Source organism: Rhincodon typus, chromosome 8 (assembly GCF_021869965.1).
Source record: "Rhincodon typus isolate 14 chromosome 8, sRhiTyp1.1, whole genome shotgun sequence".
Classification (NCBI taxonomy): Eukaryota; Metazoa; Chordata; class Chondrichthyes; order Orectolobiformes; family Rhincodontidae; genus Rhincodon; species Rhincodon typus.
In genome coordinates, this window is record NC_063339.1 from 56,551,826 (window position 1) to 56,681,179 (window position 129,354).

Below are 129,354 nucleotides of genomic sequence, written 5' to 3' on the forward strand. Positions count from 1 at the left end.
TCACAAATTCAATACAATATAGAGTCAGAGTTATACAGCATGGTCCAACTTGTTCATGCCGACGAGATATCCTAAATTAATCTAGTCCCATCTGCCAGCATTTGGCCAATATCCCTCTAAACGCTTCCTATTCATATACCCATTTGGATGTCTTTTAAATATTCTAATTGTGCCAGTCTCCACCATTTCCTCTGGCAGCTCATTCCATACACACGCCACTCTTTGCATGAAAAAGTTGCCCCTCAGGTCTTTTAAATCTTTCCTCTCTTACTGTTTCTCTCAAAACCATTAACAAGTCGTCATTTCTGATTATTCAAAGGACACTTCTCTCTTTGGCACTGGAAGCTTTTTTAAAATTGATCCCCACCACAGCTGACACACAGATGGCAGGAAATGTAAACACATGCATCCTAAGATCGTTGAGCAGCAAAAGGAGCAAACTGGAGTCCAGTGAAACTTTGTTGGTAGACTACCCAAGCTAAGTCCAGGCCAATCATATTGCTCTTTTCAAAGCTTTCTGATCAATCTTCTGACATCAAATCCACACAACTAGTTTGATATTTCATAGAATGGCAACAGAAATCATTTACTAAAAATGTGAAGAATTCAATTTAACAGTACTACATTATTAGCTATCTGAGCAAAACACTAGGAATGTAGTTTTATATGGCAAACAACAGACACAAAAACTGAAAGACCCCAATTAAAGCTTTCAAACCTAATTCTCTGTTCCACTTCTGACCCAAGTAGCAATAAACCCTTGTAGGAACAAATTACTGCAGATGTTGAAATCTGCACTTTTTTGGTGTTAACTATAGCATAAATGCTGCCCCCTCCACACTTCACTTCAGCCCTAGTGAAGAGTCACCTATACACAAAACGTTAGTTTGCTGTCTCTCCGTGGATGCTGTCTGACCCTCTGTGATCGCCAGCATGTTATTTTCAGTAACAATAAACCCTTTATCGATTGCATATTTATTTAGAATGATTCCAACGGGGAAAGGTATTCTCAAAGCAACGCTACCTGCGTGGTTTACTCATTACTCAAGTTTATTTTTAGAAAATCAAACATTGCAAATGTTTCCAGGTTGTGATCCCACAGGAAGGTATCTCAGGTGTCTCAATGTTCTGCCAGAATATTTAAATCCAGAGAGCAGCGGACAGGAGGCATGGACTCATCGCAAGTGGAATTTCTCATAGAGAAACAGAAAATGACCATCTAGGGGATAATTCCAATATTGGATCACTGTCTGTAAGGTACAATTGAGAATATGATGATGTCCCAAACACCACTATCACCCTCAGGCATGTCCAGTTCCAGGGGCAAAACAGATACAGCAGAGGTGGTAGCTGGTATACTGTCACACGGGAGTTGCCCAGGAGTACTTCACATTGACTTCGAACTCCATGAAATTTCATGGCATGAGGTCAAACATGTTGGTGTCACAAGCATTCAGACGTCCCTCCTCTCTCCTCCCAAACCCAGATTGCAAATCTGTAGTTGTCTGCTTTTTGTTTTGTGAAGCTGGACAACCTCACACAAATGGAACTTATCAGTATTGGGAATTTAAGGAATCAGGAGCAAAATTCCAACGTGGAAGAATGGCTCAGGTGCAGGATTATCAAACTGCTTACTTTAACAAGATGATCAAAGTTTGGAAAAAGGGAGTTGCAGAATTAGTAAACAAACACATTTTCCCCCTCAATGGGCCCTTTGGATGCATTCAATGTGCTCTCCAGAATTTTCTGTCAAAGAATTTCACCCCAAATTAGAGGAATCCCCATTCTGCATTATAATTTAAACCTGAATTGACTGTGAGAATTTCTTGGGAAAGCAACAAATCCAAAGACCCACTCCCATAAATCAGAAGACAAGGACTGATCAGTAGAAAGAGCCATTAATCAATGACTGAAGTGCTTTCCTGAGATGAAAGCTAGAAGTAAACAAGTTGGACACAGACACATCTCTGCGGTCCCAGTAGTAAACCTGTGCGGCCAGCCTTTCATTGATCATAATGTGGTCCGTTATATCCTATTTAGACGGGAAATTATTAAAAACAGATCTGCAAAAGGGCAAGATTTCTCCTCCCACTAATTTATTTGATCAATACCCATAATATCATGGACTGAGACTTGTTTGTGGGCAACAGCATAACTAGAGGGCATTAATACAAGATAGTCATCAAAAATGCCATTTAGGTATTTATGAACTTTAGGAACAGAAGTAGGCCATTCCAAAGCATTTAAATGAGCAAGAGATAAGAGGATGCTCAAGTACAGTACACACACAGGCATGAACTGGTTTGGTTGAAAGGCCAATTTTTGTGCTGCATTACCCATGAGTTTACTTTATACCAAATGATACAAGGTAAAAAGGACTTTGATTCTAGCAAGAGTTGAAACAATATTAAAAAAAATCCAAACTTATAATAAAGTGGAGAAAACCCAAAAACACACAAAGGGATGGTTTGTGTGGGGACTGTTCAAAGGGACAGAGGGAGGAGGAGAAATAGGGAGAAATTAAGGATCAATTCCAGAAAGTAAAGTCTAGGCAGCTGAGGCTGCTTGTGCTAATAGTAGGGTGAAAGGCCTGAGGAGTACAGATTTAGAGTTGGGTCAGTAGTCATGAGCAGGTTACGAATCAAAAAGAGTGACAGCAGATTTTGAATTTAAACAAGAGGATACAAATTTTAAAAATTTGAGATGTAGAAGAACCAGGAACCTATGTAAGTGAGCTGGGGCATTGGAGGATCAGTGCAGGGGACTGAATATTAAGCAATGTTTTAGATAAACTGAAATTTACTGAAAACAGAACAAAGGAAGGAAAATTGTAAATAAACTAAAAAAATTTAAGGCCTTGATATCTCAATGCTCACAGAATATTTGACAAGGGTACTCCAGTAGTTCTATTGCCAAGCACAAGAAACACTGAATATAATGTAAACCACAGTTTTGCATACCAGGTGGGTGCCACAGTACCTCAGATATATAATAGCAAAATACTACATTACCTAAAAGTCAGGAAAAAAAACAACAAAGTGCAGGAATCACTCAGGTCAGGCAGCATATGTGGAGACAGAAACAGAGTTAACATTTCTTCGTAAAATTATGTCCTGAAGAGTCATCAATCTGAAATGTTAACTCTATTTCTCTCCACAGTTACTGCCAGACCACCCAAATTTTCAGAATTTCTTGCCAAAAGACCATGAAAATACTACATTTTTCAGTTAACCAGAAGTTAGAGTAAAAACATCCAGCTGCTTTTTCCTCACTGAACCCAAATTGAATTGGCTGCTTCTGTCAGAAAACACACATGTAACTTAAACCAAAAGAATGTTTTACTCAAGATCCACCCCAAATCACTTTCTCTATTGCAATTTGGCATGCTTTGCAATGGTTCAAACAGATATGCAAACAAATTATTTTACTTTCAACACAACTCTTTGATTCTGCAACCCGAGTAATTTGTATTGCTAACGTTATGTGTGATTGCCCTCACTCCATATTTCATTATAATCTTAGGGTTGGATTATTCATCATCCAAGTATTTTCTACATCAGCTCTGATTTACAAGACAAATGTAGGTCACCTTTTAAGTTTTGACTGTAGTGAGGGTAGAAATTGAGATAGTACTGGCCATAACACTTCTGTCTTCCTTGGACTCCAGGGAGGTGCCAAGAAATTGGAGAATGGCCAACATTACCATTTTACTCAAAGGTGACTAATCCCAGCAATTACAACCAGCTAGTTTAACATCCATTGTGGAAAACTTCTGAAACGTGGAAACAATTATTTGGAATAGAATCAGTAGTCACGTAGAAAGAAGTAAGTGTCAGCATGGATTTCTAAAGGCAAAATCATGTTTAATTAAGTTGCTGAATTTTTTTTGGAAAGCTAACACTTGTGGTTTATCTGAATTTCCAGAAAATATTTAATACAATGCCTCACAACAGGCCTGTGAGGAAAATTGCAGGTAATGGCAAAAAAAGGGACATTGGTAACATGAATACAAAATTGGCTCAGTCATAGAAAAAGAGAACAATGATCAATGGATACTTTTCAGGCTGGAGGAAGGTTTGTAGTGGAGTTTCCTCAATGGTCAGTATTGGGACCCTTGCTTTTCCTGATATATATTAGTGATCTGTATCTTGATGTGCAAGGTACAATTTCCAAGTTTGCAGATGACACTAAACCTGGAAGAATTGTAAACTGCGAGAAGGATTGTGCTGAACTTCAAAAGGACACGGATAAGTTAGTGGAGTGAGCGGATAAGTGGCAGTTAAGGTTCAGTTCAAAGAAAAGTGAGGCAATGCACTTTGGTTGGAAGAACACTGAAAGGCAAAGTAAAATAGGAGGTACGATTCTAAAGGGAGTACAGGAGCAGAGGGACCTGGTTGTATATGTGCACAGATAAATCATTGAAGATGATCTATGGAACAAGTGGAGACAGCAGTAAATACAGTTACAATAATACAGTTCTCAGTTTTATTAATAGGAGCATAGAGTACCAGAGCAAGGAGTGGATGTTGAATTTGTACGGGACACTTGTTAAACCTCAGCTGAAGTACTGTGTACAGTTCTGGCCACATTATAGGAAAAATAGAAATGCACTGAAGAGAGCATAGAAGTGATTTACTTCAATGGCTCCAGATCTGAGAAACTTGAGCTATGAGGACATATTGAAGAAGATGGGACTGTTCTCCTTGGAGAGAAGGCTGAGGAGGAGATCCTATCAAAGTCATGAGCAAGCTGGACAGAGTACAGAGGGTGAAGCAGTTAATGCTTGTAAAAGAAACAAGATCAAGAGGGCATAGAATTAAAATGATGTATGAACTAAACAAGGGTGAAGTGAGAAAAAGATTTTCTCAGTGAATTGTTCGGATATGGAATGTACTGCCTGGAAATGTGGTGGAGGCAGTTTCAATTAAGGAATCCAAGAGGTGATTGGATTGTTTTTTGGATGGTAATGGTGTGCAGTTAAAAAGGGAAAAGGCAGATAACTGACACTGGATGTTTAAGCTGGACTGGATAACAGAGCAAGCGCACAAACAATGGGCCAAATGGCCTTCTCTTGCACCATAATAACAAATCCAGGCTTTTTCTGAAGAAGGGTCTAGGCCCGAAACGTCAGCTTTCCTGCTCCTCTGATGCTGCTTGGCCTGTGTTCATCCAGCTCTACACCTTGTTATCTCCAGTTCTCCAACATCTGCAGTTCCTACTATCTCTCTCTTTTTATAATTATATTTTTATTTACATCAACATTGATTTTATCAGTTTCTTAACCAGGTGCTTCTATTTATCTACAGGTAAAACTTTGATTCCTAGAAGTTATATTCTAAGACACAAAGCAGGCATTTGCAACACAATACTTGAAAGGCATAGCTTAAACACATAGGTATGACAGCATCTGTGCAAAGACACGATTTTGTGTGTTAAGTCCAATAGAGATCTTAAATGTCATATCTGAATATTTCTAGCATCTTGCCTGCTATAGTGAAATCAATTTCAGTAGGTATGGAAACTGTGATCCAGCTACCTTGCAATTACTGCACACATGATTGATGATGCCGGAAAAGTTACAGAATTTTTCATTAACAGTAGAACAGAGACAGGCTCTGCTGGTTCAAGGGCTTGGACGTTGGAAGTAGGATAGCCAAAGCAAGAGTAAAAAAAAACTATATCACAAAACAGTCTTCTTCCACAATTATAGCAGCAATTTTTATTTCCCTTTCAAATGCAAGCATTCTATACATACCAATCACACTTAATGATGCTGCCATTGGAAAGTTACAGACAAGGTATCAAAAAGTTGGGTTAATTCAAAAACTGTTCAGCTAACAGTGCAGGAAGCAAACAAGCTGCAAAAGAAGATAAACAAACACCTCTTGCACAATATGCTTGAGTTCCACACTACAGATGGTTTAGCAATAACTCAACTAGATCTGCTATCATGGCCACACTAGCTCTTCACAAGCACAAACTGCTGAATTGGACAACTTCCAAAAGCTGGAAGTCTAGTAGGTATGTAAAAAAGTTTGGAGGGGTGGGGGGTGGAAAAGGTGAATCTGCTCATTTTACTTTCAAACGAAAAAATGACATGATGCAATTCTCATCAGATGATCCAATGTACGTTGTTAGGTTTAAGCATTCCAGACTTTAGTAAATTAAAAAGAAAGCTCCAATTCTACAAGGCTCCAAGTTTTGGGCCCAAGGTTTAAGACTTCGAAGTACCTTCAAAAATCCATATTGTGGAAGTTAGTTCTGACCTGACTGTTGCCAGGTGTTGCACAAAGTCAGCAGCCTAGTGTATAAACTACAGAAACTGGACTCGGGCATTTGCAGTGCAGGCAGTCCACAGGTTCCGTTCACAAGTCAATTTGTATGCAAGTCGGAACACAATGTAGAATAATATAAAACAGCTGTTCATAAGTACAGGTAATTTTGCATGTTGGATATTTAAAATTACACGTCCTATTGCAGTGAGTACAAGCGGTCTCAAGTCAGACACTCAGAAATCGGGGCTGCCTGTATTTGATTGATACAACCGATATGAAGGAAGGAAGTCAACCAACACTTTTTTGGATTGTTAAATGGCACACACAGTTACCAACACAGAAATGTGTCCTCTGGAATGCCAAAGGAAGTTTGGTAAAGCCAGTACATAATTATTCAGCAACACTAGCAAAAAGTGCTAAACTGGTTTCCTCATTTTCAATCAGATTATAAATATACAAGGAGCATTAGCACCTAAAAGGTACTAGAAACTTATGTCTAACCAGCTGGCTAAATTGCAACAGTAAAGACAACTGAGGTTCTTTTCAGACTTGTAGACCGTGATGTACTTGTTTTGTGTGTAGCTATGTAAAGCCAAACAAACAATTTCTCTTGCTAAATTGCACTTTCAGACAGGATGACTGAAGCTTTAATTTTTTATATCACAATGAACAATTCAGTGTGAGTTTTGCTATACAATCCTGCATAAGTAGTTACCTCTTAAAAAGTAATCAACAATGATTGAGACAATAGCTTCTTATCAAAACAACTTGAATTTGATATGGTAATTACATTAAATATACAATTAAAAACAATAGTAACAGATATTTTCAAATAAGAGATTAATCTATTTGCTTTAATTGCATACCAGCTCTAAATTTCTGCCTTGCAGTGAAGCATTGGTACTTGCTGGCAATGTTCTGTTCTCAGTTTTATTCTAACTCTTGTTCTTTTCCCTGATATCATATTTGTTGTTAGCTTTCTAACTGGACCTATAATTATCAGGCAAAGAAAGATAATACTTACAAGTCATTCCAATGGAAAACTAATCTGTCAGGAGGGAAAGATGAAATACAACAGCTGATTTAATGCATCTGCTTTCCAAACGCTACATCTCCTCTATAGTCTGAAATCATTCTCTACATTTACACCATCAGCTAAATGAAAACATACATACTCTGTATTTATAAACAATGCAGGAGGGCTAATTTCAAAACTTGGCTCTTTGAACACTCCAGAATAGATGGAGCGGATAAAGCAAGTACGTTGAAAAGCTTCAATCAAACACTTTTTAAACACACATCCTTAGCCTAGTGTTTTAATTTAAATGATTACGATATGTCATCATAAAAATAGTTAAGTTGCCAAGATAGAGATGCATTAATGCCTCAAAGGTTCCCTGGAAAATTTGCATTCAGGAGCTTTATCAGATCGTAACCTATCCACTGTTTATTTTTCTGGTGGACATATTGGAAATTTTACTTATAAATAAGTTATTGTTGGTATAAAGGGTGAAGTAAAGTACTAGTATGTAACACAGCAAAATACGATCAAAACAAAAGTTTCTAACGTTACTGCCCTTGCAAAAGCAGACAAAAAAGGCAGACACTGCCTTTAGTCAGGGTGCAAACATTTACAAAACTGAAACATAAACGTGCTGCAATTCTGTAGCTCTTCTAATGCTTTTGTTCAATATCGTTATCAACTTATAGAATGAAATGTGACATAATGATTCACTACAACTTTTCTTTTGTTGCCGTTTTCATTACCAGCTTGGGTCATATGCGAGGATGGTTTTGTATGGCCAGTCTTCAAATAAATCAATATAAAGCTTAAAATAAGCATTTAAGTAATGCTTGGTCCAAAGTCTCAATAAGGACCTGATCCATCCATAGAAACTGGAGTGAGAGATTCAGCCCCTCAAGCCTGTTCCATCACTGATTTAGATTATCACGGCCTGTGAGGGTGCCAGCCATCTCAAGCATATCCAATACGCTAACTGGTGGCCAAGCACAAACAGCGAGCATATCACCCACCTTCTTCTTCAACCACCACCTTCCCCGTTTCTAGCAGGATGTGCAAATCCAAAACTGAACTGTTTAGTCACCACAAGACCCAAAACTCCACAGTCGAACAAAGTCATTCTCGGTCTCAATAGACTGATCAAGGAGAAATGGGTTCAAATGGGAGCTCTGTACAGCTGTAATCTAACTTTCACCGTCTTGTGCTCCAGCTCATGAAATCAAAGCCAACGTTCCATTTGCTTTTTTAATTACTTCTTGTAAATTTTGTACAGCTTTTGTAAATTTTAGCATTATGATCCATAAATCTCTCTCCATCTACAGTTCCTAGTTTTTCATCCAATCTGCCTTAAGGTCTTAAGCAAATGGCCTTATTTCCCATATTTAACTCCAACTGTCCCAATGCTGTACACTCACTATATCAAAGCCCTTTTCCAAATTTCTGCTCCCATATGTACTGCTTCCTGCATCACCTAAATTAGAGGCAAAATCAAACATGGATATCTGGCTTTGTATACGTTCATCCAAATCATTTATACATATAGGACAGAGGGAGAAAGGAAAGAACCTACACGCCAGTAAACCCGAATTCAGTTTACAGAAAAATGTAATCTGTGCGCTAAATAGGATAGTTTTAAAAGAAATTAAATAAATCAAAACCAGGCATTGTGAGCTAACATCAGCACCAGAACTGTATTTCACCACATTCTATAACTTTATGTCAAAATACATTCTTGCCTATCAATACTGCACCATAGAACTAAAATAAAATTAGTTTAATTAGTATGCGACAACATGCCAGGAGCAGCTCCAGGTATATTTACACAAATGGATAGAAGCAACACACAACAGACTGAACAAAACAATCCCAAATCGAATAAATCAGCCCTGCTACATCCAAACGTGAATGCTGGTAGAGGATTAAAATTAACAGTGAAAGCAGTTCCACAAATATTCCCATTTGGTACACCAGTGCACAATAGGAAGCTGAAGTGGGTGCAATTTTATTCAGTAATTTGATTTACTTCACATGATACCAAAAAATAGTTGGATACACTGATACAGCGATACAGCAAAGGCCATTGTCCTAACAACATCCCACCTATAGTACTGAAGACTTGTGATCGAGAACCAACCATGCCCCTCGCCAAGTTGTTCCAGTCAAGCTGGTCAGCATTATTTCATCTCCCTTTCCAGCATAAAATGGTGTATATACAGCACATATATGGTGCATTTTTTGTTTATGGCTAAAGTGACCAAACTTGAGGGAAAGTTTCTACCGCATCTGCTGTAATTAGAGTGACTACTAGGTGTTGCTGTTGATTATCATGGTAGCACACACTAACAGTGAATGCCCAGACTTTTCTGCGTCATCAGCTGGTGTCTCCTTAGTGCAAGAATCAAATGTTTAGGGCCCAACATCATATTTGCAAACATACTTGAAGTCGAGCCTTGTGCATCCAACTAGTTATCCGATTCCTGTTACCTTGCCATACATAAAATCCTTAGATATGCAACTGCTCTCCATTTGGTCACTACAACTGAGCCAGCAAAGTCAACACTGGTTAATGAGTGCTGACATACTTGGGAGCTTCACCTTTGAGAGGCTGCATTTGAGATTGTTTCCTTCCATGAGATGTCTAGAACCTTCCAGAAACAATGAAGTTGAAAGCTATTAAGCTTCCTTTCTTGATAGCTATGAGTCATCCATGTTTCATTCAAGGCGCTTAGAACAACACACTTCTCCTAAACCACACTCTGATTCAAACAGCTAGTTTGATTCTGCATGAATCATGAAAATTGCATGAAGCAGTCATAATAGTTGCTTTTCTTTATATATATGTTATGCATCAAGAGATAAATTGTCTATCACCCATGGTCGCAAAAATTTCTTGCCAGCAGGGTATTATTTAATGAAATCAAGGCAGAGACGTGACAGCTGTCCAATGACCACAATTTCTTGACACAGACGGAGGGTATACTTCACAGGCATGGAGAAGACAATCCATAAGTCTGCGTGGATAAGTTCCTCTTTGAGTGGTTAGGATAGTATCATCTATATAGAGGAGTTCTCTGATCCAGTACAGCTACAACACTGGTCTCTGCGCAACAAATAAAGATTACACAGGTGTGTCCAATCTTAAAAAAAAGAGACAGGCCAAATCCAGCAAATAACTGCCCTACTTCTCCAAGTCATCAGTTAAGTGATGAAAAAGCTATCAAAAGCTCCAGCAAAAATAACTTACTTGGCAATAACATGCTTATCAAAGCTTAGTTTGGGTTCCACCAAAACTACTGGACTTATGACCCCATTGTAGCCTTGGCACAAACACAATAAAATCTGAATTCAACAGGTGAGTTTGAATGCCCATGATATCAAGTACAACATCAAAGAACCATTATAAAATGGAATCAACATAAGGGGATTCTCCACAAGGTGAAGTCACAGGTGCTTTAAAAGAAAAATTGAAGTTATGATCTGGAGGAAACCAGGATACAGAGCTGTTCCAGGACACACTTTAAAAGATGCAAACTATAGACAGCAATTAGAATGCATGCAAGCTGATTAGTTCATGGAAAGTTTTCTGGGCATCAAGTTGTTGAGAAGGGCTTGTAACTTTACCAAATGAGACCACAGTTATTCAAGATGCACCCACCTTTTCTAGGACAATAGGAATGGATATTAAATAAACACCCTGTCAGTGATGCCAATATCCAATGATACAAGAAACACAGTGCACTTAGGATATCATAATGTGATTAAGCATCTATTGAAAAACATTTATACAGGTTGGCTAAGGGGGCAAGATCATGGCAGGTGGCATACAATATAGAGGAACAGAAGCTTAGCCACTTGCTAGGGACAAAGTGGATTTGTTTTTAAAAATACGAAGAGACTTTGAAATACTTGTATTCAGAATAATTTTGAGTTCCTTTAGATGAACCACAGAACATTAATATACATGTATCACAAGCAATTAGGCAAACAAATGACATGTTAGCCTTTTATTACAAATGCAGTTGAAGTTGTACTGCCATCGTTTTGGGTCTTGATGAGACCATACTTGGAGTATTAAATTTTGTATCTTTCGATGAATATACTTGCTTTAGTGGGAGGCCATGAAGGTTCACCTGACTGGTTCCTGCTCCAAATGGGATTGACAGGGTAGATACTAGAAGAATGTTTCCCTTGGCTGGCAAAATCTGGAACAAGGAATCCCAGTCTCAGGACATGTAGGTCTGAAGAAATTTCTCTGCATCTCAAAGGCTTGTAAAATTTCTACAAAACAACGTAAATATTTGGAATTCTCCATCCCAGCAAATTGTGGATGCACATTCATATAGAATACTCAAATCATAGATGAAGATTTTTGTTTAAGAGAATCTGGACATGTAGAAAAGCATAGCTTAAGTAGGTGCTCATGAGAAAAGAAAGCAGACCTGAAAGACAAAATGAGTTAACACTGCACATATTGTTAATGTTCTTATAATTGAAAATCCAAGAGCCCAAGACACAGGTTAATCATTGGCAAACACCATTAATCATATACTGTTAATTTGCGTCCATTATTCTTACTTCAAATCTTCTGACTTCCTAAGCAATTCACTACTCTAACAGATAAGTTAATTCCAATTCCATGAACTCTTATTTTTATTATCCTTATGTGCAAGTGTTATGTGGAAGTGTCAAGTGCCTCTAGAAATCCATACAACTAACATCCAGATACTTCCTTATCTACCAAATTAGTCACCTCCTGAAAAAAATTCAACTCACTTTGATGTAGCATACCCTTTACAAATCCATTTCTCCCTGATCAATTCACATTTGTTCAGATGCTCAGTTACTCTATCCCAAATACAGCAAGTACCCAACTTAAAGTCAGTCAAATGTTTGGGGCCTGAATTCTCATTTAGGATTGCGAGTTTCTTTGTAAACGGATTTGACTTAGGGCTGAGAGACACAGTCTGAACGAGTTTGGTGCAGCCTCTGCTGTTCACTAACCCTTTCTTTCACTGATCCTTCCTGTTGCTGAACATCCTGCTAGCTGATTCTTTCATTTGCTGCCTCCCACCCCTGAACCCTCACGGTGAGTGAGGAATAGGAGATCAGCAGTAAGAGTAGAGGGTGTGGTGAGCAGCTAAGTTAAAGAACAGAAATTTGAGAAGTAGGATCAGCAAAAGGGAGGGTGTGGGGGTGGCAAAAGACACAAGGCCAGAGGGTGCTTTTGGGGGCCAAAAGGTTGCAAGCCTGGAAGATCAGCCACCTGAGTGAGGGGTAAGAAGTGGCAGAGACCCCAAGCCCAGGAGGACCAATAATGAGTGTGTAGGGAACAGGAGAAACCAGAGAGGTGGCAGTAAAAGGGCAGGCAGGAAGTGCAGTGTGCGGCAAACAAGGGGTTCATGACACAGAATTGACAGAGAATGGGAGTCGATAGAAAATTACCACCTTTCTTTTATATGTTAAAAATAATTTGAGTTATTTCATCCACCAATACATAAAGTCAAAGTGAAGTATTTCAAATTAAAGGTTATAATGTTTTAAGATTTCATTTCTAAAGAAAAAAAGGTCCAGAGAACCTATCTATAGCTTTTATAATAGTTTTAATAAGAAATTCACTTAGTGTTGTTTCACTTAAAGTTGCACTTTTGTAACATATTCTATGGACTTTACACAACTGCCTTTAGGCTAAGAGGATCATAAATTCCTAGTTTCTCTCTTCAACCTTTCTTAAAACTAGCATCATTGAATGCTTTCCAATTCAAAGGGATAATACTGTTCCTTAAAATTAGTTCATGGGATGAGAGCACCATTGACTAGGCCAGCATTTATTATCCATTTCTAATTGAGAAGGTGGAAGTGGAAGTGAGTTGCCTTCTTAAACTGGTGTGGTCCTTGTGGCATACATGTACCCACAGTTCAGGAATAGAGTTGCAAGATTTTCAGCCGTCAACAATGAAGGAAGCGTGATATAATTCCAAATCAGGATGATGCATGGCATGGAGGGAAACATGCAGGAGATGATGCTCCCAAACATCTGCAGCCCTTATTCTTCCAGCAATAGAAAATCTTGTAAGATCATGACTAACAATTTCTTCAGTTCTTTTAAAATCTTATAGTAGGAAGCATGGTGTCCTGGTGATTTAGGCATCTTTAACTTCGTCAGTTGCTATACCACATATTAACATATTTAAATCCAGTTAGTACCTCCCTCTATTTAGTTTCAGTTTTCATTTATCTCAGATTACATTGAAGAGCGACAAAACAAGTGCAGCGACAAGCGAATATAAGTCTATTCCTTTATTTTCAATTGCAATATCTCACAAATCTGTCATTACAGGTTCTTAGAGCTTTTAAGTCACCCTGTTTCCCTTAATATATTTAAAGTCCTAAAGTGCTGATCTTGATAACCCTCGCAAACTGTTTCTTACATTCCCACTTTGTAGCTATTATTTTTATACCCTTATCTGTTCATCACACTTTCCCCAGTCCATGGGATCTTTATTCTTCTCTGCTTTCCAAAAATGTCTGTTTTAATCTTCTATCATCTCTCACTCCTCTACTTCACCATTTTTGTTTCATTACCCATGTGCAGTTCTTGTTCTTTGGGGATATATGGAAGTCTTGCAATACTAAAATCTCCATTGTTCATCATAAGGTCATCCATTAATAGTACCTTAGTTTATAGTAGTTAATTATTGTCTCACCAATCCCACTGTCCCTGGATTAAGTTTACCTAAATTTAAAATCTTGGATCATGATTACTGTCAGCTATCAACTAATTCAGGCTCCTTAGTCAGTTCTAATGCTAACAAAGCTAGTCTAAACTGGAAGCCTCTTCCCTAGTTAGTTCAAGAATATTTTATTTCCGAAAAAACTGTTCAAAATATAGAAATTCACTTTCTTCACACTATTATTCTGTTCTCCATAGTCCATGCAGAGAGAGTTTCTTCCTTATATAATCATCAACTCTGCTGAATGGTACATAATTGTCTTAAACACAAGTTTTTCTCTTAAATAATTACTTGTAGTACAGGATTTAAACATTGCTAAAGGGAGACAAAGTCGAAGCTTTTCATCTTCCGCGTATCAGGACTAGGAAAGAAGAAACAGACTTGAAAGGACACCAATTTATAAAGCATGCAAAAAGACTGCTGATTGTTTGGGCAATGGAGATGCAACAGGAACAGTTCACTGCCAGCCAGGTAGCCTGATTGGTCAGCATGTTGCCATGGGAATGCAGGGACTGGTAGTCATCATTGCACCTTTTACATTAAAGCAACAGAAAGGCGTCATGTATGAATTTCTCTAGCATACCCAAAACAGAGCACCATGTGTTGGATTAATCTTGAATTGGTTTCCAGTGTAATCCTTAGTACAATCCACATTATTTAATAATGTATGTCCAAAGGCAGAGTTGCATTCATCAGTGGACATAATGTTCTAAGGCTTGTATTCCAGCTTGTGCTTACAATCGGCATGTTGCCTGCTGCAAACGATCAATGTTATTGACAAACGACAGGATTGTTTGATATGATCTGCCGGTCATCACAGGGCACTGAAATTCATATCTGTAAAATGTCTTCATGGCTTGATGGCAGCAATGGCTTGATGGCAGCAACCTGTGCAGCAAACACAAGTGGTTTTCTCCACCGAAAAGTAGCAGACAGCTTCACCTGTTGTTCAAATTTTAGACACCTTCCTAATCTTAGGTAGGCTCAGGGAATAAATCTTTGCCTTTCAGAGTGTTATACGACTTTAAAACATACTGCCTTAGAAGCTAATGGATGTGGAGTTAGATATTTTGAAGGCAGAGGTAGACTGATTTCCTTATCAAGGAAGATTCTAAGGTTAGTAGGAGTAGATGTGAATATGGAACTCAAAATACAAAAAAGATCAACCACAATCTTACTGAATGGCAGAGTAGACTCAAGTCAAATGGTCTACTTCAGTCCCTATTTCATAAGGTTGTAAAATTTTCAAGAGTTTTTTGAAAATGGTTATTAGTCTGAAATTAAGAAATGTTTTAACATCAGGAATACACTGCCTGGAAAGATAATTGAGGCAGAAAAACTCACAACCTTTACAAAAGCACTTGAATAAACACTTGAAATGTCCTAAAATTCTAGGCTATGGGCTAAGTGTTGGTAAGTGGGACTAGTGTAGATTTACAAGTTTTTGTCAGGGCAGAATCAACGCACTGACAACTTATTCAATACTGTATGATTCCTTGATTCTATGCTAATTGTTATAAATATCATCTGATTCACTAATGTCTATCAGGGAAGGAAATTTGCCATCTATAACCAGTCTGGTCAACATTGCCTGACAAGAACAGTACTGCTGATTGCATATTATGAACAAACTTTTTAAATCAAGGCCTGAAGTAATACAGTATCTGCTAAACAATCAGCACCAGTTTACTAAATGCAAAGCCTGGTCAGGCCATGTATTAGAGGATCCAGTGAAGACAGGACATTTTCCATTATCAGTGAATTTTCTTTGTGGGCAATGGCACTTGAAATGCCTCTTTTCTTTCCTGTGCTCTCTTTTTAGTGTTGTGTTAATTTGCTCTATCGTACTGTTATCCCTCTCTGATCTACAAAGGCGACTAGCCGAATTCTTAACTATTGCTGGCCACATTTCCTGCTGTGGACCACTTATACACTCTACAGGTGTTGCATGATCCAAGTTTAGATTTCAACAGAGGAGGAAAAATAGATTGATTAAAGAGCGGAAGATAGAATACGAGGCAAGCATGCAGTGAGCATACAAACTGACTGTAAAAGCTCGTATAGGTACATGAAGAGGAAAGGTTTAGCAAAGACAAATGTAAGTCCACTGCAGTCAGAAAGAGAAAAGTTATAAGGGAGAACAAAGAGACAGTAGACCAATTACATACATTTTTGATTCTATCTTCATAAAGGAGGACATAAATAATATCTCAAAAATGTTGGAAAACATAGGGTGTAGAGACAGGAAGGAACAGAAGAAAATCAGAATATGAATTTTAGTGCCAGTGGGATGCCAGGTATGCAGGCTATACCATCACAAGGACTGGTGATCAGATCAAACTGCATATCCATTTGAATCAGAGATAGTAGGAACTGAAGATGCTGGAGAATCCGAGACAACAAGGTGCAGGGCTGGATGAACACAGCAGGCCTGCTTGTTTCCTCTCCACCTATCCTCTCCTCTATCCCTCTTCTATCCGCCTCCCACTCTCTCCCTATTTATTTCAGAACCCCCTTCCCCTCCCCCTTTTCTGATGAAGGGTCTAGGCCCGAAACGTCAGCCTCTCTGCAATATCCATTTGGCTGTTCACAACAAGCAAGTTACCAACCATATCCAACCAACCTGCACTTGGAAGACTCGTAATAGCGTCAAAAAGCAATGTGATTTCACAATTAAAACAATATTGACTGGATAATCCCAAGTGCACAAAAAGTTATATTAACAGCCAATTTAGGATTGTATCCATCAGGTTTGCAATATGGTGCACTTGCATGCACTGGAAGATACATACATTAATACACAGGGCTCGGTTCTTTGCTGATAAGAACACATCCATTCACTGCACCCATTTCAACTCAGTTTGGCTAGTGTCTGAACTTTGGTCAAACTGTTCCTGAACAGCTTCAACACTGGTATTTACTGGGCAATGAGGCAAATTGCCCAGGCATGCCTTTACACAGAATACAGCCCAGTGAATTATCGCCCTATAAGTCCACTCTCAATTATCAGCAATGCTATCGAGCAGCAATTAGGTCATAAAACCTACTCACTGACTTTCGGTTTGGGTTCCCCCAGGGTCATTTAGCTCATGACCCCCTTATACCTTTAGTTCAAACACAGATAAAGAAGCTGAACTCCAGAAGAGGTGAGACTAACTGTCCCTGACATCAAAGTCAGATTTGATAGAGTATGACATCAAGGAGCCCCAGTAAAACTAGAGTCAAAGGGAATCAACGGAAAAGTCTCTGCTGGCTTGATACATACTTAGCACAGAGAAAAATGCCTGCAGTTTTTGGAGGTCAATCATCTCATTACACAATACTCAGTATCATTCATGGCTCCTCAAATATGGAAACAGTCCATGAGAAATACAGCAGGTCCTGGATAATACTCAGGCTTGGGCTAACAAGCGATATTCATACCATACAAGTATCAAGCAATAATCACCTCCAACAAACGAATCTAACTATCACTAACTAACTAACACCTGAAGGAGGACCGAGGCTCCAAAAGCTTGTGTTTTCAAATAAACCTGTTGGACTATAACCTGGTTTCATGTGATTTCTGACTTTGTCCACTCCAGTCCAACAACAGCACCTCCACATCACCACCCGACATGGACATCACTGTCTCTGAATACCCCACTGTTGACATCCTATGCATTATCACTAACAAGAAACTGAACTGGAATTGCCATACAAATACAGTGGCTAAATGAGGCAATCTTACTGAGATTCTAAAGGGGTTTAATAGGGCAGATGCTTATCAGAAAATCTAAAACATAGCGGTATAATCTCATGATAAATGACTCATCATTTAGGAATGAGATGAGGAAAAAATGAGGAGCTCTCTATCCAAGAGGACTGCAGATGCTGCAAGTTCAATACATTTAAGAGTGATGCAGACAGATTTTCTTGTCTCTAGATGTTAAGGGATATGGGGATCAGAAAAGAAAGTTGAGTTGAAATCCATGAATAACAGTGATCATAATGAATGGCAGGAGGAGGTTCATAGGCTATAGGTTTACCCCTACTCCTTACTTAAGGAGTGACAGTACATCTTCTTAACTGACAAGACTTTAAGGACTGGGAAAGTAACACAGCAAGATCTGAGGAGGGTGGCTTAAAGGAAGTACATTCAATGCCAAATCAGATACAGAAAAAGAAAAAGAAAAAGAAAGAGAGAGATAATAAAGGAAGGCTCAAAGATTAAAAAAAAGGACTGAGAATAATAACGTGAGAAGGAATAAAATGTGTAAATTTCAAGCTTTAAAAATGTAGAATCTCTCCTCAAAATACAAATCCTGACAGAGGTTTTACATTTTTAAGAGTTACTTTCCAGTGCTAGAATTATTCATGAGCAATAATTAATAATTATGTTGTTAGAAGTTACCTTTATAAATTACCAGGCCTAAGTGCTGAAAGTTGACAACATCTACTACACTTGTACAGCAATTTCATGATATTCATGTCAATAATGAGCCAAAAAGTGAATGATGTTTTCATAAGGCTAACAGCAGAACACTGCATCTTACAAAGTTTATGCACATGAGCATTTAACTGAAAATTTGCTTTTGCACCTGCTCCATTTATACATCATTAACAGAAAGCCTCATTGGCTTTGCAATTATTTTGATAGCACATTTTGGTCCATCACAATTAAAATTCTACAATTTTTGGCAAACCTACTGTTAATGACAGAAATTCTCCATTGATAACTTGACTCTTAATCTATGAGGGTCAGTGACTTCTGCAAATGAATAGCATTCTTTTTGTTGAAAAAAATGACATCTTGGAATTAATTACAATAACATAAAAAGTGCACCAATGGTTTACCTGCTAGGAATTACTTTTAAAATCAGTACTTTCACCTTCCAAAAAGGACCAATACTTCACACGCATAAACTGTAAAACTTTTAATCTGTTCCTTCTACCATTGTTTTACAGCCAAATAGCTAACCTAAATTAAAGCCCATAATTCAGTGTAATGAAGCAAAGAATTCAGGAATGATAAAAACTCATATGACGAATGCATATAACTGTCAGCAGCATAATAAGTTTCTATCATGGGCCTTAAAAGGGAGTTAGATAAGCACGTGTACAGAACAAAAATTATTGGGCAACAGGGAACTATTGAATGAATAGGAATAACACAGTTGCTCTTACAGGAAATTGGTATAGACGCAAGCTAAATAGCATTCTTCTGTACTGTAACCTTTCTATGATTCCAAGAATGTTAAAAATGCAGTTGAATGTTAAAAATGCAGTTTAATTGAATTATACGTGCACACAAACAAGTACAATCTAACAGAGCAAGTCCTGCAACGCACCATAAAATGCATATCAAGTATTCCAACACTGCTCAGAAATAGTTTAATCTCTGTACATTTTTCAAGATACATACCAACTTTGCCATAGCAGGTCAGCACACAATAAAACGTGATTTTGGTTACTTAAGCCTAAACATAAGTATAAAATTGATGAATGGCATGAACTAGATATGGTAACATTACTTCTGGTTAGAAATCAAGTCAGCAAGTTAGTCTTAAATTACAAATATTAAATTTTAAATATTTACTCTTGATATAGAAATTTCAACTGCAAATCATCATCAAAACCAATACCTAAAGAATGATCACAGTCTTTAATTATCAAGCTTAAAATATGGCAGAAGATGCTATCGACTCATGACTAATACCTCTCTGCATAACTTAATTCCAATTATTGGATAGAAGCAGACTCAAGGAATGCACAAAACAAAGCAAAATGGGTAGTGAGTGAAAAAACTGATTTGAAGCATTTGAATTACAAGTGAAATGTGTACCAAATGCTCCACAAAACTTCCAAAATTCAAATCTTGAACTGAATAATTTCTCAGATTAAACATCAATTCTATTGTTTAAAAAAACAAATCAGTTATTCAATTCAAGCAGAACAGTTGCCTTCATGCCAGATGGTACTGGATTTGAGTCCCATGGATCTTTGTTACTCAAAAAGTACTAGCCACTACTGGTAGGAAGTTTGTTGATTCTCAACAGTTATATCAGATAGCAATGAGGTTGTCCACTTCAGCTCTAGGTAGAAGAGCTGCCTAACTCAGGTACAAGTACAATGAATGTTTAGATGATGATTCAGGATCAAACATAAATGAAACAAAAACAGAAACTGCTGGACAACCTTAGCAGGGCTGGCAGCATCTATGGAGAGAGGGCAGAGTTAACATTTCAGGTCCAGTGAACCTTCTTCAGAACATGTTTTTGAGGTAGTGAGAATGGAGGCTCTCCAGCAATTTCTGATTCTGTTTTAGATTTCCAGCATCTGCAATTGTTCATAAGTGAAGACAATTATAGCCTCCCAACTTGACATTCTGAGGCACCATGAAATTTCTGGAGAGGATAAAAGGGAAGACAAAAAGAAAAAGAAAAAGAAAATCAAAAGGGGGAGCCGGTGAGAAGGCTTTTAAGAAATCTGAGACAGTTAACTTGCAGCAATTTAAAGAGAATAATACATTGAAATTACACTTGCATTTAATAATTTTAAAACAAACACAAGAAACGCAATCAACACCATAAGACACTCTTTCTTCTTTACTATTTCTAAATTAGAATACTTCAAACAAACACCAGTCATCATTAGCTCACTGTTACTCATCTCTGCCATTAGTCATTTTGAAGGCATTCCCTTTATTTCTGACAGTGCCTTTTTTCATCTGTCACCCTCACCACAAATTTGCACAGCAAACAGATGCACATAAATTTCTTAACACTGAACAAAAACTGAAAATAGCATATGTACGGATGACAGGTATAAGCATGTGGGAGGCTGCAGCTCATCGATCTCCACAACACTTTCTCTTCACCCTACCTTCAAAGGCAAAACAACATTCTCCTGACCATTTATTTTACAACTGGTCAAAAGCTAATTATTCTCCATCTAGCTTCAAGTCATATATATTTCAATAACTGTGCTGTAGAAGTTGCCAAATGTTAATTAATGTGGTGTAATTTTGAAAATAGTTAACATATTTAAGGAATGTGTGTAACAACAGATTTTGAAGCAATCTATTTTGGCTTGGCAATACCTACAAATCATTTTGAAACAAAATTCTTTTTTAAAAAAAAGGAAACAAAGATAAATAATAAATTGAATAACTGAACTAACGACAAACAGCAAAATATCGGTAATGGCCTTTATTTTTCCGTAAATAAAATTCAGATGTAGACAATCCTCAGGCATGTGCATTCCATACTCAAAGGACAGAAAAGATACAACTTTTTTTAAAAATCTGTTTGCTGCCTTCTTTCCAAAATGGACAAAAAGGTTGTATTCCTTAGAACAGAGTAATTATTCTATGCCAAAATGGCCAACAGTGCATGTGCCAATGGCGCTGGTGACATCAGCTCTCCACATCAGGCTTCAGAATTCGTCTGTGCACGTACTGCTGATGTCACCATGGTCCCTGTGCAATGCCGTTAACACTAGAACATGCACAGACTGTCCCACCTTTATTTCCACATTAATTTATGATAGAAGCAATGACCAATCCCTTCTGCTGCCTTGGCTGCTTCTCATGCCAATTTATCCAGGGAGGAGGAGAAAGCCTTGATTAGCCAAAACCCCTTAAAAGCATGTAAATTCAGAAGGAATCTGGACAATCCATCTAATTATGTCACTGGTTACTGCTGTCACCCTGCAACACTGTATTCCTGCGCATGCATGCTCAGTGCTCCACCTGTTGCTGGCGTTCACAATAAAAACAGCTCTGCCAGAAACTCACATGCGAATGATCTCCAGGTTTAAGTCACAATTGATATCAATAATACTGTGGTCTCTCTGAAATAACAATTTTTAAAAATGCCAATATTTCTAAAGTTGCTTAGTATTTTCTATTTTGTAATTTGATACAAAAACAAAACAGGGCATGCATAAGTCATGAATAAATACCCTTTGTACCAATCAAAAACTCCCGTTACCGAAATAAAACATTGAAATAAGAGTACAATAAGATTTCAGAGGTGAAATCTGTACAATCCGTTTATTTCAGTCGCAATGATGCCTAGATAAGGTAATGTTTCAGAGTGGCGCAAATCAGGACTTTTTCAGTTTAATCATGGTCATCTCCACCCAAAGGTTATCTAATATCAGGGGTAGGCTGTTAAGCCTAAAAAAATGTTGACATGTCTCTGACTCCTGATGCAGCAATGCCTGCTAAATGGTGGGTGAAGCCTCCACACACTCAAAAAATTCTTTCAATACAAGGTCCAAGCATATAGTCTGATACAAAGTAATATATACTAGTTCAATTATTAATTTCAAATCTGAAATCAATGGATTTTTGCTGAAGGCTGTAAAAAAGATATGGTACCAAGGTAGGTGGCTAGAGTTAACATCAGCCATGATCTCACTGAATGGCAGATGATGATGGAACAATTAAATGTCTATTGCTGTTCCCACTTGAATAATGGACATTATGTGAACAACCCTCAGCAATAAAATCATATTTCTGAGCAGGCAAAAACATGGCAGATGCAGTACAACATGGCTAATTGTGAAATTATACACTGTGGCGTGAAAAACAGAAAGGAATAATGGTGTTCAAATGGTAATTATATAGTAAACTTTGTTTTAACCAGCACCTTAGCGATTGATACTCTTGATAAACTGGCAAAAATTATATACCTCAAAACCGCAATCTACTGCAATGGCCAAGTACTTATGCTGTAAATGAAGCATAACAGTGATGTGCAATACCTCCCTGTAATACATTAAAATCAATGTCAAAACACAGTAAGCAATCGTATGTAGTGTGCTGATGTTTTTACATAGATATTTTTAGAGACTTTGATGTCTAGAGGCTTGATTCAGTCAAGATTTACTGCGGTAACGTACAGTTGTAGATTGTCTGAAATCTTTGATCTACTGGCACACTCCTGGCCCCGTACATGCTGGATAATAAAAAGTTTGCTGTGTTGGAAAGTGTGGATAAACAAAGGGATCTGGATGTCTTTGTAAGCCAATCAATGAAAGTAGATGGGTGGGTGCACTAGCAATTAGGATGGCAAACTGGGGTTGCGTGAAGATTTATAGCTCAGGTGCTGGTTGTAGATGCTGGTTTGTTCGTTGATTTGATAGCAGATGTTTTGTCCCCTTACTATGTGACATCCTCAGTGCTGTTGAGCCTCCGGTGAAGTGCTGTTGTCTTGTGCCGGTTTGAATTTATATGGTTTGGTTTTTGCTGGTTCCGGTAGGTGCCGGTTCTGGCTGTGCGTTGTAATGGTCAATATATTGAGTCTAATTCAACATATTTGTTGATGGAGTCCTCAGATGAATGTCAAGCCTCCAAGAATTCCCTGGCTGTCCTCTGTTAGATCCGATAGAAGGATGAAAGGGGATCTGACTGAAATGTATAAAATTCTAACACAGCTGGACACACTAGATAGTGGGAAGATGTTTTTCCTAATTGGGAGTCCAGAACCAAGGAACAGCATTAAGATATGGGTTAAACTATTTATCTGCACATCCTCCCAGTGTCTGTGTGGGTTTCTTCCAGGTGCTCTGGTATCCTCCCACAGTCTAAAGATGAGCAGGTTAGGTGGACTGGCCATGCTAAATTGCCCACAGTGTCCAGGGGTGTGAGGCTAGGTGGAAATGCAGGGTTACAGGGAGAGCTATGGGGTAGGTTTGGATGGGATGCCCTTTGGAAAGCCGGTGTCGACTCGATGGGCTGAATGGCCTGCTTCCACACTGTATGGATTCTATGATTCTTCAAAGGGTAGTTAATCTGTGGAATTCTCCACCACTGAAGGCATGTATGCCAAATTACTGAATATATTTAAGAAAGTGATTCCTTTTTAGATTTTGAAAGTATCAATAGGTATGGGAAGAAAGCAGATATATGGTCAGCCATGATCATACTGAAACCTTGAAGGCCCAAATAGCCTGCTCCTAGTTTCTGTGATTCCACGTACAGTATATATTATATGCTTTCAATTGATACAGGATAAATATTTTGTTCCCAAAACTACAAACAAAACATAAACTACATCATAAAACTTAATTCAAGAAAATCTAGCAGTCAATATCACATATTTACTCAAAGGTCTAGCAAAATTAAATTACTGTTTGTGAGATTAGTGATAATATTTAATTAGAAAAACTCACAATATAAAGAATCCAGGTAAACCAATTTTAAACAATAGTGAGAGCGAACTAAGTCACTGCCTTGTATTTTAAAAAAGGCTGCATGTATTCAAAAGTAACAAAAAAATTTACTTATTACAATATTGTCAGGTAGGCAACGACAACAGTTAGAAAGTAACGACAAGTAGCATTTCTTCAAAAAAAATTACATTATCAAGTTATTTCAAAACACTGCAAATTTTGAAGTTTAGATCTGAAGTGTAGTTACTTTAATGCGAACAAACTGCATCCAACTTCTATATAAACTCAAACATGACTAGTTAATCCATTTAGTGCTGTTTGAAGAGTAAATGATTTGAGAACTCCTAAATTGTAAATAGTACCAAAATTATTCTTGAAATCAAAAGACATACATGGCCTGTTTACAATTTCATCCAAGAGATGGAACCTCTAAAAATGCAGCACGTCCTCAACATTACAATGCCTAGACTACCTCGCGTTGCACAACTTATACAAACAGTTGTCTGTCTTAAAGTGATATTTTGAAGCCACATAAAGGGTATTTTAACAAGTCATGCAACATATAACAATGCTGCTGTTAGAATTAACTTCAGAAATGGATATATGGTATAATGACACTACCAAAGTGAACGAAGAATTGAGATCCTGCATTTTGCCTTATGCTTTCCATCGTTACAACGATAAACAGAGTTACCATGATGTGAGAACATGCATTTGTTGAAATGACAGCATCGCAATGAAACTGCAAGTGAATGTACTAAGCTAAGCTGTTATTAAAACGATATCGCGTCAGTCAACTGGATGTCAGTCTATGCCCACCGATGTGGTCAGTGCCAATTTGCCGGATCACAACTGAATCGCTTCAAGACAAACATATTTATCCAGATTGACAGTTTCAGGCAAATTACGGGAACAGTCATCTTCTGCATCAAGGGCTTATGCAATGCTACCCAAGCAACGCTCAAACAATCCATTCTGCAAAACCAGACACCCGGCTCTCAGACTCCCCGTTTGATCAGAGATGCAAGAGGCGCGCACTGTCCGACAACAGCATCAATCGGTAACAAATCGGGAGAAGCAAATTAAGTTGAAAACCGGGACCATCAGACGAACCTAGGGTCCATGAGCACCCACATACAAACATGCTCCCAGTTATTTACACTCAGCTGTCCGGCGCCATATTGGAAACAAAAATGGCGGCGGCGAGGATAGCCCCACACTTGGGTAAATACCATCCGCTCTATCAATCCTCCTCCGAGCCCCGGGCGACCACTGAGCACACAACCGTATCGCTCATTCCGAGTTCGACGTCCCCAGCTGTAGCTCAGCCCTCCCCTGGATCCCCAGACCCGCTGTGCGAGCATGCCTGTCACTCTACCTGAAGCTCGGCCCTCTCCACCTCCCAGTGCGCTCGCTCCATCTCGAAGCGGGCCCACTCATGCTGGATATAGTGTAAGATACCGGGGATAGTGTACTGGGGCCGCTGCTGCAGTTCCTCTAGCTGACCCTGCTGCTGCCGGACACCGTTGTTGTTGCTGCCGTTGCTTCCCGGGCCCAGCAAAGGACCTCCGGAATTGTTGTGTGAGGACATCCCTATCGGATGTTCGTCCATGTTTATTATTGTTATTACTACGGTGGTATTGTTATATTAGTGGGAAGGGTCCGCGAAGGAAAGTAACCGGCTGCGTTTCAGCGACGCAAGCGAGCCGCCATTGCCCTTCTGTCTGCAGAATATGGCGGCGGCGCTGCGCTGTGGGTGGGGGAGGAGCAGCCGCGGCCCTTTGGCCAAATACAGCAGCAGCGCTAGTGCGCAGGCGCGCCTCACTGGCCCACACACCTGCTCAGTGTCCGCAGGCTACTCACTAGGACCTTACCTGTAGTTTGTACAGAGAGGGTTGCAGTGGCTGAAAAGAGCATGTAAAACAAATGAAATGAGATTCTCCTTTCACGATCAAAGTACCAGTTTCTGCTCAGATATTACTTCCCCTAAGAAACGTGCTGGGACTCAGTTTAATTTAAAACGTTTGCTCTTTTTCCTTAATTCAAATCAGTGATCGCATCACTTTTGCAGATACTATTTAAGACCCCGTTTATTCAGGTAATTGAGTTTTTTTTTAACAGAACCTGCTAATGCAACAGGAAAGAGTTTCTGTAACTTTCTCCAATAATCTTTTAACTTGAAGCTAAAATTTCCAGCATTGCACCATTCTGGCCGATAGGAGCCTGTTGACATTTTTTGTTGGTTTTACTGGGGCAGTGGTTCGAGTGTAGGTTCCTGTCCTAAAGAGGGGAACCAGCCACAGTCTTACTATTGATCACTGTCCAGTTCTTTTTACTATTATGGGCTACAGTCTTAATTATCCATTCATTTCTCATTGTCTGAGTTTACAGAAAGAATAATCATTGCAAAAGATGCCGGAACGCTATATCCAAGGCACATAAATAAAAACAGGTGTGGATTATCCTGCAGACCTTCAAGTCTGCTTATCTACTAAATATAGAATCCCTACAGTGTGGAAGCAGGCTATTCCGCCCATCACATTCACACTAACCCTCTGAAGGACATCCCACTTTATTTCCTGCAACTTCCCATGGTTCACCCACCTAGTCTGCACATCCCTGAACACTATGGGAAATTTAGCATGGCCAGTCTACCTAACCTGCATGTCTTTGGACTGTGGGAGGAAACTGGAGCAAGCCAACATACACCTCGTGAATGTGCAAACTCCATACAGACAAGTCACCCAAGAGTGGAATGGAATCCTGGTCCCTGATGCTGTGAGACAGTGGTGTTAATGACTGAGCCACAATGTCACAACAAATCTTTTGCATCAGCTATGCTTTCTTACCCTCTCCCATTAATCTTGATTATGCGAGATCAGAAATGTATTTGTCTGGAGAGTTCACACCTCTCGAAAATTCTAAAGATTCACAAACCTCTGAGTGAAGAAATTTCTCTTCAGGTCAACCCCAAGTGATCCTTAACCTGAAATTGTTCCCTGGTGTCCTAGATTCCCTAGACAGGAGAAACAACTTCTCTTTTTAACCTGCTAAACCACTTCAGAATCTTGCATGTTTCAATAAAATCATCTCTCATTTCTTTAAATTCCAGAGTGTAGAGATCTAATTTACTTAGAATGATTGGAATGGGTAGAAAACTGGATGAAAAGAAGTTATTATAAATTCTGGAATAAGAATGCAATTAGTTAGTAATATTCACAGTCAAAAACAAAGATGTTTACAGATAATTACAAAAAAGTTTAATCAGGCTTTGCTAATTAAACACTGTGACTGAAATGGCATTCTAAAGCTTAAGATGCAGGCCCATCCTTGCTTCATAGATTGACACATCTTTCATGCAAAACATTAGTTTGATTAATAATGTAGTTATATGAATAGATCTTTTACTTTATTCTGTTTAACTTTTATTATAGAGCTAACATGTAGCAGTTTGTGTTTAAATGTTGCAAATACTAATTAGTAAGAGCAGGGATGGAATCCCAACTCAACTGGAAGAATAGGCCCCAATCAGCTTAGCCATTCATCATCAGATTTGGTTTAAGCACATCAGACTGCACTAGGCCTGCTGCTAATGTCACCTACTACTCTTAGATAATCCAGGAGGTAAAGATAACCCTAGTCTTTGGTCTATTCCATCACCCTTTTGGTAATCCAGTTTGAGAAATTGAGCTTGATGAATTTATTAGAACTCTTTGAGGGCATAATAAGCAGGATGGATAAAGGAAAACAGTAGATGTAGTGTATTTGGATTTCCAAAGGGCATTTGATGAGTTATCGCATAAAAGGTACTAGAAGAGATACGAGCTCATAAAAAAAATGTTATTGAAGAAAAAATTGTCGTTGTCAGGTTGGTAAACTGTAAATAGCGAAGTGCAGGAAGAATCGGTACTGTGGTATCTACTATTTACAATCTATCTTAATGACTTGGATGAAGGGATGGATTGTATTGTGGGCAAACTTGTTGATAATACAAAGATAGATAGAAGATAAATTGTGATGATAAGACAAAAAAATCTGCAATGGGATTTATATCGGTCAAGTAAGTAGGAAAACATTTTACAGCAGAGTATAATGTGGGAAGATGTGAGATTGTCCTCATTGGTAGAAAGAACGGTAAAGGAGAATATGTTTGAAATGGAGGGAGACCACAAAATGCTGTGCATAATGGATTTCTGTGTCCTTGTAAACACCAAAGGTTACCATGTGGATAAAGCAATTAATTACGAAGGCAATAGAATGTTACTCTTTATTGCAACGGGGAATCATAGAATCCCTACAGTGTGGAAGCAGGCCATTCAGCCCATCAAGTCCACACCAACCCTCCAAAGAGCATGCCACCCAGACTTGCCCCCTACCCTTTGCTGCATTTCCCACTGTAGATATTATGGGCAATTTAGCATAGCCTATCCACCTAACCTGCACATCTTTGGACTTTTGGACTGTGGGAAGAAACCAGAGCACCCAGAGGAAACCTACAGACACAGGGAGAATGTGCAAACTCCACACAGACCATCACCCGAGGCTGGAATCAAACCCAGATCCCTGGTGCTGTGAGGCTGCAGTGCTAACCACTGAGTCACCGTGCCGTGGAGTATGAATATGAATGGAGTATGAGAGTTGGGAAGTAAAGTAAGGAAGTCTTGCTACATCTGTCCAGGGCTTTGGTGAGATCAGACCTGATCTCCTTATTAAAAGCATATATTTACATTAGAAGCAGTTCAGGGAAGGTTCACTAGGCCAATTCCTGGGATGGAGAGATTTTCTTATCAGAAAAAATTGAACAGGATAGGCAGTTTAGAAGATTGAGAGGTGATCTTATCGAAGCACTTAAGATTTTGCGAGGACTGAGAAATGCTTCTATTCATGGGGAGCATGGAACCAGGAGATACAATTTCTAAATAAGAAGTATCTCATTTAAGCTAGAAATAGGAAGGAACTTCTATGCTCAACTAATTTTATGAATTATTTTCCACAGAGAGCATTGGAGGCTGGGTCATTAAATATATTCAATGCTGAGTTAGACACATTTCTGATCTACAAGAGAATCAAAGCTTATAGGAGCTGGCAAGAAAATAGAGTTAAAGCCACAATCAGACCAGCTATGATCTTGTTGTGTAGTCAAGCAGACTTGATGCGCCTAAAAGCCTGCTCCTATTTCATAGGATTATGATTTTGTGTCTCCCCTGCCCTTAATTCTTATAAGTCCAAACTGCTTTCAGACTAATTTGTCAGAGATAAAGAATATCCATTCAGCTACTTAGATGTTTCTGTCTCCTCAGGCACTGAGCCACACCTATTAGACAGTGAAATAACAAGGTGTAGAGCTGGATGAACACAGCAGGCCAAGCAGCATCAGAGGAGCAGGAAGGCTGACGTTTCGGGCCTTCTCTTTAAGCCTTGACACAACGTGGCAACCCAAAAATCCATACACACAAGTCAGCCTGTTAAGCATACATGGCCTCAAAAAAAGATCGTACTCTTTCAAAAAAACATGGTGAGAACACAGCTTCCTGGATCTCCCCACTGCCATAGGTCTGAGTTCCTCTATCCAACTAGTTCACCCTCTATACCTTTTTCAAACTCATTTTGTCTTTGAAATCTATTTCTATTCTCCCAAACCCTTATTCATTAAACTCTTGACAATGTAATTTGTCTTCTTGGCATTAAGGTAGTTTAAATGGCTCCATCACCACAGCACCATTACTTTCAATCCACTGTATCCCTCCCTCAAATTAGTCATCTATGAGCTATCTGTCCACACTAACTGCTATTCCATCTCCCAGCTCCCTTTATCTCCCAGAATGTTCCCAACAACTCTTTTTTTCAGACTTTTCCACCATACCATGCAACAGATACAGCCCAGACCAAAGTCATAAACAATTATATGAAAGCAAAATACTGTGGATGATGGAATCCAAAACAAACACAGAGATTGCTGGAGAAACTCAGTAGGCCTGGCAGCATCTGTGGATAGAGAAACAGAGTTAATGTTTTGAGTCTGGTACGACTGAAGAAGAGTCAAACTGGATTCAAAATTTTAACTTACTTTCTCTGCTGCCAGTTCTGCTGAGTTTCTCTCGTATTCTCTGTTTTGTTTCATAAATAATTGTGACTTGCATTGTCCTCATCCTGACCTATCTGAAGCCTTTAGTGCTGTTAGTCTGCTGTGCATTGTCCAATTTGAGACTGCCCTTGCTTTGTTCACTCATACTTATCTAATCATGGCCAGGGTTTGTCTAGCAATTGCTTCCTCTCCCACCTCACACCTTGGGAGGCCCTTCAAGGGTCTCTCCTTAATTCTCTTTTCCCTGTATGCTCCTTGGTAATATTATCTGGAGACATGAGATTAGTTTTCACACATGATTTAATGATACCCAGACCTCCTGCTCACCACTACTCTCAACCAGCCCTAATTTGCCTTAATTTAACAGATTGCTGGCTAGTATATAGTCTCAGAGTGGTCACAATTTCTCCATCTGAATATTTGGGTGAATGAAGCCCCACTTCAAATTTTGTTACCTCACCACCAACTCCATTCCTCTCCTCCGCTGCAGTTTCAGGCCAGGTTAAGCATAGTTTGAAACTTCTGTGTCCAGTCAGTCAAGATACCATATACATCATGAAAATTTGCAACATTCAACTCTGTAGCATTATCTGCTCTTCCCTTATCTCAACCCATGTACCACTGAAAACACTGATCCATGGAACTGACCCTTCCAGTTTTAATTATTCAATTATTCTTCGGTCCAACTTCCCATTGTCCATGCTCCACAAGCTAAGATTACCAAAACTCTGTTGCCTGTATACTAACTATGCCCTGACCATGTATTTGCAGGCATTCATTAACTTTTGATCACCTCCATGAATAAGCTCTTGATCTCTCATCCTAATCCTGTTGCTTTGTGTTACTTTTCCTTTGCCTCTGTCAACATAAGTTTAAAAGGAACCTGAGGGGCAACATTTTCACGCAGAGGGTGATGTGTGTATAGAACAAGCTGCCAGATGAATTGGTGGAGGGAGGTACAATTATATCATTTAAAAGGCATCTGGATGGGTACATGAACAGGAAGGCTTTCGAAGGTTATAGGCCAAATGCTGGCAAATGGAACTAGATCAGTTTAGGATATTTGGTCGGCATGAACAAGTTTCCATACTGTATAACTCTGACTCTGTCTCTACGAATATACCAACATACAAATTAGGAGCAGGAACCAGCCACTCGGTCCCTTGAACCTGCTTCGCTTTAAAGACATTTTGTAAAGGCATATTTTTCATATTTTGTTCCCTTGAAGTCCTGGAGATAGTCTCTGCACTAATGGAACTCTAATCCTGTACCAGTGACTATCAGAAGTTCACTCAAGTGGTTATTGTTTACATTTGAGTCTGAATATTAGTTGCTAGTAAGCAGTCATAATGGCCCAATGGTAACATTCTCAAATTTTAGTCAGAAAGATATAGTTTCAAGCTTGAGTACATATGTCAGAGCAGTACTGAGTGGATGCTTCTTTGTTCAAATCACAGTCTTTTGAATGAGACGTTAAACTGGGCCATGATCCGATGATTAAAGAGGAAGAATGAGTGTTTGGCAAATTTATATCCCTCAATCAACATCACCAAAAACTTGTTAATTTGTAGTCTCTTGCTGTACACCAGTTGCCTTGTTTATTTGAAAACCAGCCATAACTACATTTCAAAAATATTTTATTTTGTGAAACATTTCAGAAAACCTCAATGTCTGTTAGGTGTTAATTAAATGCAGTTTTTTGGTTTTATAGACCTACATGGAATGCTCTGGTGCTTAATGTGATGTTTTCCAGCAGTAGTCAGTAAATAATGAAAAGATAAAACCTTGGATGTTATTCCCAATCCATGGACTCAAAGGTCAACTACAAGTCTCCAGTGCTGCTTTGACTGACGTGATTGAATTCAGCATAGACCAGTGAACAGAGCTTGCACTTGCAAGTACAGTTCAATAGAACATGGCACAACTTCCAGCTGGGTCGGCGGGGAGTGGACAGCTGTATTTATTTTTATTGATTACACTATTGACAGTTCCTAAGTACAATTCTTCAATCATACTGAATTGCCATCAGTCCTGAGTGATTGGTCAACAATGGAGATTTTTACTTTGAGCTATGAATGGGGTTTCCCATCATGTCAACCAGTGATGATAAGATAATTATAGTCTCTGCATAAGTTAGTTGGAATTTAGCTACAGAAATACTGGAGTGGAAGTCACTGTAACCATGAGCTACATTCAAGCCTGCACGAGGCAGCTGTTAGTGTCTTTAATGTGACTCTTTCAGTTGCTGGTTTTCAGTATGCAGTTAACCAGAGGATAGAAGAGTCCAAAAATAGTTATCCTATATTGTAAACAGCCAGAATTATCTTCAGGATACGTTCTATTTAATGAATAACATCTATTTTCAGCCTAATTTTCCTTGTACATACCAATCATTGCTTTAAAAATAAATGTTATAATTCAAAATATTTTCCATTTGAGTGATTTTAGTTCTTTTCCATCTTCTAATAATGTTATATTTGCTTCATGCCTTCAAAATGTTACACTTTGTTCCTGGAAGAATCAAACTTAACCAAAATACATTGAGGTCACACTGACATAGCATTTCAGTCTAGTTCAAACAGTTCCTCATCTCTTTAGTTCTTGATATGTTTGATATCAAGATGATTGAAGTCCTGCTTTCACATAGTAGTCACTTGTTTTATTAAGGAAATGTGTAGGCTGGTTTGGCAATAACTGTGTTATTGTCACTTTTGAACTTCTATCTCATTTGAGATTGTTATTTAGCTGATGCTCATTATTTTAACATTTTGATTGTATAAAGTAACTGTTAAAATTGTTTGAGATACTGACACAATACAGTACGTGTATGCAGTTAACCTTCTCTATAATGTTGATTTGTTATGCTGGAGAGGTTATCATAGAAAAGTAATCAGAAAAAATTTGTTTTGTACCAGAGATTATGGTAAAACATAATAGAAAAATATTAATTGCCGTTTGTCAGGTAGGATTTCTATTTCGCAAAGATCCTATTAGGAGATCATGCACTCATTTCCATCTAACCAAATTTTCTGAGCTTTTCCAGCTGTTCAATTTCTGCCTCCAAGAAAATAGATAGGAGCGGGAATAGACCATTCATCCTGTCAAGCCTGCACTGCTATTCAATATGATCATGGCTGATCAACAAATTTGATGCTTTTACTGTCCCTATCCCCATATCCTATATACTATTGATACTCAGTTATCAATCTTTTCCTTAAACATGCTCAAAGATTGAGCTTTTATTACCTCTGTAGTAGATAATTCTGAAGGTTCATAACCTTGTGAGTAAAATAATTTCTCATCTTAGATTGAAATGGCATCCCTTATTTTAAAATTCTGCCTACTGGTTCTAGGCAAGGCTAGATAAGTTTTTGAACAGTAAAGGAATTAAGGGTTATGTTGACCCGGCGGGTAAGTGGAGCTGAGTCTCAAAAAGATCAGCCATGACCTTATTAAATGGCGGGGCAGGCTCAACAGGCCGGATGGCCTACTCCTGCTCCTAATTCTTATGTTCTAGACGGGGAAATGTTACCTGCATTTACTCTCTCTATTCCTTTAATGACTTTTTAGGTTTCAGTGAGATCGCCCCTCATTTTTCAAAATCTGTAGAATACAAGCCCAATTTGCCTAATCTCTCATCATAGGACAGTCCCAGAAACCAGTCTGGTAATCCGTCATTGCACTCCTCTATGGTGATAATGTCTTTCCTGAGATAAGGAGACTGAAACTGCATGTGGGTACTACAGGACTGGTCTAATCAAACTCCTAAAGAATTGAAACATGTCTTCACTGCTGTATTTGAATCTTCTCACAATACAGGCTCACATTAGCCTTTCAAAAAGCTTGTTACACCTACATGTTAACCTTCAGTTACTTATTGAGGAGGACATGTAGGTCCCCTTGTAAATTTGTATTTTTCAAATTCTTACCATTTAAGAAGTACTCTGCATGTCTGGACATCCTGCCATAGATGCTGAATCAGGCACAGAGCATCCCCCCTTCTCAAAGCTAATTGGCCTTCATTCCCATCAGCTGACACTTACCCTGGCTATTGTGTTGAAACGGCTGGTGCAGGATTGAGTCGTACATGCATTTCTTAATCCATGTCCCTAACCCCACTGGAAACTGTAAAACCCTGCCCTTTGTTTCTAATGTTGAGGTTTGTTTCTAATTCTGATGATAAACTTAATGAGCTATAATACTTGTTTTCTTTCCAGAAATAAAATGAAAGAAGCATGAAAGGGTATTTATCTTGGTTCAGAAGTTATGAAAATGATTAAGTTCTTCCTCTTGGTGAACAAGCAAGGGCAAATAAGGCTGTCCAGGTATTATGAACCTTTGGAAATTCACAAAAGAACGTTGTTGGAAGCTGATATTATTAAGAATTGCCTCCCACGGACAAAGAACCAGGTATAAGTCCCAACACTCTTTTTAAAAGCTAGCAAATCAGTCTTGGAATCATGAATGAATCTTTGTTAAAAATGTATTTGTTTACTTTGCCTACAGTACAAGGCAGGAGAGTAAGTTGTGAGGAGGACACACAGAATCTGTAAACTTAGATAATACCAAAGAAAGTCATATATTTAAATTTGCTGATGACACTAAGTTTGGTGGCATTGTCGACAGTGTAGGTGATAACACAAGATTGCAAACTGAAATTGATAGGTGAACGGGCAAAACTGTGGCAAGTTTATCCGTTATAGACCAGGCTACTTTCTAAATGGTATGAAGTTAAATACAGTGGATGTCCAAACAGATTTGGACTTTCAAGTGCAATGTTGTGAACAGGTGCAACTAGAAGGTTAATGCAATGCAGGCCTTTATATCTAGAGGACTGGACTATAAGAATGTAGAAGTTATGCTGCAGCTGTGCACACATTGGTTAGACCCCATTTGGAGTACTATGAGCAGATGTGGGTACCACACCTTAGAAATGATGTATTGGCCTTGGAGGGAGTGTAACATAGCTTTACAACACAGGTCTAGATGATATCTAGACTTCATGGGTAAGTTATGAGAAGAGGTTATACAAATTGGCATGTTTTCTCTAGGAGTAAAAGAGTGATCTGATCGAAGTCTTCAAGATATTAACAGGAAAAGACAGGGTAAATAAAGATAAACTGTTTTCACTTGTTGGGGATTTTAGAACTAAGGAGCATAGTCTGAGAATTAAGGCTTGACCATTCAGGAGAGATATTAGGAGGCACTTAAAATCATCGTATCCCCACAGTGTGGAAAGAGGTCATTCAGCTCATCGAGTCTGCACCAGCCCTCCAAAGAGAAACTCTTCCCTGCAAGTCTTTGCTGCATCTTCACTGAGTCTTCACTGGGTCTTCATTGAGGGTGTGGTATCTAGGTGTGTGTACTTAATCCCCTTCATACTGACCTTCCAGAATGTTCCTGTGGCCTTTGGCCAGTGGTGTCATGAGCTGGGTTCAAATCTTCCAATAGGGTCGTGCCAACGCACTTTACTGTTGCCATGCCAGGAGGTGGAAAATGAACATACTCAGGCAATCAAGATGCCTATTCATCTGATCGACACTTCAAAACACAACCCTCAGGCTGGTTGTACCTGGTTTCCCTTAAACCTTTGTAACCTGTTTGATCTTGGTTCCAAATGTTCTCTGTAGCTGATAGCTGCAGGCTGCTGTTTAATCTTCTGTAAATTTTCTATCAGACCTGATTTCTCTGGCTGTCAGTCAGCTTAGAGTGACCAATTCTGGGCCTGTGGTGCTTGACCACATATTTAATTGCCAACCAGGCTTGAGGCTCCAGGCCTCCTCCTACTGCAATGTCTCATGTATAAATGTTGTATCATATTGATATTACTGTTATTGATCCTTTTAGCTACAGTAAGGTTACATTGCACAAGGGGATTTAACACAGTAGCAAGTTTCAACGTCAGATAAGATACCTGAGGTTTCATGAAGTTCTTTATGAAGAGAAAATGCAGATGAATTGTGTCATTTGTCTGAAAGGACCAATTGATGTAGGAGGCTTCTTGGCAGGAGAAATTAGGATAAGGAAAAGAAACTGCATCATCAGATTCTCTTCAACAGATTAAGAACCACATGGTGTTTCCCAGAGGAAGAGAAGAAGACTGTTGGGCTCAATCAACATGTTAGTATTTCTGAGGCCTGGCTTGGGAAATGCAATGTGACACAGAAGTATCTAAAGATGGAACAAAATAATTTTAATAATTTTTTAAGTTTGGAAATGTAATAGAATCCAATTTACAAAAGAGTGACAAATTGAAATTATGAAACTGACAATGCTTCTTGTCTCATCCCCAGTGTTCATTTGTTGAGTACAAGGATTTTAAACTTGTGTACCGACAGTATGCTGCACTCTTTGTTGTGATCGGGATTGATGATGCAGAGGTAAGCAGTGTTTACCATTCTCACTAAACCAATGAATGCTGAACTCCTTTGGCAAGGGTATGGTCTATATCTTTCATTTAGTACACATTGTCAATATACACGTCAGCTCTTCACCTTGGACAACATTTGGAAAATAGTATCTTGTAAAAGAGCTAGCATTAATCCTCACATTTACAGTGTTATTCATTTTACCACTGACCTTTGACAATTTAAGTAAAAAAAAAATGGAATGAATTAATGCCTATAATTAAACTATAATATGGTCATATAGGTACAGCTCACCCACAGTGAAACAGTTAATGGGCTGAATTTACACAGATCTGTACTGGTGAATACAGCATCACATGTAATCTTGTATTTATCTTGTATCTCGCTGATGTGTAAATTATGTATATGGCGCAAAATATGATTCTGTACAAATAACAGCATCTGACTACTGTACCTATATTAGAGTACACTTCAGTGGAATGACAACTGCCTTTTTGTTCTAGTTTTGAAGTCTTGCAGACCTGCTGATATCACAGATAGATATAAACATCATTCATATTTTAGAGTTCATTTTGATGCTCATGGATTTTAGATATTTAAGTTGCTGCTATTGTGAACAGCACCGCTTTAGTGCAGAACTGGAGCATTGAAGTACCTCATCATTACCAAGCAACTGAGCACTGACCACGTATTCATTGGGTGGAAACAAACTCTGGAGAATCACCAGCAACATAAGAGCTCCTGTCTCTGATATCTGGGTTTGGCAACATATGTTCGGAGTAATGTTAAGACGGATTGCAACTTGCATTCCAATGTTAACTTCAAGAACAATGCAAGCTTGAGGAACTACACACTATTTTCTGCTTATGCACTTTACAGTCTCAAAATCTCAATATTGAATTGCATATCTTCAGGAACTGACCACATTATGTCTGTCACGCCTACACATACATTAATCGCACGTGCACACACACGCACACACACACACACAATTTTCTTGTTTGTGTCTTATTTACTTTGCTCTTAGAGGAAAAGGACTGTTCACTTCCTCTCACTCCTTTAATTTACAAGCATTTTACATCTCCTTTTCTCTTCACCATTAACAACCACTTTGTCTTTTGCACTAGGCCTCTACATTGTCTGCCTCCCTGAACTTTAAAAAATCCCAAACTTGAAAGGTAAACTCTGCTTCTCTCATCATTGATGCTGCCAGTCCTGCTTAGTTTCTCCAGCATTTCCTGTGTTTGTTTCAGATTTATGACATCGCAGTGTTTTGCTTACCCTTTAGAATCTTGTATGTTTCGATAAGATCACATCTTGTTCTTCTAAACTGTAACGAATAAAAGCATATCTTGTTTTGTTGTTCTCGGTCAGTCATCCCAGGAATCAGCCTCTTTTGAACTGCCTCCAATCCTAGTACATCCTTTCCTAAATACAAGGACCAAAACAATATATAGTACTCCAGGTGTGGCCTCACCAACACCCTGTGGAGTTGTGACAAGATTTCCTTAGCTTTAAACTGCAACCCTTTCATAATAAAGGCCAAATTGCCATTTGCATTCTTAATTACCTGCTGCATATGCATGCTGACCTTTTGATTCTTCCTACTAATGTGCGTGACCTCACACACCCCTACATTAAACTTCATCTGTTACATTTTTGTCTGTTCACCCAACCTATCAGTATTCCCATGCAGATTTCTTATATCCTCATCAGAAAATGCCCTCCTCCTGTTATGTATTGTCAGCAAATTTGGAAACATCACACTCCAAGTCATTATAGATTGTAGATATTTGAGGCCCTGGGGCTAATCCTTATGATACTTTGTTTATTACATCTTTTCAACCTGAAAAAGACACATTACTCCCAACTCTGTCTGTCTTCTGTATATACTCAGTCCCCAATCATTGGTAATACATTACTGTGAATTGTTATCTTATACAATAACCTTCAATAAAAGATTAATTAATTAATTACAATAACCTTTAATAACCTTTAACCCAATACTGTGAATTGTTATCTTATACAATCACATTTAATGTGACACCCTTGAATTCCTTCTAGAAATCCAAATACACAACGTCTACTGGTTCCCCTTTAGCAACTCTGCTTGTTATGATGTTGGAATGGAAGCAGTGCAGATAAATAACTAACCTATTTTTGATTTTCAGAATGAACTGGCTGTGTATGAACTTATACATAATTTTGTCGAGGTTTTGGACAAATATTTCAGTCGAGTGGTGAGTATTAATATTAATAAATATTAATTTACCTGTGATTTACATGGCTAATGTTGTTCCATGATGGTGTAATGGCACATCTCAGTGGGTCATAAATGAATTTGGAAATGGCATAGATCAGACTACAGCACTAACTCGGTCAAATATCTATGATTTCTGAAGAAGGGTTGAGGCCCAAAACATCAGCTTTCCTGCACCTCTGATGCTGCTTGGCCTGCTGTGTTCATCCAGCTCTACACCTTGTTATCTCAAATATCTAACCCATTGCCTCGCAAAACAGATAATGAATAAAATATATTTTATAATTGGAAATATTGAGATCTTGTTGGCAACATGTATTATATTCTAACTTAGTTTTAAGAAAGCAGACTATCAAGAGAATGAGGCCATTTGTGAAGCGGTTTGAAAAAATTTGCTTGGACAATATTTTGACAGAAGTGACATTGAATGTCAGCTTAAATCACTGAATAAGAAATTCAATAAACATGAGAGTAAACCTTTGATAATTGAATTAGTCAGGACAAAAGAAAAGGCTGTTCCTCACATATAGATCTTGGCACCAGTATTGGACACACAGGAGTACAAGGATCAGGTGAAGACTGACCAGTTCCTAGTTTGACAGTGGAAAGGAGGTTAGGATTGCAGGGAATAGAAATCACAGCTGAAAAAGGACAGATATCCCAGCTAGTGCCTGGAATCTTATTGAGGTATCAGGCATCTAACATGTTGGTTAGAGAATTGAGAAGAGACTTCTTTCATGAAGGCCCGCTGAACCACAAGCCAGTTAGGTAGAGGCGAGGCCATTGGTGGGCCTTCCCTTGGAATCAAGACCCTGAGATACAAATCTCACCTACCAAGAGCTACCAGCTGATCAAAAGCCTACAGATCTTCACATCAGCAGCATCACCATGGAAGCCATTGTGGTTGCTGAAAGGATAGGCACTGAGTCCCAGTATGTGCATTGACCGAGGCCACAGGTACATGATGTGGATGGGTGGTGTTGTAAGCTTGGGGTTGTGGAGATAGGAGTACTCTGGGATTGACCAGGGGCCTTCCCACCCAGAATTATATTCTGACGGAGATGCAAAGATAGTAGGGTTCAGGTACACTACCATTGTGCCCAATTACAGTAAGCCTATCTTGGCTCCAAGAGCCAACAAGAGTAGAAGATTCCATCCAGTATTTTTGTATCTGTATTGATGGAAAAAGGTGGTGAATCTTTATTTGAAATTAAGGTTTGTTTCCTGAGAAATGACATTTTAGGAACGTTGACTGATTTATTTATTGTCACTTGTACCTAAGTACAGTGAAAAGAGTCTTTTACCAGGTCATAGTAAACTAGGACATTGAGATCATAGGCTGGAAAAAAAAACTTAGACAGAGGCATACAGGTTACATCACACAGGGCATGCGCTAGGCAAGATCAACATTAGCAAAATCAGCATTATTTGAAGTTAGAGTCCATTCAGCAGTCCAATAACAAAGCCTCAGAGGTGGAAGACCTGCATAAAATGACATTCATGGATAAGCAGGAACATAGAGGAGATCATTAGAATCTGTTATAATTCTTTGAGGAGGAAACAGTGCAGAAAAATAGTAAGAATTCTATGAAAATTGTTAATCTAAAATGCAATAATATTTTTGATAACAGTAATAAGTTAGTCCATAAAGTCAAAAAGCACAGAATAGGAACAACCTTTGAAGTAGATTGACAGATAACTACCTCAAAGGAAACGAGTATGATAATGTTTGAAACTGCATTATAGTAGTGGGAACTGACTACTGCAGTTTTCCAAAAATTACTACTGGGACTGAGATAAATGGGTTGTTCTATGATGGTATAATGGCACATCTCATTGCGTCATAATTGATTTTGGAAATGGCACAGATCAGACTACAACATTAAACTAGGTCAAATATGTAACCCATTGCCTTGCTGTTATCCAGGTGACAGCCAAGCGTTGCAAAGATCTAAGAGCAGGATGATCCACAGAGGGATTTGGCTAAATTTGAAAGTCATGAAAGAAGTGGTACATTAAATTGAATGTCAACGAGTGCAAGGTGATGAAACTATCACTTTGACCATGCATTTCAATCTCTGTTCAATGTGCTGTGCAGTGCAGTAAAGGGTTTTGGAACATCAGTGGAACATTGAAGTCACCATGCAGCAGTGATAAATGTAGCAGATAGCATTTTTGCATGCATAGAACCCAGATCTCTGGCGTGATACTGAGCCAGATACCCTAAGCTGCATACTTTTAATTGTCATGTTATGCTAATGCTTTCAAAAAACTAGGAAAGATGTAGCACAAAACTGGCCTTTTGCTATCTGGTATCAAGTGCATGTGATAGCAGGAGGAACTGTAGCAGATGTGTTTGTTTACAGAAGAAAAGTCTGTAAAGGGATTTTAATAAGATATTCAAGATACTTAAAATTGTCCCTAAACCATGAAAAAAGTTTCCTATTGCGCAAAGAATAAGGAGAAAATAAGGAAAGAAGGTCAGAATAGCAGAGATGAATGCAAACATCGAATATAACGACTTCACATACAGCATGGCGTTAGTTTGGAATCAGCTCACGGCGAAGCCATTGAAACCAATAGTCTGCATAGGTTTAGGAAGGGCAGCTATTCCTGCCCTTCTCTTATAAAGGAAGAGGTATTGGTCATGAAATATTCCGTTTAAAGCTTCTGGTGTCAGACCAATAGACAAACATAATTTTCCATTCTTATACAAGTTTCATGTTCTGTGTCAAAATTCAAAGTATTTTGTTAAGAAATTTGAGTTTTTAATGACAATTTTAATTGTAATAAATAAGTTGATTAAAATATAGTTAAAGTCCTCACCTATCATGGCTTCATCTGTGCATAATTAGAAGTAAAACATTTGAGAGAGGTTAAGTCTGATTTTGGTTCTAAAATAAACACCATTTTGACATCAATATGTACATAATGTATGATTAGAATATATGTATAGAATGCTTTGTTGTCCCGAAAGAAAAGGTGTTAGCATCCCCTTTGGATAAAAACCCATTCAGTAAAACAAAATAAAAGCTCTCATTCAGTCAGTTCATGCCTGGTGTGTGGTGAAACCTAAGTTCTTACCCTTCTGTCAGTTCATGCAGCATGATTATCATTTGAGTTAATTCAGAGTATTTTAGTTATTGTCACAGGAATGTTTAGAAACCACAGAATGCTACATATGTACTTTATAACTACTTGTTCTATGTTGTTATACATATACTGTTACACCCTGCTTCATTCTTCTTCCATGACCTCCATTCTCACTTTGACTGCCACTAATATCTCAAGTTTAAAATCCTTGTCCTCACCCTTCAGTCACTCCATGGTGTCATTGCACCCTACCACCCCATCAAATGTTATTTTCCCAAACACTTTTCTTCAAATTGCTGTGCAGCCAGTTCCTTCATTTTGCTGTGAATGCCAGGGTACCTTTTCTTTGGAATTCCCTTTCTGAATTGTCTTCCTCTTCTCCCTCTGATATTAAGAACTCCCTCAGCTCTTCAGTTATTTTTTTCCGCTACCTCACTTGATCTTTCCCGATATACTTTTCATAGACTTAATATGACATGTCTTGGTCCTTTATTACAATCAAGGCACAATATAAGTAGCAGTAGCTGTTGTGCAGAATTAGAAATTTTGTAAGGTAATCACTTTGTTTTGTGATGATACATAATATAGGGCCAAACGCTAGACAACATTCTTAATTCTAATAACAATAACCTTACTGAAATACAGAATAAAACTTTGATTTTGTTATCTAACCATACCTGTGTATTTTCTTTTTCAGTGTGAGTTGGATGTATCCTTTTGTGAAAAATAATTTGTAGTTGACTGTATCTGGGAATTACAAATAATCATAAATATAGTCATAGGATGGTTGCAGCAGAGATAAAACCATAAGATATAGGAGCTGAATTAGACCATATATCCCATTGCATCTACTTCACCATTCGATCATGGTTGATATGCTTCACAATCATATTCTCCTGCATTCTCCCTTTAACCCTTGATCCCCTTAGTCATCAAGAACATATCTATCTCTTTCTTAAGTACACTTAGTGACTTGGCCTCCACAGCCTTCTGTGGCAATGAGTTCCACAGATTCACCACTCTCTGGCTGAAGAAATTCCTCTTTGTCTCGGTTTACTCTGAGGTGGTGCCCTTGGTTCTAGTCGCTCCTACTAGTAAAATATCCTGTCCATGTCCATTCTATCCAGGCCTCTAGGTATTCTGTAAGTTTCATCTAAACTCCATCAAGTACAGACCCAGAGTGCTCAGCTGCTTCTCGTATGACAAGCTTTTTATTCCTGCGATCATTCTCGTAAACTTCCTCTGAATCCCCTCCAAGGCCAACCCATTCTTCCTCAGAGCCTAAAACTGCTCACTGTATTCTAAATGCATTCTGACCAAAACCGTACACAGCCTCAGAAGTACATCTGTGCTCTTGTATTCCAGGTCTCTTGAAGTGAATGCTAACATAGCATTTGCCTTCTTAACAACAAACTGAACCTGTGTGTTAATCTTATGAGAATCCTGAACTAGGACTCACAAATCCCTTTGCGCTTCAGATTTCCAAAGCCTTTCCTCATTTAGAAATAGTCTATGCCTCTGTTCTTCCTACCAATTCCTCCAATTGTATTCCATCTGCCTCTTCTATGCCCACTGTCCTGTCCAAGTCATTCTGCAACCTCCCTGCCTGTTCAATACTACCCGTCCCGCCACCATTTTGTCATCTGCAAAATTAACAACAAAAACTTCAGTTTCTTTACCCAGATTGTTGATGTATAATGTGAATAGCTGTGATCCCAACACTGACCTCTGCAGAACTCCATTAATCACCAGCTGCCATCCTTAAAATAGAACCTTTATACCTAGTCTCTGCCTTCTGCCAGTCAGCTATCCCTCTTCCATACCAGCACCTTGCCCCTAATAACATTGGCTCATATCTTATTTCGCAGCATCTCCTGTGCAGCACATTTTCCAAGGCCTTCTGGAAATCCAAATAAATCATATCCACTAGCTCTCCTTTGTCTAACTCTCTTGTTACCTTCTCAAAGAATTCTAACAGATTTTTCTGGCATGATCTCTCCTTATCAAAGCCATGCTGACTCAGCCCTATTTTGCCATCCACTTCCAAGTACTCCGTAATCTCATCCTTAATAATAGACTCCAAAATCTTACCGATGACTGAGGTTAAGCTAACTGGCCTAGAAAATCCTGTCTCTAGCCTCCCTTCCTCCTTAAACTGGAGAGTTACATTAACCATTTTCCAGTTCTCCGGGACTCTCCCTAGTTCAGTAGTACTAAAAGATCACCACCAATACCTCTACAATCTCCTCAGTCTCTCCTTCAGTACTTTGGGCTATCATTGACAGTTGAACAGCAGAAGGAGATGTAAACTGTGCATGTTGAATGCATGCAATAATAATCATCTGGTCAGGGTGATTTATCCACTTTCAAACCTTTCGGTTTCCCCAGCCCTTTCTCCTTAGTCATGGCCACTATCCTCATCTCTGCCCCTGACTCTCTGAAGTTCTGGTATGCTTCTGGTGTCTTCCACCGTGAAGACGATGCAAACTATCTATTCAGTTCCTCTGCTATTTCTTTGTTCCCCATTACTACTTCTCCAGCCTCATTTTTCAATGATCCAGTGTCTACTCATGCTTCTCTCTTACTTCACTACCTGCCTTCCCACTTATTGGCAACAGTACATTCACTTTCCTGATCCTACTCATTAATGTATATATTGTAAATAATTGTGGTGCCAGTACTGATCCCTGTGACACTCCACTAGTTACAGTATGAGGCTGTTGCTCAGTGTCACAAAATGAAGGTATTCAACGTGCTTAGTTTACATCTTCTTCTGCTGTTCAGCTGGCAATGATAGCCCAACAATAATTCATTCTGATTTGACTTTCTTTACAGCAGCAAAAAAAAAACAGTGACCAAACAAGCACCTGCTCATTATATGTCCAACTGCCCATACCACTGTATTATTTGCTTGGATATTAATTTTTACTTTATCCTTTATTTATATTAACATATTGTTTAATTAACTTTATTTTTGTTGAATAACTAATATCAAGTGGGAACCTAGAGTGTAAATGTTTCCTCTGCAGCCACTTCATTGCTATCCTTTCATGTATGGTGGCCCCAGTATTTGAAAGACGTAGTAGGTCAACCATGAAGCTTCAAGATCACATGCTTCTGATCTGTGACATTTTTTCAAATAATTTTTCATTTCCTTAACATTTGAATTATCCAGATCATGTTTAATTTAGACAAAGTTCACATCATTTTGGATGAAATGATTTTGAATGGTCGTGTTGTGGAGACGAACAAAAGCAGAATCCTTGCTCCTCTGCTTGCACTGGACAAAATGACTGAAAGCTAAAACAAAGGAAGCTTGTTCAAAAGCTGCATCATCCATTCACAAGGCTTTTTCCTAACCTTTAAAATGATGCTTTATGGATGTCCTGAGTTTTTGTCCTAATAGGAAGCTTTCTTATAACTTGCAATAGAAAACCAGCTTCAGTACATCCAGAAATCTATAAAAAGATCGAGAATTGTTGATCAGAAACATCATAACTGTAATTACATGTAACAATTATTCTTGACTGGTTTAGAAGTTGAGGGGCACGCAATTGAGTGAAAATCATGTTTGTGATGGTATTGGAGAGGTACACTTCATATTTGAACATAAATCATCCAGAAATTCTGATCAAGGTTGGAAACTATTATTTCTGACCATTACCAGACCAAAAGAACACCCAGGTACATTTAGATGACTTCTACTCTGGAAATTCCTGGACAGGAGACTCATGTTAAGAACCAGGGGAGATCTATTCAGGAATCCTCAGAGCAAGCAGGAGAGGGATTCATTGTCAAAACCAGTCTCCCTGTTGCAGCAGTCATTGAGCCATATCCAGTACCACAGTCAGCCCCTTTGACAGCCAAGTGAAAGGGTACGCCTGAAAGTGTGGGGAGATGGTGCCAGGTGGGTAAGGAGTAGAATGCCAGGTAGTTATGGGGTTGGGGATAAGGTTGCAGGTGAGGATTGTAAGTGCCTCAAGGTTTGGGTGGCAAGTGGCAAAGGAGGTTAGAATGGGAGGTGGGTGATTGGATGGGGTGCAGATGGGTGAGGGAGTGGGATACCAAATGGGTGAGAGGAGTGGGCTGCCAAGTATGTGAGGGATTAGAGTAGCATGTAATTGGATGAGTGTTTTAAATGCATCTAGTGTCAGATTGAGAAGAAGATATTGGAGGGGAGCGGTGTGTGTGTGTCAGTCCATAGAAGGGAGGGGCACAATGTCAGGCCAGGAGGGTGGCATTGCATCGACTGTCAGGGAGAGGTGTTGGATTGGGTCACTTTTAAAAAAATGAAGGGAGCTTGAAGTACTTTGCATTTCTAACGTGTTTTGTTTATAGTTTGAATCCTGCAGTAAATTGTGAAACTGAACATTTTCTGTTGACTTGACTGAGCTTCCCTCAAAGAAAATTGAGGCTGTATTTTTGCAGAATCTTAAGAACTCCATAGCCAGTTAAAAACAGCAGGTGTGACTCGATTCTGGGATTCCCACCTGCCTTACTGACACCTCCAGTTTTCAGTGGGGTTGGTTGCGACCCTGCACTCCCAATCTGCTTAGATTCATTCTGGAAGGAGGCATTTCCTAGCCACCTACAGTCTTCATGGGTCAGATCAACGTCTCCTTGACTTGTGGTTCATGGCCTCTCAAAGGAATTGTAAACCAATGATTTACGACAACAAAGTCGTACTTTTTAATGAGCTTCTGGATCCAGCTGACCATGCACAGCTGACACAGCAAAAATGAAAATATCTACGTATTGACAGCTTTATAATATGCTGTTTGTTTTTCTGTGACCCCTTTTGTCAATAGTTCAATGTTTATATGCGCAAGATAAAGTGATGTCAAGTACTTATAACTTCTGTTATTGATACTTTAAAAGATCAAGTAGAGTGTAGCAACAGCAACTTATTTTTTAAATTATTTACATGTTTAAGAAGTTCCACACATGCCATTGTTATTATAGAGTTCGTTGGTTCTGTACAGAGTGTATGTCGGGCGAATGCACATGAAACTGCAAGGCATAGAGGGTATAAGATGCCGTTGGAAGTAGGTGAGGGGTCTGGGTTGACATGGAGTATCATGGGAGTCAGTGGGTGTGATGGGTGAGAGATAGAGGATCTAAAATACAAAAAGACAATTGGGACAAAATGCTAGGAAATGCAAATGAGGCTCACCTTCTAAACTGCTTTTCTTTGTGACCACCTTCATTATGCTTCTGGAAGACATGGGACCAATTCTATTCTGTACCCACCTTCCAAACTCTTGCTGCAGTTAAAATTGGACCATCCAAAGTGGTGGTAGATTCTTCCAAAGTGGTACCAAATTTTAACCATTAACTGTGCTCTTGTGACGTAAGATGTCTGATGTACTGAATAGTTTGTCTTTCCTTTATTTTATAGCTCCAAAATCTGCAATCTTTTGCTTTTAGTTTCCAAAAAATAAAAATATTTTGTACCTTAGCTTTGTGGTAACATTCATGTGTCTGTACATTGTGGATTCCAGTCCACTGGAGATTTCAGTATTAAATGTAGGTGACACTTCTATGCACTACTGCAGCAAGATTGACATGGAATAGCATGGGAGTCAATGGGTGTGATGGGTGGGGAATAGAGGATCTAAAATACAAACAGACAATTGGGACAAAATGCCAGGAAATGCAAATGAGGTGCCATCTTTTGGATGAAATGTTAAAACAAGGTCCTGTCTGCTCTGTCCAAGGAACATAAAAGATCTCACAGCACTATTCAAAGATGAGCAGGACAATTCACCTGGTGGCATAACCAATGTATTTGTCAACCAACATCACTAAAATACTTGAGATAACAAGGTGTAGAGCTGAATGAACACAGCAGGCCAAGCTGGGGTTCCCATTTCTGAGGAAGGGTCTAGGCCCGAAACGTCAGCTTTCCTGCTCCTCTGATGCTGCTTGGCCTGCTGTGTTCATCCAGCTCTACACCTTGTTATCTCAGATTCTCCAGCATCTGCAGTTCCTACTATCTCACTAAAATACATGATGTGGTAAGTTATCTAATTGCTGCCATGGGACCTTACAAATAGGCTGCTGTGTTTGCTACATTACAACAGAAACTATAACACTACTTCATTGTCTGCAAAGTACTACCAGATATCCTGATGTTGTGAAAGCAGTATATAAATTAAGTCTTTTAGACTAGAGTGTCCAGATTCGATTCCTGAAACATACTGCATGATTTAATTTAGCTTGGCTGCCAGACAAGGCATGACAACCGGTATAATTGACCTGTGTTAGGAATGTGAGGAAGTAACTAATGTTACTACTGCACTCTTCATATGAGAAGGGCTGATGTTTAGACATGAGTCCAGGATTGGCGTCCAATTTATACATTATTACACAGCAATACTGTTTAACAATCTCTTCCATTTCAAGTTTATGAATTGTGATAAAAAAGTTTATAATTTATATATATTAATATCATTTATGGCATTTTGATTTCAAAATCAAGAAATGGGTAATGGCTACTTCTGTGACAAGTTTATATTTAAGAAAACAAGGTTAGAGAGTCCCTCCAGAACACTGACCTAAATCCAGCATTTGTCAGAAAGCAGGTGACTGCAGCCCCCTGTGGTGTTAATGAAAGATGTTTACATTGCTGGAATTACAAAAGGTATGGAAACAGTTTAGATCATTTGCTTTGTATTCAGTAATGAAGAATTCAAGACTGAGCAATTTTTAAAATTCAGTTCAGAAACCATGAAGGTCAAGTTCAGAAGCACGTTTGGTTGCTTGTGTCGACTGGTGCAGGGTTTAGTTTGTTAATCTTTCAAACCAAAGGAGTTTGGTTTGAAATCTGTGGGTTTTTAAAACTGAAAAGGTTTAGGCTCTCAGATTCTTGAAAAGTTCATGTAAACAAAATTTGGAAGGGACTCATCAAATTGGTCTCTGCAGCTCATGGCAAAGAAACTGTAAGGAATCAGTTAAGGAGAAACTTAAAGATAGGTACGCAATTTCTCTGGACTTAAGTCCCTGTAATTATAGTGACAGAAAAAAGTTCAAACTTTGCTTTGCTCTGTGTTTTAAGATCCCTAACCCTATCTTCTGTATTTAGATAGCTTGTTTTATTTTATGTAATGAGCTTCTGTTGTTAAAGAAAACAACCATATGTGAATATGTTTCAGTGATGAAGCACCACATTGACTAACGAGCAAAAAACATATATTTCTATCAGGCCAGATCTCATTCCGGGATCCAATTCATCCAGTAGCACCATCAGCTGGGGACATGCTGCAAGATCATGAGATTAAACCCATTCAGCCAATTAAATGATTTAATCTTTTTGATTTCACTTTGCTGCTATGTTTTTGTTAGACGACCATAAGGAAACCTCATAACCTATTTTCTGGCAAGTTTCTCCAGCATTTTAATACCATGACTATGTATTCTAGCTGTAGGGATCAGTACTGGGACTCTTCTGCATTGCAAGTTAGATTCCTGAATAAATTCTGGATTGATAGGTCCTATATTGAATTTTTGCAGTTGATTAATGTGGTTAGCCACTGAAACATATTCACGAAAGACTGCAGATGTTTTTAAAAATATAGCAAGTTTATTGTACAAAATAAACAAGCAAAACTATGGAGAGAAGACAAAGATCTTACAAACATCAAAACAAAACAAAATTTCTGAAGAAGGGTCTAGGCCCGAAATGTCACCCTTCCTGCTCCTCTGATGCTGTTTGGCCTGCTGTGTTCATCCAGCTGTACACCTTGTTAAAACAAAATTGGAGCCTGTTTTCCAACACTATCAATGAGAGAGACTCAATTCCAGAGAAATGTCAGTCCAGTCTCAGCTTTTTACATGACTGCTGCTCTACAGTTTCTTTCCCATTGACTCCGATTTTTTTTTTAACAATTTTTGTTTTGACTGATGACATGAACCTTTCATGATTCTGATTGTCTGAACTTGTTTGGTTCTAAGAACTTGAAGATTTCTATCCAAGCTGTCTGGCTTGGAAGCTCAATGGACTAGAAATCACTTCTGCTGTGGTGACTGTTCCTGTAAACAGAGCTGATTCTGCAGCTAGGACAAACTGTTCCACCTTCTGAACACTGGGTTTTTCTGAACTAAATCTTTAAGCCTTCTATATTGAGATCATAACTAAATCTAATATATTTGGCCTGTCATGAAACCAACAATACATACGTTTTGTCTATTAACATTGCAAGGATTCCCCCAGGCTCTCTACTGAAGTGTTTGGCTGACTAGTCCACATTAACTATCCAACCTTCAAAACAAAACTTTCACAGAACTGAACCACACCAATTCACCTCTATCTTGAAATCAAAATACAAAATATACATCTTTCATCACAGCCAACTAAGTTATCTACCTAAGCCTAGAGATCCCAAATGAAGATTGAGAAGAAGCAAACAGAAGACGACATCCTACCTATTCAGATGTTACATTTAGTGTACCCCCAATAAATATGCTGGGCTGGAAATCAATAATTAACAGTTCTCTGGAGATCTGGCCGGCTTGGATATTGAAATACGTAACTCCACAATGTAAACTGATAGAATGCCTATCAACCATTGATGGACATGCAAGAACTCGATCCTTTAAGTGCTACAGAAACTGCTTATTCCCTTGTCTCTTCCAACAAGGCTTTCAATAGTCGGTGAATCAATAGCTAACAAGCACAGAGTTGGACAATAGATTCTAGTCAGGAGTGTCCAAAAGGGACAAAACAGCACAGTTCCCTAAAACATGGGAGTGTAATGATATCATCCTCACAGCAGGGCTACACAATATAGTTTATCAAACAATGATCTTATCAACTGGAGTTTCACAGAATTTTCTCCTGGAGTGGCATGAGTGAAAGGTAGCAAAATATGGAGAGAATGAGAAAAGTCACTAGAGGCATAGATAGGGTAGGTAGGAAGAAATTTTTCTCCTTAGTAAGGGGGTCATAGATTTAAGGCAAAAGTTTATAGAGATTCAAGAAAGAATATGTTTATCCAGAAGATGTTGGATATCTAGAACACATTGCCTGAAAAGAATGATAGAGACAGGAACTATCATAACATCTATGAAGTACTTAGATGATTATTTAAAACACAATAGCACACAAGGTTACAAGCCAAGTGCTGGAAGATGGAACTAGAGTGATTGATAACCAACATGAACATGGTGGGCCAAATGGCCTCTTTTCATGCTGTAAAACTCTATACTCTAAAATCAGAGTAACAATCAATCTATACAAAAGCAGAATATTGCAGATGATGGAAATTTGAAACCATACCAATGTTAGTCAATTTGTTATTCTCACACACACCCTAGCATTGACATTATAACACAGTAATCACTTAATGATCTTTGCTGAAGTTTTTGGCAGCATCCTGTGTTCTAAGGAACAAAAAGCAAGATAGGCAAGAAAGCCTAATTGTTTATGAGGCTAAAAATTAGCTTCTTAACATTGGCACGAAAGTTGGAATAAAGCTCCTTGAACTTTAGATGGCATATTGAGCCTTTTCATATGAAGTTGCATATCATACTTGATCATTAAAAGATTAGCTCACCAGACTTGTTACCCTTTTTAATGAAGTTCTCTGTTCGCAAGCAATATGTGCCTTCAAATCGCCGACTGTATGTTAGAGGTGTGCAGCACAGGAGCTGGTGTACTTGCTGGAGTTGGAGTGAGTAACTGCTACTTTGCTGAACATTCTTCCAACATGCATTGGTTTGAGATTGAGTGAGAGGAATCCAAAGAGGCATGAACAGGGAACCAGGAAGGTTGCCAGGTTAAGAAAGGCAGGCTGTCTGATGGAAAAAGAGGAACAATAATGTTGTCATGAAGTTTGTAGGGTAGCGAGAGATTGAATAAGATGTTTCTAAGGGGCAGGCATTTGTGGCTGAGGTCCTTTGGGTTAAACGAAGGGCAATGGACAGACGATAACAGAGACAGTGAGAAACATTGCATCTCTAAGTTGATGTTAAACTTTCCAAGCATGGTTCCAATTGTTAGACAATGTTTAAACTCCCCTGTAAGGGAATGATTGCACAACTCTGTGTATTTCTCCAGCATGACAAATGCTGCTGAAGTCTAAGAAAAGTCCTTGATTGATGCTGTACCAAAGAAAGGCAAAACAATCATTCTTGATGACTTCAACACAAGTGTTGATCAGATCACCAAGTGAGGGACGGCCCATTAAGGCAACAACAGTGCTGGCAATTGTAACAGCTCTGGTGTCCTCTTATTGAAGATGTGTGCTGAGCCTGTCCTCTTAATCACCAATCCTTTTTCTGTCTCCATCACCACAGTCTTGAATGCATCCCCATTCCATGCACTGGCGTCTAATTGACTGTCATCACCAAGCAGAGAAAGGCAGGTTGTGCATGTAACAAAAAAACCATGTGCAGCACTGACAACTGAATTATCATTTCAAAGCTAAACATCATTCTGGAGGTCGTCAGGGTAGGAATATCCAGGAGTGTTGCAACATCTCCAACAGACAGTCAAGAAGAAACCTAAGAAACTCGAGAGTCTACGTAAAAACTGAAAGAAATGCGGATACTGTAAATCAGGAACAAAAACAGAAGTTGTTGGAAAAGCTCAGCAGATCTGGAGGCATCTGTGAAGAAAAAAAATCAGAGTTAACGTTTCGGGTCTGGTGACCCTTCCTCAGAACTGATGGTGGCTGGGAAAATGTCAGTTTATATGCAGAAAATCGGGAGGGGACGGGGTAGGGAGTAAACGATAGGATAGAGCCCGAAGAGCAGTTGGATAGACAAAGGAGTTGATAACGATCTGGCTGGCAGGGTGAATAGTTGTTAATGGGGACTGTTAGTGACGAACAATAGGTAGTGTGTAGTGACAAGCTATGTGATAACAAGGCCTGGTGTGTGGGGTAGGGAGCTAAGACATGGGAGAGTTGAGGCCCTAAAATTATTGAACTCGACATTGAGTCTGGAGGGCTGCAGGGTCCCCAAGCGGAAAACGAGATGCTGTTCTTCCAGATTGCATTGAGCTTCGCTGGAACACTGCAGCAAGCCAGAGACAGAGATGTTGGCCAGGGAACAGGGTGGTGTGTTAAAGTAGCAAGAGTGGCAAAGTTACTCTCCCAGCCAGATCGTTATCAACTCCTTTGGCTGTCCAACTGCTCTTCTCTCTCTTCGGGCTCTATCCTATCATTTACTCCCTACCCCATCCCCCTCCCTATTTTCTGCATATAAGCTGACGTTTTCCCAGCTTCCATCAGTTCTGAGGAAGGACCCAAAACATTAACCCTGATTTTTTCTTCACAGATGCTGCCAAACTTGAGAGTCTCCTGTGTACGGTGAAAATGGACACTCACTGTCAGCTGTGAGGGCCGTTGGAAGGTAATGGAGAAATTCAGTTTCCTTCAGAATCGTCACAATGATCCCATGATGTCACACTTACACGTCCTAGATAATAGTGACTCTTCCTAGTTACTAAATGCGTGAAATGGGACTGCATGGTAGCATCATCCCTTTTCAACATGATTTTCTCCACTATACTGTCTGATGGCATCCAGGGCAGTGATCCTGCCATCATAACTAGACACCGCAGACAGGACATTGCTAAATCCGAAACCACTCCAGGCAAAGACAAAAGTCTCCAAAGAAAGGTGCCAAGTCACAGCTGAACATAAAAATGTAGTGGCCTGCTCCAGGAAAGCCCCATCTGGAGCCCAGCGGTTCAGTCCAGGACCAGAACCTGTAGGCAGGTGTATAAGTTCACTTGCAACAATCAATTTGTTGAAAGTGATGACAAATCTGCTAACCAAACTTTATAGCACTCTGTTGTATGCATAAGACTTTGACTGTTATGCCAAGAAGCACAACTGTTATCACGTGAGCTAGTTTCTGAAGATCAGATGGCAGGACAAAACACCATATAACAAGGTGCTCACCTGAGTTGACATGCCAAACATCCACATCATATTGAGATATCACAACTGAGTTGACTTTTTCTCGCTACAAAAACAAAGTTGTTGAAAAAGCTCAGCAGATCTGGCAGCATCTGTGAAGGAAAAAACAGAGTTAACGTTTCGGGTCCAGTGACCCTTCCTCAGAACTGCAGTTTATTTCTTCACAGATGCTGCCAGATCTGCTGAGCTTTTCCAGCAACTTTGTTTTTGTTCCTGATTTACAGCATCCGCAGTTCTGATGCAAGGGTCACTGGATTCAAATGTTAGCTCTGCTTGCTCATTGCAGATGCTGCCAGACCTGTGTTTCTCCAGAGATTTCTGATTTTGCTTCAATGACTGCAGACTCTGGCCTGTTTGTGAATTGTTTTGATCTTGTATATTGGATTTTAGTCTGGACCATATCAAGTCATTCACAGCCTCTGAGGTCATATGTAGTGTGATCTATGGGTCTTGTATTTAGGATCACAAGATGATCCCTAATGTAGTTACAGCAGCCAACCAGCACACAATGTTCTCCATTTAAGTAGTTATGTTTGATTTTCTTGGCGATAAAATGTGATTGAATTGGAAGGGAACAGGGTTAAACGTTGCTTGAACTGGAGAATGCGAATTAAAAGGAAAGGTTGGATAGGCTGGCATGTTTCTTTGGATAGAGGAGGCTGATGGGAGACATAAACAAAATGTAGAAAATAATGCAGGCTTTAGGAGATAGGAAGGTCTTTGGATGAGGGTCCATAAAAAGAGCATGAATTTAAGTTAAGATGTACAATACTTAGATGGGATGAGTTTTACGCAGAGGGTGGTGGGATCTGATACTCATTGCCGGAAAGATGACAGTGGCTGAAATCCCTCTGACATTTAAAAATCGTTGGGAGATGTACTTTACGTACTTTTATCTGCAAGGTTATAGACCACGAGTAAGTGGGATTAGACTGGATTGCTACCTATCAATTGGCAATTGCACATTGAATTTGCAGTATGGAAGAAGGCCAATTTGATGAAGGACACTGTCATTAAAAAAAACATTTCAGCAAAGGAACAGAATTTGAGCACACGTTTGAAGTACTTTGCAGTAGTATTCTAAACAGTCATCTCCAGTATAAAATTGATAAATCCTTGAAATTTCTATCCTTCATCCACATACTCTGGCAAAGAATTAGCCATTTTAAACTTAACAATGGGGAAGGATTTTTATGTACTAGTGTAGCTAATTCATAAATACAATACCTTTACACACTAAAAATTTTGAATGAGATTGCATCAAGAAATGTTATCTGGTTGAATCACTGCAGACTTCTGTATGAAAGAACCCAAGAATATTGTAGTTGAAAAATCAGTCTGATTGAATTCAACAGGTGTAGAGTGGTTATGTAAATAGGGTCTTTTCTTCTTCCTCCTCGTCGGAGGATCAAAAGCACAGATGAAAACAATGAAGGCTGTTTGAAATTAATAAATATGCCTTCAAAGCTAATACAAAACAAACAGACTTGTTTTTACTATAGTTCAAGACGCCATAAATTTGCCTCTTTCTTACTATCCTTGAAGAGGCAATGAACAGGTCAAAAAACATGTATCCATTGGCTACAAAGCAAATTATACCTGGTTGCCTAAGGATCGAGAGATCACTTATGCCTCAAGTTAAATTCCAGGTAGCACCAGCAGTTTGAGAGAGAACTTTATTCAGAGAGGAGATTGAAATATGAAGTTTAACGTGTATGCATTTCTGCGTGGAAAAGCTCATTACAACCGAATGAAGGCAGGGAGAAAGAGTTAAAAGCTGAATCAGTACAGATCCTAAACAAAGTAACTTATTCCTCCTCATAATATACAGGAAATACTTGGTTCTAAGCTTCTACAGAAAGAAAAATTCATAAATATTATATTGGGCCACTATTATATTTACTCAGCCCAGTGATTTCTAAGACTTTGGGAGAAAGGCGGGCCTGGGCCCGTATTTACAGAAGCCCAATGATGGTAACCACAAAACTGAAATTGCAAATAGACGTGGGCCCTCCCACCTCAGAATTTCCTTTCTCTTCAGAAGAAGGTCACCGGACCCGAAACATTAACTTTGATTTTTTTTTCTTCACAGATGCTGCCAGACATGCTGGGCTTTTCCAGCAACTTCTGTTTTTGTTCCTGATTTACAGTATTCACAGTCTTTCGGTTTTTTTTTTAGTAAAATATTCAGTTCAGTTTAAGTCAGCCAGTCACCCTAGTCAAAGTGTTTTTAGCTTCTGGAGCTTTAAGGCTGGAACAACTTGTGTAGAAGACTTCATGTTGTTAGAATCAAAATAGTTTAGGGCATCAGAATTGTGAAAAGGTCACCAGACTCAAAGGAATTGTAAAACTGTCTGACCAGTCAGAGGAAAATGAACTCGGAGAAGTCAGTTAATGACGAAGTTGAAGAGTTAAGAGTGTATTTGTCTGGAATAAATTATCTATAAAAGGGAAACTGCTTGAAAGTTTATTTTGCAGTTCGTGAAAAGGTTTTTCAACTTGTATTATTTGTATAGAATATTTTTTGTAGAATAAATATTTATTTTGTTTAAAAATAACTTTCACCTTGTGTGACTATGTTTCAGGGTCTGACTATCCTTATAAATCAACTGAAAAAACAACTGAACAAACTAAGTTTAATTCTCAAATCTGTCTTGTCCAGTAGTACCAATAGCTAGGGTCATCACTTTGTAATTTGTTGACCATGAAACCATGATGTAGAGGTACCGCTGGTGGACTGGGGTGGACAAAATCAGAAGTCCAACAAATTTATTTGAAATCACAAACTTCCGGAACAGAGCCCCTTCCTCAGGTGAAGTGAGAGAGAATTTGTAGGCAGAAAGATCATACAAATGGTGTGAGTGGAGAGTCAAATAATAAGTCTCTGCAGGTGATCAGAGGTGTCAGATGGTGTAAGTGTCAACAGCTGAATAACTAGCAAAGGGGTGACCTATAATATGATTAAGTGAGGCAGAGAGATAAATACAAAAAAATTTAAAATAAGGTGGTGCTGGAGACAAACCAAAGGACTAGAAATAACATGATAGGTATAAGAATCGCATGCCCAGGGTCTAACCAAAGTAATAATTAAGGTTGAGAGATCATAACAATTTATCAACATGATGGTGTCAAAACAAGACGTAAGGAAGATTTTACAGATACAGAACAATCTGGAGGGGTCCAATTCAATGCATTTTTTCTTTGGTTGCTGCACCACAGATCTCTCTGTTGACTATTCTTGTTTGTTGGTCGTCTCATTGGGCTTGCTGCTGACATCTTGGGGTTTGTGGAAGAATTCCTGGAGCCTTGTTCACCTGATCAATTCCTGTGTGCCACCAGACCAGTGGGGTCCCATTTGGTAGTGGGGCAGAAATTGAGCCCTTGGCTGAGAACTTCAATTTTGTCTGGTTGAAGGGTATAGTCAGGCAAGTTGATGATGGATTTCCCTGCGGTGGTACCAGCTTCAACTTTGGTACCAGGGGAGGCTTGGTTACTTCTGGTGATGTCAGGTTTCTCCTTGTTCTTGGTGTGCGTGTAGGCGATAGTGTCTGCTTGGTAGTGTCTCATAGCACATTGAGAGTGCAAGCTGAGAATATGGACTCATCTTGATTTTAAGGTTGTAGTATCTGCTGTAGAGTTGGTGTACGAGATGGTTGAGGAGCATGTGAGAGGTGCCATGGCAGTGTCTCAGCATAGTCCATGTTGTAGGTCAACTTGCGTGGGTTCGTGATCTGTAGTCCTTTCGGGATTTTCTCTGCTTTCTTGCATTTCTGCAGAAATTTGATGTGTGTTGACATGCAGATCCTCTCCACTTTGAGCTGGCAGTTTATGTTGTTGAGGGTAGCTATGGTGTGGAAATGCCAGTGTTGGACTGGTGTGGACAAAGTCAGAAGTCACACAACACCAGGTTATAGTCCAACAGGTTTATTTGGAATCACAAGCTTTTGGAACTCAGCCCCTTCGTCCGGTGAAGTGACAGAGAAGCATACAGAACACAATTTATGGGCAAAAGATCATACAAATGGTGCGAGTGGAGTGTCAAATAATAGGTCTCTGCAGATGATCAAAAGTGCTAGATGGTGGGAGTACAGATTTGAATTACTTGTTACTTTAGTTAGACCTTCAGCATGTGATTCTTATACTTATAATGTTACTCCAGTCATTTGGTTTGCCTCCACCACCACCTTATTTTTATTTTTTTTTGTAATTATCTCATCTCTCTGCATCACTTAATCGGATTTATTGGTCATCCTTTTACTTGTTATTCAGCTGTTAACACTTTACTCAAACCACCTAACACTTATTACCTGCAAACATTGTTCAACTCTCCACTCACACCGTTTATATGATCTTTTGATCTCTCTGCCTTTAAATTCTGAAATCACAACACCAGGTTATAATCCAACAGGTTTATTTGAAAACACAAGCTTTCAGAGCCTCGCTCCTTCTCCAGGTGTTAGTGAGAGGTGGTATGAGACAGAATTTGTAAATAAAAGGTCAAGGGTCATATCACTAACGAGGATGTATTAAACAAATCTAAGGTGCTGTTAAATCTTTAACCAGTTAGAAGGATTTAATTAATATGTATATGTAAACCTCCAAATTGCCCTGAGAGAACTAGACATTTCATTAGTGTAAAGACATTTTATTAGTGTAAAGACATTTTATTAGTGTAAAGACATTTTAGGTCAGATAATGCATGTTAGGTGTGAGGCTTTGTTTAGAATCTGTGCGCGTTTTGGTTTAAAGAATCAGACTGGCTTTATTTCTAAAGTAGGAATTTATAAAAATGGCATGCTCTCCCATTCTCTCCCCTGCCCCACAAACCCCGCTCTCTCCCCAAGCCCACACGCATGCTCGCACACATGTAAATCTATACGGTGAACTTGTATTTGCAGATACATTCTATTTTGTTCAAAAAGCACACAATTGATAGACAATGTGGCATTTTATAAATTTCTACTTTAGAAATAAACCAGTCTGACTCCAAACTAAAACACAAATAGATTCTAAACAAGGTCTCTCACCTAACATACATTGTCTGACCTAAAATGTCACCTCTTCTATACACTGATTAAAACCTTCCGTTCTCTCAGGGCAGTGACTTCAAAGGAATTCAGGGATTTACATGTACATATTAATCAATTAAAACCTTCTAACTGATTAAAGATTTAACAGCATCTTTGGTTTGTTTAGTACATCCTCATCAGTGGTGTGACCATTTGATATTTTACTTATAAATTCTGTGTCTGATACCACCTCTCTCACTAACACCTGGAGGAGGAGCGAGGCTCTGAAAGCCTGTGTTTTCAAATAAACCTGTTGGGCTATAACCTGATGTCGTGTGATTTCTGACCTTGTCCATCTCAGTCCAACACCAGAACCTCCATATCATAAATTGTGTTTTGTGTGCTTCTCTCACTTCATCTGACAAAAGAGCTAAGCCCAGAAAGCTTGTGATTTCAAAAAAACCTGTTGGACTATAACCTGATGTTGTGAGACTCCTGACTTCGACCACGAAACAGCTTGGGATGACCCAAAAAAAAAGTGTAAGGACATACATAAAATTTGTTTTAGCTTTGTTATTACTCATTTAGTTGATGCAAAAGAGGCATTTCTGCACCCGACCCAATCAAAAATCATTAAATTACAAAAGCTTAAACCAACATTTATAAAAAAGGCAGATCACTCAAATACTTTGCAAATATTTTAATGATTATTTTAAGCATACACATTTGAAAATAGTTTGTGGCTTGAAACTGCAACTCGAGTTAAATAAATGTTTATAATATACAAAGAAATACAGGGGAAAGCTTAGCTTGCTTTAACATGTGCCTTGCACCTAGAACCAGTGTTTCTAGCTTTATTGTAAAATTGCACAAATGCATTCAAGGATTTGATCTTCAGAGCAGATCATGAAAGACTGAAAACATACACACACCGAACAAACAAAAAAGAAAAAAAGCTTATTCATGATTGTATACTAAAAAGGATAGCAAGTAAAATTTTAATACTCAAATAAACAGTGCAGGCACTAGTAAACAGGAAATGCTTTGGAAGAAATGCCCATTCACTCTCTACATTACAATTCTACACAAGCAGGTTCTTGACCAATAGCAACAGGCCAGCAAAGGAGGTCAAAGAAAGTGGCATCCGTAGTGAACCCAGGTACCAATTGCTGTGCTTAATAAACTGAAGAGAACACGATGCATTGTCAGAAATTAAACACTGAAAATATGACATAAACTGCTCTTAGGAACATTTACAGGACCGTCCCAGCTTCCAGTCTCATAAGCCCTTGAAGCAGCACACAGTGCTCTGTGTCATAATATTTGCTGGCCTTGTAATTATTAACAGGAGAAGTTTATTCCTGCTAAAATATTAGCAGCTAACAGTTATTTGTTATGTTTTTCTTTAAAGCCTCAAGAAGTAGGCAAGCTGCATCTGATTACAGCTGGATATCAACATTTTTTTCCACACAAATACGAGAGGCTTTTCTAATTTCAGATTCAGTGTTCTGTTCAGTATCCATCAATGTTCATTCATTCAATTAAGATGAAAACCTTTCTCCATTGTAGCAGCTAGCAAACGTTCTCTCATAATTTCCTCAGAGGAATATTCAGGCAATTTAAGGTAGTGCACGCACGTGTTTACTGATGGATAACTTGCATCTGTTGCATCAACCTAATCAAAAGAAACATGTTAAAATACATCCCTTGGGTCATTTAATGCATCATATTTAGTACTGCCAACCTTATAGTACTTAATATACAGATCTTCCTATACCAGAGCTGATATGGATCATCTTTTTTAAGAGGACACTATCCATGACAAGTTTTGCAGTTTTCAACATGAACAAATCTTTCAAAATAATTTAGGTTACGTACCTTCCGAACAATTGTGAGCCGTGGATGAAGATTGGCCAGACCACCTGGTGGAAGAGTGGAACATCCTGTTGTGAACTGTAGAAATGCCTTCCTTTCATCTGACGACATTCCACAAAGAACCTTAATAAATCGAATGAACCCTGGGCTGAGGACAATGAAAAAAAAGGATTCAATACAAAATATTGAAAGTGATTCCTTTATCCTATGTAAAGTAAGGAATATAAATTGCACTAAGGCATGCACAAATTAACATTAATGTAGAAACTGAGCATTAGAGAGCTGTAACCTTAAAAAAGGAAAAAAATTGACAAAATGCTCTTGGCCACATGTTCATTACGAATGCTTCCAACACTGTCATTATTTTAGATTTCCAATGCCTGCAGTATTTTGCTTGTGTTGAAACATTTTTCTATCTCCAGAAGACTGATTCTTTGGTTTCTCCTTCCACGTTTTGGCAAGCTGAGACTTGCAGCAAAGTCTTAGCCAATGCAGACAAAGGATGAGCCAAATGGCGTCTTTCTGTGTAAGAAATGTCCTAAGATTCTTACTTAGCTGAACTGGATTGTATTTGACAAGAAAGTAGTAATGCATGTGGATGACAGACTATCTAAAGTGAAATATATATCCACAAAACATTACTGGTCAACTTCTTCAAGAAAACAACATAAACACAATAGGGGGCAAAGAGAAAAAGAAATGGCATTTCGGTCAACAGTTCTAAAGTGTGCAAACTGAATCGCTACAGCAGAATTTACAACCCGTCTCTCTTAAATACCTATCTCGAGTGTAGCCTAATTTGGGTTCTGTATAATTAATGATGTCTTCTGCAGTCCAAGATGGTGATTGGTTTCCACAAAGGATCATTTGAACCTCTTCATGGCTAAAAGAGCTCAGCTTTTCCATAGGAAAGACACGGTTGAATCCATCTGGAAATTGGGAAGAACGATAAACACACATAAGTTGACCCTTTTTTTTTAAAATAGTTGAAGCATTCAATTTATATTTGCCTTTACTAGCTTAACAGAAAAGAATTCATTCAATGGCAGGGCAGTAAATCATTTGATCTAATGTATCAACAGATAATCATATTTTTGTTTAATTTCTCAACATCTTTATCTTCAGATGTCAGTCTTCAGTGATTTAAGAAAACTAGCTATTATTCATGTAATATCCAGGCAATTCTTCTTATTGACACTGCTACACTATTTGCTCTGACCAAACCCGACCTTGTCCTGAAACACTAACTTACTGGATTTGGACATTAACTGTCCAGTGAACCTGCCACAGAAAGTTGTGGTAATAAAGAGCTAAAGCAACTTTTTAATGATGTGATCTGATCCTTAATATTAGCATATTCAGAATCAAAAAGAACATTACCTCTGAAAGCATCCATCTGTTTTTGTATTCCAGTGTGCATACAGAAGTCAAACATCAATTCTACATACTCTTCTGCATTGTCTATCGTTACCATCTAAAGTAAAAGAATATTAGATTAATCCAAAATAGACAAAAAAAAGGCAATGAGATTTCATTCCAATTACTTTAGGCACACATTCCTCTCTTATAAAGCACAGATAAGCTAATTTAGAACAAAACACAAGATTGAGTAGGACAGAAACCCTAGACTGCAATGTGTATCAATACGTTACCCAACAAAATGGGCAGAGTGCGGCGAGGGAGAAAAAGACCAAGAGAAAGAGGGGGTCAGTGTGTGGCGAGGGAGCAAAGGCAGAGAGAGGCAAGGGAGACAGAGTGTGCCAGAGAGTGGGGAGGAAGGAGACTAAAAAAAAAAAAAGAGCAAGAAGAAGAATGGAGACTGGGTTAAAAACAAAATAATAATGCTCTTTTCCCCATTAAGATCTGAAATGTTCACCACCGACCTCATCATCACCATTCGGCTTCAAATCAACAGCTGTAAATCCATGTACTTTGGATGAAGGACAAAACTGAAAATTCAGCCTGAAAGATTTGGGAAAAGAACAAAATAACAAAACAATTAAAAAAAAACCTAATGTTTAGAAGTTGGTTTCAAATGATTTCAATTAGAAGCATTTTACATACAGCCAAAATATATATCATTCAGTTTGTAACTTTCCTCATTCTTCCATTTCCTCAAACCTTCGTGCGCATCTTACAGGACAACCAGATCAGTTGGCTAGTGCAGGTGAACATACACACCAATTTCCTGTATGATTGGAGTTAGTCATTCAGCATGGGAACAGATACATCAGTCCAACTCATTCATCCCAACCAGATATCCCAAACTGATCTTGTCCCACTTGCCTGCATTTGGCCCATATTTCTATAAACCTTCCCTGTCCACAAACCTCTCCAACTGTCTTTAAATGTTGTCACTGTACTCACCTCCACCACTTTCTCTGACAGCTTATCCCATACATGCAACATCCTGTGCATGAAGAAGTTGCTCCTCAGGTCCCTTTTAAATCTTTCCTCTTTCATCTTAAACCTATGCCACATAGTTTTGGACTCCCCTACCCTAGGGAAAAGACCATGGCTATTCACCTTATCCATGCCCCTCATGATTTGATAACCCTCTATAAAAGGTCACCCTTCAGCCTCTCATACTCCAGGGGAAGTCCCTGTCCAGCCTCTCCTTATACTCTAATTCTCCAGTCTTGGTAACATCCTTGTAAAGGTTTAGAGCTAACAGGAAAAGTACCTCTCTTACAGCTGACTTTTTACAAGAGTGGAAATATTAGTACAAGAAATAGACTATAATTCACAAGGACAGCTGAATCACTACAAACAACCATTTGCAGTAACAGCAATCTCCTCCGATCCATAAACAATCCTCCAAATGAAGTGAGCTACTTCAAGTATCCCTGCTCTCAGTTTAAGAAGCTGTGACAAGAAATCTATATCAATGCACTCCTCCAGCATGCAAGTGAAAGTATAAAATAGCTTCAAAGTGTGAGAGATGTACTTCATTAAAAAAAAAGTCCAATAAATTAAAAACTTTGGTTGTAACCTGTATTTTGGATACTAATTCTATTATAATTTGTAACCTGGTCACAAATGCATGACGATTTACCCCAATATTGAACAAAATGTTAGATTGCCTAACAAGCCAATTAAATATGATTTAACTTTAGCATTATAAATACATAGAGCAACGGGAAGAATACACAGATCCAATACACCGACCTCTTAACAGGCTGGTACTGTAGAGGATTATGTGGTCATATTCACAAAATAAAAACTCAAATCTGGAAAAGCACTGTAATTATTTTGAACAAAAGGAATGACAGAAAGGCTAAGTTAAAGGCAAGGGTCATAAGCAGTATTGTGTCAGGCTGTGATATGTAGAGTGCTCTTCTTTTTGGTCTTGAGATTTCCAAATAGTGTTTAATATGGATATGAATTCACTATCTTATTCTGACACAGAAATAAGTGTATCCACCTGAACTGGCATGATCATTTTCAAAGGCGCAACAGAAATTACTTTGACTTTAAAAATCTTTCTAACGCAGATTTAACCTTTAAGTCTAGATGTTTACAATCTAACCACATAATGAATATAGCTATCTGATGCCAAAATGTTAATGGGAGAAAAAAAAAGTGCAGATAACTGAACGACGACACCATAAGCCAACAAGAAAATCCATACCCTAAATCCTCTATGCCAAGTGGTGGTCCTGATCGATTCTTCAGAGTGAGCTCCTGGAGTTGTGTGTTTTTCTCATCTTCCGAGAGAGCTCTATTACTTACTATTTGCCTCCTTTTCACGGAAAGTTCCTTAATTTCCTTCAGGAACCTAGCTCTATGTGGGTTTACTAATTCAAAATCCTCCCAAGTCAAAATTCCATGGAACCAACCAGGGGGTTTGGGTTTAGGAGGATCAAGAATAAACTCTGATTTTGAGTCTTCATCAAAGCTACCAATAGATAATGAATCATGTCCTTCCTCTGTGGATGCTTCAGACTGGCTTTCAGTATAATGCAAGTCACCATCTAATCGGGTTCCATATTCATTTAATAGTTTACTCATATTGCTTTTTATGTCTCCCATACACATGAGTTTGAAGAATGGTTTAGATATTGGGATATCCACCAGTCTGTTGTCCTGAACGCATTTGGCTAAGAAAATTCCCAGAAAATGGAAAAGTTTGGTTATTCTGTCCATTTCTTCACTATCTTGTGGGAAAGCCGCAGAAAAAAGTCCACACGATCGTTGCACATAATAACCTGGTGGCTTAAGACCACCTCCCAAGTCAACCTGTTTAAAGCAGATAAATTACCAATTAAGCCAAAAGTGTTGTCAAGTTACTTTTTAATGTTATCAACAGAATGCTGTGTCATCATGTTAGACTTTGTTTCAATTGATAAATAATATGTTTAATTTTAGCGCATCAAAACAAAAATGAAGCTTTCTTTTAATTTTAATACCTGTCGGGATTCATCGTCAGGAAAATCATCATCACACAGCCAAATCCCAAGTTCTTTCTTTTGAAACTCTGCTGCTACGAGTGCATAGAACTCTAAAGTTGGACCAAGACCAGTTCCTTCTTCACCTAAAAACTCAACCTGAAAACATATCAGGAACAGGCAGATTGAAAACTTCTACTGAACAACCATCAGCCACATCATTATTAAAAATAACAAGAAATGAAATTTTTGTCAATGATCAAGTTTGAAGTCATCCATCCATTGATGTGCATTTTGTTGCTCTCCTTAAAACAGATGCCATTCACTATAAAAAGAGAGGGGGCCAATTGGGATGTTGGAAAATTTTAATAACATCGCAAGTAAAATTGAAAAAAAAAACACTATTTGTAGGTTCATTATGGTTTATTTCTTCAAGGCAGCATTATGGCATGCAAAATACAGAAAATGATTAGGAAAGATAAACGATATAAACTGTGCAGAGTGTGTCAAGAGTCCAGTTACTAATTGGTTTCTTGGTAGGGAAAAACTAGAGTACTGTTGAATTAAAAAAAAACGACACGCTGTAGAACGTTCTTGTCTGTGCTCTCTAGGACAATATACAATCAAACAAATTGCAAAAGGGAACAACAATTCATTCTGCATTAGAAAAATTATCAAGGGTATACTCTAATGACTCAAGGCACTACGAGAGATTACCCCTAATAGGTTTGTTTAAATTCAAATAGGAAAGTCAACTCTGATTGGTCTTGATGTGCCATGGGACATTTATGAGGGAACAGCGACCCTCCCAAACCTTTGTTTATTTGTTTCTCTCTCTTTCAGCTGCCAAGACCCACCTGACCCTCCTTGACAGCCTCCGTCGTGTGCTTGACCCCTTCATGCCCTAAAATGCCCAGCATTTGGATCATTCTGGTTTCCAGCGCTCTGCAGCCCTGGCAGTGCCTACTTTTGAGTTTTGCTGCTGTACTGAGACACTTGGAGCTGCTGGTCAATCAGAGATTGGCTGGCTGCTTGAGGGCCAGACCTCTTGAAGAAGGCATTTAGCATGCTGGCCTTCATCAGTCAAGGCACTGAGTATAGGAGTTGGGACGTTATGTTACAATTGTATAAGTTGTTGGTGAGGCCGCCCTTGGAGAATTGTGTATAGTTTCAGTCACCCTGTTATAGGGACACAGTTAAACTGGAAAGTATGCAAAGAAGGCTTATGTGGATGTTGCCAGGACTAGTAGGCCTGAGCTACAGGGCAAGGTTGGCCAGGATAGGACTTTATTCCTTGGAATGTAGGAGAATGAGTGTTGACCTTATTGAGGTGTACAACATCATGAGGACCATAGATAGGATGAATGCATATCATCTTTTTCCCCAGGGATAAGGAATTGAAAACTAGAGGTGCATAGGTTTAAGGTGAGAGGGGATAGATTTAAGAAGGACCTGAGGGGCAACTTCTTTATGCAGAGAGAGTAGTGTGTATATGGAATGGGCTGCCAGAGAAAGTGGTTGAGGCAGGTACAATAGCAACATTTAAAAACATTTGGATAGGTACATGGATGAGAGGGTTGAGAGGGATATGGACCAAGTGCAGACAATTGGAACTAGCTGAGCGGGCACCACGGTCAGCATGGACCAAAGGGCCTGTTTCCATGATGTATTACTCTATGACTTTATGACTCTTGTCCAATATGGGGTGGAAGTCTGACACTGCCTTTATACTGCCCCAGCATGTTATCATCTTTGTGAGGTAGACCTTTCGAGTTTGGCCTCACATTTCTCCCAGTGAGAGGGCCCAGCAGTATATCACCCTGTTAAAATCCAGTACACAAATCATTAATACAATAGCTAACTTTTTTGCTGACTTCCTGCTTGTCAACTCTCCCTCCTTAGCTGTTGGTGCAGATGGGCTGCAGAAAGGACAGCAAGTGGGTCATAAGCAACACAAAAATTCAATGCCATTGCTTCAAAAAGATGTAACAGTTTTTGCAAACTCTCTCCTTCACATGAAGGTTTTTTTTAAATTCAAGTATCACCCAACAATTAACAGAAGAGGACCCTGATCAATTCATCCCAGAAATTGTGCACATACAAATTGCAACAAGCCAGGCTGAGATTAACAAACTCAGCAACGATCACCGATAATCCCTGGCAGTTGTAGTGCCGACATGGCTCAATTATTTTCTCTCTTAACTGTCTTAGTAACAAAATGGAATGATTGAATTTGTTCTCCTTAAAGGATTCGGAGAGAAATATGAGGTTGTTCATTTTAAATATCTTACCCAAATACACAGTCACCTACCAAGGTCATGTAATATTATTGCAATTGGATTTTGAAAGCTTTTTGTACTGTTTACCTCAAGGACAGATTTCCTATCAGCATGAATTTGCATGACGTTCTCTGCCCACTCCATTAATGTATCACCACGAGGAACCTTGACTCGCTCATGTTTTAATCTTCCAACTCGAAATTCTCCTGGATCATCGCGCCTCACTGCTGTTGTTGTTCGGGTACGTTCCATAGTGGCCTCACGTCTATTCTGTAGCCAAACTATTGCTCTAAAAAGGCAGCAATAAACAGTGATATGAGGAATACAGTAATTTTAAATATAGATAGTAAGAACTGAAGTTATGAATGAACATCCTTAGCAAGGTATGTAGTGGAGAGTCAGAAGAAGCCAAAATGAAGGAGTTAGGTTCTACCATGCCAGGTTTTCTACTGAACAATTAGAAGTTAAAATGATAGAAAATAAACAAAGGCTATGATCGTATATTGTGCTAAGAAAAAAATATGTATGCTAATTTATATAATTTAAGTCCATCGCTTACCTTGATGCTCCAAATGCTGTACAGGTGAAGTATAATTGTCTAGTTTCAAAAGGAATCAAGAATGGACACTTGCTGGTCAGCTGCTCACACCAGTCTGGTAATGCACTACTAGCCAAAGCCAACGGCTCCTGTGATAAACACCATTAAAAAGAACTAAGCACATCAAAAAGTGAGTTAATATCAAAAAAACCAATATCATTACATTATAGTTGAATTGATATAATAACCAAAAAACCTTTTACAGTTATGAAGTGATTCAGGCAAGTATCTCAATGACTGCACTATTAGCTCCTCTATATTTGAATAGATCAGTCTTCCAAATGGAATTGCTGAGGAATGTAATACATAATTTGTAGTTTGGATCAATTTTAAACAGTTACCTCAATCTGCTGTAAGATTTTTGTAGTGACTTTTTTGCTTGTGAATTCTTCTGGGGAAACGTTGAATTCAAGCTGACCATCACTTTCTACAAATGATAGAAAACACCACATTGAATTCACTAATTATTATTATATACAACATATTAATTCATGGATTAAATGTATTTCTATTTCCATAATAAAAGATTTAGCCTAACCTTCTTGACCTCTCCACGTGGTGTATGGATCACTAGCAATAATATAAAGAATACGAAGTAATTGCAAGACATCCTCCACGCCACAAGCATTTTGCCCACTCCCAGCTTTGGCTTGTGGCTGCTCTCGTGTTCCGCTAAGAATTTCACAACTGTGCAAAGATGAAATGGATCCATGGCTTAGTCCAGATGATTTTGTTCCATGTTCACAAAATTCCTGCAGAAAATGTTTATTTTCAAGAAAAAAATTCAACACCACTTAAAATCATTGGAAAAATAGTCAACTGCATGCACTACTGGACAAAGCCAATGCATAGCATAAATTAACAAGCTAGCTTTTACATAAGTTAAAAGAACAAAAATGCAAAGCTACAACCATAACATTTGGCTCATTTACAGGAGTAACTTGGCAACATAAGCACTATATTTGCTTTTACAGGTGCAAACACATTATCCACAAAAAATATTTTGTACAGTAATATACCTTGTATGCAGCTATGAGCTGAGAACAATTTCTGTTTTTCCTAATACTTTTATTAGTGCCGGTTAATTTCCAGTGCCGCAGGAAAGCTGAATCTGCATTCTTCTGCAGGTAGGTTATCAAGTCATTCTTTGGTAATTCATCAGTGCCAAGGTATTGTTCCACATGCTCTACAGACCAGCAGCCCTACAACAGGAAGAACCAAAGGTTGGTCTTTCCTGATTGTAAAGTCTTACGGGTTGTACATGCTTGAAAACATTTAAACTTTTCTATTACTCATGCTCTTAAGATTTTAAAAAGGTCCATTTGACAGAATTGTTAGTACTTCAAGATAATCATAGTAATAGTTTTGACTTATTACTAGCAGCAAAAACAAAACTGACAATTTTGGAGCGGTAACAAAAACACCACTTACCATCTTTCCATTTTCCCCCTTTTCTTTATCAGAGTCTTTCATCTCTCTGTACATAATCCTGTAAGAAATCATAAGCACTTCAGCTTTTCAGGTCACGATTATAAATTTCTGGTCTCGATCTTTCTATGCATATAGCAGAGAAATTCAGCACTGATGGGTAGAATACTTCAATACTTCTCTACTGTAATTCTCAATCAGTATCGAATGCTCAAAGAGGATAATATAGCAAATAACAGAGGCAGATTAAAGTTCAAAGTTCACCAACACCTTACGATGAGCTCAACTAAAAAAGTAATTGTGATCATTTGGGTATCGAAGGAATAAACATGTTATTGAATTTTAGTATTTTCAGTAAAATACAACACTATATAAATGCGTGTGATTAAGATAATATTTGGATTTTGAATTACTCGATTTGGTCTGCACCTATAAATGGGTTTAAAATAATTAATTCAAGTATTACTGCAGTCGTGGTGATTTCTTTTAAAACAGTACAAAACACATACTTCCTGGAGAGTAATGAGGCTTTGTTTACAATTGGAGTGTATTGGTAATTTTTGTTTGGTCTTAAAAGGGAAAGACCTTTGAAGAAAGCATTCTTCAGGCTGGCGCTGGACATGCAAGACATTTGCTCCCGAGGAGATAGTTTAGATCTGTTTAAAACAAAAATAGGTTTCTCAACAACTTTATATGTAAATTTCTTTCTGACTGCGACCGCCAGAACCAAAAGTCGTTGCCATAATCGGTGCGCTAACACCGATCACCACGTGCGGAACATCAGAGCAGCTGTGCAAGTGTGAAGTTGCACAGCTTAGTGCAAAGTTATTCCTCAGTGTAAGGAATTAGTTTGCAAGTTCCAGATCAGAAATGGTTGGCTCAAATCCTGAAGTAGTAGTTGGGAGCTGAGAAGGTCTGAAGTTTAGTTGTATGAAAATTCATAGAAGAGGCTGTCAGATTCTCAAGACTAGGAGATTAAGCCACAGTTAAATTAAGTGCTCTATATATGTAATAGAGGAGGGAATTCTCTCTGGCAAGAGGAACGTAAAGGACCACCATAGGAATTAACGAGATTGCAATTTTATCGTGTGTTTCAAAATCCTTGAACTTGAGAGACATGTAGATAGTTTTCATTTTATTTTATTCTTAATCTCATTTTCATAACAAACTTGTCTGTTATTGTCAAAACCAGATCTATGCATGAGCACTACATGTGAGTTTGTGTCTCAGTGAAAGACCACCTCATTAAAACCAATAAAACAAAATTTGATCTATGAAACCAGGTTTCAATCTGGGATTGGTCAGTATCAACTGGGATCATAAACTTAGAGAGTTAGAGACATGTTAAGAAATCTAAGCACATAACAGACACTAACGCTCTGCTTTCTATTACAGGAACCACATTAACCCATTTCACTGACTGATACAAAACTAAAATGCTATATTATTTAAACATTATCATGCCATAGAGGCGTTTAACTTTCTGCACGTTCAAGTTTGCCTGTCAAGTGCTTTCCTTATACTTTTCGGGACGCTGTTCACTTAAAAGTTGCTGCAGCGACATATGTACATTATAATATTATGGAGAAGAAAAAAATCAAGTGTACACGAGGTTTATTTACCAAAGGCCTTTTACAACGCTTGACCCTCATTATGACCTCATGATGTTGCCCAGCTTGCTGAATTTTGGGTACACCTCTTATTGAAATCTAACTGTAGACTATAATAAACCCAATTTGGTTTAAAAATTCCACGTGCACATCCCATACATCTCTCCATTGAGAAATCAAACTATTCATGCCATCAAGGTGTAATTCTAGCAATAATTCTGCCAATATTTTCAGAGGATACTTGGCAAAGATCAGAAATAGGAATCTTTTTGGTCTGTATGGTTCACATGTTGAATTTAGTCAACAAGTCATTGAAACACAGCTTATTATGTAACTGAAAGCACGTCAAAAATGGGATACAAGGACCTCTGAAAGGAAATTCAAGAGCAAACAATAACTTTGGAAATAACTTCTAATCAAATAAACCCAAACATGCAAAAGTTTCCTGGTATGTTTACTTACGTGTAGGTTGGCTCCCATATGCGCCTAAACTTATCAGATTTTATATTTCCATTACAAGAAAGCTGCAGCAGTTTCTGTACATAACAGAAAATGGTGGTTCTGTAGTTTGAGAGGGGCAACTCCACTTCACGAGATGTTCCCAAACCTGCTACCTTAAGAGTCAGTGCTAAGCGTGGTGATGGAGCACACTCTACTTCCTCCAACAGCTCTGATCGAGGTGTGCCTACAAAAAAAATTTTCAAAGATTAAAGCCCACGCTATGTTTTTAAATATAAAACAGTACAAAAATGTACACCAAACCAACTTAAAGTCTGCTTTCAGATGATATCACTGAGCAACCAAGTTAGGGCACATTGCTCTTAAAGCAAGACTTCAATTACTAAAACAATAGTTTACAAAAGGAATGGCATAATGTTATAAGATAGAGTGAAAAAAGAAACAGCCAGTGTGCTTTATATAGTAGTGCCTCACAACAAAAAAGAAATGGAAAAGACCTTGAAAATTCTCTTCGATCAAGAAATTACCTGGGGGAGGGATTTCTAAATCAGTCGTTTGCTGCACATTTGTGCGACCAGGTCGTGGATCAAAAGCAGGTACTAAAGCAGAGAATTGCCGTTTTAGGACAAAATCATCATCCCATGTTCTACGACGTCCTCCTTTTGTTTCATATTCCTCTTCTTCCTGTGTTCCAAGGTTTAATCAAGGTGACATTATACATTTTCAAGTGTTATAAGTGTTACTACAAACTGAACAGAACATCAGACTCGCATAACTCAAATAAAACTTGCACGAATATCACAAGTTATACTGTTGTTTATTGGATTAAGTAATCGCAACAGTACTTTTAAATAAAACACTCATATGGAACTGCATGAGAATAGCATACCATAACTTCTTCATACTCCTGATCTTCTTGATTGTCATCTTCATTTTCATCATCTTCCTCATCTGGTTCAGGCAAATCTTCATCATCTTCAAGTTCTGCCAATAAAGTACTAGCACGACAACTATCTAGAAAATCTATAGAATATAAAGCAAATATCATTTAGTTGGAAAAACTTATTTCAGAGTCAATTCAAAATGAATCTTTAATATTGAAGTAAATCATATTTAGCTGCAAAGTAAAACTGTGCGTTTGTTATATATGGCATGATTACATACATCTGTCCTGAGTCTTTGCACTTTAACAAATACATTTAGTTCCATGAGATGGTGGTGAAAGAGGCATGTTAAAGACAGTGACCTTGGGAACTCTGCATCCCCAGAAAAAAATAGTTGGATCAAGAAAATATACCATCAAAATGCCAACAGCAACAACAGCAGATGCACTTCAATGTTTGCTACTGTGTTCATGTGAATCCACTGGTTTGGGCAGTTTGGGCATAAGATTTTTTTGTTGGGTTTTTGGCATCATTGGCAAGACCAACATTTCATGCCCAACCCACACTGCCTTTGAGGTGGTGACGAGACATTTTCTTAAACCATTACTGTCTGAAATAGAAGTATTTCCATATAGGGAGTTCCAGGATTTTGACCCACTGAAACTTGAGGAACAGTCATATACATCGAAACCAGTATGGCATGAACCTTCAAAAAAGGAAGTCTGGAAATGGTGGCTTTCCTATACACCTGGTACCTTTACAATTCTAGGTAAGAGAAATTGTGCTTCTGAAGCCACAGTGATTTGTGATGCTATAATTAGCTTTTTTACTCCCTTACCAGTCAATGTTTTTGAGGCTGTTCAACAAAAACTTGTGCACTTATCCAAACTGAAATATCAATAGTGGTCAGCTGATCAATTAAGTAAACATGACTGTGTAAAGAGCAGACACTGGTGCAATCAAACCCATGAGTAATTGTACTTGGAAGATGGGTTACAGTGCGAACACTCATGACAGATACATGCAATCTTGCCATTTAAGAAAATCTAGTTGAAAAAGATACACAACATATTTATGAAATAAAAAATCATTTAGAAATGAAAAATAGCTGATATTAGGCATTTTCAGGAAAAGCTGTTTGGATCAACTCCTTCTCTTGCACATCCTTAGATGAGCAGATACCCTTAAAACAAGCCATAGATATCAAAGACCAAATTAACAGAGAGAAATCCCAGTTGGATCCACTTCAGTTAAACCAGAGATTACATTACCAGAGATTACACAAACATCCAAAGTGTAGGAAGTTCATTTGATAAAGAGGGAGACCAAATTCTTTCAAAACAGATTAATACAAACATTTCAACTGTGATGAAGTTGGTCAGAAAACTGGCCTCCGCCACCTGCAATACGACCCCACTACCAAGGACATTTTTCCCTCCACCGCTTTCCGGAGGGACCACTCTCTCGTGACTCCTTTGTCCACTCCACACGCCCCACGAGCCCCACCACCACTGGCACTTTTCCCTGCAACTGCAGGAAGTGCTACACCTCCCTCCGAGGCCCCAAGAAAACCTTCTACATTAAACAGATGTTCACATGCACATCTGCTAATGTGGTATATTGTAGCCGCTGTTCCCGATGTGGCCTCCTCTACATCAGGGAAACCAAGCAGAGGCTTGGAGACTGCATTCGTGAGAAATGACAACACCTCCCAATCGCGAGCCACTTCAACTCCCCCTCCCACTCCTTGGACGACATGTCCATCCTGTGCCTCCTGCAGTGCCACAACGATGCCACCCGAAGGCTGGAGGAACAGCACCTCATATTCCGCTTGGGAACCCTGCAGCCCAATGGTCTCAATGTGGACTTCACAAGCTTCAAAATCTCCCCAACCCCCAACCTCATCCCAAGACCAGCCCAGCTCATCTCAGTCTCCTTGACCTGTCCGTCTTCCCTCCCCACTGACCAACACACATCCCAACTCCCTACCTACACTCACCTTTACTGGCTTCATGCCCGCCCCCCTGACCTGTCCGTCTTCTCGCCACCTATCTGCTCCTCTATCCACCTTCCATCATCACCTCCCCCTCTCTCTATTTATTTGAGTCCCCTTCCCCTCCCCCATTCCTGAACAAGGGTCCAGACCCGAAACGTCAGCTTTCCTACTCCTCTGATGCTGCCTGGCCTGCTGTGTTCATCCAGCTCCACACATTGAAATCCAGGAGATAACAAGGTCTTTCTACGCCAGTCTCTTAGAGACTCCCAATCGCAGGATGGAAGAATATGGATAAACCTTTTAAAAATAAATAGTAAATCAAAAGGTGAATGTTTGGTTTTCTTGGTCAATACTGGAACAGGAGGAACCAGATAGAATTTCATGCTGGTTACACCATTCAAGGAGATGGATCTGCAACTTAAATCAATAATCAAAGTCGTTTGCCCCATACCCCTTAATATATTTGGTTAACAAAACGTAATAATTTGTGATTAAAATTAACAACTGACTAAGCTTGAAATTTGTGGAACACAGCTCAAAATTTTTACTCATGTGTGCAGTGGTATTTCCAAATTTTCTAAGGAAATGCCTGTGAATTCCAGCTCAAGGAAGTAGACAATGCGACTAGTCTTGGACTTGGTGAGAAACAGCTTTGCAAAAGCTCAGACACCTTGTCACAATAGTCTTTTTTAAAATATAAAATTCTTTTAACTGTTAAGTCCATTCATTGGCTTGTATTGTTCTCTGCCCTTGTGAACCAGGTGCTGATGTGAAATTTCTCAGCAACAAGGATTTAAAAAAAGGTTGTCAGTTAACTGATTCCTGCTACATGTGCCCTGACGATGTTTCGACCAGAGTCCATGCCAACCAATCAGCACACTCTTCTCACGCAGCATAAATTGTTGCTTCCTTTTGAAACCTGGTACTTTTGCTGTTCTGTCATGATGATAGCTAGATGAGAAGATTGTCTTTTTTCAGGAATGCAATTAGTAATACGACATGGAAATAGTCACAGCTAATTTAGTAAGACAAAGTATTATGGATTGCTCTTAAAAAATTGAGTTCCACTCTAAACAGAAGTACTCGACCATCAAGGATACTTGGTGCATAACAAATTAATAATCAGTTATTATTAATTTCTAGTTATTATGCAGCAAAGTGCAAAATAACATGAAAAATTCATAGTTCCTTAAAAGTGGAGTTGCAGGTAGATAGGACAGTGAAGAAAACATTTGGTATGTTTGCCTTTATTGGTCAGTGCATTGAGTATAGGAGTTGGGCGGTCATGTTGTGGTTGTACAGGACATTGGTTAGACCAATTTTGGAATACTGCATGCAATTCTGGTCTGCCTTCTGTGGGAGGATGTTGTGAAACTATAAAGGGTGCAGAAAAGATCTACAAGGATGTCGCCAGGGTTGGAGAGTTTGAGCTATAGGGAGAGGCTGAATAGGTTGGGGCTATTTTCCCTGGAGTATCGGAGGCAGGGGGGTGAACCTATAGAAGTTTATAAAATCATGAAGGGCATGGACAGGGCAAATAGGCAAGATCTTTCACCCACGGTGGGGGCGGGAAGAGAGAAGGGAGTCCAAAACTACAGGGCATAGATTTAAGGTGAGAGAAGAACGATATAATTCCCCATAGATCCCCTTTATTTCATGCAGAGTGTGGTGCGTGTACGGAATGAGCTGCCAGAGAAACTGGCGGAGGCTGGTACAATTAACATTTAAAAGGCATCTGGATGGGTATATGAAGATGAAGGATTTAGAGGGCTAAGGGCCAAATGCTGGCAAATGGGACTAGATTTACTTAGAATATCTGGTCGGCACGGGCACGTTGGACTGAAGGGTCTGTTTCCGTGCTGTGTATCTCTATGACTCTAAGCCATGACTCATGATGTATGGGATTTACTTGGTCCCTTAAAGGATCAGCAATTGAACTGATTCTATGCAGCAGTACTATGAACCCAGACCTTCCTTTCCAATTACACATAAAGCCATATTTTCACTGTCCACTCAAGTATATTTTGACAAAATCATCATCTTCTATAGAGCGCCGATCAGACAAATTGCCATTTTGCTCCTACTTTAGTCTGTCCCAAAGGTGCTCCACAGTTTACCAGGTCTTCTGAGACCAGCTACATTAGAAATGCAAGAGCTCTGTCAGATCATTGTAGATTGGTGGGGAAGAGACTAACCATGCTCAGCATTTACAGCACAAGCTGCCTTAAGCTAAATTTAAATGTCCAGCAAGTGCAATGGCAATGGTCTGTGAACCGTGGAGCATGGCTGAATGCTATGAATGGGTGAGCGAGCGAGGAGAATGAGTGAGTGATTTGGTGAAGGCAGGCCAGGTAAAACAGGGACTAGTTGCCTACTTACTCAGGAGTTCCAACGTATTTTATGTCATCCAATTTTTCTTAGATAATTGCATCAGAACTTCTAAGGTCTTTGGTTCTAACTCAGACAGATATTCATGTAGTAGGGGAACTGCCTGGCAAAAGTTCAAAACATACCAGGCAATTCCCAGAGAAAGTCAGAAGTCGCACGACTCCAGGTTATAGTCCATCAGATTTATTTGAAATCACAAGCTTTCAGACTGTTGCTCTGTCATCAGTGAAGGAGCACTTGACAGAGCAGCAGCACTCTGAAAGCTTATGATTTCAAATAAACCTGTTGGACTATAACCCAGAGTTGTGTGACTTCTGACTTTGTCCATCCCAGTTCAACATCAACACTTCCACATCATGATTCCCAGAGAAGTCAGCATGTTGGGATTTTTGTGGGCCCCAACATGAGAGATTGACAATCTGGAGATCGGAAGACACTTAAATTAACACTTATGGAACTTGATCACATCCAGTAAAACAAATTTAATCAAGAGATATTTTTTAAATAAGTGCAGGCATTGCCTTGATGACTAAATAAAAAAAGACCTTCACACCAAATTCAATGCAGACAATGTGAAAACATTTGTTCCTGTAGTCATAGTCCTTGGGAATAACCTACCATATAAAGAGAATTCTGCTTCTTGACCTGTGTCACTCTCACTGGAAGTAGATGTCAGACTTGTTGTCAGAGTATTACTGAGTGACTGACCGACCGACAAACCTGTGGTCGCTGTGGCTACATTGTTGCTGCTGGTGACGCTGGATGTTGACATGGTGACAGTTGATGTGGTACCAGTTGTTGTGAGGTTTGGGAAACTCTGGGCACCCATGAGAGGAGAAGCTACAAGTTTCAGGAAACAGAAGTTAAATTACTGTCATTACATTCAAAAAAAAAAAGCAAGATTTTTTATTGTGAATTTCAGCATCTTCTCAAAATCAATGCTTTGTTTTTCACCACAATAAATTAACAACTGTTTAAAAACCTAATAAATTTATGTTGTTTGAAACTCTAATTTTTAACGAAGTGGACCAGCTTACATTCTCTATTTTGTAGAAATTGAAGGCTGTGCCAATATATTTTAAGCATGAGGAAAACCTTTTAAGAACAAAAAAAAACCAAGAATCAGAACTTTCTTAATTAATATTTCCATTGGCCAAATGAACCAAGTACTCTTAATATTGCTGTCATGTACTAAGTGGCAAGCTGACAAAACTGCAGGAGTACGTAACCCCAAAGGAAGTATATGCTTTAATTGTTAGCCACCATATATCATCTTATTATGTGCATGAAAATAAACTGATAACCTAAAAAAATCTTATGTTGACAGCAGGCTTCAAGAAGGAAATTGGTAAGAGAAACTAGTGAGGGAAATCAACAAAAATAGGAGGCCCAAACAACGGTGCTCAAAGAAGGTTCAAGGTGATTGAGAGGCAATAAAAATTTGGATGGGTGAAAAATTTTGATAAAATACAAAATATTTCAATTGACAAAGTTTTTCATGGTAGAAAACATGGTAGAACATTGGTTAAAAGTTTCTCATGGAATTAGTTACAAACAAATATACAAGTTAGAAGCAAGAAGAGGCCACTTGGCCCCTCAAGCCTTAACTGCCATTCAGTAAGATCAGTTTATTATAACTGTAATTCTGCTTTCCCACCTATACAAATAAACATTCACCCAATTCCCAAGAACCTGTCTACTGCTGCCATTAAAATATTCAAAGATTCTTCCTCAAAAAGGCGCTGAAAGCAGAGAGCTCAAAGACCTTGAACAGAAAAAAAGCCTCATCTGTTTTAAATAGGCAACCCCTTATTTTTAAGCAGCAACTCCTAGTTCCAGATTCACATATACAAGGAAACATCTTCTCCGTGTTCACCCTGACAAGGCCTCTTTCAATTTATGATGTTTCAATCAAGTCATCTTTGAAGCTACCATGCTGCAGGGGATACAGGCCTGTCCTTTGCAACCTTTCCTCCTAAGGCAATCCACCTAGTTATGGTAGTCATCTTGTCAATCTTCTCCAAAAATGTTTCCAAGCAAGTTCTGATAACTTACACTACAGGATCAGTGACTTTCTACACCAATGCAAATATACAAAATAAAATGAATCACTTACTTGCGGTACTCATTACATTCCGTCCCAGAGTATTAGTGTTGTTATCGCTGCTACTGCGACTTAAATTCATGTTATTGGTGGCGTTGGTGCGTGCTATATTAGCAACTCGACGCACAAATGACTCCATAAGACTCGATGCTTCCCTTGAGGATAGATTAGGTACACTGGCACTTGAGCTCATGGGTGCTCCAGCAGCCAACAGTGAGCTTACTGAAAGTCTGTTACTTGCAGAAGAACTAAGTGGGCGTTGTGATGCTGCCTCTTTGTTTGATGATTCAGCCACTGAACTCACATCAGGGGAGCTCACACTAACAATACCCATTGATATTGCACCAGATTCTCCAGAATTACGTATTGAGGCATCAGGACCAGACTTCCTATCCACATTTTCACTTGCTGTGTCTGCAGTCAAGGTGCTGGTACTAGCACTAGATGTTGATTCTGTTCCTCCCTGGGGCAAAATATCAGTGGCAGAAAGGACAACAATGGGTTCATGACTGTCTGTACCAGAAGCAGCCGTCTGTTCCAATACACTTTCAGATCTGCGATCCACTTTAGATGAACTCAAGCTTATATCGCTGCTACTAGCCACACTACACACAGAACTGCTGCTTCCTTTTCGACTGGAGGAACCCGGTCCAGTGGCCGCCATCTTGTCTGGGCAGTTGTTTTTCACCAAGCTGCTCCATGCCTGCGCTGTGCCTGAAACAGTGGATGAAACAGGTTTGGGTGATGGCGCTGAATCAGGGTCGTACCCTGGTGCAAGCTTGAGGTCAAATTTTCCTTCTGCGCCCATACGGTAAGAGTTAGAGCCACCAGCATCCCAGGTGACATCAATCCAGCCTGGAAAGGGACAGGAGTTTATCAGACCCAGCAGAAAGCAGACAGCAGCTATATGGACAGCAGCTTCACCCAATGAGACCAGACTATTGCTTTACTGGAAGCAGTCAATTAACAAAATAATTAGCACCATTAATAGCTAAATATACAACTATTTTCTGCTTAAGCGTTCGTTGTCTGAAGACAAAAATATATTAAGGTATATATTCAGAACGTGGGAGCCACACTCGGAGCAAAGGAATTCAAAACAGTTTGTGCACTCATTGCAAGTGTTACTAACCAATAGCTTAATAGATCTACTTTTGCTATTTAACATTCTTTTTGGAATTCATCATAAAATCATAGTCTGGTCCCAGTGAAATACTGCAAGAAGGAAAAATTGAGTAACAGGGAGATAAAGACTTGTACTGCAAATGCCAAGCTGAAAGTTACACAGAAAAGAGCAATACTTGGCAACACTATTATGAATATAGACCACCGATTGTATAGAACTACCCCTTAATTTCAGTTAGATAGATTGATAATATGCTGTATGAGACCAAAATAATGCAATGCATCCCTGAACTAAAAAACACCAATTGAAAAACTAGCACAGAATAGTGATTTGTAATTCTGAAAGAGCCCGTTAAAAATCTTTTCCCTTCTGATAGTGATATATGTGCGAGCAGCAACCAGCACTCAGCCTGTTGCTATGTATTAACAGACGACAGCAGAAAACTTTCCCTAGTTCAATAGCAATCTCAGCAGAAAGGAAGACTGGAATGAAAAATGCAAAAAAAATTTTATAATGTATAAACTTCCTTCTAAAGTTAGGGCAGAATCATATTGTAAAAAGCTTTATTCTACATCACATCGTACTACACCTGATGTGGGTGCGCTTGATTCTGATACACTGACAACTTTCACCTTGATGAGCAGAAAAAGTAAGTTCATCCATTTAATTACATTCAGTTTTCCCTACAGCACTACCTAAATACCAACCTTTTAATACCATAGTCTTGATTTTCTAAGCAATTCCCTTTGAAGACAATATTTTTTAAAAAAAAAGACTTCAAGATGTGGGCATTGCAGTCAAGGCCAGTATTTATTACCAATCCTTATTTGCCTTTAATAATGTGATGGAGTGCCACCTGTTCTTAAACACAGCAGTCTTTGTGGTACAGATACACCTACAGTTCTGTCAGGAAGGGAGCTCCAAGATTCAGTTTTTTCACTGTTACACAGTGATAAAGTTCTAAGTCAGGTTGAGGTGAACTTGTAGGGGACAGCATTCCCATGGATCTGCTGCCATTCTCCTTCCAGGTGGTAGAGATCATACGTTTATGAAGGTGCTGCTGAAAAAGCCCCAGTGAGTTGCTACAATGCATTTTGAAGATGGTCCAAACTGCTGCAACTGTCTGCAATGATGAAGGGATGAATGCTTAAGGTGGTGGGTGGAGTGCTAAACAAAGTGGACTGCTTTGTTCCAGATGATGTTGACCTTCCTTTCATCTGTTGGCGCTACACTTACACAGGCATGTGGAGAGTACTCCAACACAATCTTGACTTGGGGACAGTAGACAGTGGAAAGGTTTTCTGAAGTTAGGTGATGAGTTATTGTTCTGAAAATGACCTGCTCTGTAGGCACAGTATTTATATGGTTGGTCCAGTTCAGACTCTGGTCAGTGGTAACCCCCAGGATGTCAACAGTGGTGCATTTAGCAATGGTAACGCAATTAAAACAACTAAGGGGAGACTGTTAGATTCCCTCCTGTGAAGATTGTCATTAGTGGCTCATCAGCCCAAACCTCTGTTGTTCAGATCTTGCTACATGTGGACACTGACTGCTTCAGTATGAGGAGTTCCGAATGTTAATAAACATTGCGCAATTATCAATGGATATGTCAGTTCTGATCTCCAGATGGAGGGAAGGTCAGTGATGTCAGAGTTGAACATGATCTCAGCCTAGATATTACCCTGAGGAACTCATGCAAGAAAATGTCCTGTGATAGAGGCTGACCTTTAAAAATCATACTGATCTTCCTTTGAGTGAGGTGTGGCTTCAACCAGTGGGACAGAACCCCCTCCCAGTCCCTCCACTCCTTTCAGTTTTCATGAAGGCAGGAGTTACATGGCCCTGGCTAAACCTAAATTGAGCATCAATGAGCAGGTTATTATTAATCAAATATCACTTGATATTACTGTTAACAAGCTCTTCCATCATTCTGACAGTAATAGATAGGAGACTGATGGGGCAGTAGCGGGCTGGGATGAATTTATCCTGTATGCAATAAGAATATACCCAGGCAAATTTCCAAATTGTCAATCAGGATTCCAGCACAGCTGCAACACTGGTAAAGTTTGGTTTGGGGCAGAGTCAATGTCATACAACACAGAAACAGACCCTTCGGTGTGACTCATCCATGCTGACCAAGCTTCCCCAACTAAACTAGTCCCATTTGCCTGGTTTAACCAATATCCCTCTGAACCTGGCCTATTCATGTACTATTCAAACGTCTTATAAATGTTGTAACTGCACCTGCAGCAACCACTTCCTCTAGCAGTTTATTCCGAATACAAACTGCCCTCTGTGAAAAAGTTGTCCCTCAGGTCTCTTTTAAATCTTTCTCCTGTCATCTTAAAAGCATGCCCTCTAATTTTGAACTCCCCTACCCTGGGGAAAGATCTTTGCTATTCACATTATCTATACCCCTCAAGGGAGGCAATGGCCTAGTGGTATTATTGCTGGACTGTTAATCCAGAGACGCAGGTGATGTTCAGGGAACCCAAGTTCGAATCCTGCCACAGCAGATGGTGGAATTTGAATTCAATAAATATCTAGAATTAAGAGTCTAATGATGACAGTGAATCCATTGTTGATTGTCGGAAGAACTCATCTAGCTCACTATTGTCCTTTAGGGAAGGAAACTGCCATCCTTACCTACATGTAACGCCAGACTGACAGCAATGTGGTTGACTCATAACGGCTTCTGGACAATTAGGGATGGGCAATAAATGCTGGCCTAACTAGTGACACACTCATCCGTTCAATGAATAAAGGAAAAAAAAAATCATAAACAAGTCTTTAGCGCAATTGCCAGAATACTATCAGGGCTCATAGCCTTTGCAGTATTCAACACCTTAGATTTTTCTTGCTTTGACTGGGAGCACACAGAATTAGTGGAGGTCTGATGTCTAGGATGCTTGGGGCCTCAGGAAGAAATACAGATGGATCATCTAAGCTTTCCAGTAAATGGTTTAATTGTATAGCTGAACACGGCAGTTCTACTGAGCTTAGATCTGACTCTTTGGTTGTGAGATTGCTTTTGTCTGCTTAATGCCCATTGCTTTCACTGTTCAGCATGCTCGTAGTGCTGTATTCACAAGTTTTACACCTCACTTTCAGGTATGCCTGTATGTCCTCCTGCACTCTTCAATGATCCTAGTTGATCCACAGAAATATAAAAAAATGGGAAAAGGTGGAGGCCATTCAGTCCTTCAAGCCTGCTCTACCATTCAACATGATCACGGCTGATCACTCAACTCAGTACCCTGCTCCTGCTTTTACCCAATGCCACTTAATCCTTTTAGCCTTAAGAACTATATCTATCTCTCTTGAAAATAATCAATGTTTTGGCCTCAACCACAGTCTGTGACAGAGGTGCACCACTCTGAGTGAAGACATTTCTCTTCATCTCAAACCTAAATGGCCTACTCCCTATCCTTAGACTGTGACCCCTAGTTCTAGACCCCCCCCACCCCCGCAAGTCATCAGCAACGTCCTTCCTACATTTACAAAGTCGAGTCCTGTTAGAATTTTATAGGTTTGAGAATCCTAACTCACTCTTCTAAACTCCAGCGAGTATATCCTAACCAATCTAGTCTCTCTTCATACGTCATTCTTGCCATTCCAGGAATCAATCTGGCAAAACTTTGTTGCACTCCATCCATAGCTAGAACATTCTTCCTCACAAAGAGGCCAATATGCCAAGGCACTGTACAACTCCAGCAAGACATCTCTACGCTTGTACTCAAACCCTCACACTATGAAGGCCAACATACTATTTGCATTCTTTATCACTTCCTGCACCTGCATGCTTAGTTTCAGTGACTGGTGTACAAGGACACCCAAGTCTCAATGCACATTCCTTTTCCCAATTTACTGTCATTGAGATAATCTACTTGTTTATTTTTGTTACCCAAGTGGATTACTTTCAAACTTTATACTTCATCTGCCATGCAGTAGCTCACTCAACTCGTCTAAATCACACAGAAGCATCTTTGCATCCTTGTCACAGTTCACCCTCCCACTTAGGTTTGTGTGGTCTGCAAACTTGGAGACATATCCCTCATCTAAATCATTACTATATATGTGAATAGCTGTGGTCCAAGCACTGAGGCCTGCATTACTCATTAGTGACTGTCTGCCACTCGGAAACTGGCCTGTTTATTCCTACTGTTTCCTATCTGCCAGCCAATTCTCCATCTGTGGCAGTACATAATCATTTATACAGGATCTTATGGAAAGCCTTCTGAAGGTCCACGTAAATAGTGATATAGAGGGATATGGACTGCGTAGAGGCACGAGGTTTTTAGTTTAGAAAGGTGTCATGTGTGGGCACAGGGTTGATGACCTGGAGGACCTGTACTGTTCTTTGTTGACTGGCTCCCCTTAACCAACTCTACTAGTCAGATACGCAAAAATTCCAGTAGATTTGTCGAGCACGATAAATCTTTCGTAAATCCATGCTGACTGTTTGACCCCATCACTGTTTCCATGTGCTCTGCAACTCAATCTTTTATAAGTGAATCTAGCATTTTCTTCACGACCAATGTCAACTGGGTCTATAATCTCCTTTATTAGTAGAGTGACGTAAGATACCCTCCAATCCATAATGCTCTAGGACCATTTCCTTAAATGCTCTGGGATTTAGGTTATCAGGCTCTGGGGATCTCTCTCATTAGCCTTTAATTTTAATCACTCAATCTCCCTAACAACATTTTCCTACTAATACTGATTTCCTTCCGTTCTTCCCTCTCACTAGAGAATCTACAATGCACTGCCTATTTATGGTGGAAGAAAATTGAATCAAGGAAGTTAGATAATTATCTGACAGAGAGAAGGCCGGGGAAGGTAATTTCTCCTTTTGACAGCTTGCATAGCCATGAGGTGCCGAACGGTTTCCTTCTGCACTTTGACATTAATCAACTACAACCTGCCTCAAAACTTCATCCTGATTAAGTGGCGCACTGGTGTGTTTAAAGCTATTAAAGAATTCATTTCATCCTGTAATATGAACTCCAATTGTCTACTACCTATAATTTTCTGACGTAACCCTTTCTTGAATACAACAACACTATTTACCATCACCTAATCCACCAACTGTTCAAAAATTAGGGTTACTGCTTTGGCTGTTCAGAATTCTACGAAATGTTTTTGGAACACCTTGCTTCTGAATATTTCTCTGCAGTTGTGATTCATCCAGATCCTACTTCAGTATGCCTACAATCTTTTCACCTTGGTAAAAACTGAGACAATTAATTACTTTCACATTTACTCACTCTCCAGCACAGATTTCACAATCTCAAAGTCAAAGCAATAATGTCTTCTCTGATGAAGTTGGACAAAAGAACAGCGATGTTGGTCCTGATAATTTAGTTAGAAAGCTGAATATTTTAATAACTGCTTTTAGTTAATAACTTGTTTTTAACAACTAGAGAAGGTGAACATGAAGATGTACGATATAAAGAAAAGCATCTTTATACAAGTGATTCTCTCAGCAACTATCCTCACTTGTTTTCAGCTAGCTTGCACAGTGTTTTTTTTTCTTAATTTATTCACAAGAATGAACAGAATGAACAGAATGAATAACAGAATACTGAATGGCCTGGACAGAGTGGATGTTGTGAAGATGTTTCCATTGGTAGGAGAGACTAGGACCTGAGGGCACAGCCTTAGAGTAAAGGGAAGACCTTTTAGAACAGAGATAAGGAGAAATTTTTTAGCCAGACAAGGCGGCTGTGGAGGCCAGGTCATTGAGTACATTTAAGACCGAGATAGATAGGTTCTTGATTGTCAAGGGGATCAAGGGTTACGGGGAGAAAGCGGGAGAATGAGGTTGAGAAACTTATCAGCCATGAATGGCGGAGCAGACTCGATGGGCTGAACAGCCTAATTTCTGCTCCTATGTTTTATGGTCTTATAATGTGGGCATCAATGGCTAGGCTAGCATTTATTACCCATAGGACAGTTAAAATCAACTACAGGAGTCACATGTAGACCAGACCAGGGAAGGATGACAGATTTCCTTCCCTAAAAGAACATTAGTGAACCAGGTGGGATTTTCCTGAAAAATCAGCAATGGCTCTACAGTCATTAACTCTTTTTCCTGATTATTATTTAATTCAAATTCTACTATGTGCCATGGTGGGATGTGAACCCAGGTCCCCAGGACATTACCTGGATTAACGGATTAATAGTCTAGTGATAATACCACTACGACATTGAAGTTTGGATGCAACTTGGTTGAATTTCCTTGGAATTTAGAGGTAGGCAAAGTTTGTTTTTTAGCAAAAGCAATGGTCAGTCAAAAACGCTGATGTATTTCGTGTTGCATTTGGTTGCAATTTATTTCATTTTACAGTATTATGCATTCTACTATTGGGTGTTAATTCAAGCTTGAATGAAACTTATTGTCATGAAGTGCATGTGAAATAGGAAAGACTACAAAAGAGTAGCTCATTGGCAACACCACAAGAAGCATTACCTACTGTAGATGTATTTCACAATTACGTTCCTGAACTTACATTTCACAAAAACATGGACTCTTGTTTTAACCATGACCATGACCATGACCTGAATTTGAAAACAAACACTCAAGGCTGCTGCATACCTGTATCACATTTAATCCTTACGACACTAAATGCAGTAAAAACAAAATCTTACTGGTTTACCATTATGCAGTTCTCCTGTGATGGTGCCTTCACCTGGTGGATTGCCATCTTGATCTCTCCATTTCCAATCGATGCCCCTAACTACACGTGCACCTGGCACCATGTACTTCAAAACCTGAGAACGCACAAGGCGTCTTTGTCTCCTTAAGTTGGCTTCTGCTTCCTTAGCTGCTTTGCCTATTAAGGAACGTTAAAAAGAAATCATGATACCTCCTTTGATAGAAGAGGAACGGAGGATGATTCAACTAACGGTACAGATTATGACTGAAAAATAAATTTGTTTTTACAACTGTCGATCTGCATCAAATATATTAATTAACTACCAAAGACACACAAAACACATACGATCAAATTGGTATTTTTATTACTTAATCACACAACACAGAAACAAACCCTTCAGTCCAACTCATCCATGCCGACCAAGTTTCTGAACTAAACTAGTCCTAGTTGCCTGCATTTGGCCCATAAATCTCTAAACCCTTTCTATTCAAGTACTGTCCAAATGTCTTTTAAATGTTGTTAACTGTACCTGCAACAACCACTTCCTCTGATAATTTACTGCACATACAAACCACCCTCTCTGTGGGAAAAAGTTGCTCCTCAGATCCCTTGTAAATCTTTCTCCTGTCACATTAAAGATAAACCCTCTAGTTTTGAACGTCCCTACCCTGGGGAAAAAGTCTTTGCTCTTCGTCTTATCTATTTTATAAGTATTCAGTACCATTGCTGAAACACTGTTTGGGCCCAGGACCTCTGCAGCGTTCAATACCTTAAGCTGTTTCTTGATATCACCTTAGCTATGCCCCTCATGATTTTATATCTTTAAACAGAGGGGCCAGATCTGCTAACGCAACACTGGTGAATGCCAAGATGTTGCCACTGTAGGGGTTTAGAAATAATGGGAAATCCTGAATCTCACACATGTACTGCAATTGCCCTGGAAGTTTAAACTTCTGATAGGGATACCTGGGACACCAATAATGTCTCTGACCCTGATCTCAGAGTGGGAGACCTGGACTAGCTATGCAATATTTATTCATATCTACCCCAGCATTGTTCTGTTGTTCAATTTCTGGTGTAACCAAATGATTAAGGGCAGATCCCAAAACACACCTATACTCCTCAACATCTGGTGCACAACCTCTAATTGCTCCCATGGCTGGAACCCCCAACCCGAACGCAGCATTTGGATATCGCAAAAAGGGCCTTAGCTCCTCCTCACCATAGTCCTTGTAGATGGCTGCATTGAAGCATTGCTGATGCAGCTGGTCCTCAAGAACTGGCTGCTAGGCTACAGAGAGATAATCTCACAATCAGCAATAAGATACCCAACAACGTTGTTGTTCTCTCAAATACATGAATAAAATCCAAACTTTGTCACTCTGGAGAAAGTTACAAAGCTTTGTGTGTGTAACATAGGCTTAGAAGTACAAATTTTGTCAAGAAACTGACGTATAACTGGTTTATAAATCACAGAATGGAGAAGTAATGGGACCTGTTTTTTGTTTATTTTTATCCTAACTCAACAAAACAGATGCAAATATGCCAAATTTCATAGTGAGCAAAAGCTTAAAGTGCATGATAAAGAATGCTGATTGGTTGGCAAAAGGACCTCCGGTGAAGGCACTGCCAGAGAATCCAGGCAGATTTTGCTCCCTGTGCTTCCGTTTAATTCTGAAAGGTGGAATGCTTGGCTACATTATGTTTTTTTTTTACAAGAGGGGATAGGTTCCTAGTATGAATATTTGCAATGTGAAGAATTACACTAACAAATAAATTAAAATCAGTCAGGGCTTACAATGGCTAGCAAACTTATTTGAGCTCCACATATGCAGTTCTGCATGCACCCCTTGAGCCTCCAGCTGCACTGTTGGACAAACAAATCTACCAACTGACATGCCTCTAAATACAGTCACTTAAAACAATCCATAAAATGAGCATTACAATTATAAAAGATCAAGTTCATTCTGCAATTCCTGTAGAAACCAATAACTTAATAAACTGAACTGCGTGGCAACCAATAGAAGGAACCAAATAAGTTTCTTGTTTAAGCCTTTGCAGTACAAACAAAATACAGTCACCAACAGCATAGCATTCTTCAAAAGGCTTTCTGTTCCTTAAATCTTCAAATGCATGGTCTTTCTCTTCTCTTTCATTTGATCAGAAACTGATTGCAGTAGTGCTTTTGTTTCTGCATCTCAAACAATAATTGGCTTTTTCTGTGAATACTGCGGTGACAAAAAAAGGTGTAAAATCTGCCATCCCAATTCAATTGATTGCTGCAACTTCTCTCCTGCAGCAACAAGAGGTTTTGCTCAGTGCTCAAGGTACATTGCAAACATCATTGTCCTGTAAAGTTCAATGTTAAGTTGAAGGTGAAGTGAATAAAGTAGATTAATTTTGTAAAACTGTACTGCTTTTAAAATAATTGAAATGTTAATGCTTTACAGCAATTGTCTCACCTAGTTGGTCTTCACACACACCAGAGACTGTCCCATACAATTCAAATCCAGACAAGGAGAGGTAATGAGTCTGTCCACTGGCATTTTTACCCATTTGTTTAATTCGAATATGTCTCCATCCCTGTTTCTCATCCTTTGGAGGATCCAGAGGCCATGTTGCCGTAGATCTGGAAAATTTATTATAAAATTGTGTCAAGAATTATCAAGACATTTATCCAGTTCAATTCAAAATTCAAAATGACACCTTTCCAAAAATGTCAAGTCTTTTGATCAGTGCTACTGAGCAATCTGATTGCTCAGATATATCTAAAATTTACCACAGAGTGTAAAAAAACAAGTTTTAGGATCCACACTAGCTCTTCACACTGCTGGAAAGATTTTACTAATGTATTCACAAAGAAGGCTGCAATATCATTAAAACAGTGCTAGAAATATGAAGCATTTAAGGGTTTCATTTCATTTTATAATAGTAAATTAAGTATTAAGATTCAAGTCTACAGAAACTGGTTTGTAAATGTTTACTTTCAGAAGAGTACTCGTTTAAGAGACCTGGTACAGAGGCACAGGGCTGAAGTTCATTTATGAACCAAGTGAAAAACAAAGGGACCAGAAAAACAAACTTAAAATCTAGACGTTTCAAGGAATGTACAGATACCAGAGCATGATCATACGGATCTAGCTCTGTTCAATTTAGGTTAACACTTCATCTGTATTTTCACCTTTCACTACGTCAATCATAATCCTCCAGTTTTAAACAACAATCTTTATCCTTTCTATGTTACCTTATCTATGGCTTCTTATAATTTCAATGACATTGTAATTTTATGGGATTCACAATCACCCTTGCTTCAGATTTTAGATTCTTAAACAATTAGGGAACCAATTCCCACATCCATCCAGTAAGGGAATCACTGATCATTAGAGGTGAAATGGGTAGCCATCACAATGGATATCATGAAGTTTGGGAAATTCTGATCAGGGTCAAGTAAGGTGACATCAGAAGCAAGGCAATAAAACAGCTGAATTCAATCACAGCACACATGGTTGGACATTTTCGTATTAGAAAAACCTTTGCCAAATGAGGGAATACCAGATAAAGTGGAAGAAGAGAGAGATTTGAGGCTTTAAGTTCACCAGACAAGACACGGAGAGTAATTTCTCAAGTATTTAAACTGTTTAAAAAAAAATGGAGTATTGAGCATACAATATGAAAATCAAGCTGTACTTCCATACAGAAGTCCACGAGAGCTGGGAGATGCTTTGGGCTGCAAACTACAGGAAAGAAACTAGGAAAACAGAAATAAAGAGCACAAATTCACTAGTCCACTGATATTTAAAAAACATTAATAAAAAATGATATATATATATCACTAAAGCAATATGCAAGACAAGCTTGCACAAATAAAAATCTGGTGAGCGGTGGGACAAAGAAGCAAATTAAGGGACAATTTGATAGAGCTGTTGAAATTATGGAAACCCAGACAAGAGGTAATGGTGACAGCCTGCTTCCAATAATTGGAGGCTCCACATTAAATGGGACACATTGCATTCACTTGTGGATGTATGCGTCACTCCTATTGCTAGCATCTACTGCCCATGACCACCATCTTGAACTGCTGCAATCCATGTGCCATAAGCACAACTACAGTACTGGCAGGATGGAAAAGAGTTTAAGAATTTTAATTCAAATGAAGGAACAGTGATTATAGTTACAAAATGGCATGTGATTTAAAGCAGAACTCTCAGGTGGTAGACTTGTGCCTTGGAAATAGTTGACAGGCTTTAGAGAGTCAGCAGATGTGTTATGCACTACAGAATTCCAGGCTTCAGATCTAATAATACTAATAGTGATTGTGGGGACTTCAGCAAAAAAAAAAAAAAGGGTTGGCTCTGGAGCTCTTCACAGAGCAATTCCTGCAATGTCCTGGGGGCTCACTGGTTTCCAACGAGAACCTTCTTTCATTATGGAGGCATAACTCTAACCAGTTGATGGGACTGTAATTGACCAAGTTGGATGTGTCCACCTTTTTATTAGCAGGACATACCTGTGCAATTTTCCACCACCATAAGTAGGAGATTAAATTGTGAAGATGGCATAAGACAGCTACAAAAGCACATAGGTAACGCTAAAGATCCGCAAATTGAGTGAAATGTAGGTCAAATGAGAACTTGTAAATTTTGGCAAGAAGTGTGAATGGCGAGACATTGCAGTGTTTGGAGATGCAGAGGGACCTGTATGTCCTCACGTATGAATTGCAAAAAGGTAGCTGAAAGCACAGCAAGTTATTAGGAAAACAAAGAATGCTTTTTTAAAAAAAATTGTGAGGGTAACACTAGGCGACACTTTAAATACACAGTACTTCAGATGTGGTATTGCAAGATGTAAATGCATTGGAGGGAGTTTTGAGAAAGTTTGATTCCCACCTGGGATGGGCAGGCTATCTTATGAGGAAAAGCTCGACTGGTCATAATTGTATCCATTGGAGTTCAAAAGAGTAAATGACAACTTGACTGAAACATGCAAGATTCTCAGAGAACTTGACAAAGCATTTGTGGAAAGGATTTCTCTTTTAGGGGTCCCTAATTAAAAAACAAATGGCTATTTAAAATAAGAGTTAGGGAATCTTTTAAGCAGGGATGCAGATTGGAGGTGAAATTCAGATCGAATGGTGGAGCGAGCTTGAAGAGCCGAGTGATCTGCTATGCTCCTAATTATTGAGTAGTACAGGCACGTGGTATCAGGATACTGTCAGTGTAGAGGACACCAGTACAGAGTAGTGCCAATGTACCTGCTTTGCATTATCTATCTAAGTAATTCATTAAAACGTGACAGTTGCAATTTCCATATTCTTTATATTGTTATATTAGTGTTTGATTGTAATTTATCCTAACCCTGCTGACTCACCCTGGCTCATTCAAGCTGCAATCATCGACATGAGTGTAGAGAGTTGTCCAGTTTTGTCCATCTTTAGAAACTTGAAAAACCCAGTTCCGCAGAGCAGACCGACCATAACCACGAGCATGTCGTAAAGTATAAGCTGATGGGATCACCCAAAGGCCAAGATCAATTGCAAACCAAGCATTCTTATCATCATTCGTGTGGCAATTAAGGGCTGAACTGTCACGACTCAAAATATCTTCCAACCGTCCATATGGCAAATTCCTCCCTTCTGAAGATGTTACAACCACCAAGCCATAAGCTGCAGGATTCACCCACTCATATGCAGTTCTGCAATTCAACATTAGGATTCTTAAATAAAAAACAAATTCAACAAATATCCTATAATTGTGGTTGTTTTATTTACAGATCATTATTCCTGTTACCCATATTACTTAAGTCATATCACCATGACTCTGAAAATTATTCTACTATAATTTAACTAATACACTTCAAATCAATTGCCTCTTCAAAATCAGGTTTTCCAAAGTAAACAGCCTCATTCAAAAGCAAACATACCACTCACAAGACAGAGCAGCTGCTGCAAATTATACATTATACGGTAAGACAGTATTCAAATGATGGATAAAATTTTCATCAGCTGCAAGTCACAATTTGGATGGAGGTTTCCAAACAGTGCAGCACATGACTTACACTCACTTGCTGTTGCAAAACTGAAAGAAGCGTGATTATTACAAGGAACTTCCAAGATTAGCCTCAGGTCAGGTATACTTGCAACGAGCACAGGAAATCATGCAGACAGACAGTGTCTCACAATCAAAATAGCCTTACAAAACCTTCTATTCTTGGAAAATGGAGGAGGAAAATGGTCAAATGCACAAAACATTTGAGGCACTTTGTCCAAAAATACTCAGTGAGCAAACCTTCCCCAAGTAAACAACTGGTGTGCCAAGTCCTTAATTCAAGAACTGAGATTTCCCACATACATATTTACAAAATATTTAAAAACTTTTTGTAGAAAATACATACGTCATATTCAAAAAAATCTTAATTTGTATCTTACTTTGCATTTGTCCCAATCCAATATATTATTCCATTTTCATCAAAATTATGCTGGTGCCTGAAAGTAAACGTTTGTCCTTCGCGTAGTTTACGCACAAATACAAATGTCGATCTGTCAAAATCATACCACTGTTTTGCCACCTGTACCAAAAAAAAATTGAAGTTAGAACCAAAATATGTTACATATTCACTTATTCTTCAATATCCTTTTGAGACATTAATTGGTCAGTACACCAAGTATAGGAGTTGGGAGGTCATGTTGCAGTTGTATAGGACATTGGTTAGGCCACTTTTGGAATACTGTGCTCAGTTCTTGTCTCTCTGCTATAGGGACCCTTTCAACTTGAAAGGGTGCAAAAAAGACTTACAAGGGTGCTACCAGGGTTGGAGGGTTTGAGCTGTGGGGAAAGGCTCCATAGGCTGGGGTTATCGTCCCAGGAGCACCGGAGGCCAAGGGGTGACTTTATAGGAGGTTTACAAAATCATGAGGGACATAGATAGGGTGAATAGCCAAGGTCTTTTCCCAGGGTTGGGGAATCCAAAATTAGAAGGCACAGATTTAAGATGAGAGGGGAACAATTTAAAAGGGAACTTGAGGGGCAACTTTTTCACACAGAGGGTGGTGCATGTATGGAATGAGCTGCCAAAGGAAATGGTGGATGCTGGTACAATTACAACATTTAAAAGGCACCTGGAACGGAACATGAATAGGAATGGTTTAGAGGGATATGGGCCAAATGCTGGCAAATGGGACTAGACGAACTTGGGATATTTGGTCGGCATGGAAGAGTTGGACTGCAGGGTCTGTTTCTGTGCTGTACAACTCTGATTCGTTATGTTGACTTTTGGGGTCATTACATCAGGTTATTTACCATTTTAAGAAGATACTGCTCCAAGGATTCAACAGTGGCCAATGGTTCCATTTTAAGCATTCTTCCAGTTCTGTCTATTAATGACGTTTCCCCAGGAGCACGTTCCAATCTAAACCTCAGTCTTCTTGTCAGGATCTTGAAGGGATGAAAAACAGGCCAAACAGACTGGTAGAATTGCACCTCAACTTCAAGATTAAATGCAATAAGTGTTACATGACTACTTTTAAATTTGAATTAAACTTTGAACTCTGCTTAAAAAGTAATAACTAATGTCAGGTAGGAGCTTGAAGCAGAAGGGAATCCAGTGTTTTGGAATACAACTGCAGAAAATCTGAAATGTCAAATAGTCCCAGACCTTTTTGGACCCGACACAGTGACTAGATTAACAGTTTTTCAAAAATGTTTTGCACTTAAGGCCACACGCTATGACAAAAAGGGTTACAGGTTTTTCCATAAAGGATTGATTGTACACAGCAAATATTATTTCTTTGGTATGCAAGAAAAAAATGCTATTCACAGAAAATGTGGAACTTGATAAATATCAAGGAGTAACTTCAAAATCCTACATGCACAGATTAATACATCTGGTGCTGTAGGGAAACAAAAGAATAGAGTTCAGCATTAAATATTGTCTCTCATACCTGCAAGTTATATGAAGAGCCTGGGGTATCATACAGGTGAAGAGGCAGCCTCTCAATAGATTCTAACACTGCTATTAGCTTTCGAACAAGGGCAACAGCTGGCTGACTAAAAAGAAAATGCTCTGTTACAAAGTTAAAATGAATTGTTTACAAAATAAATATTTCTTAAGAAAATCTCCACCTACCTTTCCTCATCTTCATTTTCACTGAATGCAGTTTTGAAGACATTTATTCGCTCCATTAGTTGGCTGCAATCTTGCTTCACATCTAAGTCCACATTCTACAGAGCGAAACAAAATAAGTCAATGGCGCAAATTACAAAACAGATCCACAATAAACAACGGCTCTTTCACAAACTCATACTAACATTGTTGAGGACCGTAAGAAGTGCTTGCACCAGCCCACTGCTGCACATCTCATACGGTGATATTGTGTTTTCATCCTTTAATAGTACAATCAAGTTCTCCAGGGCAGTTTTCATTAGATCTCTCCATGTAGCCTCTCCATCCACACCCTGAAAAACAAAATACATCACCTTATTCATCTCAAAATGTTCACCATTCTGCAAATGTCCACCCTCACAATTATTGTTGATCAGTAATATTTTAGTTTCAAGTTTTCGCTTGAACAAGCTCCCAAGTGTAAAAGAGAAGCATGATTTTCGCTTGTTAAGAAACATGCTGACATGCTAGAGTTTGCAAGGTTGGACAAATATGACAACAAGAACTAATCATCAAACACTGGTCTTTAATATAGCTTGTGCAGCAGTAACCTCCATGCTTTTTCAGGATTTAAAAGTCTGCAGCAACTTAGAAGAGGTAGCACACCAAAAAATAAGTTTGCAGCAATATGCAAAACATAGCCACAAGAATGTCATCTGCATAGTTCTGTAGAATTCAGGAAAAATAAATGTTCATCAATGAAGATGGGATAGTACTTCTGAAAGAGGGAAGCATTACATGGGTTATGCAATGTCCCACTACAGGTGAACATCAATGGTCAAAGTAATTATTGCCAACTCAAAACATTACCTTTTTGGCTATGGTAAAATGACCTACCTAAATTTTTCAAATATGCACCAAACTTAGCATGCCTGTGATTCACTGTTACATTACTTCAGCATAGTTATTACAGGGCTTTTGTAACAATTTGAGGCAACAGAGTTATTTTCAATGCTCCCACCCAGTCTTGATTTTCAGGTAGTCCTTCATAGGTATCTTTGCATGCTTTCATTTTACTCAAAGTCTCATTTTACATAGCTGCTTTTCTTACCTGTCTTCACACATTATACTAAAACTCTGACGGAACTGCATCACTGTAACTATTATACAAGGAGAATGCAGCCCAACACAGTGCAATTATCTGTAGAAAAACCTTGAGACTCTCTTTTGGGGGAAGCTTATGGGACAAAAGGGGAAGTGGAGGATCCAGAAAGAATCAACAATGTCTCTTCCTATTGAGACACGCAAATTCAATTCCTCATCCACTATTTCAATCTCTCTTCTTCCTCTAAATGTTCCTAAGGATGACGCAAAAGAACAAGAACTGACAATTTCATCATAATGGAGTCTCGACAGTTCTTCAGAATGCTCACCATAATTTATTCATATCATCCTTCTAACTACAATAAGTTAGAGATAGCAATCTAGGGGAATCGGGTGAATTTAAAGTGAGCCCCATAGCATACAGGGTGCTGACAATGAAGGGCATTCACATTACTGACCATGGGTCAGTAGATTTTAATCAATTAACCACAAAGCTTGGAGCAACTGGTCACACAAGCCGCGCCCTGAAACAGACATCCCATTATCAATATCCTATGGATGTTTTCATAGCACAGCACGTATTTGGATAGACTGCCACTGAACTGCCAATGACAAAAAGCCCCAACAGCAAAGTTTGACAAATACCTGAATTATGTTTCAATTTCAATTAAAGTGCTCTGAAAAGCAACAGCAATATTTACCAGCCAATATTATATACAACAGAGACAAGTCTGTCAATCTCCAATCCATGTGTTCCAACATTTGAATTTTACTTACTTGTCTATTAGCATGAAGCTCCCATGCACTCTCAAGTTGTGTAGCTATGTTACGCAATGTGACCACCACACCTCGAGGCATACTTTCCACAGCCTTAAAATGATCGTCATATAAATCTCTGGCCATGGTTCTCACCTGCGAAGAAAAATTAGTTAAAAATTCTTTCAAAATCAAAAATAATATATTTCTATTTAATTAGATAAGTTATGCCACGAGGTAAAAGCACCTGGGTATTGTGAGTAATGGCATGGAAAGATGATTTGCTAACAACAGGAAACAATCAGGCAAGTGGGTCACTGTCAAATTGGCAAACTAACTAGTCAGGGCTTGTATGGTGGTCACCCATTCTCTACCTGCTTGCCCCTAACTTGCAGTGTGACTGCCTCACTGAATGTGCTATCCACATGGTTTCTGCCCCACAGATATACCTCAGCGATTCAAGGTGCTGCTGAAAACTGAAACCCAGAACTCAAGCCTGTGCAGCTGGTAACACATTTTTTAAATATTATTCATGAAATATGGGCGTCGCTGTTTGGACCAGAATTTATTTCCTATCCTACCTGCCCTTGAGAATTTGGCCACGAGCTGCTTTCTTGAACCACTGCAATCCAGCTGGTGTAGGTACACCAACAATGCTGTTAGGGAGGGAGTTTCGGGATTTTGACCCAGCATCACTGAAAGAACCACGATATAATTCCAAGTCAGGATGGGCAGTGTCCCAGATGGAACTTGCAGATCATGGTGTTCCCATGCATCTGCTGCCCTTGTCCTTCTAGATGGTAGGCGCTGTGACTATGGAAGGAGCCTTGGTGAACTTCTACAACGTAGATGGTATGCACTGCTGCTACTGAATTTCAGTAGTGCTGCCTAAGTCTTAACTTGAACCAAGGCATGTTCACCTGTCATCTAAGCATTTAAGGAACTACACTTGCCTCCAGCAAGCAAGGTCTCATTTTGAATTATCTTTGTTTTCAAATCATTCCACTACGTAGCCCCTCTGTAACCAATTTCACAATGCTCCAAGATATCCATGCTCCTAATAATTCTGACCTCTTGAGCATCCCTAATTTTAATGGCTTCATTGAAGTATGGATTAATAAAAAGCTCATGTTAATCATAACTGGTCAGTGTCTTTCATGTTAATAAATAATTTCAATCATATTTGAAACTGAGTGCAAACTTACCTTCTGTTTAGTTTTCTCCAGTTTTGATTTCAGCTTTCTACCCCTTTTACCAGTCCAGCCGGCTACAAATTCTGATCCTTGAAAACAAAAGATAAGCTTTAAATCAACTTATTCTTCTTCTCATGGGCTTCAGTAAGGCGTTTGACAAGGTTCCACATGGTAGACTGGTTAGCCAGGTTAAATCACATGGAATCCAAAGAAAACTAGCCATTTGGAAACAGAACTGGCTCAAAGGTAGCAAACAAAGGGTGGAGAAAGGGTGTTGCTTTTCATACAGGAGGCCTGTGACCAACGTTGTGCCACAAAAATTGGTGCTGGGTCCGCTGCTTTTGGTCATTTATATAAATGATTTGGATGCGAATATAGGAGATATGGTTAGCAAGTTTGCAGATGACACCAAAATTGATGGTGTTGTGGACAGCCAAGAAGGTGACCTCAGAGTACAATGGGACATTGATCAGATTGGGCAGGTGGGCCAGAGTGGCAGATGGAGTTTAATTCAGATAAAGGTGAGGTGCTGCATTTTGGAAAGGCAATGGTAAGGTCCTGAGGAATGTTGCTGAACAAAGACTACTTAGAGTGAAGGTTCACAGTTCCTTGAAAGCAAAGCCACAGGGAGACAGGATAGTGAAGGCAGTTGGTATGCTTGCCGTCATTGGTCAGCACATCGAATATAGGAGTTGGGACGTTATGTTGAGATTGTACAGGACGTTGGTGAAGCCTCTTCTCGAATACAGTGTTCAATACTGGTCGCCCAGTTACAGGAAGGATATTATCAAGCTGGAAAAGGTTCAGAAGAGATTTACCAGGACATTGCCAGGTATGGAAGGCTGGATATGTTGGGACCTTTTTCATTGGAGTGTAGGAGATTGAGCGGTGGCCAGATAGAAGTTTATAAAATAATGAGAGGTATAGATAGAGTTGATGGCAGCTGATAGGGAATTTCAAGACGAGGAGGCACATTTTTAGGGTGAGAGGAGAGAGATTTAAAAAAAGACAGAGGCAAAGTTTTTACACAGAGGGTGGTTAGCGTGTGGAATGAACTTCCTGAAGAAGTGGTGGATGTGGGAACAACGTTTAAAAGGCACTTTGATAAGTACATGAATAGGAAAGGTTTGGAGGAATATGGGCCAGGAGCAGGCAGGTGGGACCAGTTTGGTTTCGGATTATATTCAGCATGGACTGGTTGGACAGAAGGGTCTGTTTCCATGCTGTATGACTCTGGGTGGCTGAATAGGCTGGATCTATTTTACCTAGAGGATCAGCAGGTGAGGATTGGCCTTAAAGAAGTTTATAAAATCATGAAGGACAGACGGAGTGAACAGCCGCTGTCTTTTCCCCAGGGTAGCGGAGTCCAAAACACAAGGTCATACATTTAAGGTGAGGGGGAAAGATTTAAAAGGGACCTAAGGGGCAACCTTTACAGAAGGTGGTGCGTGTATGGAATGAACTGCCACAGGAAGCGGTGGAGGTTGATACAATTACAACGTTTAAAAGGCACCTGGATTGGTACACGAATAGAAAGGCCAAATGCCGGCAAATGGGACTAGATGGGCAATTTGGACTGAAAGGTATTTCCATGCCGTACAGCTCTGACTCTATGATGGCTTGCATTTATGCATTTTACAATCACAGGACCAGCCAAAAAGGACTGCAAGCTTTGTTATCATGTAGGAAAGCTAAAAATATTTTAATATCGCGTTCTACAATTTCACCTGTATCCTTACCAAGTGATGTTTCTGCAGTAAACGAATGCTTGGTCCCCCTATTGGACTCAAACACAAATCCAGGGAGATCCTCCTTCAATATAGTAGCCTGTTGACCATCAGAATTGTGTATTGCAATTTCTCCTTCTTTTAAGCAGGTAAGGGACCAGTTACCTACAGTAAGCTTTGTTGGTCCAGGTGCAGTCAGAATGGGTTGGCTGGTAGTTGCTGGTTTGACTTGACTTCGAGCCCGTTGCAACTTTTCCAAGAATTCACTTCTGCTTTCTGTCACATATAGATAGTCAAAATTATTTCACACAGCTATCAGAAATTTATTACTGTTGCAAATAGCAATTCAATGCTATTAATAATGGTTAAATAAATACCTTAATCCTTTGCACTATAAACCCCAAACAGGATATTAAAATATTTGTTACTTTGTAGCAGTCTTCCAGCTTGAATCCATGTTACACATTAATGTTTACACAACACATTGGCCCACAAAATAATTAAACATTGACTTGTTTATTTAAGTTGCCTCTTATTTTAGTTGCAATGTAATATGAAAGATAGTATTAAGCAGAACCCAGGAACATGCCAACAAAAAGGAAACAAAAAACCCACTATTTACACAAAATGTTATTGTTTCCTGGAGTCAAGTGAAAATATTAGCTTAGAGAAGCGTGGGATAAATCTGCCAGTTGACTATAATGCAAAGGCCAGATGACCTATGGCTAACCAAAAGGAAACATGAACACACACACACACACACACACACACACACACACGAACAAAAAAAGCAACTCATGAACACTGATTTGTCGTTCTTCACTTTTAAACCTCAGAATATTGCTTTGCTATTCACAGGGGCCACGTGCAAGACCAATCCGTGACCATATTTGCTTGTTCAGCACGACCCAACAGGTAATCAGAACATGAAGCTCTAGTTTACATTTTACCTTCCCTGTCCTGCAATAAACGAAGTTCAACGTAGCAGCCTATTCTACTTATGCTGACAAGGAGGAGTCTAAGGATAGGATTTTCTTCCCAGCGGCAAAAACATCAATGGGAATATACTGCCTCACTGAAAAACATAGTTTTAGCAAAAGTGTAGGATAAAATTGCCTGTTGTCGAGAATCCAAGGTTGGGAATAGCTATAAGTTAACCAAAAGACAGATAGGTGCACACCTTCAAGGAGTTCAATTGAGGCAAGTGAGAGTGGGCCACCCTTGGCCTTGCCCGTCCCTATAGAATTTCTGACAAAGCAGGCAAGCAGCCAACGTGACACATTTCACAGGCTCCTCCCATCTGCAAACCAAATCAACAAAGCGCTTGTAAATTTTTGCTCAATGAGTCAAATATGGGACATTGTTTACCTGCACGGCTCTGTACAAAAATCACAATACGAGCTCACTGAGCCATCTGAGAACCTCTATACTCAATTGTGTTTTGGATACACACACTTTACCTGAGCTGTCAGAGCCACCTTCTGGACTTCCACTAGAATACATGGTGGCTAATTTCCCATCCAAGATGAATCGAAACCATCCATTACTACCATTTGACAACTCTAAGGCAGCTGCATCACTCCAGATGTACAAACAATCTCTTCCTCGGATGACAGACCAATCTCTCCAATGATATGGCTTGCCTTGTTGAATTTCTTTGGCATCTTCTTGAGGCTCATCATCCTGAAAAGAAGTTACAGTTAGTTACAACGGTGAAGCCACACTGACTTGCAACAAGAGCTGAAATCTTAAATCCTCAGATACCAGTAACAACAATACTGACCAATTATCGATAGAACTGCAGCAGCATTTGCTTTAGCAAATTCACAATTTGCATACACTATTTCAGCCAGTTTAAATACAGATAAAACCAAATTATTGAATTCTACTATGTTATACTTCATTGCAACCAAAATAGTATGGTGTTTACAAACAAGAATTAACACTTCGTACATGGTAAATGCTCAAAGAAAGTTTCAACAGTGCTGCTCATTTAAAAACAGTTTCTCTCTCGGTGCCATTAATTATGATATACAGCAACACTTCCAGAATTAGTTTCTCAAGATGTTAGTTGCCCAAAATGTTCACACAGGATTTCAGCTTTTTCAATATTTTGCTTTTTAGTGTTACGCTCGTTCAGAGCTCTCTTCACTTTGGAATAGAGGCATCTACGCAAGAAGAAATCTAAATATAAATGATATGCCTTTTTTGATAGTGTTATGCAAAAGAAATGGTTTGAATCTTAATCAACTTTTGTCCCTATTGTGATCCAATTTTGATGCCTTAGATTTTTGCGTGTGAATGTGTGTATTGGTAGGTGGTTGGACTGTGTGCGCATACATCAGTTGGTCATAGGGCAGACTCCAAGCAGCTTGCCTAGTCACCATAATGCAAAAGGTATTTCAAGCAGCTACATTCTTGCAGTAACCTCTTAAAATTTAATGCTTTATGAATGCTACATTGTAAATTGGACTCTCACACAATTAACTCGATCATTCTTAGCTACATAATTTTCCCGAAGTTTCATTTCTGCATATACAAGATACGTGACATGCATGACTATGAAGTACATAGAACCAGATGGTTTTATGACAGTTTCCATAATAGCGTTTTAGTTATGTACAACAGAAAATCAGTGTCATATAGTCATAAAAGCTTTTCCTTCCCTACAAATACTTTTGGGTCAATATTTTTGCTAAGCATTTTATAACACTATGTACATCTTACGTTTAAACTGATTTGCACAAGCTTTGGCTATTGCAAAGACAGAAGAGACAGCTGCTATAATGCTATCTCAAAACCCAGGATATGGCTTTATATTGGTTTGGAATTGACCAATGAATTGGGGAAGCCAATGAAAAGGCAGCAGTTCTAAAGAAAAGGATTACCCTTTCACAAGATACTTTCTTTGCAGCACCAATCCTGCCCCAGTAAACAAGTCAATTACATCCACAAACAAAAAATAAAGAGGATTTAAAGGGTACACTCATCTGTGTGTAATCAGTCCATGCTCAACAGCAGCTATTCCAAAGACACTTACTGTACAGTGGCAGTGTCCCTACTTCTTGGCCAGAAAGCCTGGGTTCAAGCCCTCCCCATCCAAGACATGAGCTTCAGCAGGTTGATAAAAATATTCATCAGCTTTTCCTGGGGGAGGTGGTGGTAGTGGTGCAGTGGCATTGTACTGGACTGGTAATCCAGAGAGTCAGGTTAATGTGCTGGTGATATGGATTCAAATCTCACCATTGCAGATCAATTAATAAACATTTGGAATTAAAATTAAACATGAGTCTGATGGTTAACATTGGTGGTTGTCATATAAAAATAAAACCTGCCTTGGAGTTTGTGACTCTAAAATCCTCATCTTGAGAATCACAAACCACATTTTAACCACTGCTCTAGGTCGAGGAAGTAAAAGATCTGTTCTGGATATAAAAGAGCTTCATAATCCTCACCACATGGAAATGGAAACTCAAAATCTCAGCATGTAGGGAAAGTTAGAATGCTATAGAACAAAAAAAGTTCAATATAATCTGTAGTATAAATCAACAGATGTGTCAGGTGATGGGTTAAATTATAAAAAGATTATTCATAATTTAAAATGTTGTTCAAAGGTATAATGGCTAGAGTTACTTCTCACCTTCGCAGAGATGTCAGTTATTACATGCAAATTTTGTGGAACCGAGCTGTTGTCACTTCAATTCTGCTCACAGTCTTGAAGTACAGAATTTGGAAATTACCAGAAAATAAAATGACAGCACTACTATCGTGAGAAACAGCATGAACTGTTTCAGTTGAGCAGTACTTGTATGCATAGTGGTTGTCATTTAGCAAGAATGATATTGCAACAGTAAACTTTGAGTGAAAATCAATTTGCTATGAAAATCTGTTATTAATAAAGACCTTGCACACCTTATCAGGCTTGCAATCCTCTTCATTTTCATCATCTGAAGATGGTCCTGCCAGGGTGGACACTTTGTTGATTACACCAAGCCTTGCAAGTTGGTCCAGAAATAGGTCACCTCCTTTGTCTACCAGATCCCTTATGATCTGCAAAGCCAGTAAGTGGCCATCATCATCATCCTACATAAAAAGGAAATATCAGCTTGCAGCATCATAATTTAAGTTTAAATCTAAATTATTGTTAAGTTTTCAAATAGATTTTTCTCATCTCCTTCAGTACAGAACAAGCAATTTACTCAGTGACCAGCAAATTAAAGGCACACTGGAACTGAATGTCCTGTTTCAACCACGTACAGGATCATAAAAACCAGTGCAAAATAGTAGTCTCTCTCTCTCGCTCTCTCTCCCCCCCGCACCCCCCCACCCCCGGTTCAGTTTTTTTCAAAAGGCACAAAATGACTTTGCTACTCAACTACACAAATTATCAAAACTAACATGTATTTATTGAATAACTTCTTTGAAATCAAATCTGACAAAGCCACATGGGATACCAGGACAGATGACCTAACATTTTAAAGCACGTCTCCTTGATTAAGAGAGGTAGAGGCAAAGAGGTTTGGAGAGTTAGCTCCAAAGCCTCCAGCCTGGAAAGCCAAGTCATGCTGTTGTCAGCCGTGGTACCAGAAATAACACTGATTGGTCTTAGCTTCAATCTTGGGCAAAGGAAGAAAATAAACTGCAGTTATCACTCAATTGTTAACTTGCAGGAATAACTGGAAATATACATGGGATGATCAAGGAGAGGATTAGCCTCTGTTTTGGTCCTTCTTGATAGGACACCTTCCAACAAACACAGTCAAGGTTCATGTGCAACAAAAAGCCCAATATCACTTATCTTTCATTAAAGCAACCAGAAGGAGAAATTTTAAGGGAGCTGGACAAATTTTGGGGCATGTAATTTGGTCACTACCATGCAGTCACATGATCTATCAGGTTTCCCTGGATACAGCTGAGGTAAGTGATCAGACTAGCTAAAACCTAGCCCAATCACTAGACGGATCTGCAATAGTCACATCTTAATTTAACAGTTCGCTGTGATAAAATGGATGCATAGAAAAGAGCCAAGAGATAATCAGCAGGCAAAAATCAAATTTTATCTCCAAATTTTAACAGTGTTACTGCACTTTGCTAGACCTCACACTGAATTAGTAGTTATTTCACTGCTGTCTTCTGAAGCATCAATATTTTACAAGTCCCACAGGCAACATTTTTGTGCTTTATGTTGCATTTTAAAAGGCTCACACTATAGTGGATACTTAAGAAAAAAGTACAACTGTGAAACAGTGTTTTGAAAGATGCCATTGATTTTTGTAACAAAGCTTTTAAGCATATTAACTGGGCTATTCTTAAAATTAAAACCAGTGTCTTCAAAATATGCTGGTGCAGCGGAGTATCTAGCATTTCAATTTACTACCATATGTGAACTTTCACAACTATATGTTAGTCATACTTCAAAAACTATCCCACTGTATAAAAACACCTAGAACAGACAAAAGGTTTTAGTTTAAATTGACTGCCTCAAATGGCCAGTTTCAGTGCTGGTCAATTGTACTTATCAGTTTGCATTTTGAAAAGGCTGCCAGGATACAGCTAAACATCCAATATAAAACACAGAACCTGCAGCACTGACATGCTGCCTTAAGTAATTTTTTTTGTTTTATTTTTACTATGAAGCCTGACCTCTTGATCCAGGACTGTAGCTGTAATTTCTACCAGCACTGTAGGCAGGTTGTGGCCAGCATCCGAATCACATACTTCCTTCAAAAGTGCTTCAGAACAATAGTGTACCATCTTTCGAACAAGAGCCAGACTAGCCTTCCTAGAAATTAAAAACGGGAAAATAAACATTGATGATTGCATAATAGGGATAGTGAGCTGAATAACAAGTCCAGGGAAAATTATCAAGTTCAATTTGGGGACAGATAACATCAACAAAATATAATTCTTACAATTCATTGGACTACTTTAAATGTATTTTGGTGCAAGTTATTCTTTTCAATATAGATACACCAGAAATGGACATACTAAAAGTGAATTTTAAAGAACTGAGTTGAATATTACGCATGATGATCAAGCGAAGGCTTCATAATGTGTTATTATTGAGCTTAAATTTAACTTAATTTACACAATTTATGAACTGCATTTCAGAATGCTGGTAATTTGAATAAATTACATTGTGATCAGTACCTAAGTAATTAATATAAGCAAAAATTCAGGAACATCTGAAGACAGAAGCACAAATAGATTTCACAAAAATATCTTTGCATCTGCTTTCCTTTAACCTGACTGAAAATCTTCAGTCAATTTTTTGTCTCAGTTTAAAATGGATGATGGGAAAGAAAATCAAATATTTCTTGGAAACTTAGAAAAGCACTTTTTAAAAAAACCCAGAAGAGTAAATAGTGAGAGCAAGGTAAAATATGTCTGAGAAATGTTACAAGTTGCAGCATGGTTAAAATTTGTGTACTTGAATTACAGTAATTGATGATATTGGTGTTTATTTCTGCATCAAAAGACAAAAACCCAACATGAAGTACACAACCAAATAAGAAGCTTCCTCAGAAACAAAAGAGAGATGCAGTTCTCCTTCACCTTCCTACTATAAACAGCAATTTCTGCTTGAACTGTGCATTGTGTGCATATTTTCCAGCTAAAAACGGTTTTGAGCTGGAAGTGCTCAAATTGGAAATGTAGAGGTCAGTATATATATACACACACTACTCACTACAGGCTTGTGAGATTTGCTTTCTGCAAGTGTAAAAAAGCCAGTGCGAGATTTAGAGATAACAAGGTGTAGAGCTGGATGAACACAGCAGGCCAAGCAGCATCACAGGAGCAGGAAGGCTGACGTTTCGGGCCTAGACCCTTCTTCAGAAATGGGGGAGGGGAAGGGGGATCTGAAATAAATAGGGAGAGAGGGGGAGGCGGATAGAAGATGGATAAAGGAGAAGATAGGTGGAGAGGAGACAGACCGGTCAAAAAGGCGGGGATGGAGCCAGTAAAGGTGAGTGTAGGTGGGGAGATAGGGAGGAGATAGATCAGTCCAGGGAGGACGGACAGGTCAAGGGGGCGGGATGAGGTTAGTAGGTAGGAGATGGGGGTGGGGGTGGGGCTGGGGCTTGAGGTAGGAGGAGGGGATAGGTGGGAGGAAGGACAGGTTAGGGAGGCAGGGACGAGCTGGGCTGCTTTTGGGATGCGGTAGGGGGAGGGGAGATTTTGAAGCTTGTGAAGTCCACATTGATACCATTGGGCTGCAGGGTTCCCAAGCAGAATATGAGTTGCTGTTCCTGCAACCTTCGGGTAGCATCGTTGTGGCACTGCAGGAGGCCCAGGATGGACATGTTGTCTGCGGAATGGGAGGGAGAGTTGAAATGGTTCGCGACTGGGAGGTGCAGTTGTTTAGTGCGAACCGAGCGTAGGTGTTCTGCAAAGCGGTCCCCAAGCCTCTGCTTGGTTTCCCCGATGTAGAGGAGGCCACAATGGGAACAGCGGATGCAGTATACCACATTAGCAGATGTGCAGGTGAACATCTGCTTGATGTGAAAAGTCTTCTTGGGGCCTGGGATGGGGGTGAGGGGGGAGGTGTAGCACTTCCTGCGGTCGCAGGGAAAAGTGCCAGGTTTAGATGGGGCTGGAGGGGAGTATGAAGTGGACAAAGGAGTCCCGGAGAGAGTGGTCCCTACGGAAAGCAGATAAGGGTGGGGAGGGCAAAATGTATTTGCTGGTGGGGTCGGATTGCAGATGGCGGAAGTGTCGGAGGATGATGCGTCGGATCCGGAGGTTGGTGGGGTGGTACGTGAGGATGAGGGGGATTCTGTTTTGATTGTTATTGCGGGGAGGGGTGTGAGGGATGAGTTGCGGGGAAATGCGGGAGACACGGTCGAGGGCGTTCTCGACCACTGACGGGGGCAAGTTGCAGTACTTGAAAAACGAGGACAACTGGGATGTACAGGAGTGGAATGCCTCATCCTGGGAGCAGATGCGGCGGAGGCGAACGAATTGGGAATAGGGGATGGCATTTTTGCAGGAAGGTGGGTGGGAGGAGGTGTATTCTAGGTAGCTGTGGGAGTCGGTGGGCTTGAAATGGATATTGGTTTCTAGGTGGTTGCCGGAAATGGAGACAGAGAGGTCCAGGAAGGAGAGAGAGGTATTAGAGATGGTCCAGGTGAACTTAAGGTTGGGGTGGAAGGTGGTGGTGAAGTGGATGAACTGTTCGAGCTCCTCGTGGGTGCACGAGGCGGCGCCGATACAGTCATCAATGTAACGGAGGAAGAGGTGGGGTTTAGGCCCAGTGTAGGTACTGAAGAGGGATTGTTCCACGTAACCGACAAAGAGGCAGGCATAGCTTGGGCCCATGCGGGTACCCATGGCCACCCCCTTTGTCTGTAGGCAGTGGGAGGAATTGAAAGAGAAGTTGTTGAGGGTGAGGATTTATTTTGGGTACACTGGTAACCAAATCCCTTGGACAAGCTCATGGCCTGGAGGAGTTGTTATGTACAAATTCCAGCTGCCATATGCTCAGTGGAGACATCACTGAAACAGCAATTTAACAGGTGTCCAACCTGTTTGCACGAGGGACTATTTTTCAATTTTGTTTTAAAATCACAAGGCAGTAATGCCTTGATGAGAAGTTGAGTGGGCGGGAGATGGAGGCAAGACTATAGGGAATGGGATAGTGGCGGTAGGTGGGAAGAGGATGATGGTACGGACCAGCGGGTCTCTCCCAGTCTCGTCTTTCTGCTTCACCTTCCATTTCTCCCTTTCTTCATCTCTTTGCAGTGGTTGCCACCATTTTCTAGACTGTTCCACCCCAATTCCTGATAGTAGTTGTTGTCACCAACCCAATCTCAGCAGCTCAAGCCGAGTCCCTGGACACCCCATCTCTTTTAAACTTAGTTGTCAGGGTAAACTGGCAGGTTACAGCTAAAACAAAACAACAAATCTAAAGATAAATTCAAAATGATGCAGGGTGGTGCTTTCCATTTCTTATCCGCTGAGATAATGGCGGCTTGAAATTTGTACGTAAACTCCTCTGGGACATGAGCTTGTGCTGGTATTTGGCCAACAGCATACAAACAAATGGCAGTCAGACTAGGACCCACAGGCCATATGTTGGACAATCTTGCTATGGAAGAATCACTGACCCACATGCATAATGAGGCTTTTGGAACACAGATAGAAATACAAATGCTCGGATTTTATTTTTGTTTTAACACACATTTGCACACAACTTCATTCACCTAGCAATTTTCCCTTTTCTGAATGGATCATCCAATATTTAAAACACTGCAGTGAGAGGGGTTAATCGGAATGTTTTCTGGCGAGTAGGATTCGGACAATGGCAGAAGAAGGCTATAAACTTGTAAAGATTATTCAGCTCAACTACCGAGACTTGGATAAAGGCCAAAATAATTCTATCGGACTATAATGAGGAGTAAATTCTGTGATAAGTTGATTAAATATGATCAAATTAGGTTAGCACCACAAACAATCCTTCGACACTGACTCATTGTACAGTGTAATTGATGAGATCAATAACCTGTCAGGAGGACTGTGCCATAATGGTAACATAACTGGACCAGTAATGAGAAGGGGACATGGGTTCAAACTCCACCACACAGCAATCAGGATGCAGTTTGGATGAAATCATGCATTTGGAATCAAAAGATCTTGGTCACCATCACTGAGCTGTATAGGTAGCTGCAAAAACCCATCTGGTTCATCAATGCCCTTTAAGGAAGGAAATCTATTGTCTTCATCTGGTCAAATCTAAAATGTGGCTTCAGACAGTGTGCAGCTCACCATTCTCGAAGGCAACTGGGGGATAAGCAATAAACACTAGTCTTGCCAGTGATACTCTCATCCAACTAAAGAATAAAAAGATGAAATTTGTGATGGATAGGTATATGCACAACTCTCTTTGGGAAAAAAAAGCAGCCCCCTACATTTCCTATAGCTAATCCACCTAGGAGGCACAACCCTGGAGACTATGGGCAATTTAACATGGCCAATCCACACAACCTACATATCTTTGGACTGTGGGAGGAAACCCATGCAGACACTGTCTGTGTGGAGTTTGCACATTCTCCCAGTCACTTCAAGGGTGGAATCGATACCAGGTCCCTGGCACTGAGGCAGCAGTACCACAGTGCATCCCCAAATGCATTGTTTAATTGATAAAGGCTGTGGATAGACTTCTGCACAAATGTTTTTTAAGCTAGCATGATAAAAACTATTCTGTACTATGGTTCCAATCACAACGTAATTTGTCAAATAATTCAAATGCAAAATTGAGTTAAAATACTTATTTTTAAATAACACATTAGAATTGAATAAATAGTTTGATTGACTTTTTTTATTCATGCAAATGTTAGACAGTGGAAATTAAACAGTTAAATGTCTTGATGTTTAGACTGTTATTACAAAATTGGCTGCTATCGGTATTCACATTGCCTTTCACAAGTAGCTTACAAAATTTCTCTCTTTGCAGATCACCATTTAAGAATAAATAGTGCATTAGAGACTATGCAGCCAATGGAATTTGCTTCTAGCAAGACAAAGACACCATTCTTTGTCTAAACGTTATCCTCCAGACCCTGGGAAATAAAATTCAGCAAAAGGTACTTTCTTAAGTGTAGTGACACAGTCTCTTTGGGAAACCACTTTCCAATGACATGCAAAGATCATTAAGGTTTAGAGCATAAATCAAATTACAACTCAATTACATTTTTCCTTAAAAGCTGCAAACAAAATGCTCATGACATAAAACGAGAAATCTCATAACCAATTTGAAAAATATACCTGATGGATGGCAACATAGTTTGTTGAAACGTCTGTGCAAATACTGGCAACAATCTCTTCAAATATAATGGAGCCATTTCAGGATCTCCCTTTGGTTCATTTCCATCTTCATCCTCCCTGTTGGCATCTTTCTTTTTCTTATCTTCACCTTTATTCACAGGACACATCCAATCTCCTAAAGACAAATAGTTAAACTACAGTTTTTGTAAATGTTTCTCTGTTGGGGAAATATTGTTGACAATGGAAGGAATAGTGCTTCAAAAATGAATAGAATTTGATCCTCACCTTTCGCACCCAACTCAAATCAGGCACTCCTTGACCAAAAACACTACAACCAGATTTTGATACTGAGACAAGGTAGAGGAGTTAACGGCACAAATTATCATTGATGAGTTTGAATTAGTAGCCATTACAGACACGTGGTTGCAGGATGGTCACAACTAGGAATTAAATATCCAGGGGTATCAGACTATTCGTAAGGACAGACAGGAAGGTAAGGGAGGTGGTGTTGCCCTGATTTTTAAGGATGACATCAGAGCAGCAGAGAGAGATGATTTCGGTTCTATGGAGGACAAGGCTGAATCCATTTGGGTGGAAGTTAGAAATTCGAAGAAGAAAACGTAACTGATAGGCGTAATCTATAGGCCACCAAATAATACTATCACATTGGGCCGGGTAATAAACAAAGAAATAACTAATGTCTGTAAAAATCATACGACAATTATCATGGGGGATTTTAATCTAAGTGTTGATTGGTCGAACCAGGTCAGTCAAGGCAGCCTTGTGGAGCAGTTCGTTGAATGCATCTGCAATAGCTTTCTTGAAAAGTATGGAAGCGACAAGGGAGGCAGCTATCCTAGATCTGGTCCTGTGTAATGAAACAGGGATATTTAATGATCTCATAGCTAGGGATCCTCTTGGTTGTATTTAGAATACAGGTGGAAAGTGAGAAGATAAAATCCAATACTGGGGTTCTGTGCTTAAACAGAGGTGACTACAATAGGATGAAGGAGGAGTTGGTTAAAGTAGACTGGAAGCAAAGACTCACTGGAGGGACAGTTGTGGAACAGCAATTTTTCAAAGTGCTTAGCAAAGGTACATACCAGTGAAAAGGACGGACTGTAGGAAAAGGGGTAATCAGCCATGGATGCCTAAGGAAAAAGGGAGCCTATCAAATTGAAAGACAAAGGCACATAAAGCAGCAAAGACCAATGGGAAACTAAAAGATTGGGAAAACTTGAAAAGTAAACAGAAAGCCACAAAAAAAGCTACAAAAAAACGTAAGATAGTTTGAGACTAAACTAGCTCAGAATGGCAGATGGCAAAAGTTTCTATAAATATATAAAAAGAGTGGCTAAGGTAAATATTGGTCCTTTAGAGGATGAGAATGGGGATTTAAGTAAGTGAGTAAATGGCTGAGGCATTGAACAGGTATTTTGTCAGTCTTCACAGTGGAGGACACAAATAACTTGCCAGTAATTGATGACAAGGAGACTAAGGTAGGCGAGGACCTAGACACGATCATTATCGCTGAAGAGGTAGTGTTGGGGAAGCTAATGGGGCTAAAAGGTAGACAAGTCTCTTGGCCCTGATGGAATGCACCCTAAAAGGTACGAAAGAGATGGCGGGAGAAATAGCAAAAACGCCCGTGGTAATTTTCCAAAATTCACTGGACTCTGGGGCAATTCCAGCAGATTGGAAAACAGCTAATGTGATGCCACTGTTCAAAAAAGGTGGTGGACAGAAGATAGGGAATCATACACAACTTAGCTTAAACTTACGTAGTGGGGAAAATGCTTGAATCCATCATCAAGGAAGAAATAGCAAGACATCGCAATAGAAATTGTCCTGTTGGGCAGATGCAGCATGGGTCATGAAAGGCAGGTCATGTTCGACTAATTTACTGGAATTCTATGAAGACATTGTGAGCACAGGGGACAATGGGGACTCAGCAGATGTAAGGCATTTAACAAGGTGCCGCACAAAAGGCTGCTGCATAAGATAAAAGTGCACGACTTTACAAACAATGTATTGGCATGGATCGAGGATTGGTTAACTAACAGGGAGCAAAGATTGGGAATAAATGAGTGCTTTTCTCATTGGCGAACAGTGACGAGTGGCCTCAGGAATCAGTACTGGGAGTACAATTGTTTATAATTTACATAGATGATTTGGAGTTGGGGACCACGTGTAGTGTGTCAAAGTCTGTGGATAACACTAAGATGAGTGGTAGACCAAAGTGTGCAGAAGACTCTGGAAGTTTGCAGAGTGATATAGATAGTTTAAGTGAGTGGGCAAAGGTCCAGCAGATGAAATTCAATGTTGATAAATGTGAAGTTGTCCATTTTGGTAGGAATAGCAGTAAAACGGATTATTAGTTGAACGGTAAAAAATTGCAGCATGCTGCTGTGCAGGGGTACCTGGGTGTCCTTGTGCACAAATCACAGAAGGTTGGTTTGCAGGTGTAACAGGGAAATGGAATTTTGTCCTTCATTACTAGAGGGATTGAGTTTAAAATTAGGGACGTTATGTTGCACCTATGTATGGTGCTGGTGAGGCCACACCCTGGAGTAGTGCGTGCAGTTTTGGTCTCCTTACTTGAGCAAGGATGTACCGGCACTGCAGGGAGTGCAGAGGAGATTCACTAGATTGATTCCATAGATAAGGGGGTTGGCTTATGAGGAGATAGAAGCAGGGAGGTAGTTTCCACTGGCGGGTGAAACTAGAACAAGAGGGCATAGCCTCAAAATTAGGGAGACCAGGTTTAGGACTGAATCGAGGAGGAACTTCTTCATCCAAAGTATTGTGAATCTGTGAAAATCCCTGCCCAGTGAAGTAGTTGAAGCTTTAAAAACATTCAATGAGGAAGCTAAGATAGATAATTTTTTGAATAGTAAAGGAATTGGTGAAAGGGTGGGTAAGTAGAACTTACCATCACAGCCATGATTTTATTGAATGGGGAGCAGGCTTGAAACTTCAATACTTGAGACATGAAGAGGATTTTATTCCGATTTGAAATGATGAATAGCTATTAATGTTATTATTACTACTGATATTGGTAACACTGAAAATCCACAGTAAAGATGATTTGTTGCAGTTAAGATCAAATGGGAGACCAATTACTTAGGACAAAACTTTGGCATTCCTGAAGCATTTCGAAAGCTAATGAAGCTATTGGACTGAGATCAGTAGCTTCTCCCCAAAACCCTCGCCCCAAAGGGTGTGGATAGTTATTGTTAGAAACTGAAAGATTGTTTTGAAACCACAGATATCAAGAGATATGCAGATAGAGTAACAAAGTAGGATTAATTTAGTGACTTAATTGAATGGTGAAGGAGATTTGAACATTGTTTGGCTTAATTCTGTTGTCATTTCTTAATGTTCTGAAGAACCATTTTGAACTTCGATTCAAGGTAAAATTTTAAACATCGGAGAAAAAAAAAGGGACTGATGGGAACACCTCAAGCACTGGACCAGCTAGTTGTAATACCCAATGATTATAATTCTCTCAATAGTACAACAAACTTTTTCTAACTGGCACCTATGGGATCAGGAGTGTGCCCATTGATTTAAGATGCTGGTTGATAATGAGGCCCACATAAATCAGCATAAAAACACACACTAAGTAATAGAAACATAATGCAGGGGGTATACATATCACTGTTGCACTTCGTTTACAGCATAAATCAGTTGGATAATAATACAACTTTGCCTTAAATAAAACTTTTAAGAGCAGAAAGTCTTCGTACTCAGACCTTCAGCTGACGACTTGGAAAATCACAATAGCACAGTAAATTTCCTGTATGTCAGCCACATAATTTTCACTGGTTTATTGAGAGTGCTGCTTCGTAAGATGCCAATTAAAACAAAGTTTGCTGTACATATTAAACGTACTATTGTTCAATATTGTGCCCACTACAATCATCTGTCGTACTTTGTAAGTATTCCTCCTCAACCATTTATTCCACTGAAGGTTTAAGCAGCAATTTGACATATTAACACGTTATAGATAACATACTGTGGAGCTGGAGGAACAGCATCAGAGGAGCAGGAAAGTTGATGTTTCAGGTCAGGACCCTCGACATTATGTTAGTTAACAACTTGCAGTCATCAATAAGCAAGCGTTGCACTTTGACTTAGAGATGTTAAACATGCTTTCTAACCTGGAGATTGCAATATAGCCACAACCTCACTGTGACCTCTTTCACGGGCCTTATCCAGAGGTGTTTTACCATCTTCGTCACGCAGGTCTGGGTTTGCTCCATGCCTCAACAGAGTCTAGTAAAAACAAACGCAAGGATTTTCAATAACCAAAACTAACACAAGTTTTCTTTTGAAAGCTTACTCCATATCATTCACAAATCTCTTTCTTCATTAAATACAGAAATATTCATTAAATACAGTATTTGATATTTTATATTTGCACTTCCATCATAAACAGACACACTTTTATATATAGTGTCTCTCAGTCAGATATTTCAAGGCACGTGGTGGCCAATGAAGTCTAAGTATTTTTGTAACGCAAGGAGATAGTTAAATCCTTAGATCTCTCAATTCATTAACTCTTCTCAGTATTTTCTATCAGCTATTCACATTGCTAATTTTTCTCAAAAATATATTGCCTCACACTTGTCCACATTAAATTGCATCTTCTAACTTGTTTACAAATTCACTGCCTAAGACTTTTAGTTGCGTTTTACAGTCCTCTCACCATTTACCAAACCACTTATTTTTATGTCATAATAACATGTGGAGATTGTGCTTCCCATTCTTTGCTCCCCCATTTGCGAGACCAAAATCATATCCAAAACAAAAATGAAACCTGCATTGGTCTATGGGCATCCTGTTTCAAATAGTACCCATTTATCCAAGTTCTTAGTCCAATAAACAACTTTCTAGCATGTATTCTATGCTTATTCATATACTGTATGCACAACTGATGCCAAAAAGCTCTGCAAAACTTTGATCAATGAGGCTGTTGATCAAACAATATCTCTTCACACAACTCTAAATACAATTACAAAAGAAGTGCACAGTAAGACAGGAACAGCAGGCCATTCAGCCCTTTGAGCCTGGTCTGCCATTCAAAAAGATCACAGCTGTCCTGTGATCTAACTGCATATGCCTGCCTTGGGCCTACATCCCTTGATACCCTGGCTCAACAAACATTTGCCTCAAATTTAAATTTAACAATGGAATTAGCATCGATAACATTTGAGGAAGAGAATTCCAATCCGCCACTGTGTGTATAAGTGCATTGTAACATCTCTCCTGAATACCTGGTGCTAATTCTTAGACTATGCTCCTTGGTTCCAGAATCTTCAACTCGTAGAAATAGTTTATATTTATCTCCCCTTTGTTTTCCTGAAGACCTTAAATAGATCACCTCATCTTTTAAATTCTAGAGAGAATAAAAAAACTAATTTGTCTAATCTCTTCTCATTAATTAACCCCTGAATCCAGGTATTATCCTCATAAACCTGCATCAAACTGCCTCCAGGGCAGAAATGTCCTTCCTGAGATGTAGTGCGCAGACCTGCTCACAGTACTCTAAATGGGGTCTAACTAGGGTTTTGTATAACTGCAACATAACATTTGCATCCCTATTCTCCAGCCCTTTAGATATAAAGGCCAGCATATTAGCCCCCTTGACTATTTACTGCACTTGTTTGTGGCTTTTTAAAAAGCTGTGCACCTGAACCTAAATCTCGTTGGACATCCACTGTATTTAACATTGTGCCCTCTTTAAAACAAAACACCCTTTCCACTCTTCCACATGTCAAAGATCAAGTTACATAGACCAGGTCAACTTTCACTATCAATAGCTTCAGTTAGTTTCGTGAACAACATACATGGATTCTGACGTGGCTGTTTGCATTTCTCTTACGGCTGCTTACAAACACAGTATTGACTTTCCCACTGTTAGTTCTAAAACTACACTTGATTGTGGGAAGACATCATCTTGGAGATTGTCCAGTAGACCTTCAGCAGGAGCCTCAAGAGGATTTTTCTTGTGATTAGGAGAAGGTACCAGCCACCAGTTAAGAGGCCATTCATGACATACGTCACGACATTTTAACATAATGTGCAGCGTTTTCTCAAGCAAGACTAAGAGTAGCAGTGAGCTAAAACGCTGGTTGTTTTCTAAGCTGTTGCTAACCCAACGGCCATCACACAAGGATAGCTGAACCAACAAAGGAAACCACATATCTCAGACTGCACACAATACCATACTGTAAGACTGCTTTGCCAGTTAAGACATCCCTTCATCCAATGAAGTATGTCTCTGCAGTTAACTGTTGCAGAAAAAAAAACAAATATTATACCTTTGCAACCTGTGGCCTTCCAAAACAAGCTGCATAGTGCAAAGATGAGGACCTTTGTCCCCTGTTAACATCAGCACCCCTCTCACAAAGAAATTCCACCTGAAAAGAGAATTCAATAATCTATTAGTGTCACATGATCATTTGTGCTCCTACTCGATTTTTAACACAAAAATCCTATTTTCTGAATAAATACTTAATGTAGTACCTCATGATAATATTTTCTTGACTGTGTTGAACTTATTACCGTACTCACATCAGTAATTATGATGAATGGAGTAGAGACTTTAAAATACATGTTCTAAAGTTGTTATATTTTCTTACCATTTCCTGAGTTCCAAAAGCAGAAGCCCAATTCAAAAGAGTTTGACCAACATCATCCATAAAATTTACTTCAAATGCTGTGTAAAGAGTTATTAACAGGAATTAGTGTGGGGAAGAAAACCATTTAAAATTAGTAAATATAGCTTTTGACCCAAACATTAACCTACCTCCGGTATCAATAGCATCTATCAACGCATCAGTGTCTTTACTACGGATGCAATCGATAAGCTGCCGATGAGAACGTTCCCCAGAACTATCCAGCCGCCTTAGGCCAGGGATTCTGCCTGTGGAGCCAGCACTGGACTTTGGCAAAGCTTTACGTCCTTCAAAAAGTAATACCAAAAGTAGATCCACCAATCGCATAGTGTCAAGCACACACCTTTCATCACCTTGTAGTGCACTTTCTATTGAGTCAGGTAATGCTGATCTTAATAAGTCCTGGGGGGAAAACATTTATTAACCCTTTGATGACAAACAAATCTTAGGACAAGTTGTAAAGAATTACAAACTCAATCTTGGCTTCCTAATGTGGTACATAAATACTGGTAAGCATTTCATTTTGAGCATTAAAAGAGTTTTGATTTTAAAGCCATGATTTCATCAGATTTACTGTAAAATCATTGATCTTAAATGTTATCTGTCTCCATTGGCTGATGGCGCCTGACAAGTTCCACTGTTTTGTGTTTGTATTTTGATAAATTGTTGATAGCAGATTTTAATTGAGCATCCATATCCCATGCTTGAATTCATACTTTAGGGAAGCTACAAATCAAATTGATTATACAACTGAATATTAACTACTTCTTGAGAAAAGTCCACTTGGTCCAGAGATCCAAGATCCTTGGATGAAATGATCACATACTGCACTAAATCTTTGAATTAACAGGAAATATGAAATTCTGATAGGTATTAAGTGCTGTTTATTTTCTCAACAATAAGTTTTTTTAGCAAGACGAAGTATCGTCCATCAAAATGCACAACCATAATACATTTCATGACTTTTTTTTGCAAGAAAGCAGAACCAATTTCGAGCATACTTCCACAATTTTTTTTCATCACTGCAAAATCATGCATAAAAAGGCAGTTAAGAGAGTTGAATCCTTACATGTGTCACAACAGGGGAGCCTCTGCAGAGTGTGGAAAGCAGACTAACAATTGTTGATACTTGGTTACTAAGTTTAGAATCAGCTGCATTGGGAGTTGCTCCTGTAGACGTACGGCCTGGTTTGCATGCAGATGAAGACCCTCCTGCTACTAAACCTCCTGCTGCTGCCATGCGAGAAAGCAACTCTTCCGTCAACCCATGCTTTGCTAAAGGAGCTGGATCAACTCCGCGACGAGTGAATCTGTCTGCCAAAGAAGCGAAACAACGCAAAGCTCCATCTGATACCTGAAAAGAGAAAAGGCCAATACACTACTTGGTTTGTAACGTGTCACTGTGAATGAAAAGTAAGATTAATAACCAAAAGAGGTATACAACTAAGTTTCTCTTGGCATCAAAATATCTTTTTTTTAAATAACAAAAGCTTAAAAAGGTGAATATATTTTGGAGAGGGCAAAAGTGTTAATTTAACACCTCTGCTTCCAACATTAGAAAATCAAAACATTTAAATTTCAACTGCTGCCTCAATAGAGATTTCAACTTTCCTGGTTAGAAAGCAGCCTCATACAGATGTGGCACATTGTTTCTACTTCAGAAGAGACCTGCTCAGATGGCAAATATGACAAGCCTTTCCTCAATAATGTTAAGCATCACTTCTTAATTTCCCATCTGGGAATGTCAAACTGAGGTCAAGCATGATTTATACACTAGTATTTTGGGACAATACATCTGGAAGAAAAGCAGCAAGGAAGAGCAGATCCCTTCACTGCCTACCTCCCATTCAGTGCAGCCCAACATCTATGCATCTGCTGTATTATTTGACGTACCCAGCTGTGTCTCAGTGCCAAGATTCAGCACTGTTCCTTCACCTACAAGGCAAGAGCCTGCTATTAGATGGGATTGATCAAATTTTGTGATGATGTAAAATAATGAAATGAATACAAGCAAAATGCTAACTCTGACAGCGTGGCCATCAATTTAAAGGAACTCTGCCTCTGGCACTCAATTGGATCAATGATTTGAGTGTAAGAGCAGCAGCTCTCCAATAGAAGTAGAACACAACAGGAAAATCAGTCATAAGTAAAATAGTTGTACTGGACAAGATAAAAATAAGGAACATGTAATACCACCACCAAAAATGATCAAAACATTAAAAAATTCCAAACTAATCATTCAACTTTGAAATTCATTTTATTTTAATCTTTTACTTTTTAAAAAGACTCCCTTCACCATACAGCAGAAATACTGTTGATAATCTTCGTAATATATTAGGTTAACTGGTATCTATTAATTCTGTAAGGCACTGGCAGATTATTTTATTAATTTCAGATTAATGCTAAAGAAAGTTGACTGCCTTTCCAAACATCTTTTGCCTTTAAAAGCTCAAACTGACGAGGAAACATGTAACAAAATTATTTTCCACCCTATCTTGGGCATAGTGGGTAGTGTCTCTGCCTCGGAGTCAGAAACTTAATGTTCAAGTTAATGGCCACAGAAAGCATGTTCATAGCACAGCTAAAGGGGTTGACTAATCAAACTGCAAACACTTCCAATACACCTTTGGCAGGCATTAAGAGCTGCAGAATCTCCCAGTCAGTCTTGTTTGAAATGGAGTGGAGTCTCTCAAGCTTCTGTCACTGCCAACAGGTGGCAACTTGTTCCAGGACTACCTAGGTATTGACACAGAGATGAGAACATGCTTTCTCCGTCTCAGCTATCACTAGGCAGGAAAAAGCTCTCAAGTTTAAAATTTTACTTTATTTCATTTTCACAGGAAGTAGGTCTTAGTAGCACTCTTCAGCCAACTCCTAGGAGGATCAGACTGTTGTGACAGCCCATCCACTATTGCATGTAGTAAAGAGTGAAGAAAAAAAAAAATGTGCTACTCCAGAATAATGCAAGTTCCAAAATGCAAGTACAGATGAATGTAATTTGGGCAACAGAAATTCCTTCAATGATCCGTCAGTGCTGATCATGAGACATGCACACTAGTCTTTCTCACCTCAGGAACATCAGTGCAATCCTGCAATGGGGCTCCATACCTCTAGGTTAATGAGAAGACTATCTGCTAGAGATTAGGGCCCAATAATTTCCTGTTGGAAATTGCACATATGTAACTTTGAAACAAAATCAAAAGCAGTTGATGATGCCCTCCAGTCAAATAACAAGTCAACATTAATTACTGAGAAACATCCAACTAATCCAACTTTAACTGTAGCCCAGGATAAGCAATTTTTGAAGAAGCGATGAGGGGGCTTTGGGGTCATGGAAGGAAAAGAACGTGTAGTGGAAACTAAGTGCTATTAAAAAGGTATCTGTATTTTAAAAGACAAACATTGTAGATTGCTTCCTTGCCCTACTTACTTGGGGATCTTCATGTTTCAATAAACTAGACAAAGACTCCACACAAATTTCAAGTGATGAATCTTGAGGTTCCATTTTTCCACAAAGCCTGGAAACTACTGCCATTGCAGAATGTAAAGTGTCTTTATGTACAAGATGACCACTATCCCGAATGAAGGTTAGCACACAGTTTAACCCTCCAGCTTCAAATACTGCTCCTGATTCTCGCGTACAGATGAGCTCAAGTACCTACAATAACAGATTATATTCAAGTGTCAACAGTATGAATTAGGTAAGTTGATTAAATAAATGAAAAATTTTAGAAGTTAAAACAAACTTCTTTCAATGTATTAGGGGTGCTTCAGACACAAGACAAACCACAAAGCTTAAATTTAATAATCTTGTAATTTGAAGAAAAAGTTAAGGGTGAGGAGCTTTAAACAGAGACCCAACGATGTGTGTATAGGTCCGTATATTTTGAAATATTTGATTGTGTTATATGTATATAGAACAAAACAAACTATTCCATTATTCATTATTTTCATAATAAACTGTTTTATTGTTAAAATCAAATCTGTAGCATTACATGCTTTTTTTTCACTTTGCTAAAACCAAAAAAAAAACTATAAACCAGAATTATGGTCTGGGATTTGACTTGTGCAGTAATAACATGAAATTGACTTATTACATGAGGTTGAGACTCTTCAAATTGACCTCACTAGACATTCAGCAAGGGAGACTTGCACCCATCTGCTTGTGCTGGATCTGACTCCAGGTATCAGAAACGTTAAGTGAGATTGCAGCATTTAAAAAAAAAATGCGTATTCAATAAAGATCAACTAGTTGGAATTTTTATTTTTAAACTGAATCAATTACAGCAAGATGTTCATTACCTTTACACACTGCTCAGCCAGGTCTCTGCTGGTCCTGTTATTGAGCTCAACCACAACCAACCGGTTACAAAGTGCTTTTATGGCTCCATCAACTCCAACAATCCTTCGTGTACACTCAGCAGATACATCCAGGTAATACGTTATGGCACGGGCTGTCACTTCTAACACATTGTCAGGAGCACTTTCATCCAGAAAGATTTTGCATAGAGCTGGTAGAAATGTACGAGGAGGACATCTGCAAAAGTAAAAGTAAAATTATAAAAACGTCCCTCAAGGATAAGTAAGATCAAATATAGGAATTTAATTTTGTTCTGTTCTATTAATGGGAGAATTCAAATTCAACCTTAGCACAAGTCACTAATTGGCAACTATATACTGCGTCACTTTAGGTTATGTGGCTTTGAACATCTCTTGCTCTTCAAATAAAAAAGTATCAGGAGGTTACTAGAAGTCACATTTCCTATACCAAGCAAGGCTTTAGCAGACATTTTCAAGTCACTGAGAATGATAATCCATGTTAACTCTCAACCCATGGACCAAATGTTAACTAAAGCAATTTTCATTGCTGTTTTTTCAAATTACTGAACTTTTCTTGAAAAAAGGGGAAGCTACACAAATAAATAACAAGTTTCTGCAGTATACGTGTTTAATAGGAATACATGCAATAGTAGAACTCTCCTTCATCCATAGTATGTGGAATAAAGTATCAAAAGCTCTAACAAAAAAGCAAAATCATGTGGATGCTGAAAATCTGAAACAAAAACAAATGTTAAAAATATCCAGCAGATTAGACAGTATTTGCGGGAATAACAGTTATTGTTTCAGTTCAATTACCTTGCTCCAAGTTATTATTAGTTTAAATAGAGAAATGAGGAGGCTAGGTTTGAAGTTAATTCAAGGCTGAGTTAGATAGATTTTTGATTGACAAGAGATCAAGGATTATGGAGTGCAGACAGGAAAGTGAAGCTAAGACCACAACCAGACTAGCTATGATCTTAGTGAATAGTCAAGCACACTCTGGGCCAAATGGCCCACTCCTGCTATGTTCCTACAATTATGGACCTGAAAAAATAAAAAAAAGAGTATTTACACACAGATGCAAGGAACACAGCTGAGGTACTAAATGAGTACTTTGCACATTTCTTATTAAGAAGCAACACTTGTTGCACAAGTCATGGTGAAATAGAAGATAGTCGAGACACTTGACCAAGTTAAAATTAGTCACAGAGTCACACAGCACGGAAACAGACCCTTCGGTCCAACCTGTCTATGCCAACCAGGTTTCCCAAACTAAACTAGCCCCATCTGCCAGCAGTTGGCCCAGATCCCTCTTGAAGTTTCCTATTCGTGTAACTGTCCAAAATGTTTTTAAAATTTTGCAACTGTACTTGTATCTGCCACTTCCTCTGGCAGTTCATTCCACATATTAACTATCCTTTGTGTTAAAAATGTCCATGAGATACTTTTAAAATATTTCTCCTCTCACCTTAACACTATGCCCTTTAATTTTGAATTTCCCTACCCTGGGGAAAAGATCTTGGCTATTCACCTTATCCATGCCCCTCATGATTTTATAAACTAAGGTCACCCCTTAATCTCCTCCGCTCCAGTGAAAAATGTGCAAGTGCACTAGGACTGGTTGAGATGTATCCAAGGACACTGAGGGAAGCAAAGGTCGAAATTGGGAAGGCACTAAGGTTAACTTTCACATTTTCCTCAGATTTAAAGGGAGGACTGCAAAGTACAAATTGAGACAGCATACAAGAAAGAAAGTTGAAACAGCAGAATAAAACATTCAAATGAAGAAAAAAATCATAACCAAGTCAAACTGAATGTGATAAATTTGGTAATCCAATGTTTAAATCAGACAGGTTTGTCTATGTCGAGCTATTATCAAACAACTGACCAGCCAGCTTGAAGTGGCAGAATTATCGAAGGCAAATCAACAGCTGTTTCTCATTGAAAAAGCACCAGGAGATTTACTCATACTCTATATTCTTAGAACTGTTAAACTCCAGTATGGCTATAGTTTAACTCTAACAATACAGAAGCATTTCTGAAAAGTATAACTTGATGTAATTCAGATTTTTCCATTACAAAAAATGCAAAAAACTGTAGTTAGGCACTGTAACACCTCAAAAAAACCATCATACCCTGTAAATTGCAATACTGTACACTCCCAAGTTTCTGATATTCTTACGTGAAATAACACATTTTTTAAAATAAATACTAATTCTAAACAATTACTTACCACTTGCTGCCTTGCTCAAAACAATGGCTTGAGAGAATGGTGGCAAGAGGGGACACAAATGGAGAGTGAAACAACAAATGAAGGAATAAGAGCTGGTTCAAGAGATGGAGATACCAAAGGGAGAGCAGATGTGGCCATTCCAAAATGGCACTGATTAGGTCATGCAATTTGTTTGTCTCTGCACAAGTTGGTTTCATTTCATTTCATTTCTCTCACTGACACTAAGGTGAAATGATGTTAAATGAAGCCTTAAAGTATTCAGGCTTGTGACTCTAAATTTTAACTTGGACAATTTTACCCAAGGTCTTCAGTGAATCACTTCTCTACAGAAATAGAGTACCATACAAACTGAAAACTCTACAAACTTGCGAAGCAGAAATTGAACCTCAAATTTAGACCACAGGACATGTAAACCACAAAAGTTGTCTTTACAACACGTGACACTTGATCAGACTTCATTTCTGAATAGGTTGATTTAAAAATATCCATAATGTTGTTATGACATGTCTAGAGCAGGTGGGACTTGAACCCAGGCCTTTTGGCCCAGCAGTACATGACTACTGTGCTACCTGAGCCCCTAATTAGAGCATTTGCCTTGGGTTTTGGATCATGAGCCTAGGGACATTATCTTACACCACCAGCTTCCCCTCAGAGTTCACTATTTTGAGGGCAGAGAAATACAGAAAATATCAAAAAGAGAGTAAACTAGTGGCTAAATACTGGCAATGGAAATTAGGACGGTCACAGTGATGCTATTAATTGATGTCAGCTGTGGCAGATGGGGTCAAATGGAACTCTAACACATTGAGGAACCATTTGGTTGCATGGCTGAAAAACAAAAACTCCAAAAGTTTAATGACAAGTCCTAGTCATTACCTAACACACTTGGTTTTAACTACAAATGGGATTTTTCATCTTCAAGGTCCTTTAAACATCCTACAGTTACTGTCTAATCTAACCTATGGAAATTAGAAACCTTACAAAGCACCAACGAAACAACACTTGTGGAGCCGAGTCACAGCTAGAATACAGCAACATCGTCAAGAAAAAAATAGACGGGAAAACACTGAAGTGGAAAGGAGGAAGAAATCATACTGCAGGCTGAGATCATGTCCCACACTTTACCAGAATAATTTTATAGTTGGACACTTCAGAAAGAACAACAACACAATTGAGGGACAAAAACGGAAGTTGCTGGAAATGCTCAGAAGGTCTGACAGCATCTATGAAGAAAAAAAATCAGAGTTAACATTTCTGGTCCAGTGACCCTTCCTCAGCCACAAATACCCAACTTAAAGATCATAGGTAGGGTCAACAATTTGTCGAAAACAGAACCCTCTGCCTGTTTTGGAGAAAGGCAACCCTTGCTAGTTGGCACCATATTACAACAGGTTTCTAAAATAACTACAGGCATGGAAAGTGACACTTGCCCTTTGTACAGAACATGGCTGGAAGGGAAATAAGTGGAAAAGAAATTCCTCCTTTGTTTCATTTCTGATTTGATTAAAACAAATCATGAAAAATCAAAAAGAGATTACATTTCTCTATCCTATCAACTAAGACAAGGTATGGTAACTTTCCATATTAGGTGAACAAGAACACTAACGTGCATTTGGAAAATATCAAAAAATGCAAGTATTTTTATAGCAAGTGACTTTGTGACATCAGAATAATGAAACAAGTTGTAGAAATCAGTTTTGTTTTAATTGTTATTCACTCTCTTCACAAAGAAGAGAGATCCAACCTGCCCTTAAGTTAAAGGCATGATATACTCTACATCATTTAATTACTTTTAGTCTGCAATCTGAGCCAAGTATAATCATTAATTTAAAAAAAGATCAGCATGTCCTAACAAGAACTTAACATTTCTACTTTGCATACAGTGAACAGGCCTTTAAAGTTCTCAACCACTCTTGGAAAGGGATAAATCTTATTTTGCCAAAAAAATGTTTAAAATCTCCCTCCCCCTCTCCACAACAATCACACCAACAAAATACACATACTCTTACAACTGACTTATTTTTGTGAACATTAATGCCCAAAGGAAATGCACAAAGTCCGCTGTACAGGCCCAGGTCATGCCGATGACGATATACTTCAAATATGCAAAGTGACATCATACCTGGGACATAGAACTTCATTTGATCAACCAAACACAGCACACGTGGTAAAGCATGGAATGCTACACTGAGTCATGCCTATGAGACCACAATGAAAATAAAGGCAAAATATTATAAATGCTGGAAATCTAGCTTAAGAATAGCAAATGCTGTCAATATTCAACAGCTCTGGCAGCATCTGAGTCAACCTTTTGAAAGAGACATACTCAATGCAAAACTTTAAACGTTTCTCTCTGCCCCCACCCCACAAACAGGTGCTTTCAGAGCTGAGGAGTTTTTTCATCAATTTGTTTTTATTCCACTCTAAACAGTTTAGGTAGAATGATGAGAGTCTATGTCTGGACCACAATATCCAATTTTATACAGTAATCGAAAAGCAGTAGCATGGATGCAAGAAATCAATAAAAGCTGCCGGTATCAGCAGATCTAACAGTGTATGTGGGGGGAGAGAGAGCCCTCTCTCCACTTCAAGACAGAAAGAAATATGTCCATGTACTTCACACTAGCATAATCAAACAAAAAAGTGACAGATTCAAAAGCAATGACTAAAAGTTTAATCAAATCGGTATGTTTTCAAGTAGGTCACGAAGGAGGAAAATGGGAGGCATACAGGTTAGACGTATCTGTTAGTATAAAGGTGGGGCAAAAGGTTTGGGGGTACATTGGCCAGAATTCAAAAACTTTTTTCAAGCATGTGTTCTTTGAGGTGGTGAAATGAAAAAAAAGGAGAGGATGATTGGGGTAGTGCATTTGATGAATAAACAGATTTTTAGCACAGATATTGAAAAAGTTCTGCAGACTGGCCAGACAAGACCCACAGAATCAAAGCAAATGCAGCAAGTTGAATGCAAAAGTAGGCTCAGTAGTAGGAAACAAAAGGACAACGATCAATGCCAGTTTTTGGGAGGCATTTCCAGAGGAATACAGGGACGCTTTCGCCTCATGGTATATATCAATGATTTAGAGTTGAATGCAAGAGGTATGAACTTTACAAGCTAATAAATAAATAATGCAAGTTCAATTCTTGTACCAAATGAAGTCACCATGAAGGCTCTGCCTCATCAACTTCACCTCTCACCCGAAACATTGTTACCTTCAAGTTAAACTCACCACCAGTCATCATCCAGGATGATGGTGACTTTCACTTCCTTTCAAAGATAGCTGCATGGTTAACAGCGTTATCAAGGTGGAGACTACGGGGAGTTTTCATGAACTCATAAGGTGGGTAAAAATAGTGCCAAATAGAGTTCAAATCATGAATTGTCATGGTATGCATTTGGGGAAGAACGAGAGAGTATACACAAGTGGTAGCATGTTCCTCTATACATTTTGACAAAGGCACTTCGAAGTGCATGTACATAGATCCCTGAAGATAGCAGCAGCGATCTAGATAAAGAGTACTTGAAGAAAGCATGTGGGATATTTACTTAATTAGCTAAGACACAGAACACAAGCAAAGAGGTTGCGCTGGATTTGTAACAAAACAAGTTAAGATGCAGCTGGAGTACCACTTACAATTCTCGGTCATATTAAAGGACGAATGTGATTGCCCTCGAGGGGGTAGATGGAGGAATTGTTGGACAATTGGAAATTTTTAGCTACTACGAAAGATTTAAAAGGCTAGGGTTATTTTATTTTGAACAGAGGAAACTGAAGGGAAATTTAGTTGAGGTACAAAATTGAGGAATCCAAATCAAGTGATCCACTCACCTTTTTCTAGTATACTTAAGATTTCCAGAAGATATTTGATAAAAGTTTTGTGGAAGGTTATTGTGGAAAGTAAAAATTTGTGGTTTAGGGTGCAGCACGTTGACAAAACAAAATTGGCTGGCTAAGAGGAAGGAGACAGGAGGCAACTGATCTTTTTCAGGTTGAAAAGATATAACTAGTGGTGCACTGCCACATAGATAAGGGCTGAGACCTCAACTGTATAGATTTTACATAAATGACTTGGATGAAGCGACAAAAGGCATGATTACAAAATTTGCTGATGACACCAAGATGGTTGGAAATACGGTGTTAAGCAGACACATGGAGGCTACAAAAATATATATATAAATAGGTCAATTGTGTAGGCAAGAATGTGACAAATGAAGTATGATGTACAAAATGTGAAATTGTCCATTTTGACAGGAAGAATGAAGAAAAGCATATTATCTGAATAGTGAGAAATTGCACAGCTCAGAGACAGGGAGAATCCAGATGTCCTAGCACATGAATCATAAAACATTAGTTTGCAGGTACAGCAAGTCATAATGTTCCTGTCAGAGTGAAAGGCAAGGCTGGTAGGATTAGAGAACAATGGATAACTAAAGCTACAGGTTCTAGTCAAAAGTAAAAAAAAACAAATTGCATATTAGATACAGACAACTGGGTTAAAATGAATCTCCTAAACAGTATAAAGTATGTAGGGACATTCTTAAGAGGGAGGTCAGTAAGGCAAAAAGAGGACAAGACAACGGTCTTGGCAATTAATGTTAAGGATAATCCAAAGAGTTTCTACAAATATATTAAGAGCAAGACAGCAACTAGTGAGAGAGCAGAGCCCCTCAAAGACCAAAGAGGTCACCTTTGTATTGAACCTCAGGGGTGAAGAGAGATATTAAATGGATATTGTGTGTCAGATTTTACTGTCGAAAAAGTGGAGGCTAAAGAACTCAGGGAAATAAATAATTATGTTGTGAAAACAGTTCACATTAGAGAAGTAGTGCTAGAGATCTTAGAAAATATAAAATAGAAAATATAAAAGTGGATAAATCTCCAGGTCCTGATTTGGTGTATCCCAGGATGTTGTGCGAAGTTAGGGAGGAAATTGCAGGGCCTCTTGCAGAAGTATTTGTGTCATCTATAACGATGTGAGGTGCTGGATAATTGGAGAGTGGCTAACGTTGCACCTCTTAAAAAGGGACGCAAGGAGAAGCCTGGGAACTATAGGTCTGAAAGTGACTTCGGTGGTGGGTAATCCTGAAATATAGGATTTACATGCATTTGGAGAGGCAAGGAATGATTAGCAATGGCATGGTTTTGTGCAACGGAAACTGTCTTACAAACTTGATTTGAGTTTTTAGGTAATAACAAAGAAGATTGATGAGGGAAGACTGGCAGACATTGTTTACTTAGTCTTTAGTAAAGCCTTTAACAAGGTTTCACATAGCAGACTAACTGGTACAGTGAGTTCACGTGGGATTCAGGGCAAGCTTGCCAACTGGATACAAAATTGTCCTGACAGCAGGAGACAGGGAATGATGATAGAGGGTTGTTGTTGTTGTTTGGACTGCAGGCCTGTTACCAGCAGTAACTGATCAGTGCTGGGTCCACTTCTGTTTGCCATTTATATAAATGATTTTTATGAGAATATAAAAGGCATGGTTAATAAGTTTGAGGATGAAACAAAAATTGGTGTAGAATGGAGCATTAAGGCCACTAAGATTACACAGATTTCGATTAATTGGGTCAATGGACTGAGAAGTGGCACATGGGAGTTTAGTTTGGATAAATGCAAGGTATTGCATTTTAGTAAGACAAACAAGGGCAGGACTTATAGAATTAGTGGCAGGACCTTGGGTAGCATTGTAGAACAGAGACCTAGGGGCTCAGGTACATAATTCTTTGAAGCTTGTGTCCCATATAGAT

At 39.0% G+C, this 129,354-nt stretch overlaps 3 protein-coding genes across 4 annotated transcripts in view; 1 reads left to right on the top strand and 2 right to left on the bottom strand.

Moving 5' to 3' along the window:
* The window catches only part of LOC125483777 (striatin-3-like), a 26,672-nt gene extending 724 nt beyond the window's left edge, over positions 1–25,948 (bottom strand). Inside the window, exon 1 of the mRNA XM_048600430.1 lies at positions 25,567–25,948. Coding sequence (XP_048456387.1) covers positions 25,567–25,800 — 234 coding nt within the window. The 5' untranslated portion in view covers positions 25,801–25,948. The remainder of the gene's footprint in view (positions 1–25,566) is intronic.
* Positions 25,366–47,452, top strand: ap4s1 (adaptor related protein complex 4 subunit sigma 1). Of its 2 annotated transcripts, none has more exons than XM_020536865.2 (6): positions 25,366–25,412; positions 34,491–34,683; positions 36,567–36,653; positions 38,813–38,881; positions 42,692–42,703; positions 45,170–47,452. In XM_020536865.2, the coding sequence occupies exons 2-6, from the start codon at positions 34,540–34,542 to the stop codon at positions 45,296–45,298; spliced, it is 441 nt and encodes a 146-aa protein (XP_020392454.1). In that variant the 5' UTR covers positions 25,366–25,412; positions 34,491–34,539; the 3' UTR covers positions 45,299–47,452. The 2 variants fall into 2 exon arrangements, with proteins under 2 accessions (XP_020392454.1, XP_048455839.1); XM_048599882.1 differs by lacking the exon at positions 25,366–25,412 and adding an exon at positions 25,494–25,640.
* A 12,163-nt stretch (positions 47,453–59,615) lies between these two features.
* Positions 59,616–121,587, bottom strand: hectd1 (HECT domain containing 1; the record flags this gene model as incomplete). The annotated part of the gene is made up of 40 exons (XM_020531345.2): positions 59,616–60,605; positions 60,809–60,953; positions 61,584–61,734; positions 62,186–62,279; positions 62,689–62,767; positions 64,437–65,044; positions 65,215–65,352; positions 67,560–67,761; positions 68,032–68,159; positions 68,412–68,497; positions 68,609–68,822; positions 69,090–69,272; positions 69,502–69,559; positions 71,571–71,793; positions 72,095–72,251; positions 72,457–72,590; positions 77,454–77,675; positions 78,952–79,794; positions 86,725–86,901; positions 89,187–89,353; positions 92,092–92,415; positions 93,149–93,288; positions 94,020–94,154; positions 94,661–94,766; positions 94,846–94,940; positions 95,028–95,174; positions 96,703–96,837; positions 97,887–97,963; positions 99,614–99,877; positions 101,062–101,284; positions 103,514–103,684; positions 105,245–105,383; positions 110,366–110,540; positions 114,529–114,643; positions 116,692–116,790; positions 117,013–117,089; positions 117,180–117,450; positions 118,118–118,402; positions 120,479–120,706; positions 121,351–121,587. Coding segments are annotated over 40 exons (7,590 nt in total), but the record flags the coding sequence as incomplete, so codon positions are not given.
* Between the last annotated feature and the right edge of the window lie 7,767 nt (positions 121,588–129,354).

Excerpts from the sequence above, each read along its gene's own strand:
- ap4s1 (XM_020536865.2), top strand. The coding sequence starts at position 34,540 with ATGAAAATGATTAAGTTCTTCCTCTTGGTGAACAAGCAAGGGCAAATA. Across the intron at positions 34,684-36,566 it reads TCCCACGGACAAAGAACCAG|TGTTCATTTGTTGAGTACAA; the intron begins GTATAAGTCCCA and ends TCTCATCCCCAG. Across the intron at positions 36,654-38,812 it reads TCGGGATTGATGATGCAGAG|AATGAACTGGCTGTGTATGA; the intron begins GTAAGCAGTGTT and ends TTTGATTTTCAG.